This window comes from Pongo pygmaeus, chromosome 11 (genome assembly GCF_028885625.2).
Source record: "Pongo pygmaeus isolate AG05252 chromosome 11, NHGRI_mPonPyg2-v2.0_pri, whole genome shotgun sequence".
NCBI classification, from domain to species: domain Eukaryota; kingdom Metazoa; phylum Chordata; class Mammalia; order Primates; family Hominidae; genus Pongo; species Pongo pygmaeus.
The window spans coordinates 107,081,370-107,225,548 of record NC_072384.2 but is presented as its reverse complement, the minus strand read 5'-3'; the positions used below and the strand labels follow the sequence as shown (position 1 = coordinate 107,225,548).

The following is a 144,179-nucleotide window of genomic DNA, read 5'->3' as shown; positions in this document are numbered from 1 at the left end:
AGCTATACTGAGCACAGGGCTGAAGACTCACAAGCTTTGGAAAGGTACAATAAAATTTTTAAGATCTGATCTTAAAAAATTTATTAAGTCCAAAAAAAAATTAAACTCTAAAATGGACATTGATAATAATATCAAGAATATATAAGAATATTAAAAGCAAAGTTATAAAGATGTTTTCACATTTTTACACCAAAATACTGTATTGTATTTGATGTGACAAATGTGATATTAGCCCTCTAAAATCAAGATGCCCAGGTAGTAAAATAGCCTTGCCAGAGTGTGGAAAAGCATCCTTTTGAGACAGCATGCACATTCTTCTGCTATACATTCCTTTTATAGCTCAAATTTCCCCAAGTCCCTCAGCCTCTTGGGGCCACTCTTTCCTTTACTATTCAAATAAAATAATTGAGTCCCCAATTCATGAACTGGGAGGTGTAGAGCATTCGCCTAATGATTCTGCGGTATTCCCTGGAGGTCTATTGATGTTCTAATATCCTCTTGCCAAGACTTTCTGCTTCTTCTGAAGTTTTGATCCTTGCTTACTTTCCCACCTCCTGTAGTTGCTCTCTCTCTCCTCTCCCTGCTGTGTCCAGCCACCCTTCTCCTCCATGCTTCCATAATTCACCACCAATTAAAAGCCATTGTGTATGATGGGCTTTATTTGAATGTTTGGGATTAATGAAGAGGGACTAGCACTGCATGATATAATAAACAACTGAAAAGTGCACACAAGAGAATACTATACTCACAGTTCCTCCACCACCACCACCGCCTGCCCCCCGTTCCCCTCAACCAGGGGAAACTGCTTACTAGAACTTTCTGGTCTTGGCCTCTGGCCTGCCACCATGTTGCTGTGGCACACTGTACCTATCCAGATTCCCATTTGCCAATTCTCCTTTTCTCCCAGCTCCAAGAGCCCCCTGCCTACTAGAAAATAAGTGAGCTTTTCTGTTACAGACTACCTAACTCATCACACTTGGTGCTTTCTTTTGCATTCTGAATTATGCCCATTATTGGACTCTTCTAGCAAGGACATATTTGCCCTTAATTAAATTTTGCCACATCTTTAAAAATGTGGAAGCTGCTACATAATTTTCCTTTTTGTTTCTGAATAGCAATCTTTCCCTTCCTATAACACTTCCTCATGTGGGTCAAAATGACAAATGGCATATGCTTCAAAATGACTTATTTTCCTTGAATAATTTTTTTTTTTTTTTTTTTTTGCTAAGGCTTTGGAAAAAAGAGTCCTTGGAGATGCAAATCCTTCACTACCTGATCAAAGAGACAGAGCACTAAAGACCATAGGACCCAGCTTTTGCTTCCGTAGATGAACATAGTTCAACTCAAAATCTTGATTGAGTCCAGAGTAGGGAATTCAGGAGTGGATTATGCAGTGGAGAGGATCATGCAGTGGAGAGGAACATCAGAAGAAGAATTAAATAGAGACAAACATGGGACTGAGAAGCCAACGATGGCCCCCCCAGGGAAAAGGAAATATGTGAGTTGAGCTTTGAGAGAGAAGGAGATCATTTCCCAGGAATGCTAAGGAACCATTTTCTTCCATTTCATTTTACTCTGGACATCTTGACTGAAAATGTAGCCAAAAAAGTCCATTTTGTCTCAATGATGTAGTTTAAAGGACAAAACTGCACTGTTGATTTACTCCACTATTAATGAAGAAAATGCTCAGTTACTTTCACCAAATTTGCTAAACTATCAGTGGGCTCGAGGTAATTTTTTATTCTGACATGAGCTCAGTGCATGATTTTTCCCCATTTAGCAAACAATGGTCATTTATAACCTATGATTTTTAGTCCATTTTCTGTTGCTTCCTTAGAACTAGGTAGTTTATTTTTAAATATAATTTATTTCTTCTAGTTACGGAAGCTGAGAAGTCCAAGGCTGAGGGAGTTGTATCTGGTGAGGGCCTTCTTGCTGGTGGGGACACTCTGTAGAGTCCTGAGGTAGAAAAGGGCATCACATGTTAAGGAGGCTGAGTGTGCTAGTTCAGGTTTCTCTTCATCTGCTTATAAAGCCACTGGTTCCAAATGTAAATTAGTTCAACCATTGTGGACTGATAGTGTGGTGATTCCTCAAGGATCTAGAACCAGAAATACCATTTGTGTCAGGCCTCTGAGCCCAAGCCAAGCCATTGCATCCCCTGTGACTTGCACTTATATGCCCAGATGGCCTGAAGTAACTGAAGAATCACAAAAGAAGTGAATATGCCCTGCCCCGCCTTAACTGATGACATTCCACCACAAAAGAAGTGTAAATGGCCGGTCCTTGCCTTAACTGATGACATTACCTTGTGAAAGTCCTTTTCCTGGCTCATCCTGGCTCAAAAATCTCCCGCACTGAGCACCTTTCGACCCCCACTCCTGCCCGCCAGAGAACAAAGCCCCTTTGACTGTAATTTTCCTTTACCTGCCCAAATCCTATAAAACAGCCCCACCCTTATCTCCCTTTGCTGACTCTCTTTTCGGACTCAGCCCGCCTGCACCCAGGTGAAATAAACAGCCCTGTTGCTCACACAAAGCCTGTTTGGTGGTCTCTTCACACAGATGCGCATGAAATTTGGTGCCGTGACTCAGATCGGGGGACCTCCCTTGGAAGATCAATCCCCTGTCCTCCTGCTCTTTGCTCCATGAAAAAGATCCACCTACGACCTCAGGTCCTCAGACCCACCAGCCCAAGGAACATCTCACCAATTTCAAATCCGGTAAGCGGCCTCTTCTTTCTCTCTTCTCCAACCTCTCTCACTGTCCCTCAACCACTTTCTCCTTTCCACTCTTCAATCTCTCCCTTCTCTTAATTTCAATTCCTTTCATTTTCTGGGAGAGACAAAGAAGACACATTTTATCCGTGGACCCAAAACTCCGGCGCTGGTCACGGATTGGGAAGGCAGCCTTCCCTTGGTGTTTAATCACGGCAGGGACGCCTCTCTGATTATTCACTCACGTTTCAAAGGTGTCAGACTAAGCACGGACACCTGCCTTGGTCCTTCACCCTTAGCGGCAAGTCCTGCTTTTCTGGGGAAGGGGCAAGTACCCCAACCCCTTCTCTCCTTGTCTCTACCCCTTCTCTGCTTTTCTGGGGGAGGGGCAAGTACCCCTCAACCCCTTCTCCTTCACCCTTAGCAGCAAGTCCCGCTTTTCTGGGGGAGGGGCAAGTACCCCTCAACCCCTTCTCCTTCACCCTTAGCAGCAAGTCCCGCTTTTCTAGAGGAGGGGCAAGTACCCCAACCTCATATCTCTGTGCCCCAATCTCTTATTTCTGCACCCCAACCTCGTATCTCTGTGCCCCAATCCCTTATTTCTGCACCCCAACCTCTTATATCTCTGCACCCCAATCCCTTATTTCTGTGCCCCAACCTCTTATCTCTGTGCCCCAATCCCTTATTTCCATGCCCCGACCCCTTATTTCTGTGCCACATCCCTTATTTCCATTCCCCTACCTCTTATCTCTGTGCCCCAACCCCTTTTCCCACTTTTCTGGAAGGTAAGAACCCCCAAACTCCTTCCCTCCGTGTCTCTACTCTCTCTTTTCTCTAGGCTTGCTTCCTTCACTATGGGCAACCTTCCACCCTCCATTCCTCCTTCTACTCCCTTAGCCTGTGTTCTCAAAAACTTAAAACCTCTTCAACTCACACCTGACCTCAAACCTAAATGCCTTATTTTCTTCTGCGATGCCGCTTGACCCCAACACAAACTCGACAGTAGTTCCAAATATCCAGAAAATGGCACTTTCAATTTTTCCATCCTGCAAGATCTAAATAATTCTTGTCGTAAAATAGGCAAACGGTCTGAGGTGCCTGACGTCCAGGCATTCTTTTACACATCCGTCCCTTCCTAGTCTCTGTGCTCAGTGCAACTCGTCCCAAATCTTCCTCCTTTCCCTCCCGCCTGTCCCCTCAGTCCCAACCCCAAGCGTCGCTGAGTCTTTCTAATCTTCCTTTTCTACAGACCCATCTGACCTCTCCCTTCCTCCCAGGCTGCTCCTCGCCAGGCTGAGCTAGGTCCCAATTCTTCCTCAGCCTCTGCTCCTCCACCCTATAATCTTTTTATCACATCCCCTCCTCACACCTGGTCCGGCTTACAGTTTCGTTCCGTGACTAGCCCTCCCCCTCCTGCCCAGCAATTTACTCTTAAAAAGGTGGCTGGAGCTAAAGGCATAGTCAAGGTTAATGCTCCTTTTTCTTTATCCCAAATCAGATAGCGTTTAGGCTCTTTTTCATCAAATATAAAAATCCAGCCCAGTTCATGACTTGTTTGGCAGCAACCCTGAGACACTTTACAGCCCTAGACCCTAAAAGGTCAAAAGGCCATCTTATTCTCAAAATACATTTTATTACCCAATCTGCTCCCGAAATTAAATAAAACTCCAAAAATTAAATTCCAGCCCTCAAACCCCACAACAGGATTTAATTAACCTCGCCTTCAAGGTGTACAATAATAGAAAAAAGTTGCAATTCCTTGCCTTCACTGTGAGACAAACCCCAGCCACATCTCCAGCACACAAGAACTTCCAAACACCTGAACCGCAGCAGCCAGGCGTTCCTCCAGAACCTCGTCCCACAGGAGCTTGCTATGTGTGCCGGAAATCTGGCCACTGGGCCAAGGAATGCCCGCAGCCCAGGATTTCTCCTAAGCCGCGTCCCATCTGTGTGAGACCCCACTGAAAATCGGACTGTTCAACTCACCTGGCAGCCACTCCCAGAGCCCCTGGGACTCTGGCCCAAGGCTCTCTGACTGACTCCTTCCCAGATCTTCTCGGCTTAGCGGCTGAAGACTGACACTGCCTGATCACCTCGGAAGCCCCCAGACCATCACGGACGCTGAGCTTCGGGTAACTCTCACAGTGGAAGGTAAGCCCGTCCCCTTCTTAATCAATACGGAGGTTACCCACTCCACATTACCTTCTTTTCAAGGGCCTGTTTCCCTTGCCTCTATAACTGTTGTGGGTATTGACAGCCAGGCTTCTAAACCTCTTAAGACTCCCCAACTCTGGTGCCAACTTAGACAATACTCTTTTAAGCACTCCTTTTTAGTTATCTCCACCTGCCCAGTTCCCTTATTAGGCTGAGACACTTTAACTAAATTATCTGCTTCCCTGACTATTCCTGGACTACAGCTATATCTCATTGCCGCCCTTCTTCCCAATCCAAAGCCTCCTTTGCGTCCTCCTCTTGTATTCCCCCACCTTAACCCACAAGTATAAGATACCTCTACTCCCTCCTTGGCGACTGATCATGCACCCCTTACCATCTCATTAAAACCTAATCACCCTTACCCCACTCAACGCCAATATCCCATCCCGCAGCACGCTTTAAAAAGATTAAAGCCTGTTATCACTCGCCTGCTACAGCATGGCCTTTTAAAGCCTATAAATTCTCCTTACAATTCCCCCATTTTACCTGTCCTAAAACCAGACAAGCTTTACAAGTTAGTTCAGGATCTGCGCCTCATTAACCAAATTGTTTTGCCTATCCACCCCGTGGTGCCAAACCCATGTACTCTCCTATCCTCAACACCTCCCTCAACAACCCATTATTCTCTTCTAGATCTCAAACATGCTTTCTTTACTATTCCTTTGCACCCTTCATCCCAGCCTCTCTTTACTTTCAGTTGGACTGACCCTGACACCCATCAAGCTCAGCAAATTACCTAGACTGTACTGCCGCAAAGCTTCACAGACAGCCCCCATTACTTCAATCAATCCCAAATTTCTTCCTCATCTGTTACCTATCTCAGCATAATTCTCATAAAAACACACGTGCTCTCCCTGCCAATCGTGTCTGACTGATCTCTCAAACCCCAGCACCTAGTACAAAACAACAACTCCTTTCCTTCCTAGTCATGGTTAGCTTGGTCAGAATTCTTACACAAGAGCCAGGACCACACCCTGTAGCCTTACTGTCCAAACAACTTGACCTTACTGTTTTAGCCTAGCCCTCATGTCTGCGTGCAGCGGCTGCCGCTGCTTTAATACTTTTAGAGGCCCTCAAAATCACAAACTATGCTCAACTCACTCTCTATAGTTCTCATAACTTCCAAAATCTATTTTCTTCCTCATACCTGACGCATATACTTTCTGCTTCCTGGCTCCTTCAGCTATACTCACTCTTTGTTGAGTCTCCCACAGTTACCATTGTTCCTGGCCCAGACTTCAATCCGGCCTCCCACATTATTCCTGATACCACACCTGACCCCCATGACTGTATCTCTCTGATCCACCTGACATTCACCCCATTTCCCCAGATTTCCTTCTTTCCTGTTCCTCACCCTGATCACACTTGATTTATTGATGGCAGCTCCACCAGGCCTAATTGCCACACACCAGCAAAGGCAGGTTATGCTATAGTACAAGCCACTAGCCCGCCTCTTAGAACCTCTCATTACCTTTCCATCGTGGAAATCTATCCTCAAGGAAATAACTTCTCAGTGTTCCATCTGCTATTCTACTATTCCTCAGGGATAATTCAGGCCCCCTCCCTTCCCTACACATCAAGCTCGAGGATTTGACCCACCCAGGACTGGCAAATTAGCTTTACTCAACATGCCCTGAGTCAGATAACTAAAATACCTCTTAGTCTAGGTAGATACTTTCACTGGATAGGTAGAGGCCTTTCCTACATGGTTTGAGAAGGCCACCGCAGTCATTTCTTCCCTTCTGTCAGACATAATTCCTCAGTTTAGCCTTCCCACCTCAATACAGTCTGATAACAGTCCAGCCTTTATTAGTCAAATCAGCCAAGCAGTTTTTCAGGCTCTTAGTATTCAATGAAACCTTTATATCCCTTACGGTCCTCCATCTTCAAGAATGGACTAAAGGTCTTTTAAAAACACACCTCACCAAGCTCAGCCACCAACTTAAAAAGGACTGGACAATACTTTTACCACTTTCCCTTCTAAGAATTCAGGCCTGTCCTCGGAATGCTACAGGGTACAGCCCATTTAAGCTCCTGTATAGACGCTCCTTTTTATTAGGCCCCAGTCTCATTCCAGACACCAGACCAACTTAGACTGTGCCCCCAAAAAAACTTGTCATCCCTACTATCTTCTGTCTAGTCATACCCCTATTCACTATTCTCAACTACTCATACATGCCCTGCTGTTGTTTACACTGCCGGTTTACACTGTTTCTCCAAGCCATCACAGCTGATATCTCCTGGTGCTATCCCCAAACTGCCACTCTTAACTCTTGAAGTAAATAAATAATCTTTGCTGGCAGGACTATGCTAAATCTCCTTAGGCACTCTCTAATCAGATATCCTGAGTCGTCCCAATTCTTAGACCTTTTATACTTGTTTTTCTCCTTCTGTTATTCCATTTAGTTTCTCAATTCATCCAAAACCGTATCCAGGCCATCACCAATCATTCTATATGACAAATGTTTCTTCTAACATCCCCACAATATCATGCCTTACCACAAGACCTCCCTTCAGCTTAATCTCTCCCACTCTAGGTTCCCACACCACCCCTAATCCCACTTGAAGCAGCCCTGAGAAACATTGCCTATTCTCTCTCCATACCACCCCCCAAAAATTTTCACCGCACCAACACTTCAACACTATTTTGTTTTATTTTTCTTATTAATATAAGAAGGCAGGAATGTCAGGCCTCTGAGCCCAAGCCAAGCCATCGCATCCCCTGTGACCTGCATGTATATGCCCAGATGGCCTGAAGTAACTGAAGAATCACAAAAGAAGTGAATATGCCCTGCCCCGCCTTAACTGATGACATTCCACCACAAAAGAAGTGTAAATGGCCAGTCCTTGCCTTAACTGATGACATTACCTTGTGAAAGTCCTTTTCCTGGCTCATCCTGGCTCAAAAATCTCCCCCACTGAGCACCTTGTGACCCCCACTCCTGCCCGCCAGAGAACAAACCCCCTTTGACTGTAATTTTCCTTTACCTACCCAAATCCTATAAAATGGCCTCACCCTTATCTCCCTTCACTGACTCTCTTTTCGGACTCAGCCCGCCTGCACCCAGGTGAAATAAACAGCCCTGTTGCTCACACAAAGCCTGTTTGGTGGTCTCTTCACACGGACGCGCATGAAAATTTGACCCAGCAATCCCATTACTGGGTATATACCCAAAGAAATATAAATCATTCTATGATAAAGATACATGCACGTGTATGTTTATTGCAGCACTATTCACAATAGCAAAGACATGGAATCAACCCGAATGCCCATCTATGATAGAGGGGATAAAGAAAATGTGGTACCTATACACCGTGGAATACTATGCAGCCATAAAAAGGAATGAGATCATGTTCTTTGCAGGGACATGGATGAAGCTGAAAGTCATTATCCTGAGCAAACTAACAAAGGAACAGAAAACCAAATACTGCATGCTCTCACCCATAAGTGGCAGCTGAACAGTGAGAACACATGGACACAGAGAGGGGAACAACATACACCAAGGCTTATTGGGGGGGTGGGGGGAGGGAGGACGTCAGGATAAATAGCTAATGCATGCAGGGCTTAATCCCTGGGTGATGGGTTGATAGGTGAAGCAAACCACCATGGCACACATTTACCTATGTAACAAACCTGCACATTCTGCACATGTATCCCAGAACTTAAAATAAGCAACCGGTCCCTCTCTTGTGATAACCCATTAATCCATCAACCCATTAATTCATTAGTCCATGAATGGATTAATCAATTTATAAGCCAAAGCCCTCAGGACCCAATCACCTCTTAAAGGCCCCACCTCTCAATACTACCACATTGGGGCTTAAATTTCAACATGAGTTTTGGAGGGGACAAATATTCAACCCATAGCACACAGTAAGACACTGCATCTTTGGCTGAGTGAGGGATGACACTGATGCAGAAGAAGACCTGCAAAGCAATCTAGTAAATGGCATAATGTGGGTGGACAGAGAAAGCCATGGACACAGAGGGTGAACAGCTCTCACGGGGGTGTTATAGATGGCTCTAAGAGAAAGTGACTTCTGAGCTCCTTCTCAAAGGCTGAGTGGGAAATCAGCAGGTAAGAGGAGAAGAAGAGCAATGAAGTGAAAGGAGGGAGAACATGCAAGGGCAGAAGGAACAATAAGAGGCCTGGAGTTCTAGCCCCATGGGCAGTGCTGAAGAAGAGAATGGAGAAGCGGGCCATGGGCTTGAGGATGCTCACGTTCAAAACAGGTTCTATCAGATCCTGTGGTTGCCACTGACAGGACGGGGACTGGTCAAGGTCAAGGGGGCAAAAGATGTGAGACAGGCTGAGAGGGCAGGACTCTGCCTGCACCCAACCCGACTTTCACAGAGCAGGGCTGCTTGAGAATGTCTTACCTATTGAGATTCCATATTACATTTTACTTTTGGGATAGAAAAGAAACTGAAGATTTTTTTAAAGCAGATGACAATGAAAAGCAGGAAATGACAATTGCAGACTTGTGGTTTAGAAAAACAACTCCAGCATCAGTTAGAAAGTGGATTGGAAGTCATGAAAACCAATAAGGTGCTTACTGCAAGAGAAGATAAAGCATGACATAGGTTAGAAACAAAATGTAGCCATCACAAGATGTTCAAATATACTTTAGGGCATTTTGTAAGGTAGACAAGTTCAGTGATCTCAGATTTTGTTGGGTGAAAGGGGAGAAATGAATAGTACATAAAGCTACTGATTTCACTTAGACCCTGCACCCCTTACCATAGCAGGAGGGGTGATACAGTTAGTAACAAAAGTGGCTGTCAGCTGGTTAAGCAGATCCATTTAGGACTGTCATCATGTCCCTGTCTTCTTTATTGGTGGAATTCAGCTGACAGTTGGTAATGGTGGGGGTCAGCAATGGGAGGACTTGGGTGGAAACAACAAAAAGGTGTCAAACAAAGATTTGGAATTACAAAAGCGTTTTGTCAGTTCTCTGCCTCAGATGCAAGCAAGGGTCTCCATGCATAACCAGAAGATCGCCTGCTCTGGGGTGTGGCCCCCCCGGTCTATTTGAGGCCTCCTGGAGTTCACCCAAGTAGGGGCTAGAGGCTTCCTCCTCCCTGCTCTGTTTGCACGAAGTGGCTCCCCACAGCCTCTCCCACAGTTGCGCTTCTTCTCCCACAGTCCTTTGGCCCTGCTAAGGCGGCTTCCTTCCCCTCCCTTCCCTAAGTTCCACCCCCAACCCCAGACAATGTGATCCATCCTCTCTCCACACAGTCTGTTAAAGACTCTGAGCCCAAGGTGTATTAGTCTGTTTTCACACTGCTGATAAAGACATACTCGAAACTGAGTAATTTATAGAGAAAAATAATTTTAATGGGCTCACAGTTCCATGTGGCTAGGGAGGTCCCACAATCATGGCAGAAGGCAAAAGGCACGTCTTACATGGCAGCAGGCCAGAGAGAATGAGAGCCAAGCAAAAAGAGAAACCCCACAATATCACAAAAGAGATATTGTGAGACTTATTCACTACCATAAGAACAGTATGAGGGGAACTGCTCCCCATGATTCAATTATTTCTCACTGGGTCCCTCCCACAACACATGGAAATTATGGGAGTAATTTGAGATGAGATTTGGGTGGGGACACAGCCACAGCATATTACAAGGGTTAACATGGAAAAGGAAGGAGAGACCCTTATTGTGGCCAATGCTAAGGTTAGAAAATGTAAAATATAATCTGCAAATCTTTGAGAACTACAAAGACTGAATTTGTGCTAGCCAGTCTCCTGTAGCTTCTAATGCCAAGAGTGTTGCTTCCCCAACTTCTGTTGTGTTCCCAGATGGAGATGGAAAAATAATGCATACATATATACACACAGTTTCCCTATTTCCTTAACTTTGAGAGGATCCTAGTTCTCTCAAAGAGAGAAGAGCTGGTACACCCTTTCTACCACATTTACAAACATTGTTTCTAACTTAAATAAATGAGTTACATAATTAAGTGCAAAATATTAGATTTTTTAAATTCACATGCACATTAGCAAGTAAAACCTAAAATAAAACAAAAGAAACCATGACCCAGAGCACCACTGCAGGAGATTTAGGGAAGGGCAGGAAGCATTTTTGCCCATCCCCAGGGATGAGCATTTTAGCTGCTGTGTCTTCTTCATTGGAAAAAAAGGAAACCTAGAGGTAGTCGTTGGGCAAAGGAAGTAGGGAGAGGCACTTTGTTAACTCTAGATTTTTCTACATTGAAGCCTAGAGTCACCATTTCTTTTTCAATAAATTCTACTCCATACTTCAAACTCTCTCACATTCTCTGTAAATCTTCCCCCTTTTTACATTAATCCATAATGATTTACTGCTCTCTGAACAACCATTACTGTGAAGTGGTTAAGATCAGAGGGCCTTGGGATCAGTCAGGTTTGAGTGTGAATTCTCGTTCTGATATAAATTTATTGAGTGAACACTGGCAAGTTATTTAACTTCTCTGAGCCTCAGGGTCATAAAATTTAATATTTATAGGTCATTGACTCTATGTCAGGCACTGTTTTAAGCACTATACTTACATTATCTCATTTAATATAAACTCTATAAGGTAAGTTCCACAGTGATTATCCTTATTTTATAGACAAGGAAATGGAAACAGAGAGAGGGGCATCTGCGCTCAAAGGGTCACCTGGCTGGTAGCAGACGCTGGCACAATGACTCAATGTCTAGGAAGGAATATTCTCTCTCTGCAGTAGGGAATGCCAACAGACACCAGGGACCAGGACCTTGCAGTCTGATTCCATAGCCTGGCACCAACCACTGCACTTCACTGCCTCCCCACACCTGTGTACTGAGGCTGTGGGTTATGGTTGGAATTCAAAAGAGCTAAGGATATAAAGTTCTTAGCATGGTATCTAGAATTTAGCAAGCACTGCATAAATGGAAATGATTTTTATTAAGAGTGACTATTTAGATTTTATTAGTACCCACTTATCACTTAGATGCTAACTTGTATTATTAACTCTATCTCTGTCCTATCTTCTTAGCATACAGTAGTATCCCTGAGAGAAGGAGCCAGGTCTCTTCTCTAAATCCCCATAACACAATACTGGAAACCATGTGCTGATGTATATGGATTACAGATAATTCTAGACTGAGGCAGTGTCTGTTGCTGTTTTTTCCCCCAGTTTAATCCAAAGAAATCAGCATTATGGCAGAGTATGTGTTTATACACATTCTTGTCTTGTGTCTTCATAATATGCACTGGCTTGAAAACACATATGAGTCATGGGCCCTGCCATAAACCAGAGATATCCAGAGAGGGAAAGAAATAAAATAAGAAGGAAGGAGGGAGAGAGGGAGGGAAGAAGTGAAGGAGAAAAAAAGAAAGGAAAAGAAATTCTGTCTCCTTTTCAAGAATTTTGAAGCATCCTTAAGACAAGTAGTGACATTCCTCTGTTTGATGACATTCCTCTATTTGTCCCAAACCCTAACTTCCAAGGGTGATTGCAAGTTGCGTCAACCACCATGCGGGGAAAACTTTTATCCCTTGTAAAAATCAGGCAAAATCAAATATGTGACAGGTCATGAAATTCCCATCCTGCTCCAACAGAGTCAGTGTTGCTACCTTAGGAATCAGGAATGTAAGTCCTTTGCAAAGTTGTCAAGGAGGTTTCTATTTTTGGCCCTCAGTCTGTTGCAGCAGCAATGAGAAAAAGCAGGCCAGAAGAACACAAAAAATAGTTGAGGGCATCTGTAATATCTGTGAAAGGGACACGGGAGGCACTTGCATATGTCAGATGGAGAGGAAAATTGGAAACAAAAGGAAAATCTGGAGGCAGATGATTTAACATTCATTTATGCATTCATTCAACAAATATTTGCTGAGTGCCTACTTGATGCAAACTCTAGCACAGGGTGAGCTTATGGAGGGTATAAATATTAAAGAGGCCCAGCTCCTGCCCTTACCTTACAGTCAAGTGGGGTAGGTAGAGCATACACATATTTTTTATTTAGTGGTGTCATGTAAACATTTGAGGTGGGACTCTGTGAGCTAACAGGCTGTACTAGCCATGCTCTTGAGAGTGAAGACACAAACCAACCTGGCCTGCAGCATCATCTGCCAGCACGAGGCACCACATTCCTGCTTTACCGTAAACCAACAGCACCAGGTCCTGTGCCGCGGGCCCAGACTCAGGCAGCGCAGTTATGGGAGCCTCTCACCTTCAGGGGTAGCAATGGCTCCATGATTTACACTGAAAAACCTGCATTCAGTGGCAGAGGCTTCCATACTCCAAGATAGGTGGCTTCAGAATTTCGGGGAAGTGGTGTTCTGTGGTGGTCAACACAAAGGCTTTGGAAGCACAGTCATGGGTTTGCTTCTCAACCTTGCCTTTCGGTTCCTTGAAAAATGAACCTCTGTTTCCTCCTCTGTAAAATGTCAGTTGAGATTCTCTGAAATAATATTGCAAAGTGCCCATTACAAAGTGCCCAAAAGACAGACATTAAAGTTGTCACAGTCATCTTGTGGTCAAAGAGCCCAGCACTACTATCCCAGGTCCTAGTCCTGCAGCTGACTCCAATCTTCTTTCTGTCTTGTGTGATGCTAGGTTAACTATTTCATTGTTCTATTATTCTCCTTTTTTAAATTGTTGTGGTAAAATAGACATAACATAAATTTTACCATTTTACCATTTTTAAGTTCATTAAGTACATTTACATTGCTGTACAACCATCACTACCATCCCTCTTCAGAACTTTTACATTTTCCCAAACTGAAACTGTGCCCATTCATCAATTCCCCATTTTTCCCTCTCTCAGCCTGCAGCAACCACCATTCTACTTTCTGTCTCTAAGAATCTGACTTCTCTGGGTTCTCATTGAAGTGGATTCATGCAATATTTGTCTCTTTGTACCGGTCTTATTTCACTTGGATAATGTCTCCAAGGTTCATCTATGTTGTAACACGTATCGTAATTCCATTACTTTTTAAAGCTAAATAATATTTCATTATACGTATATATCATATTTTGTTTACCCATTCACCTGATGGGCATTTGGGTTATTTCCACCTTTTGGCTATTGTGAATAATGCTGTCGGAACATGGGTGTAGAAATATCTGTTCAGCTCTTTCTCACTTAAAAAAAAAAGTCTTAAAAATATTAATACTGTAACTTCTTATCCGTCTGTGTGACAATATAAGAATTGATAAAGTAATTCTTTAAAGTATCTGTAGTCATGGTAGGGAAGCTAATTAATTTTGGTCCTATAGTTTTTCCACAAATCTTTGTTACCAAAAAGTAAGCACCCTTACAACCGACATGTCTTATCCATACGGGTTGGCTATGTTTAAAACTAAATTATTAAATGTACAAACATTAGAAAATATACTATTGTTGAACTTTTAAAAACCATTCTATGTTTCCTATAAGGAAATAGGGCATATATAGAAACCTTATACTTTGATGTAACCATAGAGAACAGGGATTGGCTAATAATAGCCCATAGGCCAAAATCCAGCCCACCACTGGTATTTACAACCTGCAAACTAAGAAGGTATTTTACACATTTTGAATGGTTGAAAAAAATAATGAGAACAATACTTCACGATACATGAAAATTGTACTAAATTCAAATTTCAGCACGTGTAAATAAAGCTTTTTTGGAACCCAGCCATGCCAATTCATTTTTATATTGTCTATGGCTGCTTTCAAGCTACAATGGCAGAGCTGAGTAGTTGTTACAGAGACCATATGGCCCACAAACCCTATGTATTTATGATCTGGCTCTTTATAAGAAAAAAATGTGCAACTGCTGATATAAATCATTGATCTAATCTCACTTCATAATTTGCGGTGGAGAAAACTAGGGCCCAGTTTTCTGAAGTGTCACGTCACACCAGAGATTATGAATCTAAGAGTGGCCAAAAGCAATTCAGCTGTCCTGAGTCCCCACCTTGCGTCCCTAGACCAGGTTCCAGTGTATTCCTGGGATACAGCAAAGCAGCTTATCTTACAGCTATAGATCACAGACCGAAGTCACCATTTGTTCATGTTAATAATGAAGAAAGTCTGGTGCTGTTAATTTCCTCTGCTGGAAATAAAGAGATATATGTTTACTTTGGGAGGGCCTCTGGCAGGGTTGTATTGGTTCATATCTCTATGTGCTGACCTTTGCCTATAATTTCTTAAGAATGGTGTCATATGATGAAACACTCCTCTGTTGCTTTCAGGATAGAGTCTAAAACAGCCGTCCCCAACCTTTTGGCACCAGGGACTAGTTTCGTGGAAGATCATTTTTCCATGGACTGGGGTAAGGAGTGATTTTGGGATGATTCAAGTGCATTACATTTATTGTGCACTTTATTCCTATTATCATTACATTGTAATATGTAATGAAATAATTACACAACTCACCATAATGTAGACTTGGTGGGAACCCTGAGCTTGTTTTCCTACAACTAGGCAGTCCCATCTGGGGGTGATGGGAGACAGTGACAGATTATCAGGCATTAGATTCTCACAAGGAGCACACAACCTTAGATCCCTCGCATGCGCAGCTCACAGTAGGATTTTTGTTCCTGTGAGAATCTAATGATGCCACTGATCTAACAGGAGGCAGAGCTTAGGCAGTAATGCAAGTGATGGGGAGTGGCTGTAAATACAGATGAAGCTTCACTCACTCGCCCCCTGCTCCCCACTCACCTCCTGCTGTGCTGCCCAGTTCCTAACAAGCCACTGACGGGTACCAGGGAGCACCCCTGATCTAAATGACTTAATATGTCATAAGGCTTTTCTTGACATGGCCCCAACTCACCTCCTCAGTTTTCTCTCCCCATCCTTCCCTTCCTCCCTTCTCTCTTTGTCCTCCACACTCACAGGAATGTCACAGACTCTCAGGACCCCTTGCAGACACATCTCACCTCTCAGTCTTTGTTCATGTTGTGCCTCCACTAGGAAAACATTTCATCTTCTCATCTATCTAACAAAGTCCCTTTCATCCTCCTAAATGCCTTTTGCTTTGTGTGGCCTCACCAATTCTACCACAGGCAGAAGTAATAACTCCCTACTCTGCACACTTTGGACAGACTGTCAACCATCTCAGTTATGAATCTGTATTAGTGTTTTCTGTTTACATTTCTATCTTGCCGCTAGATGTTGGACAGAAGGAAGCCTGGAAGGAAAGAAAGAAATTCAACTGAATAATAGATCTTTAGCCACCACTAGCCTTGTTATATATCATGATGTATAACTTCTGCACAAGTTTCACTGAACTGTAACACGGAGGTCAAAGAGAACAGAAGACAAATGTAAAATTGTAGACAGAGTGAGAGAAATTTCATTCCTTTTTTTTCTTTCTCTCAATTAAAGACTCAAGAAACATTTACTGAACATCTACCATGGCATCAGAAACAAAGAATAATAAAACCACTTTCTTGACCTCCAAGAGCTAAGGGTCTCAAAAAGGCAAATTTGGGCCTAAACTGAAAAAAAGGGATCATCCACTAAAACAGTGTTTTTAAAACTCAGGGTCACAATTCATTAACGAGTGTGAAATTCATTTAGTGGGTAATAGCTACCATTATTTACAAATATCATAGAATACAAGAGAAGCTACGGAATGCAAGATACACAGTGTAAGTATTGTTTCATAAAGCATTTTTAATGTTATGTATGTGTAGTTTGTGTGTGTGTGTCCTGGATTGTAATGAAAAATGTATTTATCACTGTGGATTATAGTCAAATCATTTGAAAAACATTGTATTACAACATTTGAATTTAATATAAGAATAGAGAAGTTACTGTTTATAAATTTTAGATCAAAAGGGATGGTCCATAGATATATCCACAGCTCTTAATTCAGAGAAACATGACTCAATGCTACTTGTATGGTTTTGAAAACATGTCCAAAAATGTTTTGACATTGTTTCCACTGAGAATTAGGATCTATGTTCCTTTTCCTTAAATCTGGGTGGGTTCTGTGACTGCTTTCACCTATGGCGTACCATGGAGATGACACAGTGGGACTTTCAAGGCTAGGTCATAAAAGGTGATAGAGCTTCCACCTTGTTTGGTGGATTCTTGGGCCATCATGTAATTCAACTACTTAGAGTTCTCTAAGCCAGAATGGGCACAGGCAGGCCCTTCTATTGGCAGTCCCACTTGAGCCAAGTTCTCTAGCCATCTCCAACAACATATGAGTGAAGCCATCTGGGGCCCTTCAAACCAGTCATTCTTCAGCCACATGCTGCCAAGTGAACCCATTAATGCCATATGGAACATAAGAATCACCCAGCCAAACACTGCCCAAATTCCTGACCAATAAAATGTTGAAATGTAATAAAAACTGTTTTTGTTTTAAGCCACAAAGTAGCAGTCGTTTGTTGCAAAGCAATATATGCCCAGAACACCCTATAAGAGAGTTTTTAAGCTTATGGGCACAATCTGTGAATGGGACATGAAGTCAGCTTACTAGATAATGACCAGAATTTGTTTTAACTAATGAAATAGGAAAGAATAAAATAAAAAATACCAGAATACATGGTACACAGCAAAGGTATTGTTGTAAGACACATTTCCAGTTATATATACATATGTATGTGTGCCTTGGGTTCCAATGTAGTTTTCACTGTGAATTGTAATCAAAATCATTTAAGAAACATTGTATTAAAACATGTAAATTTATCATGAGAATATACAGGAAATTGTTTATAAAGATTAGCAGACAATATATCAAAGGGGAAGGTCTATAGACATTTCCCAAGCTTTTAATTCACAGAGACATGAATCAATGCCATTTGCTCATCATAATTCGTAGAAGCTTGTACTATCTCCATGTGTTCTTATAGCAATTTTTGCCATAATGTTTAGATATGGTAACTAGAATATCTGAGTCATAGTGCTTTACATTAATATGTATAAAACATTATGTTTTGAAAATAAAATATTTTCTAGTGTTTATTCTGACAGGGCATTCTAAAAACTAGAATAATGAACTCAGAGCCTCATATTTATTGGTTCCTTCCCAATAACAAATTCTTGACCGGATTGAATTTCACATTTGAATTCTCTTCACTCTTGTTGGACTGATAAGACTTCAATGTCGATGCTTATCAACTCAACTAATAAAAAGCTTCCTAAAGATGTGATGGCACACATATGAGACTACAGAGAGTTTATTTTTTGGTGTGAATTAAAGATTTGTGTCTTATTGTTTTATAATAAGTTACTATAACAACTTTAAGGGAAAGCCAAGCAGCATGTTCAATAGGCTGGATCATTTCTGCCACCATTTCATTATCATCCTGTTGATTTTCTTTCTCTTCCCTAGCATGCACTGGGCAGAGGGACAATAGAATTTCCACCAGGTGACCTTTGGAATAGCATTGCATAGTTTAGCATTCCTGAAATTTTCTCTAAAGATAATTGTAGAAGTCAAAAAACTGGCTTTCTATCAGAAAATCTGGGTCCAAGTCTTTATTTCTCTCATTGACTGTGATTTTCATCAAGTCAATCTCTCTTTGGGCTATTACCTTACTGGTAAAACAGTAATAGCAATTCACACCTTTCAGGGTTTTTTTTTTTTTTTGAGAGAGAAATTATGTGATATTTTTCAAAGTTGGGCATGCCATTTAGTAGTATGACACTTGGAGGGTATTTCAACCCAAACATAACCCAGCAGATGCTCATCAGGTACCTTTGAAGCCACACTGTGTTGCGCAGCAATGAATAGAACAGGCACCGTCCCCACCCTTGCAGAGCTCATATCCAACTCTGAGAGAGAGGGTAAAGAAATAAATATATCAGTAAAATTGTACTGAGTGCTACAAAGCAGGGGTCCCCAACCCCCAGGCTGTGGACTGGTACCAGTCTGTGGCCTGTTTGAAACTGGGCCACACAGCAGGAGGTGAGCAGCAGGGGCAAGCATTACCACCTGAGCTCCACCTCCTGCCAGGTCAGCAGCAGCATTAGATTCTCATAGGAGCACAAACCCTACTGTGAACTGCATATGTGAGGGAGCTAGGCTGCACGCTCCACACGAGAATCTAATGCTTGATGATCTAGGGTGGAACAATTTCATCCCCAAACCAACCCCCCCCACTCCCTCATCCATGGAAAAATTGTCTTCCATGAAACTGGTCCCTGGTGTCAAAAAGGTTGGGGACCGCTGCTATAAAGGAATTAACAAGTTGTCCAGAGAGAGAAAACGCCTCTGAGGAGGTAGCATGTAAGCTTTAGTTCCCACAGACTGAAGCCAATGATTAAAAAGTAATCAAAGCCAGACTCCAAAGAGACCCAGAAACATTCTACTCCTGGGACAGGTGAGGTGTTTGATATCCTCATCTAGGCCACATACAGAGGAAGGGTGTGTACAACACACTTGACCTTTCTAGTGGGACCTGGGGGAAGGGAGATGTATTTAAAACCCTGAAACTTCATGCAGCATGCCACCCATGCATGACATTATTTAGGAATCATGTGTGAAGAAGGATTGTATACATATTCTGTAATAAAGATATTGAGAGTACTGCATCTGGTTTCCTGGGGCAACCCCAAGCCATACCTCTGAGACCATGGCACAAGACTTTGCAGCTTCATTCCTTCATTCCATAAACCTTTATTTTGGGCCACACACTATACATGCCCTGGCACAGAGCTAGTCCCTGGAGACAGATAAAGGCACAGTCCCTGTCTTCTGGAGGCTGAGATCCTAGCCCTGAATGCACAAGTAAACAGAAACACCCTGTGGAACACATCACAATGTAATGGAAGAAGTCAGTTCCAAGTGTGATCAAGGAGGGGAGTCACTCAAGCTAGTGGGGACTGAAGTTGGAGAGAGGCTTCCAGACCAGACACACTATAACAGTACAAGGCATGAGACAGCACACCTGGTCAGTACATTACAGGTGGTTCCATACAGATGAAGCAGGACCTCTGCATTTTGGAAAACAAAGCAGAAAAATGGGCTGGTGGAGGAGGCTGAAGAGATGGGCCTCCAATTTCCTTCTAAGGATCTGAGATTATTCCCTAAAGGTTATGAATTACTAATAAATGAGTTTTAAAATTTTTTTTTGTAGAGATAGGGTCTCGCTTTGTTGCTCAGGCTGGTCTCAAACTTGTAGTTTCATATGATCCTCCCGCCTTGGTCTCCTAAAGTGTTGGGATTACGGGCATGAGCCACTGTACCCAGCCTAATAAGTGGTTTTAAACAGGTAAGTGATGCATCTCTTTTGCACCTCTGAGAAAATGTTACCACATTTTATATTTAATTTTTAGAATTTTACATACCCAAAAATGTATAAATCATAAGCTCAATGAATTAAAAATTATATTTTAGGGGAGATTTTGCTATTCTATAGTAATTTACAGTCAGATGGCTGCTTTCTCATATTTTGGTACAACAGGTGTTCATTTCTTTCCCTGAAGGCAAATTTATACTAAAGTTTCAACTAAAAATGAAGACATTATTCTGGCCTAAACAATGACAGAACAGTGTTAAATTATAACAAGTTGTACATCCGAGGGCTGTAAAAGCATTCCAGTAAGCAAGGAGGAATTTCCATTCCTAGGTGGGGTGTGGGTGTGGGTTCACTTTGGCAAGGGGCTCGGGGCACTCTGTGTAATGAGTGTGGGTAGGAAGGTATTTCAGGACATGTATAGAAGGGAGGTCATCAAGGCAGAGAAGCCCAGAAGAGGCAGGCTTGAAACGGATTACCTTGAGGACTCGGCACCTCTCTGGAAACCCAGCCCTCTTTGCTTCCATTCATTCTACTTCCCAGCAGCAGAAGTTAATGGACTCGACCAGGTTGGGGACCCCGTGTTGCTTTGCCTTGGCCTCTGCCTCTTCCGCCATCACCAAGCAACCCATTTTGCTCTGGGTATTTTTCCACTGCCTTTTAGGTTTGCCAATAAGTTCTGCTCACTTCTGACTCTAATTCATAACCTCGCTGTCATGGCTCCTGCAGCCTCATGATGTTTCTCTGCACATAAGCCTCGAGTCCTGTTACCATCTGCTACTGCCGCTGCTGCAAAAGACAGCGTCTGATGGGAGTGGTTTGTTCACTATCATTAACCTTGCTAGGCAGAGCCCTGTGCCGGGCCACCTAGCTAACTGCAGGCCGGCCTGCATTCTGGCCACCCTGGTGTCTCTCCTGGCCCAACAGCTGGGCCAGAGCAACAGGATAGGTGAGGCAGAATACAGAGTTCCCCTACACGGAAAAAGACATGGGCTGCTCCCTAGACAGAGACCGTGAGCTTGAAGCTTTTCCTCCAAGTTGGGAATTGAGGCAGACACTATATTCATTTGTTTGCTACAATGGCAACCACCTACTTTAAAGGAGTTCTATAGCAGCTCTAGAGCCCAAAAAACACAGTGGGCTCTGTGGGAAGTCAGTGTAGACCAGAGGACTGCTTCAAAGGAAGGAGTAGAATCAATCTCATTACTGAACTTTAGCCCCTTTACAAGGCTTTGTCCACACAGCATCCCGAGTGATCCTTTTAAACAATGTGAATTGGATCATGTTTCTCCCCTGTGCAAAGCTCTCTCACGGTACTCTGAACACAAACTACCCTCCCCCACAGGGCCAATAGGTACTGCCTGATCAGACCCCTGCCTCCTGTTCAAGGTCAGCCTGGAGTTCTTTCCCACTCTCCCTCCAAGCTTTAGCCATACTCACCTTCCTTCTGTTACTCAAACACTATAGCTCTTTCCTCAGCTCAGCTTATTGGCACTTGCTGTTCCTACCGCCTAGAACTCTCATCCTCCAGCTCCCATGCGATTGGACTTCTTCTTATCCTTTAAGCCTCATCCTTGAATGTCATTTTCCCAAAGAGATCTGCCCTGGCCTACCAAATCAGAAACTCTGGAGATAGGCCCAGCACACACTGAAATTGGAGAACCACCAGCCAAGAGAGCATATGGAAAGAATGACAGTATCAGCCAAGGAGATTCTGAGTTCTAAGGGACTTATGCATCACTGCAGATTTATTCAGATAAATAACCTGTGTGTATATTTATGCATTGTTTAAGGGATAAGAGCTATAAAGAAAATAGAATAAAGCAAGGACTAGTGATGATAGTGTGCCATGAACCTGAAGGTTCACAAAATTTCATTCATCTATTCATTCAACGGGGCAGTGGCAACAGCCAGGTGTAACTGGGATTGGGTACTCGGGGAAGGCAGCCTTCATTCCTGAATCTGCCTTGAGTTGGCATGTGAATCAGAGGTACCAGAGGATCTGGGGGAAGGGGGTTCAGGCAATGTCCTTGAAGCAGAAAAGAGTTTGGTGTGTTTGAAAAACAAAAAGGAGAGCAGCGTGCTTAGAGCACAGGAGCCAGGCACGGGTGAGGAGAGAAAGATGAGTGCACAGAGCTAGGCACAGTCTAGAGAACAGGCCTGGCCATGGTGAACGGTTTGGATTTCGATCCTTTGCCACGGGCAGTCCCCAGAGTATTTTAAGCAGCCAGGTGACATGAAGGAATTCTCAGTTTTGCAAATTCACTTTGAGTGCTGCGTGGAAAACGGATCATGAGGGAAGGAGTGTAACTGAGAATCATGTAATATACTTTGGAGACTTGCAGCATGCCCAGCACTGCATCAAACCCTTTACAAGCATTAACTCACCGGATTCTATAACACCCCATGATGTAGATACTACTACTCACCCTGCTTTATGAGTGAGACAACTGAGGCACAGAAAGGTCAGTAACATTTCTTAGGTCACACAGTTGATAAGTAGGAGCCAGGATTTAAATCCAGGCAGCATGAATTCAGAGGCTGAGTTCATAACCACCATGCTAAAATAGGCATACTCTTCCTGCCTCCCCATGACAAAGGACAGCTTTGAGCTTAAAATAGTGTGCTCTAGTAAAGTGCTTTGAATATTAAGCAGGGTACTGTGTGAATTTAACAATGCCATTATATAGTATAAATATAACTCATTAAATAACGTATCATGAATTGGCTCCTAATCTTCCGTATATTGTGGTTAAAAGCAACTAACATTTGCAGCAAGGAAAACAATTAGCACATTCATTAAGTAGAGTCCTGCTTACACTTCACGCATTAACTTTAATCATCTATGAAATGTGTGAACTAAGCTAACCTGTCACCACCGGAGTCATTAGTGCCTGTCAGTAAATGATAATGTTTTAATTTTTTTTTTTTTTTTTTTTTTCTGAGATGTAGTCTCACCCTAGCACCCAGGCTGGAGTGCAGTGCTGCGATCTCGGCTCACTGCAACCTCTGTCTCCCAGGTTCAAGCGATTCTCCTGCCTCAGCCTCCCGAGTAGCTGGGATTACAGGCATGCACCACCATGCCCAGCTAATTTTTGTATTTTTAGTAGAGACGGGGTTTCACCATATTGGCCAGGCTGGTCTCAAACTCCTGACCTCATGATCCACCTGCCTCGGCGTCCCGAAGTGCTGGGATTACAGGCGTGAGCCACTGTACCCAGCCAATGCTTTAATTTTTAGGGTATGTTTTAATTTTATAGACTAACAACAACTTAGTCACTTTTTCCCCTAATGGTACATATGATCAAGATATTGAATATTATTTAAGCTAAAGACGTATTATTCTTCACAACAGCATCATAAACTAGACCCTAATTAATAGTTGCATTTATTTTCCTTCACTTTCCCAAATTTTATAACTCCCATTTGGCTTTTAATCAGCAATACACATTCTGAAATGGAACATATGGCTATTTCTCATTTGGTATTGTTCCTCTGTATGTCAACACAGAGAACTCCATGTTTCACACTGGATAACAAGGAACATTTAGAAGAGTGGTTCTTAATCTTTTGGGGTATCACAGACAACTTTGAGAACCCGAGCATAGTATGGCTCTTCTCCCCTGCCCCCCAAAAAATGTATGTATGTCTACACAATTTAAAGACGGTCAGAAAACTCCGATGTGCGTCCTGTGGTCACTACAAATCCCAGGTTAAGAAATTGCATTTTAATTTAATTTGGCTATTTAGAAGCAACTATTGTTTACTTTTCTAGTTAGTGATAAAACCTCTGCTTTAAAGAGGAATGCTGGCTAATACAGAAGGAAGAGTAGAAGTAGAAAACTCACCAATGGGAAAAGTTTAATATGGACTTGATATTGGATGGTTTTTGGAATATCATTAATACTTTCTTAGGTATATAATAGCATTGTGTTTACATAGAAAAATGTCATTTTTAGGAGATGCATGTTAAAGTATTTAAGGATGAAGGGTCATAACAATGCAACTTATGTTGAAAAGGTTCAACAAAATAGATGATTGATAAATACTAGAATAGGAGAGAGATGAAGTACATAGGGGAAAATACTAATACCTTAAATGGTTTCTTAGGTAGTGGGTATATGGTTTCTATTTTACTGTTCTTGCAAATTGTCTTACTGTTTGAAAATTGCTATAATAAGTATTTGGAGGGGAAATATCCTTGTTTTTGATCATTTGAGGTATTGGGCAAGAAAGCATTAATGTAATTTTGAGGTCTAGTGGGGAAAAGTAGGGTTCACATGGATATTCTAAAATAGAAGATGATGTTAGAAGATTTTAATGGAAAAGAAGCTTCAGTGTTGTTCTAGAAATAAGATTAGGGAAGAAGTCAATAAAAAGGGAATACTTCAAGTGAGAATCATGAATTATCCCAACCCACATTAATTCAAGTAAACTGAAAATTCTTTACAGATTTAGTTGATTTAATCTTTTCTATGTGTAGCTATAGCTATTAACCATTATCACTAGATTATATATTTCTTGAAGAATCTTGTTAAAAATATAGATCTGGTTAATAGTATTTGAGGATATACCAGTCAAGGCAGATGGATTGATGTAGAATGAGGCCCACTCACTGCAAACACAGAATTACTGCATGAAAATAATTTTAATGCATTGCCAGCATATATAAGAAAAATTGAATAAGTTTAAATATATAAGAAAAATTGAATAAGTTTTGGTGGGGTGGGGTTACTAAATATTGTAAAGATATCAATTCTCTCCAAATCTATAGATTCGATGTAATTCCAGTTAAAATCTTAACCAGATTTTTTATAAATCTTGATAAGCTAATTCTAAAATTTGTACTGAAGACCAAGACTGCCAAAAATAGAAACAAAAACTTCTACATAATGAGGAGAAAAAAATTGGGTGACTCATCCTAGCAGATACTAAGCCCCATTTACAAAAATAGCATAATAGCATGATATTGGTGTGGGGTAAATAAATAAACCAATAAAACAAAATGGAGTCCAGAAACTGGCCCACACACATATATGTAAAATTAACATGCGACAGAAGGGATTTTGCATATTACTAAGAGAAAAATGGACTTTTGAAGAAATAGTGCTTGGACAATTGGCTAGGTATATTGAAAATATAGAACTAGATCCCTTAAGATATAACCAAAAATATATTTCCATTCAGGTTAAAGTTTCAGATAGAACTTTTCTTTATAGTCTTAGGTTAGAAAATAATTTTCTTCAATACGACTTTTAAAGAACCAAAAAAAGAAAATACTGACATTATGTAACAGGTGAAAACAATCCACCAATTGGTAGATGATATTTGCAATTCAAATAATAAACAGAGGATTAGTATGCAGAATATTTAGAAGCTCCTAAAAGAAAACAAGACCAATAACTTCATGGGCAAAAGACATAAATACAGCTATGCAGGAGGCTGAGGTGGGAGAATTACCTGAGTCCAGGAGTTCAAGACCAGCCTGAACAACATAGCAAGATCCTATTTCTAAAATAAAAAAGTTTAAAAATTATTTGGAGGTGGTGGCATGGGCCTGTAATCCTAGCTACTCAGGAGTCTGAGGGAGGAGAATTGCTTGAGGCGAGGAGTTAGAGGCTGCAGTGAGCTATGATCACACCACTGCACTCCAGCCTGTGTGACAGAGGGAAACCCCATCTCTAAAAAAATTAAAATAATAAATAAATAAGGCATAAGCAAGCATTTCACTGAAAAATAAACACAAATAGCTGATAAAAATATAAAATGTTGCCCCCTTACTATAAATTTAGAAAATGCACGTAAAAATCACAAAAAGATACCATTTAGACTCACCAGATCGACAGAAATTATAAAGACACAGAGTCCCATGGATGTGGAACATCAGGAACAGTTACGCACAGCTGACAAAAATGTATATTAGCTCATCTGCATTTTCTAATAAAGTAGAAAATGCATATACTCTGTAGCCCAGCAGTTTAATTCCAAGCACATACCATGAGGAAAAGCTTTTCCATGTGCACCAAAAGGTGCATGCAACAATGTACATAATAACGCCGTTCATAATAGAAAACTGGAAACAACCTAAATAATCAACATGACACTAAATAAAGTATGTTAAATTCACCCAATGGAATGCTATACAACTGTGAAAAATGAATGAATCAATCGAACTACAGCTTCACACTTCAACATACATGGATCCTGTAAACATGGTATGCAGTAGGATGCCATTTTATAAAGTATACAGACATGCAAAACTCAACCATATATTTTTTAGGGATGCATGCATATGGAGACAAATTATAAAGAAATGCAAAGGAATGATAAACTCAAAAATCAGTATAGTGGCAACTTCTATGGTTAAATGAATTTTCAATTTAATTTTTTAAGCCAGATTGTGAGATATGGTATTTATTTTATTGTTATTCGAAATCACTTCATATCAGGGTTCTCAAACTCAAATAAATATTTGCTGTGGGTGGCAACTGAGGCCAGGAGCCTGAGGCTGCAGTGAGCTTAGCTCACACCACTGCACTCCAGCCTGTACAACAGAAGGAGACCCCATCTCTAAAAAATAATTAAAATAAAAAATAAATAAGTAAGACATAAGCAAGCAATTGTGCAATTGTGGGATGGTCAGCAGTACCCTGGCCTCTACCAACTGAATGACAGTAGCACCATCCTCCCAGTTGTGACATCCAAAACTGGCCACAGGCATTGCCAAATGTACCCCAGGAGACAAAAATCACCCCCAATTAAGAACCACTGCCCTACACACATATCTTTCATATATATTCTTTTGCTATGTATGAAATTACATTTTTAATCATTTAAAAAAATTTAAAGCTTTCATGATCTAACTCATACAACTAGCTTATTGACTAAATCAGACTTGATAGGACAGGCAGAAATATTCTATTCTTTCTCCATTGTTTCTTCAACTCACTATGTGAACTTGATCATCTTTTCCTGTCTCTAAATGATACCTCAGACAGGTCCTATGGCTTTTTCAATGTACAAAAAATGGTACTTTAATATGGTTAAACCTAATAAATGGAGGAGATATATCATGCTTTTGGATAGAAGACTCAGAATGATGAAGATGTCATTTTTTCTCAACTTAAAGCACTGATTTAATAAAATTCTAATCATAGTCTCAGCAGCAATTTTGTTAACCTTGATAATTATTCAAAAATCCATTTGGAAAGATAGAAAGACAAAAAAAGACAAGAAAGAGAAGGAGGATAGAGACTTGCCCTATTAGAAAGCAAGACTTTATACAAAGCCAAAATAATTAAGATAATGCAGTAATGGTATTTGGATAGACAAATGAACCAGTGGAAGAAAATAGACAGCCCACAGTCAGAACCGTAGAGTATTCATCAAGGTAAGCCACAGTAACACATTAGTCCTGACATCTCAGAGGTTTAGCACTTCGGAGTTAACTTCTTACTCACACAGGACCTGCTGTTAGTACAGATGACCATAAGGTGATGTGACAATCCAAGTAGCTCTATCTTGTGTGGGCTCCCTCATCCCAACATACACTCTTCATGCTTTCCAACACAGGAGAAGAGGAAAACTGAAAGATAGAACAAGGATGTTTCACAGTCTTGTCCCAGAATCACACACATCATTTCTGCTCACAAGTCATTGGCCATTTCTAGGTACATGGTCCTGGTGAAGAGCTGAGAAGTCTTTGGGATATCCAGGAAGACAGAATAGCCAGATATTGGTGAGCACTAGTAATGTCCTCCTTATATGAGAGCTTGATATATGAAAGAGATGACATTACAGATCATTAAGAAAAGACTGGGTATTCAAAAACTGGTAATGGTTCATTATTTTTCATATAGAAAAAAGCATTAAATTAAATTCTTAACTCCCAGTATGGTCAAACATTCCAAACGGATTAAGTATTTAAATAAGAAATACAAAATTTTAATATTTTTAGTAGAAATTAGAGGTTACAATCTCCGCTAAATCTTAGAAGAAAAGATTTCTTTAACAAGACAAAAACACCAATTACAAAGGAAAGGTTTGATTAATTTGACTACAAACAAAAGAGAGCTTAATGTTTAAAAATAAAACATACACTTGAAGAAGATGTTGGCATTATATAACAACAACAGCAGATTGTATTTGAAAACTTAAATAGCTCCCTCAAATGAATAACAAAAAGAGAATTTAAAAATACAAAAAAATGGACATATGAATAGGTAATTTCACTTCCAGTTACAAAGATGTTTATTGAAACTTTGTTAGTAGTAGAGAAAAATTAGAAACAATTAAAATGCTTGAGAATAGAGAAATGGATAGACGGATATATTGTGGTATGTCTCAAACAATGGAATTACAAACCAGAGTTAAACAAGACTTATTTAACCAGGCAAAAAGCACATGATCAAGATGCACTTGTATTGATGTGGATAGAAATTAGAAAACATAACGTTTAATAAAAAAGCAGGTTGCAGAATATGTATAGGAATGATGCTATTTATGTATATTTTTATTCCATATGCTGTTTATGCATACACATGCTTGAAGTCAAATATAAAATCATGGAAAGGAAGGATATACATCAACTTTGGGATAAGAGTTGCTCTTGAGGAGAGAGAAAAATGAGCTTAGGAAAGTCCTTCCTGGATTCCCTATTCAATAAATTGTGCTGGGATAACTGGCTAGCTATATGCAGAAGATTGAAACTGGACCCCTTCTTCACACCATATACAAAAACTAACTCAAGATGGATTAAGACTTAAATGTAAAATGCAAAACTATGAAAACCCCGGAAGACAACCTAGGTAATACCATTCAGGACACAGGCATGGGCAAAGATTTCATGATGAAAATGTCAAAAGCAATCACAACAAAAGCAAAAAATGACAAATGGGATCTTAAACTTAAGAGCTTCTGCGCAGCAAAAGAAACTATCAATGGAGTAAACAGACAACCTACAAAATGGGAGAAAATATTCGCAAATTATGCATCAGACAACAGTCTAATATCCGGCATCTATAAGGAACTTAAACAAAATCTACAAGAAAAAAATAAACAGCCCTATTAAAAAGTGGGCAAAGACACGAACAGACATTTTTCAAAAGACATACATGCAGACGACAAGCATACGAAGAAAAGGCTCAACATCATTGACCATTAGAGAAATGCAAATCAAAACCAAGATGAGATACCATCTCATACCATAAAGAATGGCTATTATTACAAAGTCAAAAAATAACAGAATAAGAGATGCTGGCAAGGTTGCAGAGAAAAGGGAATGTTTATGACTGTTGGTGGGAGGGTAAATCACTTTCCACAGCCATTGTGGAAAGCAGTGTGGTAATTTCTCAAAGAGCTAAAAACAGAACTACCATTATATACCCAAAGGAACAGAAATCATTCTACTGTAGATACATGCACGCATATGTTCATTGCAGCACTACTCACAATAGCAAACACATGGAATCAACCTAAACACCCACCAATAGTAGGCTGGATAAACAAAATATGGTACATATACACCATGGAATACTATGCAGCCCTAAAAAAGAATGAGATCATGTCCTTTGCAGGAACATGGATGGAACAGGAGGCCATCATCCTAAGCGAAGTAGCACAGAAATAGAAAACCAAATACCACATGTTCTCACTTATAAGTGGGAGTTAAATGATGAGAACACATGGACACAAAGAAGGGAACAACAGACACTGAAGATTACTTGAGGGTGGAGGGTAGATGGAGGGAGAGAATCACAAAAAATAACTCTTGGGTACTAGGCTTAGTACCTGAGTAATGAAATAATCTGCACAACAAACCCCCATGACACGTGTTTACCTAAATAACACACCTGCATATGTACCCCTGAACCTAAAATAAAAATTCAAAAAAAAAAAAAGAAAAGAAAAGTCCAGCTTAACTTTACCTAGAGTGTTTTGTTCTTCCCACTGTCCCCAGTCCCCACCCCAAGATCTGAAGCAAATGTGGCAAAATATTAGCAATTATTAAATCTTAGTGGTTAGTAACTATGTTTATTTTATATCGTTCTTTATACTTTTCTAATGTGAAATAAAAGGAAGCAGAAAGTACTAGAAGATCTGATTTATTAAAATCTATAAGCTTCTGTCTGATCAAATCAGAGATCCTAAATTAAGACTAATGTGCAGCCACTATATTTATCAGTAACATAATCTATGGGAGATAGATCTCCCAAACCAAATTGGGAGTTAAGAAGCTGACTTTACTCCTCTTAGAGCAGGTCTTAGTTTTCTCATTGGCTTCCTTTTATGGATACAGCAAACATTGCATTGTTTGTAAGAACAGATTCTGCCTGGGCACTAGAAACCTTCAGAGGTGCATTTATGTTTGCAGGTCACTGGAATACAATTCCATCCAGAGGAGCAATAATTTAAATAAAGTACCCTGATGACCTATGCAGAGTAAGCAATCTCACAAATAGCCCTATTTTATGGTTACTAATATGCGCGGGTCATCTTACTGGTAATATGGTGTTTTAAATTCTGAGAGAAAAAATAATGATAAAATACTATTTGACATACTTTTTTTTTTATTTTTGGAGATCAATGGCATTTTAATAGCTGCCATCATTCTGGCCACACTATAAAGTCATCCATATATCATTTCTGTTTATGAGGCTCTCCGGACATCTGTTTCTTGCATTAGGTAATTAGTTTAGACCAAGTTATGGTGAATGACATATACTCAGTTGACCATCTGCCTCCATAATACAGCTCACTTTCAAGAGCCATGCTCTTGTTCTGTCATGCCATCAGTATTCACTGCATAGATATATGGCCCAAAGTTCCACTTCCACTCACTGATCATTTGTATCTTAACTCTTTCCAATAAGATTTACAGGGCAGACCCACAACTAACACAAGAGAGATTTCGTTTTAGAGAGATTTAGTAGATGTGATCAAATCCCTTTAAAGACAGACTAGCCAAATGGTTGCAAATGGATGTTTTTATACGTAATGTGGTTTTCCTAAATCAACAAATCTTATTTTCCATTATACATCACCATAACTATGACATCTAACAGCGCCGCTCTAAAACAATTCTGAAGTGTCATGGCCAATATTTGGCATTTCTTCTTGGGAAAAACAATTGTTTTCAGGATAATGCAGTGACACCAGCTTTGAAATCATCTTGAATGTCTTGTTATTCTCAAAACTGCCTCACAAGTCCTAGTATAGCACATGGCTCCTTGTTCTATAAACCTTGTAAAAGTGGATTTCATATTATTCACAAGGGGTTATTTTGTTGAGAAAGATCAAAAAGGAGGGGAGGAAGGAAGGAATGAGGGGGCAAGGCAGTCTTATTACTGTTTTCTAGAAGATTTGAGCTATAGAATGAAGTGTGTGTGTGTATCATAACATTCAAAAGTCACTTCATGGTGGCATTGTTCCAATTTTCAATTGCCAAATTGCTGTTCCTACCTTACTGAGAAGTATACATGAATAATTCATCTGAATCTTCATTTGTCTATATTTTCTAAATTTCTTACAATGAGCTTGTATTAATTCTATAAGCAGAAGAAAGAAGCATTTTAAATGAAAAAAATGCTTTAAGGTTTGCCATAATATTGTGATTTCATCATTTAATGTTATTTCCTCCTTATCTAGTTCTACTACTCACAAATATGAAATGTGGTGGTAACTGGGAATTACTTTATCTCTAACACTTTACTGTGAATTTGAGCTAAGTATGTAATACTGGCTACAAAATTATTATTTTGTCCCTGTTGTTACTAGGAGACTACAACACTCAACTGGCAAATGTTAACAAGTAGCAAAGCAAATGTAAACACCATTTGCTTTACTGATATTTTAATAGGTTTCCCTTGCTGTAAGGTCTCTTGATACCATAACATGATATATATGCAAATATCGTTTAAATTGTTGAATAAAAATACAATGTAAGTGGATCAATAATTACATCCCTACAAATTTAATACACTAGGAGACTCAGCTAAAACAAAGAATGCAACAGAAAAATGTGATTTTATCTGCCAGATTAGACCAGCCTAAATAGATATACAAAGATGTTTCAAAGGTCAGCAACCACAGAATTACACACATATGTAAGTGTGTCATATTTTTTTTCTTCAAGGCCCTATTCAAATTGTACCTCTCCCCTGAGGTTTTTCCTGCTTTTTCTGGAATGGTCTCTCCATGGTTTTTTCCATATTTTCTCCATTTTTATCATAACATTTACTCCTATCTCATACTGTATTGTTCCATTCCTGAGGCACATAATTACACACATTTTAACATTTCTGAAATTGAGATGCATCCTATAATTTATAAGTATATTTAATGTGGTATTGTTCTCCTTCCTTCTTTCCCTTCTGCACCCTAAATCAGTGGCCGGATTAACAATTGATCAAGCTGTGAATAGCCTTGCAATCCGCCTACCTGGAAGACAGGTAACACACCTGCTGATGTTTGTATTCTCTAAGAAGATGGACCAGAGTGCTTTCAGAATAGAGACCTGGGGGAACTGCAATTAATGACCACAGGCTCTCTTAGACTGAGAAAAGAGAATACTTTTAAAGAAATGATCACCATCAGGAGACATTTTTGGATTTGTATAACCAAAATGTCATCTAATGATTTCTCCTTCATCTTTCCACATTTATATTAGCATTCTAAGTCTTAATCTCAGACAGCTCTATGATATTTGTCCTTATAGCAACAAACAGATCAGACTTTGTATGTTTTCTGTAAGTGACTCAAAGTTCAAAGCCCTAACTTGCTTTTCTTTCTGTAATGGACATTGTGTTGGGCCATCCAAATATCTCCTCCCTTTCAGGACTAAGACGCTCATTTTCCCAGCTCCTGGGAGTATTGGTAGCTGACAGCTCATAATTGAGTCCTGCTGCACAGATTGTTCTCTGCTAAACCTAAGCTCATCACCTACCTGGGAGCAGCCCCCAGTGAATGACTGGTCAGGTATATAAAGGCTGGGCCCCTTGCCCCAATTGGGGATGATGATACAGAGTGGCCACAGCTGCAGAGCAAACAATGGAATGGGCTGAGGTCTCGGTTGTGAATGCCTCACAGACCAGTTTCTTCCTCTATCCACTTTTGCTTTCTTCTCTTTCCCACAAAGGTTGATTCAAAGATTACCACCTCCCAGGGAACTTGATCTGCAGCAGGTAGGGTGTTAGGAGTGCTCAAAACAATGGCTCACAAATAAAATGTTGGAGCTGGATCACCCATGAGCCAGACAGCAATAATGATGGCTGTCACCAATGGCAGTTAGATGCCAGCGTGAGGGAAGACTTTCACTGATGGTGAGCCAGCACCATATACTAGTGAAATGAAATGTTTAGCAGGTCCAATGTATGAGGCATTTGAGAAACATGGAGGAAATAGGCATCATATGGGTAATTCATCAATAATTTAGATTGAGTGCAAAAGCCAAAGGCGGCTTTGCAGCGTCATCAAGTGACTCTCATTTCCTGCCACTGCAAGCAGACAAAATTGATGATCAAGCCCAAGATTTATAAGAATAAGAGTTGCATCACTCCCAATACCTCAAGATTCCTGGCAGGTCTATATACCCAGGTCAAGACCCTGATTAGGAAGGAACGGAACCTTGAGATATGAAATGGAAATTCTCGCGTTGATGCATTTAATCTGAGTCCCCAGATTTTTCTGAATCTTCTGCAGAAGTGGCCTCCTCTTTCTTTTCAATGTCCCGCTTGATGGACTACAAGGCAGAAGGACTTTTCTCTTGCTAGACAAGACAGATTCCACTCAGGATCTGCCCTGATCACCCACCTTCTGACCACTAAAACAGTAATTAGGTTTAACTTACATAACAAAATTTGGCCTAAGAAGTGCTGGATATGCTAAGCAAGGAAGGACTGGCAGGTCACAGGAGCTATAGAACCCATACAACATGGATCAACAGAGGCAAGGAGAACATGTATGGGGCTGAATTCTAAGGATTGAGGGAGTGGGTGGAACATAAAAGTGGATAAGGAGAATTTATAGATATGAGAGTAGAGTAGGACTCAATTAACCCTTGGCAAGAACCCAGTTAGATGGTGATAATATGCTACCAGGAGCATCCTTAATAGCTTACAGAAAGCAATGGCCCACACTAAGTAGTATAGAAATACTGTGGCACAGGTGACAGGAAAGATTTAAAGCATCAGAAGAGTGGCAATCATGGGTGTAGCCGATAAAGCTGAAAAAGCCACCAGATGACTTTGATCCACAAGAGGGCCCAGAAAGCGTTCTATTAACAAACCCATAAGGAATGGCCCAGTGCAAGGGGCAGCAGCATCACTGGGAAGCTCAGTGTTGAGCAACTTCTGTAGTTCATGGTTGACAATAGGAGATGCTATTATAGAATTGAGCTCCCTGGCAGCAACGTAGATCACTGGATCCCAACATAATACAGATGTGGGAGGGGAGAATTTGGACATCAGGGACAAGGTAGATGCAATTATTGACCAATGAACAGCAAGGGCAGTGTGGTTGCTAAGAAGGACAAACCCTTAGAAAGACATGGAGATGCTTAAAAGAATAAGGCATCCCTATGGATGACAGAGAGTCATAGGGGTTATAGCTCATCCCACTAAACTTCTAAGTTCATCCCAGGAAAAGAGGGCCACCAGAATCTCAAATGGGCTGCTCCCCAAACATATATGAAGCAAGTCAATCTGAATGGGTCAAGGGGTGGACTGTAGTGTATGCTGCCTTGTGCCATCCAGACTCTACTTTCCAGCACTGAAGGTCTCATTTCCCCAGCTGCTAAGAGTATCAGCAACAGACAGCTCATGATGAGTCCCTCTTTAGAGATTCCCTCCATTGAAGAAGGCCACGCCCTCCAAGATTGTGTTCCCCTCCAGTGACTGGTCAAGGAGGAAATACAAAGTCCCGTCTCCCTTACCCTAATTCAGACAAATATGCAGAGCTATTCCAAAGTTCTTCTTGGAATTGACCAAAGTCCTTTTCAATGATTGCTTCACAGCCTGACCTTTTCCTCTGCCATATTTTTTTTCCTTCACTCCTTACAGGTGTTGATCGCAAGAGTGCCCCCAATCAACTTTCTGTGAGCAAATCTCTGTTTCATGGAGAACCTGGCCTGCAACATGACACCTCTTACCACATTTTACATCAGCAGTTTCTAAATGTGTGCTGTGGACTTGCTGTAGCAGATATGTTTGGAGAAAAAAATTCATATTTCTCATGTTCACCCCATACCTACAAAACCATAATCTCCATGAATGGGTCCCAAGGATGTGTATTTTTTCAAAGCTCTTCCTCCACTGCTGAATCTAGTGTATAGCTTGATGTAGAAACCACTTCTATACCAAAGGCTCAGCCTCAAATCAGCCTACAGCTTCTATCTTGCTCCATCTTCATTCCAGCCACCAATAGAGTGGAGAAGCAATAAAAATGTCAAAAGTAGGTAAATAAAATGTGAACCAGTATATAAAAGTTCTTCTGAGCAACTGGTATGTTTTTGGCTATTGGCAACTAATCCCACTTCCTCTTTTATCCAAGAAGCTCAAAACAAACTTTGTGGCCAACCTCTGGCTTTCAAATAGAACTTCGTCATTTCTTCTGCCAAACGTTAACCTCACCCCTGGCTGCCTCTCATTTTTGCAATCCAATTTTCCTTTCACCCGAATTTCTTCATCTATTTCTTGTTTTTTTTTATATTTCTCATATTTCTGTAGGCAGCCTCAAACCCATGTTTTGTTACTGTGGGGAACAAGTGGGGAATCAATTAAATGAAGGAGAAAGAGGAAGGAAAAATAAAGGGAAAGAGGAAAAAATGATCCTGTCAGTCCTAGGAGAAATGGAAGCAGGAGTGTGGATGTACAGGATTCAAATTATTCCAGAATACAGATTATCATGAGTTGCTTGTATAACACCATTATTTTAAAATGAGAACTCACCACTGAGCATTTTTAAAAATATCAGATAGTTAAATTTGTAAGATCCATACTAAGGTGAAAGGGAGAGAAGGAGTAGGAGGATGAATTTGGCCATGGTTCGTTTGTGCCCTGTTGCCCTAAGTGAAGTTTCTGGTTTCAGTGTTTGTCCTCAGGCATTGCAGTTTTTGTCCTCCTGCCTGGCATTGGTCCTTTAGACCCAGAGTACTCACAACAACTGTACACAAGGCAGTCAATGGGGAACGGAAGGTGTCGGGGGCAGGGATAGAGGATATGTTTAGAAATCATTCTCACCTTGTCTATAGAGTGATCTTTATTATAATTTCAGATCTTTAAATTCCCTTCTGATTCTGTCCTTTCTCTACCCAGTAGCCCCTGTGTGTTTTATATTAAAAATCTGTGTCATGGGAGGGAAAGTGAAAAGCTTTCTCTGGAACCAATCTGGAATGGAAACCTAATAATGTTTTTTTCAGGCTGGATAAATGTCTTAAACGAAAGTGCCAAAAAGGCTGACATTGCATCCCTGATTACAAGCTTTTTCTCTCCTTCTGTAGTTGGTAATTATTAGGAAGAATGAAGCTATGGTTTCCAAATATATCTGAAATTTAGAAATACAGCTTGCACATATTGGACTTCATTTTTTCCTTTCTGGAAGGTAAATGATAATGATTAATAGCAATTCCACCTGTGGGACTCCTGGGCCACTTGGCCCCCTAATGAAAAATGAGAAAATAAAATCAAGCTAAAATGCATTTGTCTTCATTTCAAGAGTATGTGTTATTCACCTCTATTTATTTAATGGTGTGTTCTGCCTATCAGTCTTTCCAACATTCTTATGCCTCCCAGAGGACATGCAAAGGCCCTGCTACATTCCAGGGCTTGCCCCTGGACTAAGCTTGCCATACAGCCTAGCTTCCCACCGTCAGGTGCCTTTTGGTACTTTAGGAACATCTGCTTTACAGGGAGCAGCAGGTTTGAGCCAGTTGGCCCATACCAGAATATGGGGAGAATCTCAAGGGTTCTTGCTTAAGCCCACAAAGGCCCTTGACTATATATAAGGGCTACCCTAGTCTGGGGCTAGAGGTCCATATGTGCTTATAAGAGCTGAGAAATCTAAAGCCAGAGGGCTCTTAAAACAGGGGATAAGCTCCTCTCTTGAGTGCAAATGACTTTTGAGAAAATTGCCCAGTATTTGCCTGTCTTATCTGGAGCACAGAGATGGCCTCACATGTGTACGGCACGTTATTATTTATCATGAACTTTACAATATTATTCATGCCATCTAATGATAGACCCATAAAGGTGGCAGAACTGGTGTTATCATTTTCTTTACACAACCACCTCCCTTGCCTCAGCCCCAGATATTTATGTCTCTTGGTCTATGGCATTTATGAATTTAAGTTTAGAATATACAAAAGAATTCATTTCATTCATCAGAAAGAATTCATTCCATTAGTAGAGCTGCTAAAATGTCATCGTCACATCCCTTTGCACAGGATGATCATTTCTAGGCCTCAGCCTCCTTAGCCTTAAAAATAAGGGATTAGTTGTTTCCAATTATTGGCTATTGTGAATAATGCTGTAATAAACACAGTAGGGCAGATATCTGTTGAAGATGCTGATGTGGTGAGGTAATAGATATGTTAGCTTGATTGTGGTCATTATTTCACAATGTATATGTACATCAAAACATCAAGTTGTATACCTTAAATACATACAATTTTAATGTGTCAATTACACCACAATAAAGCTAGAGGGGAAAGTAAGGGGTTGGAATTGTAGGATTGCTTAGCATCCACCTAGCCCTAATACTCTATTTGCTTAGAAAAAGGCCTAACCATAGTGCAGATCTTGGGCCATTGACAGCAGAAAGCACATGACCATAACAGGAATTAGGTGGGGGAAATTCCCCCATAAACACAGAAAAGCAGGATTAACTGGACAGGTGATAACCTGTACAGGAAAATAAGCACCACAGAGAAGAGGGACAGCATGTGGTCAGACTGTTAATGATGCCACACATACCTTCTGGGTTGGGTGATACATCCATGAAACTTGGAACAGTGATGGATTCAATCAGAGACATTCGAATACATAGGGAGGGCAACAGTGAATCCAACTTCAAGACAACTAAAGCAGATTATCCATTTCAAGATTGAACAGGCATCCACACAGGAGAAGATCTGTTACTGATAATAAGATCTGGCTTCTTCTCCTTCCTCTTCTCCTTTTCCTTCTCTTTCTCCTCCCCCTCTCCCTCTCCCCCCTCCTCCTTCTTCTTCTCCCCCTCCTCCTCCTTCTCTTTTTCTTCTTCTTCCTCTTCTTCTTTTAAGAGAGAGCATCTCACTCTGTCATCTAGACTGGAGGGCAGTAGTGTAATCATGGCTCACTGCCACCTCAAACTCCTGGGCTCCAGTCATCCTCCCACCTCAGCTTCCCAAATAGCAGGGATTACAGGCATGTGCCATGATGCCCAGCTAATTTTTAAAAAAATTTTTTTGTAGAGAAGGGGTCTCACTTTGTTGCCCAGGCTGACAATCTGGCTTCTTTGACAATGGTGGGAAATTCCATTTTTTTTTCATTTACTTTGCTGGCCTCCCTTCTCAGCCTCTTTGCAGACTCCTCCTCCTCTATTATAATCTCTAAGTATAGCTGTATCCCAGGGCTCAGTCCCAGGGCTTTGTCTCTTCTCTACCTTCCATCTATCCATATGTCATATCATCTAGGCTCATGACTTTAGCATCTCTATGCTGAAGATTCCTGTATTTACATCTTTAGACCTCACTGCTGCACTGAGCTTCAGATTCATATCCAATGGCTGATTGCGCATCTCAAACATACTACGATTAAAATAGACTCATGCTCTCCTGTCTTTCCCCCAACCCCACTAACATAAATCTCCCTCCTTACACATTCTTAAAATCTCAGTAAATGGCTCCACCTTCCACCATTTATTTGAGCCCCAAATCTAGGCATCATTCATAATTCTCTTTCCTTTTTCCTTCCATCTTCACCATCACTTTATTCTATAAATCCTGATGGCTTCTGCCCATTAACATATTCATCCACTTTTCTCTGTCTCCACTGCAACTATAATCCAAATTACCATCATCTCCTATCTAGACCACTGTAATGGTAGTTACAGTAGCTCTAGTTTCCAGACCCATTATCCAACCTGTAGGTGTAGATATTTGAACCTACTTAAGTCAACCTGATTCTCTCTCCCAGGAGTCTGAAATTTTTTGTGTAGATAAGAACACTTTAAAGATCCACCCTTGGCCGGGCGCAGTGGCTCACACCTGTAATCCCAGAACTTTGGGAGGCCGAGGCAGGCGGATCATGAGGTCAGGAGATCGAGACCATCCTGGCTAACACAGTGAAACCCCATCTCTACTAAAAATACAAAAAATTAGCCAGGTATGGTGGTGGGCACCTGTAGTCCCAGCTACTTGGGAGGCTGAGGCAGAAGAACGGTGTGAACCCGGGAGGCGGAGCTTGCAGTGAGCCGAGATCATGCCACTGCACTCCAGCCTCGGTGACAGAGCGAGATTCCATCTCAAAGAAAAAAAAAAAAAAAAAGATCCACCCTCTTAATTACTTTTTAAGTATGTAATACAGCATTATTAGCTATAGGCACTACACTGTACCGTGGACCTCTAGAATTTAATCATCTTGCATAACTGAAACTTTGTACCCTTAAAGAAATCTGAATGTTAATCAAGGAAACACATAGAAATTCCCCTCCAGCATATCTTAATTTTAGGAAGCTAGCAGGAACTGAGCCATTTCAAGGTTAGCACCAGGTGGAGTCAATCCAAGGTTTCCTGACCTTAAGATCCTAGAGCTTTCTTGGGTATTGTTTCTCCAAGATTTTGTCATTCAGCTCTCCCTTTAAATTGGCGAGCTACCCAGTATCTCCCCCTAGGGAAGGGTATAGTGAAAAGTTTCCCTTGGGGACCTCTGAAGAATCCACAAAATGAGCCCTAGTTGGATGTTTGCCATGACAGATGACACAAAAGCCTGACTGGTACATCCACAGTCCTGATATTGGTAGACAGTGACTTTTCTATTTTATTCACTATTATCTCCTTAGTGCTTAGGATAATACCTCCCTAATACTACAATACATTAACAACAACAAAAAAAGATTGTTAAATGAATTAATGAATGTTAGCCAGGCAAAGAAGGAGGGAAGAGAAAGATTTCCAGACAGAAGTGTCATGTTGAGATGAGAGAGAATGGTATGTTCAAGAAACTGAAAGGAGATCAATTTGGGTGTGGCCTAGATTGCTGGGGTGGTGGTGGGGAAAGGGGTTAAAGATAAGGCAGGAGAGATAATCAATGGTCAGATTATGAACAACTCTATGCCAGGTAAAAGTTTAAACTTCCTGGAGAAGGAAAAGGGGACATCTTTTTAAAAATTTAAGCAGGAAAGAAAATGATAAAATTTGCATTTAGAAAGGTCATTCTGGCTGCAATGCAGAGATCTGGGCTGGGAGAGAAGATGAACTGAAAATAGGGAAACCAGTCAGAATCTGTTGAAGTAATGTAGACAATAGACTTTGGTGGCTAGCCTAGGGCAGCATTAATGTGCTGCAGTGTTTTGAGAAGAAATTTTAAAAGGGAAAATCATGGTGATGGGAAACTTGCAGGTAGGGATGATGTCCTCATTTCTGGCTTGTCTGCCAGACGCCATTCACTAAACTAAGGAATGTGGGGGAATAAGCAGGTGTCAAATGAATGGTGATGAGTTGAGTTCTGGACAGGAAGAGTTTAGGACATGCAGGTGTGGAGGTCCAGGAAGCATCTGGAAATATCATTCTGGAGCTAAGGAGAGATAAATGAGCTAGAGATGTGGATTCTATAGTCATCAGTATAACAATATAACTGAAAACATGGAAGAAAGAGGGCCCAGGACAAAACCTTGGGGGACACCAGCACTTAAGATCAGGTGGAAGATAAGAGATAAGAGACACAGGAATAATTTGGAAGCAAAGAAAATAGAATATTTCACGAATGAAAGAGCAGTCAAAAGCTGCTCTGAAATCAAGTGAGTAAAGGACCTCAAGTTTGCATTGGGTTTAGCAAGAGGGATAAATCGTGAGGACTTGTTGAAAATAATTTCAATGAAGGGAATAGAAGGCGGTCAATGGGTGAGGTCCAAAGGGACAGGAAAAAGTCAAGAAGCGAGGACATCAACTCTTCTTAGGAGTTTGTCTTTATAGGGGCGAGGGAGAAGTCAATTTCTGGAGAGGAATTTGGTCTTGAGGAAGATTTTTGTACATTTAATCTGCAAGCATGTTAGCATCTTTAAACAGAGAAAGGAAGAAACCAAAAGGGAAAAGAGGGTAATAAATAGAAGATGGGACAGAAAGTGAAAACGATTCTAAGTATTGCAAGCCAACTCCTTATATTTCCCCATCAACTGTCTCTCCTATTTCCCACAGTAACTATTTTGAAGTTTTCTGCTCCCCAAAAGTATTGGACTCCCCACCCCCTCTCACTACCCACTGAAGATAGCTCCTCCTCCCTCTCAGAGTATGCAGAAGCCATCAGTCAGGGGCGTCCTGGACTTTGTATATCCATGCCCATCTTTTCCTCCTTTTGTTCTCATACACTGAAGGAAGTTTCTCAACTCCTATTTAGAGATACTGTCCCACTTCTCTTTTCCATCCATTCCCATACAGCTCACACAGCCTCTTCTTTGTGCCAGTGTGTCATAGGCCCTGGAAACACAAAGGGGAAAAGACAGAGTTCTTCGCCTCAAGGAGTTCAAGGTTTATTGGAGAGAAAAATAGGTAACCATACTACAAAAAAAAAAAATAGGCAACCATACTACAAGATGGATAAGTGAAATAAAATATTGTTAGTGCTGTCAGGTGTGGTGTCTTGTGCCTATAATCCCAGCACTTTTGGAGGCCGAGGCTGGAGGATCACTTGAGCCCAGGAGTTGGAGACGAGCCTGAGCAACATAGTGAGACCTGGTCTCTACAAAACAAAACAAACAACAACAAAAAACAATTAGCTGGGTATGATGATGCATGCCTGTAATCCCAGATACTCAGGAGGCTGAGGTGGGAGGATCGCTTGAGCCCAGAAGGTCAAGGCTGCAGTGAGCCATGATCCAGCCAGCCACTGCACTCCAGCCTGGGCGACAGGGCAAGACCCTGTCTCCAAAATATCTTTATATTTATTCTATTTATATTTATGTTGTTACTGCTGTGCTCAAAGTGTGAAGAGTCCTGAATGACCCCACATGTCTCCTTTGGGCTCTCAAATAGTAAATCCTAGGTGTATCCTAAACATCCAAAGACTAGGCCCTTTCAATTCACCAGCCCCAACCCATCCAAAAGCACCATGGTAGTCCTAGGAAAGATAATTTTAATATTGCAGAAGAAAACAAAACTCAGAATCTTCTGAGATGCATTGGACCTCACAGAAACAAAACTTTCTATAATATTTTGAAATACAAATGTACTCAATATATTTTCCTTCAGTGTTAAACATACAAAGCCTCCCATTTCATTTCAAGTGTCGTCATTATTTATTTCTTGGTAGCAAATCTCAATTGCCAGGTTCCAAGGACAGAGCTGTGGAACAACACAAGAAAATCCCCAGCATACAAGCTGGAGCCGATCCGACTTGATAATTGATTGGCTTAGTGGTGAGGAAGATGCCCAGATTCTTGGCTTAGGCCAGAAGACAGGAGAAGGAGTGGCATTAATACTTGAATATGCAAGTAGGAAGGTAAGTATGATAGACAAAGTAATTACCACCATGTTGAGTCTGCTACATTAAGAGTGAAGTGTATTCATGTATGAATAACTTAAATGTATGAAATATTCAAACTATGTCAGTTTAAACATGACATTTGAAATATATAGCTTCCAATGGTTTCTTCCTTAGTAATAAATAGTCACCATCTGGGCATCATCAATAAGATATAGGGACACCTTCCCAAACACCCAAGAAATGAAATTTGAGAAAGAGAGCAGTCACTAAAGCAAACTAAAAGGACCGTGCGGCAGAGACTGCTATATGCCTCTCAATATCATTTTCTTTAACTTCCTTTTAGTACTAGAAAACTTTGAGTTTTAGCTGGAGACACAGCCATCTAGCTAGAGACTTTATTGTCCAGGATCCCTTGCAGGTAGGCCAATGGGACGAGCAGCTTCTGGGTTATATCATTAAAAGAAAGCTGGTTGCCCTTAATTTTCTCTTTTCCTCTTCCCTTGGGTTGGAAAGAGGATGTGATGCTTATGACTTGACTTTGACCCTGCAGCTGAGGACAATAGTCTGGGAAGGGAAAGCAACAAGTTCAGAGAAACTCAAGATGGCCAGTGGAGCAGAATCCTCTTCCCACCCTGGACCTCTGCTCATCCCCACCTCTGAACTGTTATGTGAAAGAAAAGTAAATTTCTAGCTTACGTGTGCCATGGTATGTTTGGGTCTCTTTGTTAAAGCAGCCTAGTCTGATCTTGACTAATAGAAACTGGTTCTAGATAACTGTCTCCAAAAGAGGAAGCCCTGCTGGTTTCTACCACAACCAGCTGAAGATAACCACATATCCTAGTGGAACCCAGTGATCTTCATAACCTAGAGAAAATCACCAGCCCTCTGGAAATGGTCACATCTTCCTTGCTTTCCTATTTACCCTCCCTACCCAACAAGAGTCTATGGAAAGCAACTGCGACAAGGACAGCAGTAGCATGACATACACAGAGCACAATGGATTTGTGTGTTTCTAATTACATCCAATGTCATTGAAGCAGTTCAGTATTTTTCATCAAGGTATTTAAGGGAGAAAAAGAAGCAGGAATTGAAGGTAAAGGTACACTTCACCTCTCGCAGCTACATTCCATCAGTCCCTCAATACAGACAACAATCTAGCAGTGAGGGATTTTATAGGCAAAGCTTATACAGAACAATGACTTTTAAAAGCCCACCCCTTGTGTACACTAACTTGACAGCAATATGCCACTATTTGTTCTAAGAACTATTAGCACTGTGCTCCCACACATGGAAATTGTTCGCTATTTTTCCTAGTGACGTCTTCCACATTTTTTCTATTATCCACTGAATGTTATACTAAATTCATATTAGAATATAGTTTTTTTTTCTGAAAAAGAAGCTCCTATATTGCTAAACTGGTACACCAAAACATTTTCATTTTTTATAAGAGTTAGGATTTGTTGTTGATTGTAAACCCAATAAACAAGCATCCCTTTATTACCTCATTGACAGTTGCACAATATCTCTACCCTTGTACCAGTTGAGTTTTATGGAAACTATTTCAACAGAGTAGACATTTATCATCACAGGAGAAACTCCCATTTAGACATTAACTACCTTAGCTGTACTAAAAACTCATTTTCCACAGATGTCCAGCTATGATTTACTTGTTTTTAATCAGGAAATAAATAAGATCTGGTAATAGCTTCCTGTGGCAAGGGGTACCCTTTACTATACCGCAGGAAATAGATACCAACCAGTCAGAGAACAGCCACAGGGCTTGCCCTTCTTACCAATAAAATTGGATTTTCACTGAGCCAACTGCTATCAAGCTAATTTTTAAACAGGACACAGACATTTAGGATACTTATAAGAAACACCAAATATACAATCTATGAGATTTTCAAATGTGCATTGATACATATTCAAGTATTAGTGCCACTCCTTCTCCTGTCTTCTGGCCTAAGCCAAGAATCTGGGCATCTTCCTCACCACTAAGCCAATCAATTATCAAGTCGTTTTGGTTCCAACTTGCATTATCTTCTGAATTTGTCTACCTTTTATATTTCCAATATTGCATGCTACAGTAGTCACCATTATCTTGTACCTGGTTCACTGAAACAACAAACTCCCATCCACCCCGTTTTTTCTCTGCATTGCCATCCCAGTGATCTTTTGAAAATGGACACAGGAAGGGGAACATCACACACCGGGGCCTGCTGTGGGGTGGGGGGAGGGGGGAGGGATAGCATTAGGAGATATATCTAATGTAAATGACGAGTTAATGGGTGCAGCACACCAACATGGCACATGTATACATATGTAACAAACCTGCACGTTGTGCACATGTACCCTAGAACTTAAAGTATCATAAAATATATATATATATATATATATATGTAAAAGAAAACGGAAGCTCATTCCTTTTGGGAAAGACTGGAATGTGTAAGTGTGGTTTTAAAAGTCTGCATGATCTGCTCCCCTGCCTAGTTTTTTGGCCTGAAGTAGTACTTCCATCTACTCCCTATCCTGACCTCTGACAGGATGTTCTGTTTATTTATAAAGCACTTACAGTTCCCTCAAATAGAACAAGTTCACTTTGCCTCTGCCTTCGCAATCACTGTTTCTTTTGCCCATAACACCCTTCCCCCACCCTCTCCACTCCCTTCCACCTTTCCTTTAGCTGCTTTGCTTCGGTTTTCAGCATTCACATCACCTTCCTAATGAAGACATCTGTGGTTTTTTCAAGACTAGACTAGGTCCCCTTCCTGTATTGTTCCCAGGCATCTAAGTGAATGCTCAATAAACTTTATCGATAACAGCATTCCTAATATTATCTAGTTAATCTTATGGGATCTTGTTCAAAAGATTCCCGGGGGGTTGTGCTCAGGCATGGTTATTACTCTGATTTTCAGTTCTGATACACACAATGCCAGCCCATTGAACTTGATGATCTCACTAATATTGCCAGGGGCATCAGTTAGAAACTGCAATAAGCTGCTAGTATCAGAGAACAGAACTAATAGAGGCTTAGACAAAAGAGAAGCTTATTGCTCTCTCACAGAAAGGAAAGTCCAAAGATGGGCAGTTCAGGGCTGGTGCTGCAGCACACAAAGTCATCGGGGGCTGCAGCTCCAACATCTTTAGCGTGTGACTTCCATTCTCAAAGCTGCAAATTTCTCACCTTCATTCTAGATGAGAAAAAGGGATAGAGTAAGGGGATTCGTCTTGATGCCTTGCTTACTGCCTTGAGTTTACATCACATTGGCCACCCATACATGCAAGAAATATTGTGGAATGTAGTCTTTTAGTTGAGCACTCTGGCACCCCAAATAACATCTTTCTAAGAAAGAAGGGGAAAGTGAATACTCCATAGAAAACTACCAGTTTATTCCATGGTCAGTCTAGTTTCATAATTCATTCTTTAAGAAAATAATTACCCTGTTTTATAAATTCAAACTTTATGTAATCTAATAAACAATAAATTGTTAAGAAAGAAGAGTCACAGCAAAGACTTTTAAAACAACACATTTCGGATATGAAAGAGGTATTAGACAATTCAAATCACCTGTGATCTTTCAGGAACACATCTCTTGTGTATAGAGAGGGACATCCTCATACAAATACCTCGCTTATTCACTCATGTGTTATCCACAGTGAACTATTATTAATGGGTAACGTTGCAGGTCCCACCTTATTTGCTCCTCATCTTGTACAGCAGGATTATCATCCCCACTTTGTAGATGAGAACACTGAGCAAGAAGAGGTTAAGTAACTTAGGTCGAAGAACATTGCTGGTGACAGCATCAGCATGAAAGCCAGGTCTGTGTGACATTCTCTTTACTCTGTCATAGAACCTCCCTACATAGCCCACTCTCCCGACTCCTAACAAGAACTAATGATTCTGTCACTCCAAGAATAGCATTTCCAGAGTGACACCCATGAACTGAGCCCATGCTGGCCTGTCCTTAGTGGAAATTATTGGCCACTTTATTGTGCTTAAGCATATGATGGGCAACCGAATTAGGTGACTCAGGGTATTAAAGCTGGAAGGGTCTGTATAGGTCATTCAGCATCACTCTACTCATTTTTGAGGTGAGAACATTAAAACTGGCCAGAGTCACACCAGTGAGTTGCACTGCTAAGGACTGAACATGGGGCTCAGGGCTCTCATTATTTCTAGGTGCTCTTCCTCTGCAGCACCTCTCAGTTTTCTCTTTCCAAATCTTTTCAAAATCCAGCTTAAATTCCATTGTGTTCTTACAGCATTCCATGATTTTCCAAATGAGAATTAGTCATTCTTTGCTCTCCGCTTACATTATACTTTAAACCTCTGTTTTAGCACTTCATTCCTTCTGCTTTATATTAATTTTGTATGTTGGTCACCCTTTCTAGACTATAAACCTGTTAAGAACTTATTTTTGTATAACCTTCAAGTATCTAGTTCATTGTTTTGTCCATACTAGGTATTCAACATGTACTTATTGAATGAATAATGATTTAACAATATTTTAGCATTTCTTTAATTCAAATGTTTCCATCAAAAGTTATCTCTCTCTAGGCTGGAAAATAAGCAAAACTGTGACTGTGCTGATTTCTCTGTATTTGTTCTTTTCATATTGTGCTATTTTGGTTTGTTTCCCTATTTGAAGCATCCTCCAGTAGAATGCAAGATCTGCATAAACAAACTTATTTACGTTTGCCCCTGCCATCCCTAAGGCTCAGCATTGTTTCTGATACAGAGCCAGTACCCAAACACCCAATAAATGATAAACAAGTGAATGAATCGTCTCTTCCATTTCACAGACACTCAAGGTTTTTGTAGTTTCGATCCAAGTCTTTCAGAAACATGAACTCGCCAGAGATAAATACCTCAAAACAGCCATTGCATTCTTCCAAAGAAATCATTGTGGGATGTGTGAGAGCATCAAGTTGGCAGATACACAACATGTCTTAGGAAAAATGGGAGTGTGACTGTCAAGGAGAAAAGATGAGAACAAGAGTCTGAAGCTGTATCATTAACTGTTCCCACAATAATGCTGACTATCAACCAACCACAACACTTCAAAGGCATACAATGATAAGCAGTCCTTACTCATGCCTCTGGGATGGTTGATTAGGCAGCTCTGCTGATCTTGGCTGGGTTGAATGGATGGATCTTCTGGCCTCGGTTGGACAATATCACATGTTTAGGAAGATGTATTGATGTATAGAGGTCAGCTGATTATTAGCCAATATAGGATACTCTTGGCTGGAATGACTGTGCTAATTCATCTCTTTTCCAAGTGTCTCTAATCACCCAACAGACTAGCACAGATAGTCTTATGTTGATGAAGAAGGTAAGAGTGATAACAAGCCCGATTTTGCAAATACTTTAAAGCCTTTGCTTGACCAATGACTTGCTTTTCGACATGTCATTGGCCAAAGCAAGTCTTACAGTTGAGACCAGAGTCAGAAATGGAAGAGCACTATAAAGTTATGAAGCAAAGATGGAGAGGCAAATAATTGGAGACATTTTTGCAAATCTATCACAAGGGCAAAGATTGAAATTACTTGCTTAAAATCTTTTGCTCCTAGTTCATACTAGTAGGCTTAATAAATATTTGTTGAACAGATACACAGATTAATGGATGTATAGATGTCTGGATGAATTAATGAAGCTAGTTTACAGAGCTCTTCACAGAGACAGGTCATCAATAACTCAACTAGTATCTTGATGATGCTGGCAGGAAAACGTTTGTCCATAGATATCCATAAGATCTTACAAAAACAGAAACAAGAATGGAATTACGGGGCCCATCAAGCAGCTCTGGGGATGGGTTTTCAAGAATCCTTCTAAGAGGAATATGAGGTTTTTCCAAGGTGTCCACCTTCTTTACCTATCACAAACCTTCCTGCACAATTAAGCTGAGTTTTTCATCACAGTGGTATTAAGGACATTCTAATATCTCCAATCCTTGTTTTCTTTACCAAACAAAAACAGGGCATCAGAGAAGTATTTTTGTTCTCAAAGTCAAGCTCTTATTGCAAGAGCAGCAACACTAACAGCCTCCAGAATCATAGGTAGCCTCTGAAAAGGCCACGCAACATTTTCTGAAGCTTTCAGGCAGATATCTGCACAGGAACTAAAACTGGAGAAGAAAATTCTCTATTGGTGATTAGACTGCAATAGAAAATTATAAACTTAAATTCAGAACTGTGATAGCCTCCTCTATACTCCCTTTCTCTAAACCCAAGGGCAGTAATTAGCATTCTGGTATAATAGATTTAATAAAAAATTAGTTTATTCAGGTGGAAGGGCTGGGATGGCAAGATTTGACTATTGTACTTAAAGGAAACAGGGAAAAATGACACACATGTTTCAAGAAATAAAACCAAGAGCTTTGTGAGTCATATATGATAAGCAAATGGTAGCTATCAATTATCAATACTATTTCATGTTTTAGATTGCTCTGAAGGACATGAAAAGTCAGATATGTATTCGCAATAATAACTAACATTTATTGACTTAGTATATGCCAGGTTGTATACTAAGGACTATTTATTATCTCATTTAACCCACAAACCACCGTATAAGATGGTATTTTTCAAATGTTTACATTTTTTCCTACACATTTTACAGAGGAAAGAGCTTATTCTACTAAGAGTTGGGTGACCATGCATTCTGGTTTGGCCAAGAGAGTCCTGATTTATACATGTTATCCTGGCATAATTATTAATGACACCACTATTCACTCTCAAAAGTATCCTAGTTTGGGTGATTATTATGCTTACCTTGGTTAAGAGGTTTGTCCACATAGCTTGTAAATGGCAGAGCCAGGGAGAGCTGGGTCAGTCTAACACCAGAGCTAGCAACTTCACCTCACTGAAACCCTCACTGTCTTAGCAGTTCAGCCATAATGATGACTGACTCAAGTCTATTCCTCTGGTATCTGCCAGCTTATGTCTGGAAACTGACTTAAGATTTGGAGATGCTCAAGTGTATTAAGACTAGGAAATAAAACTTCAGTAAATTCAGGTTGTATTTCAAAAACGCTGGAAAAAAAACCTGAATTGCGCAAAAACCTGGAAAAAAAAAGGAGAGAGAGATGCTATTCAAAGCAAAGTCTCTGAAATTATTGGACAGAATTTAAAACAATCATTTTACATACTTAAATATCAACTTATTTATTTAACTGCTACTGCATTTATTGAATTTACACACTCAAGAGTCCACGATTCCATCCCTGTTCTCAAATAAAAGGAACAACTTCACAGTTGATATATCCTTGCTCTTTTCCATTTATTTTACTAACAGTAAATAGCAACATTTATCTCCTTTTATGCAACAGAAAGGATAGCTTATATTTCCAAAGAGGGTCAATTTGGGTAAAAGGGAAGTCAACAAAAACATAAATTCCTTCTTTCACATTCCTCCCTTCTCCCAGCAGTAGGAAATATATACATCAGCAGCATAGAAATGAAAAGGACCTAAGGATGAAAACTGTAGGGATAATGCAAATAGGATTTCTTATATTTACTAATTCTGAGTAGATTTCTTGAGAAAAGAGACAATCATCTGGGTTCTTTAGCTTGTATTAGCTGTTCTTTCCTATTGCTTAAGACTAGGAATTCAAGCACATTCTCCTTAAGCAAATCAAATCGCAAAAAAAAAAAAAAAATGAACTTAGAGAGGTGGTTGTTTGCTCTTATAAAAGAATCACCATTAAATTATTTTGATAAAATATATTGACTAAATCAAAGGAGGGAGAAATAACTAGCCAAGAAAAATGATAATAATTGAAGGCATAGCAAATTATAAGAACAGAGATTTTAAAAGATTCATGGGGGAAAAAGCAATTTGAATAAACACATAGATGAGAAAGAAGAGGACAAGTAGAAATAAAGCCTTCTTATGGACTAATTAGAGAGTGTGGTGGTGACATTAAGACACTGTTCCCCCAAACTAGAATATACTGAGTGAAGTCAGAGAACCTGTAACTCATAGGGGATAAATCCATTTTAGACAGTGAAAAACAGATGTTTTCAGTTGCTCGATTGCCCTGGAGAGAACTATGGAAGCAATAATGTACACCCCACCTAGGAGACAGTTCTACTGAGTCCAAGGAGAATTTAAAGATAGAGATAGGAAATTCACTGACTCATAAGGGAAGGAAGGAATTGGGTGGCCCTCAGCCATCTGCCTAACATTACCCAGAACCACACCTAAACCATCCCAAGCAGATGAGACCTCCAGAGATGTAGCTCCATGATCTCCTCTGGTCACCGTGTTCCGAGGTGGAACATTGGCCAGAATGTTTTCCTTCTTACTACCCGACAGTCATGTGCGGATTATTCTCTCTCATTCTGTTTGCTGTGGAAAGAACAGCAGGCATGTCTCTGGTCGTCTTACTTTCTTATGGGGTCTGACAGGCACTGGCATTACTCTCCAGTGTCAAGATACCATTCCTGGATGCACATTATCAGGAGCTCCCGTTGCCATCTCTAGGTTTATTCATCTGAGTCCTTTAAGGCTTTCCTCCTGAAGGGGAATTCCTGGGCTTTAGGAATTAGTGCATTTTGAGAAAATATATATATATATTTTTTTTTGGAGTGCAGTGGCACCATCTCAGCTCACTACAAGCTCCGCCTCCTGGGTTCATACCATTCTCCTGCCTCAGCCTCCCGAGTAGCTGGGACTACAGGCGCCCACCACCACGTCCGGCTATTTTTGTTTTTGTATTTTTAGTAGAGATGGGGTTTCACCATGTTAGCCAGGATGGTCTCGATCTCCTGACCTCGTGATCTGCCCGCCTCGGCCTCCCAAAGTGCTGGGATTACAGGCGTCAGCCACCGTGCCTGGCCGAGAAAATAATTTTTAAAAGTTAACACGAATGAAATAAAGCCTCTCATAATTAAAAACACATTAAGACAAGACACTTGAAATGAAAGTTCATCCCAGTGGTGGCTCTCCAGGTATGGGGTCCAACTAGGGAGCCACCCAAATCTGTTAGAGTTCGATTGTCAGACAACAGAGACGCAGCAAAGAACTCCAGGCAGGCCAACATTTGATTAAGGTGGCTGTGGATTTTGAGAGCTTTTTCTGTTGTCTCAAATCCTGTTTTGAGCACCCTTTTTGGTAGAGTAACGACTAGTTTTACTAATCCTATACATAATACTAGTAATGATAATGATAGAAAATTCCATAGTTACCATTTATTTGTGCTTACTGTGTATGGTTGGCAGAATAATGACATCCTCCTTCACCCTAAAGATATCCTAATTCTCAGGAACTATAAATATGTTACATTACATGGCAAGAGGAACTGAGGTTGCAGATGGAATTTGGTGGCTAATCAACTGGAAGCTTTCCTGCTAAGATAAGGAACAAGGCAAAGATGTGCCCTCTCACCACTGCTTTTCAACTTTGTACATTTGTCCTACATAACGCACTAAGACAAGAAAAGGAAATATGCCGATTGGGAAGGAAGAAATAAAACCATTTTCATTGGCAGATGACATGACTGTCTATGTAGAAAATCTGCAAGAATCAACATAAAAAATCCTGGTACTAATAAACTATTATAGCAAGGTTGCAGGACACAAGGTTAATAAAAGCCAATCACTCTTTTATATACCAGCAATGAATAATGGAATTTGACATTAAAAACATTGTATCATTTACATTAGAACCCCCAAAATCAAATACTTAGGCATAAATCCAAAAAAATGTGTATAAGATCTATAAGAGGAAAACTTTGATAAAGATATCAAAGAAGAACTAAATAAATGGACAGATATTCTGTATTCATGGATAGGAAGACTCAATATTAACAAGATGTCAATCCTTTCCAAACTGATCTATAGATTCAGCATAATCCCAATAAAAATCCCATCAAGTTATTTTGTAGCTAGTAACAAACTAAATTTTAAAGTTTATATGGAGAGGCAAAAGACCCATAAGATTACAGGTGGAATTAAGGCTGCTAAACTGACTTTAAAATAGGGAGATTATCTTCTATTATCAGAATGGGCACAATGTAACCCACAAGGATCCTTAAAAGTGGAAGAGGGAGGCAGAAAGTCAGTAGCAGAGTGAAGGGATATGAAAGACACTCACTCCACTGGCCGCTGCCAGCCTTGAAGACAGTGGAAGGGGCCATAAGCCGAGGAATGCAGGCAGCCTCTAGCAGCTAAAAAAGGCAAAAAACCTGATTATCTTAGAGATACCAGAAACGAAGACAGCCCTGCCCACACCTTAATTTTAGCCCAGTTAGACCCATTTTTGACTTCTGACCTCCAGCACTATGAGACAATTACGATGTGTTGTTGTGAGCCACTAAATTTGTTACAACAACAATAGGAAACTAATACACTGTGCCAAATTTTGAGCTACACGGTTCATGTCCCATTAGTTCTAATTCTTACAAACACTGCAAGAAAGGTATAAGCATCCGGTTTATACAAATGGAGACACTGAGGCCTCAGATGGTAAATGACTTGCCCAAGACCTTAGTTAGTAAAATGCAAAGCTAGAGTGTAAGTCCAGGCTTGTTGGACTCCAAAGCCCATTTCTCTTCTTCTGCATTCAAAACTAACCCATGAGGTGTCAAACCCTGAACAACTTTTGCTCCATGTCCAGATATGTACTGCTCCACCTCAGCCGTTAGACTCACTCCCTAGAAGCTGAAGGAAAAAAAGAAAAATCCAATTACCATTTAAAAATAGCTCCCTATCTAAATGGCCAAATGAAAGTTTTATTTTAGACTAATTGGTCCAACTGGCTCTGTTTGATACTTCACTTATTCAATATATAGGATTCTTCTGGGGAAAAACATAGAGGGGCCAAGGGGTGACTTGTGAATGCAAGCTAAAAGCTTGGCTGAAAGCACTTTGAATCAATAAGCAAGCCAATGCTTTGGTCTGGGAAATTTACTAGAGTCGGGTTTGAAATGCATTTTTGTTTTTGCTTTTATAATTAATTACTGTTGCTAATGCTTTTTGTTATTATTTTTAAAATTAATTGCCAAGCACCGATAGTAGCCAGCAACTTTTCACACATTGCCTAAACATACTGAGGTAAAAAATCAGAATCATAACTAGAGTGCATGTTTATGGATTACTAAAATGCTCACATAAGAATTACACACTAATTCAACTACAATAAAAAAAATTACACTTGAAGAGCTTATTATATACTATTCCTTCCCCTTCTGAGAAACATTTGAGCAGAAGCCTAGCATGGTTACCATAGCAACTATAATGCAAAATTGGCAGTAACTTTATGAATTGCAAATTCCTCTAAGGGTGTTGGGGATTTTTTTTCTACTTCCATTTTTAACCATCTCATATGCATTATTCCAGCAATATGTTAAACAAGGTTTTTGGGAACTCATGCATCACTTCAAAACAAGCTATGTTTTAAACCTTCAAATTTCATTATTCTCACAACAGCAGACTTACCAGGAAACACCCAATTTACTGTCTTTTAAATTGTCCATTGCTTTTATTAATAACTGAGTTCTTAACACGCTGGATCACTTTTTCTGAAGAGAATCCAGGTAGTCAAATAAATGAAATCACTATATTCTTTACCATCATCTGCCCTAGAATCTCTCTGAGAATGGAGAAAGGGGATAGTCCTAGTTAAAAAACAAAACAAACAAAAAACAAAAAACAAAAAACACACACACACACAAAACAAAAAACAAAACCACCCTTGTAATTTCACAATCTGTTTCTCCTAAGTAATATCAGTTGGCATTTTGCATCAAAACTTTAATCAAACAAATGGTCAATCTTCATTGTTTTCCTTTCTCAGTCCCATTTTCTCTTCTACATGCTCATGAGCATGAAAATGACCCAAAGAAACAACTTGAGTAACTAGGGAGTTAGTCCCAGGATGAATTGTTTGCTTGGGTAGTTCAGAGACCGGCAAAGGTAGCCAAAACTATTGTGCTATACCACATATGCACGTCTAAATGCGTGTAATTGAGAGATGAGGTTACTCATATAATCATAAATGGTTCATGTCTTATCATTGCCAATTTCCTGGCTCTCTGACTTTGAGCAAGTCATTTGTGAGCTTTAGCTTCCTCATCTATAAAACAAGAACTTAAATTTTTGCCCAGTTCATTTCATAAGCCTGTTATAAGAATCACATGAGATGGTATGTTTGAATATTACCATGTCCTTTTAAAATACTGCTATCAATGCTTCTCAATTTTTATTTTAGATATTCAATACTAAGAATCTCCAAAATACGAAGATTCTTTATTTTCAGAATCCAGGATCAAGAAGAAAGGTGCTAATTCACGGATTGGGTATCTCAGGGCTAGAAATAAAGGTAAGTACAAAAATGTCAAAATTAAATTTTGTTATATAAAGATCTAAATTATTGCCTCTGGTCAGTTTCCCATTTGGCAGACCTATTTGTTTGCAAAACATTAACACAGAAAATGACTGCAAACCAAGCACATCTCTCAGACAAGTGTCCATCCAGATTCTTAACGAGTTCAGGGAGCATTTTGTGGAGACAAACAAGTCTATTGGCTTGTTTCTTTTTTTTATTTTTAACTTTCATTTTTGGTTAGGGGGTACATTTTCTGTCCTGTTTCACAGCAACTTCCTGAGGTCAAAGGAACATTAGTTGTTTTCCTGCCCTTGAACAATAGCCTTCAAAAAGGATGTAAGTATGGCCTAAACCTTTGATGGACATAAATTATGATATGCAACATAATCAGAGAAATATGGTGAAGAAGGATTAAAAGATGAGAACTCTGCTTGGCTTCTGAGGACTTTGTTTATTCATACACTCCATCATTTGTTCACTCAGCATTTACTGACAGCCAACTATACGCTGCTTCAGTAAAGAAAGCGAAGAATCAGACACATATTTACTCCTGAAGAGTTCCCCAGTTTACTGGGGGAAGATACAGCCCTTCTTCCTATCCCTCACTGCATCTAAGGGTCACAGGAACACAGAAATGGCAAAGACTAACCACAAATGGGGCAGGAACAGGTGAGGAGAGAGAACTCAGGAAAGTGTTGTTCAATCTACACTCATACAGGAGAATCTTTCCAGGTGAAGAGGTGGCAGGGATTTCTCAGAGTACAAAGCATGTGAAAAGGCTCTGAAAGATGAAATCTGAATGCTGGGGAAGACCTCTGAGTAGCTGGAGCACAGAATGCCAAAGATGGAGAATAATGACCAAGGAATTTAAAAAGTGGGTCAGGCCCAACTGGACAGTATGTGCATAAAAAATGAGGAGTCTCATGCCTGTAATCCCAGCACTTTGGGAGGCCGAGGTGGGTGGATCACCTGAGGTCAGGAGTTCGAGACCAGCCTGACCAACATGGAGAAACCCCGTCTCTACTAAAAATACAAAATTAGTCGGGCATGGTAGTGCATGACTGTAATCCCAGCTACTCGGGAGGCTGAGGCAGGAGAATCTCTTGAACCCAGGAGGCAGAGGTTGCAGTGAGCCGAGATCACACCATTGCACTCCAGCCTGGACAACAAGAGCAAAAGAAACTCTGTCTAAAAAAAAAAAAAAAAAAAAGGAGTCCTGAATTGTTTAAATAAGGGAGAAGAATAACATTGATAACATTGTCAGATCTGGGCTTTTGGCAGAACCTTTTTATGGGTAGCAGAGACGACCAAAACAAGTACAAGTAGTCAATCAAAAGTCACCGATATGTCCAACAAGAGAGCCTGCTCTCCCCAGGACAGAGCTAAAGCCCAGTGGCCTCACAGGCACGAGTGTCTGGGAGCACTGCAGGAAGGAAGTCAGAATCCACTGGACTCCACAACTTCCTGATGAGTGAGACAAATTTTGGAAAACTGTCAGCATTCTCTCAGAAGGTGAGCACACAGATTGCAGAGTATTTCTACCTTTCCAAGCTTGGCAATAATACAAAAATGTGGTCGATTCTCTTCACTCCGAGTAACTCACACCAGATGTTGATGCCCTTAGACTCTTTAACAGCTACAGTTCCCCAAATCATTTCTATCCAGAGGTCAGGCATACGGAGCTCATTAAATTCCATACAGCAACATCGTAACCGTGTGAAACTTTTTGTTTGCAGTGCAATTTAATGTTGAATTTGATTTATAAGGCACTGCACATTCTTAGTCCTAGGATGACAGCATACCCTTCTACAAGCTTAAGTCATGGTTCGGGGCAAGGGGGAAGGCCTTTGACCAGATGTTGGAATTGGAAATCTGGGCTTATGCTAAGCATTTGCGAAGAAGGGAGAGCAGCACATCTTAGAGAAGGTCTATCCCAACTTGACTGTTACATCACTGAGGAAACCAAGACCTAGAGAATTTCTTTTCCTTTTTCTTTTTTTTTTTGAGACAGGGTCTCCCTCTCTTGCCCAGGCTGGAGTGCAGTGGTGCGATCATGGCTCGCTACAGCTTCAACTTCTCAGGCTTGAGCAATCCTCCTACCTCAGCCACCTGAGTAGCTGGGATTACAGATGTATGCCACCATGTCCACCTAATTTTTGTACTTTTTTTGTAGAGACAGGGTTTCACGATGTTGTCCAGGCTGGTCTCGAACTCTTGGGCTCAAGCAATCTGCCCACCTCTCAAAGTGCTGGAATAACAGGCATCCTAGAGAATTTAAATGACAGAGGCAGTGGCTGGAACCCAGGTCTGATTCTCAGCGCAATGGCCCTCCTTCTCTCTCCCTTGCCTCTCTACTATTCAAAATACAAAAATGAAGAGAAAATGGGCCTTTCTTATTCATGTGGAAATTCATTCCAACTTGATAGAAAGGTACCCATGTAAAATGTATTGTTACCTTCATATCCTACCATATAAATAAGAGAAAATCAATAAAGCATTTGTTTGAAAATGACTTGCTTTCTGTTTGGTTGGTACAAAGTTATGTCATATATGATATATGGCTCTGGAATCAAATCTAAAAATTTAAATTACTTGCTCAAAGCCACGTGGCTGGTAAGTCTAAGTCTGAATTTTTTTCATCTATAAAGTGGGCATTAATAATACTTACCCCAAAGTTGAAGTGTTTCATTTAATCAACCTTTGAGGAAAATACTTAAAAGATAGTGGCTATTGTTTTATTTTATGTGGTATCTGTCAGTTTGGGCTTCAAATACTCTTCCTGGGAGACGTGCCGTACACTTATTCCCATGATGCTGTCATTGTTCAAAATATTTGGATGCACTTTTCTTCTGGAACTGCCTTCTGAGTTAGTTCTTATCTGAAGAGAAAAACTAACTCTTCATGCCTATATTTAATCAAAAAGAATGTAACTTAGTTTTATCAACTTCATTCACCAAAGCTAGCTGGGAGGTACTTTTAACCATTTGTTTAAACCAAAGCCAGATACAAAAGATGAAGATTTGCCATGATTGAGAATTTGCCCACAAAATTTTGCTTCCTTAAGTGAAGGGGATACATATTTTACTTGCTGGACCGAGCTCAGAAACCTTGGGAAAGTCATAAGCCACAGAACCAAACCCTGTTCCAGAGCTGAGAAGGTGGAAAACGGGTGTGTGGATGACTCAAGGTCAGCCCTTGGGAAGCTGGAATTCTCTGGAACTTCTGAGAAAGAAAGACAGCCTCTCAGAAACAATTACATGGGAATTTTCACAAGCTGGGAAGATCCCTGTAGCTCTAACCAGTATTTGTTCTCATTCTGTGGGAGGAATGGACGGAAAAATAAGTCTTTGAGAGCCCTAAGCTCCTGAACTTGAATGCAAAGCAGGCTTTGGAAGTCAGAAGAGCACTGGGCCACTCCTATCTCGTCCTTGTTCAGGATAAATGTATCGCCTATACCATGCCTTTCCCCCAACACACACCACACACTCACACACACACACACATACCCCACTAAAGAATAGACTTCCTGCCTCTGTGCTCTACCAGAAACTTTCAGCATCTAGGGTTAGCATCTTGCCTTCCATTTGCACCTCAAACATTTCATTCTTCATGTTGTTATCATTACCACCCTATCATTACACTGCTGGTTAATCATGATTAAAACAATAAACAAAGAAATAATTTTTCCCTGGTGAGCATAAATAATTGCAGATGAATACATCTTGTTCGGGCCCATGTAACATTATATGCTATTACAGACAGTATGAGAGGATGTTTTATTGTAAGAGATAATTTTTTCTAATTGTAATGTTTACTCCCTTCAGATTCTAACCTCCTTCTGAAGGCCCAACAAAGTCACCTAGAGGGAGTTTGCAGCTCTTGCCTGCAGTTTAGGGAAAAGTGGCTTTTCTACTTGGTAATAACTCTAAAGTGAAAATGTGAAACCAAGTGGAAGAGGCCAGGGGGTGCTTTTTCTACCAGATGTTAAAAGAAAAAGAACGCACAGGATCTAAACTCTAGAGTGAGCCTCACTGCTGGGGGTGACAGAGCAAGAAGAAATCCAGGGGTTCATTTAACTTGGAAGGCTCTTACTAGGGGACACTAGTTTATTGAACGGGCTGGGTCAGTAGCTCCAGCAGGCTGGAAACAGCTCCATCTTCTTCCCTCCCTTGCCCATTACACTGGCTCTGCCAGCTCTCCCTTCCCACCTCAGAGAGGCCATCTCCAGCATATGCCAGAGTATTTGTGGTTACACCTGGCTATTAGAAGAGCCTCATTTTAAGGTATTAAAAAGCTCATCACCTGATCTATTCTCAAAATATTCAACTCTCACCCAATCTAAGATTCCTTCCTTTCTTCCAGCTCAGTAATGAGCAGCAGGGGGAGGAGACTGTGGAATCTTCTTTTGCTGTTTTCCCCCCTTGTTCTGTTTTCTGCAACTCCTGCCCCGCTCACTGTGCTGCCTCTGGCATTTCCAGGGCCAGGTGGGGAGGAGGGACTAGAGGTAAATGGGTCTATTCACTGGTGACCTTGCAGTCTGTGAGGATGCCCTTTGTGTGCTCGATGCCCAAGTGCTGGCTCCTTCTCACATGAGTGACTTTTGTGGGTTAAGAGACACCCCTACTCCCACCTCTCTTTCCACGGCGTGTCTTTCTTACACCACAGCGTTCCCTGACCTGACCCCCACAAGGCACTCTCAGACTGACTGTGAAGACCCCATACAGCCTCTTTCTGCTGAGATTTCTGAGCTTTGGCAGGACGTCCTCTAGGACAGGTGCCTTTCAGGATGACTCAAGCCTGCTAGTTTCTTCAGCATTCGTTTAATCCACAGGAAATATTATGCATCCATGCCATCCCTTCTCCCCTGCAAAACTTGGAAGCCAAAAGCCCTCTTACAGCCACCTGTTTTTGCTCTGCCATCAGAAGCAGCTCCAGGCAGCCTTCTGCCTTTGGGCTTTTCCAGGCTAGAGTCAGGCGTCTATCTCCAGTCACCTTCCCACACCTCCTACTCTCACCTCGCACTCCTACCCCCGACCAATGTTTGAAGGGTCTACATCAAGCTCTCAAAGGAACTTGGAGTCCAGGCTTCTGGGTGTCACTTCATGAGTTGTGCCTCTACCCCACTGAGTGAACAAATCTAAGCCACCAAACATACCCTGTGGGATTGGGGTTATGCCCCCACCCTTCCTCTCCATACACTGGGCCCCATGCATAGCAGGTGGCTCTGTTAAAGATTACTGACCATTTTTCTCTTGAGACTATTGTAGCTTTTACAGCGCTAAAAATTTTAAGCATAACACCCTTCTCTACCATCATCTTAGGCAATTTACAGAGATAAATTTATGATTTTGCATCTATAGCACATGAAGTATGGATTTTTAAAGATTCATTAGAATATATAATTCTCACATAAAAACATTTATACTCATAAACAGTATTTCCATAAAGATGATCCCATTAGATATAAAGTTTATCTCTGATGAATTAAAGTTAATCCTGAAAATCTTGTCAACCACACATAATATATGGTACCTAATGTATCTGATACATTCTGAAATAGATAAGTGGATGAAATATTTTTAAAGCACCACATCTAGTAAGGCAGCAGAGAATTAGAAATGGATTTTATTTCTTATTCTTCAATATAGTAATTGGTGACCTTGAGAAATGCCATTTAACCTTTTCATGTCTCAATTTTCTCATCTATAAATAGACACAATCATCACAAAGACCTGCTGTGAGCAATAGATGAGATAATCTTGAGAGCTCTAAAGCTCTACATATAACAGAAAGGCATTATTGGGATAAGGGCAGAGGACCTGCAGCTCTGCTGTTGCCTTGAGCAATTTCCATGATTCTGTGACTCACTTTTACTACCTGCAAAATAGACACTGGAAGGCGTCTCTCCAGTTTTCCTTAGAAGGCAGAGTCTGTATAAGAGAAAAAAGCTGATTTCAGGGTCCAGCAGATTTAATTAGCTGTACAACCATGGGCCAACTCTCCAGTGTTAAAGAGGATAATGATGACTACCTCACAGGGTTGTTGTGAGAATCAAATGTCTTAAAGGAGAACAGTGCTTAGTAAATAGCTAACAGTGCTCAGCCTGTACAATTGTTAGAATCAATATTGGGTTTCCACTGAAAATTACCATGGGGTTACCTTGCCGTTTACTGCCTAGGTCCAGTCATTTCTGAATAAGATTAGTTGCTATGGTTACCTTCCCAAAACACCACAGTTGAAAACGTGTTGGGAGATGGGAATTGATGGTAGGAGGCTTTAGTGGAGGACACAAAGCAACTTCAGCCACTGAGACATTTTAATACATGCAAACTCCTTCCCTTGGAAACCTAAGTCACATTTTGCCAAATGGAAATGAACTCAGGAAGTGGAGTTTCAGAAGTTCTGCATTTGGCCAGGCTCCTTCCCCCATCACCAGGCCCTCAAGGACAGGTGCATTATGGCCCTGAACCAGCTCCAGAGCATCTCAGTTTCTTCCCCCAGGATCTGGCAGTTGGAAAGATGTTGGTTGCCAGGCAGAATTCATCAGATTCACTTCCCAGATGCTATCGCTTCTGATGCCGAAAGAAAAATAGGTTGCCCAGCAATTGAGGCTGGAAAGGACAGGTGTAGCTGAGAAATGCACAGTGTTGCACAGAAAACAATAATGGGTTATTTTTGTTAAAATTCATTAGCATGCATATTTGTATATTCCAGGGGTCCTCACATCCTGCAAACATACTTAGTCTCTGGAGGGACTAGCACTAACATCCCCGGTTAAAGTGTCCCCCACAGGAGTGTTATAAATGGTATTTGATCTGTCAGAATCAGTCACAGCTCCAACAGCTCTCAGCAAATGAATACAAGTTGGCCTGACCCTGCTTCCTGTTTCCAACTAAAGCAAACCAAAGACCTGAAGGGGCCTCACAGGCAAGAGTATTGTGCACCCGCTCCTAGTGAAAAGACTCTTTTCTGCCTGGTCTTTTCCCAGACATCCCAGGGAGCTGTCCTGCTCTTATTTGAAATTCAAACCAGAGGGAAGTCACCTCCGCAAATACCAAGTGTCCGGTCTGCACTTCCATGATGATTCAGCACCACCTAGGGGCCATTGTCATTCATTTCTTGCCATATTCATTTATTGCCACAATAGAACTCCTTTTTAAGTATTGCAGCCGCACCCGCCACCGCCGCCTCGCCACCGCCATCCACATAAGAAAAGTACAGAAGCTTCTCTACATACATTTTTCAAGACTCGGTTCCAGATCTACTTTAGCTGGAAACTCTGGTCCACTAGCTTAGCACACAAGGATCACTGCTGAGGAGTGTGGTTCACATTTACAATACACCACGGGGACTTTGCTTTATTATTATAAGAACTACTATAAGCATCTACTACATGACAAGGCATATATAGTTATTTCTAATGTATACAAAAGTCCTTCAAATTGGGTATTAATCCATTCTACAGATGAAGAAACTAAGGCTCTGAGAAGTTAAGTGATTTATCCAGATCCCAAACTAGGGTTGACTTACTCTTTTCACTGTAAAATGCTGTCTCTCTAATCTTACTGTGCATAGAGCCAACATGACAGTGAGGCTGCTCATTTTAATGATTCTAAAGCAGAACATTCAAATAAATCTTGTCCTTCAAAGAAGTCACTTTGGAGCCTATTCTGTCATGCCAATAGCTAATGCTCATAACAATTGAGTCTCTGCTATAGGAACTGCCTTCAGCGCTATTTGTGAGCTGCACAACCTAATCTCATTACCTTAGAAGCATGTTATATGTTTGAAAAAAGTATGGTAGATACCATTGGAGGAGTGAAGGATGTGCCATCCCAAAATTTGTATGTTGATTATTTCTAATGGAAAACAATGGAGAAATTCTAGTTTCAGAAAGGAAGAGCTGATCTATCTCTTCCTGTATGGAGCAAGGGATAAAGAATCCTCCGGGATGGATATTCTTCTAAGGCCCCGAGATTTATCCATACCAGGATGAGAAAATAGCCCTTATCACCAGAGACTTGGAGGCTGCAATGAACCCGAATAAACAAACTTACAAACAAAATAACCTTTATCTTCCACTTGCTTTACAACCCCTCATATATCTCCTGTGACTCCCCTAGAAAATTTTACTGTCCTAGCCACATTGTCTTTCTCCTGCTGTTTCTTCTTAAATTTATCATTCTTTGTCTAAAAAGTATAAGAATATCTTACTTTGGCCACTTCTTCAGACTTCACTATCTTGTGAAGATCCCCATGTAAAACTAGTAAAATTTATACATTTTTCTCTTGTTAATCTGCCTGCTGTCAATTTAGCTTCTACATCCAGCTGACCAGCCCACTAAGAGCTAACAGAAGGGTTGGAGCTGATCTCTGGTTCCCTGGTACCATGCTGTTCAAGCAGTGTAATCTCCCAGGTCCCTCCTCAGTAAATTTTGATTCAGTATCACTGGGACAGGCCCAGCAGTTTGCGGTTTTGTCAAGTACATGTGACTGTAATCACCAGGAAAGCTTGAGTAACACGGGTGTGATGATACAAGCATGAGCTCTGGGGTCAGAAGTGTCAGGCCTCTGAGCCCAAGCCAAGCCATCGCATCCCCTGTGACTTGCACGTATATGCCCAGATGGCCTGAAGTAACTAAAGAATCACAAAAGAAGTGAATATGCCCTGCCCCACCTTAACTGATGACATTCCACCACAAAAGAAGTGTAAATGGCTGGTCCTTGCCTTAACTGATGACATTACCTTGTGAAAGTCCTTTTCCTGGCTCGTCCTGGCTCAAAAAGCTCCCCCACTGAGCACCTTGTGACCCCCACTCCTGCCCGCCAGAGAACAAACCCCCTTTGACTGTAATTTTCCTTTACCTACCCAAATCTTATAAAACGGCCCCACCCTTATCTCCCTTTGCTGACTCTCTGTTCGGACTCAGCCCGCCTGCACCCAGGTGAAATAAACAGCCATGTTGCTCAGACAAAGCCTGTTTGGTGGTCTCTTCACACGGACGCGCATGAAATATGGTGCCGTGACTCGGATCGGGGGACCTCCCTTGGGAGATCAATCCCCCGTCCTCCTTCTCTTTGCTCCATGAGAAAGATCCACCTACGACCTCAGGTCCTCAGATCTACCAGCCCAAGAAACATCTCACCAATTTCAAATCTGGTAAGTGGCCTCTTCTTACTCTCTTCTCCAACCTCCCTCACTATCCCTCAACCTCTTTCTCCTTTCAATCTTGGTGCTACACTTCAATCTCTCCCTTCTCTTAATTTCAATTCCTTTCATTTTCTGGTAGAGACAAAGGAGACACGTTTTATCTGTGGACCCAAAACTCCGGCACCAGTCACGGACTGTGAAGCCAGCCTTCCCTTGGTGTTTAACCATTGCAGGGACGCCTCTCCGCTTATTCACCCACATTTCAAGGGTGTCACACCACGCAGGGACGCCTGCCTTGGTCCCTCACCCTTAGCGGCAAGTACTGCTTTTCTGGGGAAGGGGCAAGTACCCCAACCCCTTCTCTCCTTGTCTCTACCCCTTCTCTGCTTTTCTGGGAGAGGGGCAAGTACCCCTCAACCCCTCCTCCTTCACCCTTAGCAGCAAGTCCCGCTTTTCTAGGGGGCAAGAACCCACAATCCCTTATTTCTGTGCCCCGACCTCTTATCTCTGTGCCCAATCCCTTATTTCCACGCCCCAACCTCTTATATCTCTGTGCCCCAATCCCTTATTTCTGCACCCCAACCTCTTATCTCTGTGCCCCAATCCCTTATTTCCATGCCCCAACCCTTTCTCTGCTTTTCTGGAGGGCAAGAAACCCCCATCCCTTCTCCGTGTCTCTACTCTTTTCTCTAGGCTTGCCTCCTTCACTATGGGCAAGCTTCCACCTTCCATTCCTCCTTCTTCTCCCTTAGCCTGTATTCTTAAGAACTTAAAACCTCTTCAACTCTCACCTGACCTAAAATCTAAGTGTCTTATTTTCTTCTGCAATGCCGCTTGACCCCAATACAAACTCGACAGTAGTTCCAAATAGCCAGAACACGGCACTTTCAATTTTTCCATCCTACAAGATCTAAATAATTCTTGTCGTAAAATAGGCAAACGGTCTGAGGTGCCTGACGTCCAGGCATTCTTTTACACATCAGTCCCTTCCTAGTCTCTGTGCCCAGTGCAACTCGTCCCAAATCTTCCTTCTTTCCCTCCCGCCTGTCCTCTCAGTCCCAACCCCAAGTGTTGCTGAGTCTTTCTAATCTTCCTTTTCTACAGACCCATCTGACCTCTCCCCTCCTCGCCAGGCTGAGCTAGGTCCCAATTCTTCCTCAGCCTCCACTCCTCCACCCTATAATCTTTTTATCGCCTCCCCTCCTCACACCTGGTCTGGCTTACAGCTTCGTTCCGTGACTAGCCCTCCCCCACCTGCCCAGTAATTTACTCTTAAAAAGGTGGCTGGAGCCAAAGGCATAGTCAAGGTTAATGCTCCTTTTTCTTTATCCCAAATCAGAAACGTTTAGGCTCTTTTTCATCAAATATAAAAACCCAGCCCAGTTCATGGCTCATTTGGCAGCAACCCTGAGACACTTTTACAGCCCTAGACCCTAAAAGGTTAAAAGGCCATCTTATTCTCAATATACATTTTATTACCCAATCTGCTCCCGACATTAAATAAAACTCCAAAAATTGGAATCTGGCCCTCAAACCCCACAACAGGACTTAATTAACCTCACCTTCAAGGTGTACAGTAATAAAAAAAAAGTTGCAATTCCTTGCCTCCACTGTGAGACAAACCCCAACCATATCTCCAGCACACAAGAACTTCCAAACACCTGAACCGCAGCGGACAGGCGTTCCTCCAGAGCCACCTCCCCCAGGAGCTTGCTACAAGTGCCAGAAACCTGACCACCAGGCCAAGGAATGCCTGCAGCCCAGGATTCCTCCTAAGCCGTGTCCCATCTGTGCGGGACCCCACTGGAAATTCGACTGTTCAACTGACCTGGCAGCCACTCCCAGAGCCCCTGGAACTCTGGCCCAAGGCTCTCTGACTGACTCCTTCTTGGCTTAGCAGCTAAAGACTGACGCTGCCCGATCGCCTCAGAAGCCCCTAAACCATCACGGACGCCGAGCTTCGGCTAACTCTCACAGTGGAGGGTAAGTCAGTCCCCCTCTTAATCAATATGGAGGCTACCCACTCCACATTACCTTCTTTTCAAGGGCCTGTTTCCCTTGCCTCCATAACTGTTGTGGGTATTGACAGCCAGGCTTCTAAACCTCTTAAAACTCCCCAACTCTGGTGCCAACTTGGACAGCACTCTTTTATGCACTCTTTTTTAGTTATCCCCACCTGCCCAGTTCCCTTATTAGGCCGAGATATTTTAACCAAATTATCTGCTTCCCTGACTATTCCTGGACTACAGCCACATCTCATTGCCACCCTTCTTCCCAACCCAAAGCCTCCTTCACGTCTTCCTCTCATATCCCCCCACCTTAACCCACAAGTATGGGACATCTCTACTCCTTCCCTGGCAACCGATCACATGCCCATTACCATCCCATTAAAACCTAATCACCCTCACCCCGCTCAACGCCAATATCCCATCCCACAGCACGCTTTAAAAGGATTAAAGCCTGTTATCGCTCGCCTGCTACAGCATGGGCTTCTAAAGCCTATAAACTCTCCTTACCATTCCCCGTTTTACCTGTCCTAAAACCAGACAAGCCTTACAAGTTAGTTCAGAATCTGCACCTTATCAACCAAATTGTTTTGCCTATCCACCCTGTGGTGCCAAACCCATATACTCTCCTGTCATCAATACCTCCCTCTACAACCCATTATTCTGTTCTGGATCTCAAACGTGCTTTCTTTACTATTCCTTTGCACCCTTCATCCCAGCCTCTTTGCTTTCACTTAGACTGACCCTGACACCCATCAGGCTCAGCAAATTACCTGGGCTGTACTGCCGCAAAGCTTCACAGACAGACCCCATTACTTCAGTCAAGCCCAAATTTCATCCTCATCTGTTACCTATCTCGGCATAATTCTCACAAAAACACACGTGCTCTCCCTGCTGATCATGTCCGATTAAGCTTCCAAACCTCAATCCCTTACAAAACAACTCCTTTCCTTCCTAGGCATGGTTAGTGCGGTCAGAATTCTTACACGAGCCAGGACCACACCGTGTAGCCTTTCTGTCCAAACAACTTGACCTTACTGTTTTAGCCTAGCCCTCATGTCTGCATGCAGCAGCTGCCGCTGCTTTAATACTGTTAGAGGCCCTAAAAATCACAAACTATGCTCAACTCACTCTCTACATTTCTCATAACTTCCAAAATCTATTTTCTTCCTCATACCTAACGCATATACTTTCTGCTTCCCGGCTCCTTCAGCTATACTCACTCTTTGTTGAGTCTCCCACAATTACCATTGTTCCTGGCCCAGACTTCAATCCGGCCTCCCACATTATTCCTGATACCACACCTGACCCCCATGACTGTATCTTTCTGATCCACCTGACATTCACCCCATTTCCCTACATTTCCTTCTTCCCTGTTTCTCACCCTGATCACGCTTGATTTATTGATGGCAGCTCCACCAGGCCTAATCGCCACACACCAGCAAAGGCAGGCTATGCTATAGCACAAGCCACTAGCCCGCCTCCTAGAACCTCTCATTTCCTTTCCATCGTGGAAATCTATCCTCAAGGAAATAACTTCTCAGTGTTCCATCTGCTATTCTACCACTCCTCAGAGATTATTCAGGCCCCCTCCCTTCCCTATACATCAAGCTCGAGGATTTGCCCCCACCCAGGACTGGCAAATTAGCTTTACTCAACATGCCCCAAGTCAGATAACTAAAATACCTCTTAGTCTAAGTAGACACTTTCACTAGATAAGTAGAGGCCTTTCCTACAGGGTCTGAGAAGGCCACCGCAGTCATTTCTTCCCTTCTGTCAGACATAATTCCTCAGTTTAGCCTTCCCACCTCTATACAGTCTGATGACAGACGAGCCTTTATTAGTCAAATCAGCCAAGCAGTTTTTCAGGCTCTTAGTATTCAGTGACAGACTAATGGTCTATTAAAAACACACCTCACCCAGCTCAGCCACCAACTTAAAAAGGACTGGACAATACTTTTACCACTTTCGCTTCTCAGAATTCAGGCCTGTCCTCGGAATGCTACAAGGTACAGCCCATTTAAGCTCCTGTATAGACGCTCCTTTTTATTAGGCCCCACTCTCATTCCAGACACCAGACCAACTTAGACTGTGCCCCCAAAAAAACTTGTCATCCCTACTATTTTCTGTCTAGTCATACTCCTATTCTCCGTTCTCAACTACTCATACATACCCTGCTCTTGTTTACACTGACAGTTTACACTGTTTCTCCAAGCCATCACAGCTGGTATCTCCTCGTGCTATCCCCAAACCGCCACTCTTAACTCTTGAAGTAAATAAATAATCTTTGCTGGCAGGACTATGCTGAATCTCCTTAGGCACTCTCTAATCAGATGTCCTAGGTCCTCCCAATTCTTAGACCTTTTATACCTATTTTTCTCCTTCTCTTATTCCATTTAGTTTTTCAATTAATACAAAACCGTATCCAGGCCATCACCAATAATTCTAAATGACAAATGTTTCTTCTACCAACCCCACAATATCACCCCTTTCCACAAAATCTTCCTTCAGCTTAATCTCTTCCACTCTAGGTTCCCACGCTGCCCCTAATCCCACTTGAAGCAGCCCTGAGAAACATCGTCCATTCTCTCTCCATACCACCCTCCAAAAATTTTCGCCGCCCCAACACTTCAACATTATTTTGTTTTATTTTTCTCATTAATATAAGAAGGCAGGAATGTCAGGCCTCTGAGCCCAAGCCAAGCCATCATATCCCCTGTGACTTGCACGTATATGCCCAGATGGCCTGAAGTAACTGAAGTATCACAAAAGAAGTGAAAATGCCCTGCCCCGCCTTAACTGATGACATTCCACCATAAAAGAAGTGTAAATGGCCGGTCCTTGCCTTAAGTGATGATATTACCTTATGAAAGTCCTTTTCTTGGCTCATCCTGGCTCAAAAAGCTCCCCAACTGAGCATCTTGCGACCCCCCACTCCTGCCCACCAGAGAACAAACCCCCTTTGACTGTAATTTTCCTTTACCTACCCAAATCCTATAAAACGGCCTCACCCTTATCTCCCTTCACTGACTCTCATTTTGGACTCAGCCCACCTGCACACAGGTGAAATAAACAGCCATGTTGCTCACACAAAGCCTGTTTGGTGGTCTCTTCACACGAACGCACATGAAAAGAAGGACTTGGGTGCAGATCTGGCTCTGCCTTTTTTCTAGTTGTGCACCCCTAGGAAAGGCAGTTAAGGCCCTGAGTATCAGTTTATTCATCTATAAAATGAATATTAGTAATCATTAATAACCACCAAACAGAGGTGTGAAGACTGAGTGATATAATGGGTGTGAAATGCTAGCACAGTGCCTGGCACATAGTAGGCACTTAATACATGGTCATTACTATTGTTAACTTAATCACCCACTCAGCTTAATGAATTTGCCCTATGTGACTTTTTGTTATTTCTAAAAATTAAATCCACAGTGAAAGGATATGAGGATACATAAAATATACTATTATAACATATATTATACTTCATTAAAAAGTAAACAAAGATCCTTAGGAAAAATGATAGATGATAGATAGCTAGATAGGTAAACTTTAGGATAGGAAAATGTTCTAGAAATGAAAAACCAAACACTTAAAACAGTTTAACACTCAGGAGAATAACAAGTTTCTAGAAATACACACACACACACACACACACACACACACACAGATACAAAAGGTAGAAACAATCCAAAGGCCCATCTGCAGATAAACAAAATGTGGTATATACATACAATAGAATATAATTCCATCTTTAAAAGGAAGGAAATTCTTTTTTTTTTCTTTGAGACAGGGTATCACTCTTTCCCCAGGCTGGAGCACAGTGGCATGATCATGGCTCACTGCAGACTCAATCTCCTGGGCTCAAGCCTTTTTAATTTTCTTGCAGAGTTGGGGGTCTTGCAATGTTACCCAGGCTGGTCTTCAACTCTCGGCCTCAAGTGATCTTTCCATCTTGGCCTCCCGAAGTGCCCAGGCGAAGGAAATACTGCCAGATGCCATGACACAGATGAGCCAGAAAACACTATGCTAAGTGAAAGAAGCCAGTCAGTAAAGGATAATACTGAGCAATTCCACTCTATAAGGTGTCTAGAGTAGTAAAATTCATAGAGACAGAAAGTAAATGGTGGTTGCCAGGCACTGGGGGAAAGGGGAAATGGGAGTTACTGTTGTGTCAGTATTTCCGTTTTGCAAGTTGAAAAGATTCTGGAGCTGGAGGGTAGTGACTGTTACATAACAATGTGAATGTACTCACTGCCACTGAACTGTACATTTAAAAACGGTTAAGATGGTAAATATTATGTTGTGTATTTTATCACAATTTTAAAAAAATTTAAGAAAATCAAGATGATATCAAATCACAGTTAAATATGAGTTTCAGAAATAGCTTGTTCGGTTTGTGTTGCTACAAAGAGCCCCACGTGAGTGAAATACATCTAAGTGTACAGAGTACCTCCTTTGGAAAAATGAGCAAGTAAATTCACATGTAATTTTGCATCTGTATTTTCAAACAATGTGACCGCACTGCCTTAGTTGCCTGTTTGTCTTTCAAGCTATTCATTTACAAGATCACTCAAGAAATGTTACTCAGCTAAATGGGAGGCTATGACTGGAAAACCTGTTCTGCCTTAACCCCGGCCTGGGGGATGCTTTGATAAATGGCTGTGGTGCATGGAACACTCTAAGGAAAACACTGAGGAGTGTTATCATCCTCTCTTAAGGCACTGTGGTCTGTGCAGAGCTCTGCCCTGGGGCAGCTGGGCAAAGAGCAGGTGCATCCAAGGCTTGGCCTGTGGCCTGGATGATGTGGAACCCCCGTTACAATAGCCTGCAACAGCACAGGAGCAGTGGCTGTGGGGGGAACTTCATCTGAACCCAAGCTGGTGAACGGGGCTTTGCCCCTCTGTTTTATTTATCTTTAATTGATTTTCTTTAACACTAGGTTTTCTTCAGGCCTCATATTTAATAAGATGGAGTATTTTTCTGATGAGTATAAGCAACATCTGAGCACTTCAAAGGTTCTCGAATAGAATAGCATTGGCTCTTTGTCTAATTTGATTTAAAAGTTATGACAAGGTGAAAGCTCTATTTATGTATTTAATACATTTCATGTCTTTATTTATTTATTTATTTATTTTTTGAGACGGAGTCTTGCTCACCCAGGCTGGAGTGCAGTGGTGTGATCTCGGCTCACTGCAAGCTCCACCTCCCAGGTTCACACCATTCTCCTGCCTTAGCCTCCCAAGTAGCTGGGACTACAGGCACCCGCCACCACGCCCGGCTAATTTTTTGTATTTTTAGTAGAGACGGGGTTTCACCATGTTAGCCAGGATGGTCTCAATCTCCTGACCTCGTGATCCACCCGCCTCGGCCTCCCAAAGTGCTGGGATTACAGGTGTGAGCCACCATGCCCGGCCTATTCTGCATTTTTTAAGCAAGCAAGCAAGCAAGGAGGGAGGGAGGGAGTTGGATTGCCTGAAATAATTGGGTGAAAGTTTGATGCTATCTTCCCTTCCCTCTTCAGGATTATATGGCACCTGGTGTAAAGAGATTGCCTGAGAGGAGCCTGGCTGAGCTGTAGTGAAAGCATGGGGAAGTGTGGTGAAAACTGGGTGCAAGGAGAACAAGTGGAAAATAAAGGCAGGTGTGTTGGTTTCTCCCTTCCTCTGCCTCGGAAGCTTTACTGCTGCCTAGAGAAAACTGCTCAGGGTGGGGTGACATGTAAAACCAGCCAGCAGTATACACAGGTGTTCCTAGTGGGTCTTAACAACATTAAGTGTCTGTAACCCTGAGTGACATTCTTTTTAAATATTTTTTTTCTTTTTTGAGACATGGTCTCACTCTGTTGTCCAGGTTGGAGTGCGGTGGCACGATCTTGGCCCACTGCAGCTTCCACCTCCTAGGCTCAGGCGATCCTCCCACCCCAGCTTTCTGAGTAGTTGGGACCACAGGTGCATGCCACCACACCCAGTTAATTTTTGTATTTTTTGTACAGGTGGGGTTTTGCCATGTTGCCAGGCTGGTCTCAAACTCCTGGGCTCAAACGATCCTCTTGCCTTGGCTTCCCAAAGTGCTGGGATTACAGGTGTGAGCCACTGTGCCTGGCCCTGAGGGAAATTCTTTAAAAGCAAAATTCACAAACTTTTAAAGCAAAGTATCCAATTTTTATTGATTCTATAACATATATATGTGCATATATTGTAGTATCTTTATCAATCAGGATTTACTTGCTCATAACAGAAACCACTGTAACCTAGTTTAGACACAATGTGCTTTTGTTAGTTTCTGGCCATGCACAGAAGCCTCCTGCTTACAAGATGAATGGAAGGGCTGAAGGAGCAGCCTTTAGTCTGACTTCCAGGAATGACTCTCAGAACACCATCACAGAACTGGCTGTCCAGAAGAGATGCTATCTCTGCTTATAGCCTGGAAGCTGGAAAGTCATGAAGATGCTGCCCACTGCTGGCTCCAGAGCCACATTATTTTAGCCACAATCCCCACCAGCAAAATGGATGCTCTTTGTCCTGCCACACCACACCCTGGGGTCTCTGTTATTGCTCTCCTAGAAAAATAAAATGCTCTGTGGCTGTTTGTTGGCAGAAACATTATCTCCATCTCATTTGGCCTTCCCAGTTTCAAGTAGGTACATCCGCATGGAGGAAGCTAAGTCACATATGGAATTCAAGCTGAAAGGGACTCTGGGAAATGTAGTCTTCAGCTTTTTTTGGATCCACCAGTGAGTCACGGCACACCTGTGTGCACAAATGGGTTACAGGTGTGTTAAGAGATAGCCGTCTTGGACCGGGCGTGGTGGCTCACACCTATAATCCCAGCACTTTGGAAGGCCAAAGGCAGGCGGATCACAAGGTCAGGAGATCGAGACCATCCTGGCTAACATGGTGAAACCCCGTTTCTGCTAAAAATACAAAAATTAGCCGGGCATGGAGGTGGGCACCTGTAGTCCCAGCTACTCGGGAGGCTGAGGCAGGAGAATGGCTTGAACCCGGGAGGCGGAGCTTGCAGTGAGCTGAGATCATGCCACTGCACTCCAGCCTGGGCGACAGAGCATGACTCCATCTCAAAAAAAAAAAAAAAAAAGAGAGAGAGATAGCCATCTCCTGCCTTCTGGGCAGCCACTGCCCTCCTGGCCAGCAAGCTCCACACCTAGGTCTCCCTAGAAGTCAGCCCAAAACAGGGTGGAGTCCGATGGTCCACCTCTCAGGCCCTGTGAATAAAGAGTATGAGAGAGATCTGTCCTTTGCTGCCCGGCTGTGATGTGCTGTGTGAAGACAAGGCTGTGTCACGTCACCTCACCAGCTACCTAAGTGGCTTGCTGCTGAGTGAGCCACTGACCATCATAACTGCTGGGTAATTTCATGGAAAAGTGCAGTCAGTTGGGATTTGAGGAATGCCAGCTCCTCGTAGGTAGTTCCAAGTAGATGCCCCAAATCTCTATCTTACAAAAACTTCTATTTGCTTAGAGATGTCCAAGCCAGTTGCAGGGTGACTACCCTCACAACACATGACATTCTATAAATTGGAATGTCACTGTTATTTGGAAATACTTGATATGAATAGTTCAAGTGCATTTGAGGTCCATGTGTATTATTACAAAAAAAATACCATCACATTTTGTCAATGACAAGAGTTGTTAGGCTATTCAGAAATTTTCAATTTCTGAATGTTTTTTAAAAGTTCTAAACTGTTTAATCAGCTTTGTGTAAAGAAAGTTTCTATTCAGTGGTAACTACTGAGAATTTGGAGAGCTGAATAAAATGTCTCAATCAAGAATTGAGCTGGGCACAGTAGCCTGTACCTATAATCAGTCCTATCTACTTGAGAAGCTGAGGCAGGAGGATCCCTTGAGCCCAGGAGTTTGAAGCTAGCCTGGGTAACACAGCAGGGCCCCATCTTTAAAAAACTAAAAATTAAAATTAAAAAATAATAAAAAAGAATTGCATGTAGCCATTTCAAGAATACAATTTTATATCTTATAGTTATATCTAGAGCAAGATCAACCTTTTTATTAGGGAGTCTGAAAAAAAATATTTGGATATCTCACACAAAATGAGCATTTAGTATCTTTCCTAATATTTTTTCTATGTGTGCCATAGATCAGTGGTTTTTTAGGGGACAGAGAAAAAAGCAAAGACAGGAACCTTTTAGAGGTGATAGATATATTCATTATCTTGATTGTGGTTTCACAGATGTGTGTGTGTGTCTATGTGCATCAAAACTGACCTAATTGTACACTTTAAATATATGCAGTTTACTGTATGTCAATTATACTATAATAAAGCTATTTTTTAAATTATGGGAGAAGAAAACCCCACAAAGTACATTCCAGAAAGGTATTAATTTACAGTCTACCAACAGCTTATGCAAGTGCTTGCCTCATTATACCTTCGTCAGCACTGTAATTCTTAAAAGAAAAAAAAAAATGCTAATTTGAAAGGCAAAACCATCTCTTCTGTTTGAATGTGCATGTCTTTACAAGCAGACTGAACTTTTTTCATGTTCATCAGCTCTTTGCCCGTTTTTCTTTCATTGACACAAAGCAATGAAGAATGCTAACACTAGAATGCTAGTAAAAGAGGGATGCCTTTTTATCTGCCAGGTTAACTAGTACAAACTGAAAATTACTACCCTAAAAGGTGGTCATAAATATTCACACATTTGCCAAATCCTTTGAAGAGGAGTCATAATTAGACACGCAAAACTGATGCACACTCAACATTTAAAGACAAAACCTTAGTTTCTTTAATAACAGAATATTTGCATCTTGTTCTGAAGCTTATAAGGTTAAATCACTTGGCCAAGTATACAAAACTAGAGGTTGTTCAATCTGGAACCAGAAGCCTGATCTCCTGGGACACAAGCTGAAGAGCAGGTGAGGATGAAATGATGTGGAACCAATGGCATAGCTGAGACTTCAGGAAAGGAAATTCTTTGAGCCTTATCTTCCTTGTCCATAAAATGAGGGAAGTAACAATTAAATAATCACTAAATTTCCTTTCAGCTCTAACCTTTTCTAAATGCAAGCTGGATAAATTGATACAACCTGGCAGCTGTTGTCATATTGCTATGGTTTTTGTATTTTTTTTTTTTTTTTTTTTTTTTTTGAGACAGTCTCGCTCTGTCGTCAGGCTGGAGTGCAGCAGGACCATCTTGGCTCACTGCAATTTTCACCTCCCGGGTTCAAGCGATTCCCCTGCCTCAGCCTCCCCAGTAGCTGGGATTATAGGCACGCACCACCATGCCCGGCTAATTTTTTGTATTTTAATAGAGACAGGGTTTCACCATGTTGGCCAGGATTGTCTTGATCTCCTGACCTCGTGATCAGCCCACCTCGGCCTCCCAAAGTGCTGGGGTGACAGGCATGAGCCACCATGCCCAGCCCAGTTTTTGTATTTTCTTATAAGCCCATGTCAGCTCACATTCAAACTCTAGCCCTCCCCTACTCTGTGTAGCCTTGGGCAAATACCTATCCTGATTTTAGAGATGAGGAAATGAAGACACAGAAAGAATCATAATAGCAGCTACACCTCAAAGGGTTCAGATCATGAAAAGGCAGCACAGAAATGAATACTTAGCAGTGCCCGGCACATACTAAGATGTCTAGTAATTGCATGTCTATGTGCTTGGGGGTAGAATAACACCAACTTGCATGGAACCCACACTGTAAGTTCCACAAGAGACCATGCCTATTCATCACTACATCCCCAGCGAGCCAAATACCAGGTAGACAGGCATATTGAACAAAATAGTTGAATTTGGACAAATATTTGAACAAAGAATGAACACACATAATCGAAAAAATAGCCCTCAGGTCTGACTCACAACACAATTCAGCTATATATTTAATTTAAAAGACTTCATGAAATTGTGGGTGGGGTAAGGGGGAAAAAAGAAAGAGAAAGGAAGGACCCCAACAACAGCAAGACTCCTTACCATCTACATATTATCTCATCTGTGTTTCTCTTATTATAACCCATGAAATATCTCTCCCTGCAGTGCTTATTACAAATACAAATACCATCCTCACTCATTTTCAACAGCTACCTCACTAATTCTTACACACTTGACAACTTTAGAACCTTGTCCAATTATTATTTGGCCAATGCTTGAAAATGATTTAAAGGCATAACCCCAAGTCTTAGAACAGCTTAGAGCAGGAGTATAAATATTCAGATTCCAAACACAAGGACTACTACCCACATCAACCTGCCTGTGACCCCTCACAACTAAGAAACCAGTTTTTAATAGATCAAAGATGAAAAGGTGAAACGTACAGCTCACAAATCAAACATCTGGACACTAGAGGGAATAGGTGTGGTTGGAAAAATAACCCTTCTGGAATTTTCTCAGCATATTTTAAAATGGCAGTAACAACATTTCTTCCATTCCTAAAATTAATCTTAATAGTGAACTGAGGTAACATTTTTTGTCTTAGCAGATAGCTTAATTCCATTGACAACTGAATTGTCATCTTTATTAGAGTTATTTTTACAAATGCATGTCTCCTAATATGAAATGGTTGATTTTCACTTTATTATGTGCTTTGCACATTTACAGCAGCAACAGGAAGAGCTTCTACTGAATAGATTTTAGTCTTCAAAAATGTGACTGCATCTTCCATCTCTAGTTTGTCCATCTCCCAGTTATTGACCTTACCAAAGAAAGAGGAAAATAATCAGTTTGTGAGACGATACTAACATAAGAGCTAGTTTAGAGATCCAAACATAGTAAAGTAACATGAGGACAATAGCTTTTTGAAAGCAAATGTGACCTTATAACTACTCATATTTTAAAGGCATGATAAGACTACATGCTAAGGTTTAAGAAAGCTTTAACTGTGAAAATTATACAAATTTTAAAGGTCCTTTAAATGGTGCAAAAATTGCTTTCTTGAGAAAATCTTCCTTAGAATATATATAATCAGCAATATAAAATACAAAGTCTTAAATAGTAGCCCACTAAGAGAAAGGAGTCATCTTAATCTCAATAGTCCACACGTAATCCATTTCCAATACTAAAGTATAATCATAGAAGACGTGGAATGTTTACATCTTACATTATGCGCAGGACCAAATGAGTGGCATTTAGATAGATTCCAACAGCAACATATATATAAATGTATTTGTAAGGTTCCTACTACCTAGAAACATCAGAAGAGGCTGTTCAAAAGAAGCTGTGGGGTACAAAATAAAATTGAAGCGTAAGAGGGAAGAGAAAGACCTATCCTCTTAAAACCATCCAGCCTTTTCTGGCAACAGACATCCTGTAACAGCTTCACACAGGCCATGAAAACAAAGCTTTAACATCTTTCCTTCCCTTGTTCAAGATAACCTGGAAATTAAATATGGTTTTGTGTATCTTAAATATGAAAATATATTATTTGCATTCTTCTTCTTAGCAAAAAAGGATTAAAGCTGACCAGAACAACATCTGTAAAAGCTCTAGTAATGACAGTAATCAGCTGAGCAGAGAACCCAAATTGTGTACTAGCAATGTTCTTTTTCAAAGAAAACAGTAACTGAAGCACTCATTCCAATCATGCTGACAATTCCTCTAGTCCTAGTAACCAGTCTCAACCACAAGATTCCTGGCAGCCGTTAGAATGTACATCAGTAATTAAAGAATATTTCATTTGCATTTTTTTCTTACCAAGATCACACGAAAACCCATTGCATTCAAATGCCGCATTTTCATAGCAAGGAATCCTCTGGGGTGGCTTGAACCCAAACAATAAGCAGATCTAGAAACACATAGCACAGCTACTCTGAAAACAAAAATAAACAAAACAAGAACAGTTATTGATATTACCATTTAGTCTTGCTGCATTCCTGTTCTCTGGAGATTTCCAAGTTGAGCTCTCCACTGACCACAATCCTTGATATTTCTGTCTTAGTCCTTCACTTCTTCTACTTGGCCTCGGCAGATATTCCACTATACAAGGCTACTTTATAAATCAAAAATATACAACACTATATACAGTTACCTCTCAGTTCCCTTTAAGGATGGCTACATTTTTGAAGAGGAAAATTTTCAGATATGAAAGCACCAATTTTAAGGGTTTTCTGTGTAGTGCTGATTTCTGATCTGAGTATAATTATTTATTCTACCAGTAGTAGTAACGGTGTAAATAATACCAAATAGTAAATGCTCTTCTTGCACATATTATCTCCCAGAGAAAGCAGCATTTAAAAAACAGAAATAGGAGTTTAAATACAAGAAAGAAAACACCAAGAGAAAGGCAAGACTGTTAAAATCTGTAAATATAACAAAAACGTGGAAGGTGTAATTTGTTTTTTCATTGTTCCTGGCACTTTGGAAATACTAAGTTTACTGGGAGAAAAAAAGAAAAAAAAAGACATTTATATCCTTACTGCCTTCACCTATACTCTGGCTGTTATAAGACAAATTTTATGTTTTTAAAGGAATGCTCACATTCTTTACTTCTCATGACTTTATGCTGAGAACAACTGTTATTTTATTATGCTAGAATAGCGGAGTACCTGAAAAAGAAAATTGATCTTGGAATGAGGTCAGAGAGAAAGCCTCTTCTGAGGGGAGATGGGTAGCACTGATAGGAAAGACAGCGGTTGAAAAGATGGCCAAGAAATAAGCTAGATGCATTCAGAAAGAGGTGAAAGTCACAGAACTGTGTGTGAATGAAGAGGGATGGGCAGATAAGAGTTTGGATCCCTACAGATTTTTTTGTATGTTTGTATCATATATATGTGTGTGTGTGTGTGTCCAGTGGAGTTAACAGGAGATACAAGTTCCTTGGCAGCAGGATCCATGTAGCAGAGCCTTTACATAAAGGATAACTGACCCACGGGTGTGTGCAATGATGGCATGATCTTATGCATCTACTGAAGAGGCAGGATGTTCTCTCATGGTATAGCATCATATTTCTCCCCAGAGACACTCTATTTGTAATGTGTGAGCCAAGGAAACAACTTAGGATTAGCTTCAATGTGCTCTAACCCATACAAATACAGTTTAATTAAAAAACTACGGTTTCTCTACCTCTGGAAAAGTCTTGGTGGTAGAGCAAAATATTTATTGGGTATTTGATTTTTGTAGAAGCCTCAAGTCTTTATTCTTTATGATCACTATTATATTATCTCATCCAAAGTTTACACTGCATTGATAGTTTCAATTATATTATATTGTTTTATTGAACTATAGCTTCAAAACCTAATTTTAAAAAAATGTCTGTCTCATTAAATGACCCAACTGTAGTCCATTGTATTCAACCATAATGTCCACATTTACACTTTCTAAGGAGTACATTGATGGATGACAAGTCTCTTGGTGTGATGCAGGCTCCATACAAACATCAAGTCTTAGATTTACTACTGCTATTTAATATCAAGTCTTTTAGAATTAGGATTTTAATTCAGAAAGCCCAGCAAATGAAATATATGTAAGCAACCTTTGAATATCTGTAGCAGAAGTTGTATCCACATCAGAAAGTGGTAGCACTTGATTCCTGTTAGTGTCCATTCTGATTTCAAAATCTGAAAGGAAAGAATTGATATTAATTTTCCAACATTGCTCCAAGTGACTTTCTTTTTCTTTTCTTTTCCTTTTTTTTTGAGATGTGGTCTCGCTCTGTCATCCAGGGTGGAGTGCCGTAGTGTGATCTCAGCTCCCTGCAGCAACTTCCCAGGTTCAAGCAATCCTTCCACCCCTCCTTGAGGAGCTGGGACTATGGGGGCATGCCATCACGCCCATCTAAGTTTCGTATTTTTTTGGTACAGATAGGATTTTACTATGTTGGTCAGGCTGGTCTTGAATTCCTGAGCTCCAGTGATCCGCCTGCTTCGGCCTCTCCACATGCTAGGATTACAGGCATGTGCCACCGTGACCAGCCCCAAGTGATTTTCTGTTTCAAAATGTTTAATAGTACTACCAATAATGATAATAGCAGTAGCTAAAATATATTGAGAGCTAACCATGTGTCAGATACTAGTCTTGGGATTTTAGACACATAAAAATGTGTAGAATTTCATTTATTGGTCACAAGAATTTTATGAGGCAAGAATCAGGCCAGTCCCAGAGGCAATGCTGCACTACACTAAACGGCTGCCGCAAATACCTATTTTTTTGTCAGAAAAAAAGGAAAATAAATACAATAAAATGAAAGGAAATCATATAATGTCCCATACCAATATGATAGTTGTGTGGCAAGTGCACATCCTTTGAGAAGTGTCCTTCACCTCCCAGAAGGCTGCTCAGCACCTCTGCCACCTTTGCGTTTGGATGTGACGGTGGCAGCTCCCGCGGCAGCTGTGGGAGTGACAAGGCTATGTCCTTCAGATAGACAGTATCATCAAGTTTTAGACAAGTATCCAACATATGCAGCTTGTAAACATTCTTCATGTCATCTAAAAGATAAAAAAGAGAGTATATCATTAAGAAGAAATAAATGCAACATCAAAAAACTGTATTAATATATATTTAGTAATAGATATACAATAATAAATATATATACAAATGCACTTGTATTTCTAATTCTCTCTTTCTTATCACAAGGACTCTCTCTGTGTCTCCCTGGTTTCCACAGGGTCTAAATCAAAGCCCTGCACTTGATAATGTTTTAAGGCTTCAAATATCTTTAGAGGTCATTTAGTCTAAACTCCTCAATTTATAGATAAGGAAATGCCCAGGAATGTTAAAAATCCTCGTAATTAAGGCAAAGTTGGAACCAGAATCCAGGTTTTCAAGGTTCAAGGCTGTTTCTCCATTATTACACTGCCTGAAAAATCAGCATGTGGTATTACTGACTGACTCTCTACAACTCAACTTTGGGATTTTATAACATTTATTTATTTATGTTTTAATTCCGAACTACTCTATTCTCAGACACATCCTCAAATTTTGTACATCTACCTGGATATTGCTTTGCCTTATTTAATATTAAAGACTAAAAGTCACAGTTAATTTGGTTCCAAGAGTAAATGAACTAATTAATTTGGTGGCTATTTGGTTTCTTGATCTAACAGGTGTTCCCTCATCACAGGCAAGGAGTGATCAAGTGTTTACAGCTGCAAAAGTTGACTTAGGTTGGCTTCAAATGTGATAAGTAAGGATTAGGAATTAAAACAGCTCTGATCAAAGCATAAAGAACAACCTGAACAGTTAGCCTTTGTATAGAAGGACAGAGTGTAAATAAAAGGAATAATGATGCATTCCTTATTTTTTTCTACCTGTAGGACTTGTCATTAAAGAAGGGTCTGTAGGTTTGCTGCTTTGAAACACTATCCTTTGACTTCACCATTATCAGCCCTTTCCACAGCAACACCTGCTCTGCAAATTTCAACTAACGCTGCTCCAACTAAGACCCCATTCAGAGTCATATGGTAGCTAGTGGTAGTGCAGAATGCAGAATTGTGACCAATTCTGCACTAACATCCTACCTGATGTCAGCAGCTCACTGATGACGTCTTTTTGCAGAAGCTGATTAAAAGGAGCCAGGGGAAAGTAATTCATCAAGCAAAATGAATATACTGCATGCAATAAGTTTTCAGAAGAAATAGTGTGAAGATAACCAGTCAGAGCACTAGCCATAACTTCCAGGAACTGTCTGGGGAACAAAGAAAAGTCAGTTTCCCAACATATACAGAAGGCCAATATCTTTAACGATTCCAAAGAAAAGAGATAAGAAAATCAGGCTTGCAAGTAAGTATCCACACATCGTTCTGGACAGTTGGTTATCTCATAATAAGTGTATACATTCAATAAATGTTGGCTATTGCTGTATGTCTTGCACGAGACAAACATTTTATAGACTTTAACTCATTTAACTCACACTAAAAAACTCTATGGGCATTACTATTATTCTCCTCATTTAAAAAAATGGGTAAACAGGCTTAGAGGTTGAGTAACTTGTCTAAGAACACACAGACAAGGAAGTAGCAAAGGCAGTATTAGAACATAAGGTGTCAGGCTCCAGAACCTTTTCATAATTATGCTAGATTTTCTATAACGCCTGGACCACCACTACAGTTTTATAACCAACTAAAATTATCTAGTTATCAATACTATGGGTTAAAAGAACTGCAAGCCTAATCCTACCACCCAGAGCTAACGTTACACAGTATAACGTGGTTAAGCACAAACGAAGACAGAAAAGATCAAAATCAGGGGCAGTCGCTTGCCCAGAGTGACACCACTAATAAATGGTAGATATCCTTTGAACACACGTCAATCTGACTCTCAGGGCATATGATACATATAGTTATATAAGAAAAGAAATACATGCAAAGTACTGTGATCTCACAGAGGAAAGAAAATAAACAGAAGCTTTTGGGAGGAGAATTTGAGTAAGTGGGAAAGATGGAATAAGGGAAGAAGATTTGAGCAGAGCCCTGAAAGCGCATGCTACTTGCCTGATAGTGAATAACTGGTGAGATGAAGGTACAGAGGAGTATTTCTTAACAGCCAGGGCAAATATGCCTGGACACAAGCCCTTGTTAACAATAAGACTGAAATCAACTGAGAGGTCCATGGGTAGGGGAAGAAGTGTTGGGGAGGATAAAGGGCTGTGATAAGGCCAGGAAAACTACAGGAATTATGATGAAATGGGAGGAATATAACAGATCATACACACAACAGCAAGGCAGCACTTCTGAAATTAGTAACTGATTGCTTTTGGAACATGCAGTGGGATGTGGGGGCAGGGGATGGTGTGGACAAGGAAGCTGGGAGCCTGGGTAATGATCCCCCCTCTGGTCTTCTCTTGAGCCACTCCTCACCCTGTACCTCATGCTTCAGCAGCCCAAACTGCGTGCTGTTCCCTGCACGTGCTCTGCTGTTTCTTTCCTCCAGGTCTTGCATATAGAGGGCCTTTCACTTGGAATGTTCTTTCCTGCTTATCTTTCCATGGTAAACCCCCATCTCTCCAACTTTTAAGATCAGCTCAGATACCAACCCCTCCAGGCAACATTGCCTGATATCCCCTGACCCTCCTCTTCACCAGGCTGGCATCCTGATATATCCCTCCTCTATTTCCAAATATCCTAGATGATATGGTTTGGCTGTGTCCCCACCCAAATCTCATTTTGAATTGTAGCTCCTGTAATTCCCTTGTGTTGTGAGGGACCCAGTGGTAGACAGCTGAATCATGGGGGTGGTTTCCCCCATACTCTTCTTGTGGTAGTCAGTAAGTCTCACGAGATCTGATAGTTTTATAAGGAGAAACCCCTTTTGCTTGGCTCTCTCTCTTGTCTGCTGCCCTGTGAGATGTGCCTTTCATCTTCCGCCATGATTGTGGGCCTCCCCAGCCATGTGGAACTGTGAGTCCATTAAACCTCTTTCTTTTGTAAATTGCCCAGTCTCGGGTATGTCTTTATCAGCTGCACGAAAACAGACTAATACGCTAGATCACTCGAATTTTCATGCTATATTTAACTGCCAATTTACATATCTACCTTACCCATTACACAGAATCCTCTGGCAACAAGGACTGTCTTGTTCATCTTTCTCCTAAGTGTCCAGGTGCTTGGCAAATGCTGACTAAACAAACAAATAAACTTTGATGAGGAAGACAGGAGGAGGAGCTTGTCATTGGAAAAGGATGAGTCAAGAAAAATAGCTGACTTCCAGAATTACTGAACTTGAGACACTTCTGGGATGTGCAGTGACCATATGCAACCCACAGAGACTCAGGTCTGGAGTTAAGGAGCACACTAATGACCACAGATGCAAATGTGGGATTAGCCATAAGGTGGTAAATACAGATCAAGAAGAGAAGAAACCAAAGGACCAAAACAACAGAGCTTAAACGTTACATATTTGTTCCTTGGGTTCAAAGCCCAGCAAGATACTCTGGATTTAACACACCCTCTCCCCCATGGGCCATCATAAATGAAATAATGATTAATGTATAGCATGTGGATATACAATAAGCCAGAATTCCTATCACTCTCCTATCTAACCATCTCTTCTAGTCAACTCTCTTCCCAAATACTTTGAGTTATTCTGCTTCCAAAACCTTTGCTACTCCAGATAAGTTGCCATCTTCCTTTCTCCTTCCTCCATAAAGCACTTACTTGGTGCCTACCATGTACTGCCTTCCTCTGGATATACAAGAGAGTCGTTTTCATAAATGGTCTAGGAAGAACAGGGAATACAAACTTCTTTTTTTATAGCCTTCAAAATACCAAACCCAGGCAACTGTACATTCATGGGCATTCAGGAAATGGTGACTAATTAATCTTGCTATATCTGCCATATTGCCCCTACTTCTCCTTTGGAGAAATGTTGAGGTGTGAGGCTTAGAATTAGGTAAGGGTTTCTCAATCTGAGCACTACTAACATCTGGGGCTGGATAATTCCTTATGGTGAGGGGCTATCTTATGCATAGTAGGATGTTAGCGGCACCCCTGGCCTCTATCCACTAGAGGCCAGTAGTAGCACAGACCTCCCTCCTGTTGTGAAAACTAAAAACCATCTCCATATGTTGCCAAATGTCCCCTGGGAGGCAAAATCATCCCCGTTTGAAAACCACTAGGTTAAATGAAAGCAGAATAGACAGACAAAAAGACAACATTCATGATTCTCCTCCTGTACTAATTCTACTACTGCCATTTTATTAAATGTCCTCCTAGCCTTTGTTACCTTTGTTATCCCCCCTCTATTTCCAACATAACAATTTTGTGGGAACAAGTTATCTCTCAGGTTGCCTAGAGTCACCTGAACAACTCTTACCCACCCAGTACTTACTCTCTTAATCCCTCTGGGGCTGTTTCTGGAGTTTTAATTACCACTTAGCTTGATATTATTTGTCTAGAAAGTACAAGGCATCAATGGGAGCCAGCCTCAGAAGAAAATCAAGCCAGGGGAGTAAAGGAAGATTGAATTTGGGAGATATTTTTCGACCTTTATTAAACGTCTACTCTTTCGCAGGTCCTGTACGAAGTTCAGAAAAACAGGCAGCTGGGTCGGACTCTGGAGAGCTTACCAACTGAGGAGCAGAGACAGACTTACTGACACAACAAATGATGTGACACAACTTGTCATGTCTTACCCAATCTCTGGTGCAGCCTTGTTGTCAAGGCTGCACCAGAGATTGGGTAAGACATGACAAGCACAGGGACCCTGATGGGGACAATTAGGGAAGACACAGGAAATGCAGTATAGCTGAGTCTGTCCATTCAGTGGACAGTACAGTGGGAAGCTGCTTTTTAGTTGGCCTGACACCACTTAATTGATTAACTGCCCTTAAGGGATGGGCATTTGACCCAAACTCAGTCAATCAGATGTTCTCTTTTAGAAACCTAAATCTGGAGGGAAAACTAAAAGGACAGCAAGCAGCTGGAGTCAAGTCATTTGATGGCAAACAGATGGCCTGTGCATCTTGCCACTGAGACCTTCACAACTGCCCTAGTTTGTTCCCCCAAGGCCTCTGTGACCTACACTCTAATTTTTTTCAAATCTAAATATTACTATGTGCTGGGCATTGTTATAAGAACTTGACATAGATTAACTCATTTAATCCTAATAACCCAATGAGATTAGACATAGCTCATCTCCCTTTTAATAAGTGAATAAACTGAGGCACAGATAAGTAATTTGCCAAAAGTAATTTGGCAAATTAAGTGAATAATAAGTGAATAAACTTATTATTAAAATAATAAGTGAATAAGTGAATAATAAGTGAATAAACTGAGGCACAATAAGTAATTTGTTAGCTGCTAACAAATGGCAATGCTGAAACTCAAATCTAAGCAAGCTAGCTCTAGAGTCCATGCTTTTAATCACTGTTTTAACAAATGACATTTTATATGCTTTTCTGATTTTTAATGAACCCTGACTGATCCAAAGAGTAAGAAAAGATGTTCTGGGTAGAAAGCAGAGGTATGAAAGAAGCTGGCACATTTGAGGAATTACTGTATTTAATAGTAGAAATGCATGGCTGTGGTTAAAATGAAAAGAATAGAAAGCAGTAGCTTGAGACCAAATGAATAGTTAAGGTCAAAACTGAACTAGAATAAGAAGGTCCAGTTCTCACAGCTTCTCAGAAACACTGATTTAACAAGGACATATAGACAAAAATACCTTTATGAAAAGTCCAGAAACCAATTAAGATATTGTCGTACTCCAGACAAGAACAAAACCAAGAAGAGTTGCACTGAAACAGGCAAGAAGAACATTTTACCCAGGTCAGCCCCTCCCCAAAGCCGGCACAGCTCAGCACCAAGGAGATCACCTTGGCCTAGGACTTCTCCGTTGGAGGGAGAGAGTAGAGTGTGCATCCAACATCCGGCTTTTCACTGCACTGCCCTAGGGGCTGATTTCTGTCTAAACTCACATGGAATACTAACAAAACCAGCAGGGTTCAGATGCCTGAGAGCAGTTAAGAACAAACAAAAAGGGGTGGACAGCTTCCTGCACTCAGCACAGCTCTGAGAGATTGAGAGAAGGTACACAACCTGAGGACTCAGCCTCAGGAGGAAATGAGAGGAGTGGAGCATGCTTCAACATCCTAGCCTTTTGGTGAGCTGTCTAAGGAGCTGGTTTCTGTCTCACCTCACAAGGAGAGCGGACGAAACCAGCATAGTTTGAATGCCCAGGAGCAGTTAAGAAGGAAAAAAAGGGGTCAGTGGCTTGCAGCACACAGCACAACTCAAGGCTTCTCTACAGTGAAGGAGAGAAAGGAGTGGAGCATTTATGTCCCTGACTGTAGTACAGCAGTCAGACACCAGAGGGAGCAAGATATTCCCTGATACTGAAAAAAAAAAAAAAGAAAGAAATTAAAAAAAAGAAACCAGTAAATCCCTCTACTTAGAACTCCATAAACACATTCAGGCCAGGCATGGTGGCTCATGCCTGTAATCCCAGCACTTTGGGAGGCCGAGGTGGGTGGATCACCTGAGGTCAGGAGTTGGAGACCAGCCTGGCCAAAATGGTGAAACCCCATCTCTACTAAAACTACAAAAATTAGCTGGGCATGGTGGCAGGTACCTGTAATCCCACCTACTTGGGAGGCTGAGACAGGAGAATCGCTTGAACCCAGGAGGCAGAGGTTGCAGTAAGCCAAGATCGCGCCACTGCACTCCAGCCTGGGCAACAAAGATCAAAACTCCGTCTCAAAAAAAAAAAAAATTCATAGAAAAAGCTTAACGGGCACCCAGAATCTCTAGCTAAGCTGATTAATAAGAGTCTTTCCCTGTCAAAGCCAGTCAAAGCCAGTTTGTAAAAACAGGCAGAGGAGACTGTTTCTTTAATTGTGCAGATACCAATGCAAAGCTACAAGGAAGAAAAAGCATCAGGGAAATGTAACACAAAGTACCACAATAAATGTCCAGTAATCAACATTAAACAGATGAAGATCTATGAACTGCCCAACAAAGAACTAAAAATAATTGTCTTATAAGAACACAGAAAAGTAAATGAAATTAGGAAAATGATATATGAGCAAAATAAGTATCAACAAAGAAATGATAAACTATGGAAAGAACTAAACAGCCATTCTGGAGCTAAAGAATATAATAACTGAACTGAAAAATTGACTAGAGGACCATACCAGCATACTTCAGCAAGCAAAAGAGAATCGGAGAACTTGAAGCAGGTCATGTGAAATTACCCAGTCCAAAAAGAAAAAAGAACAAAGAAAGAAGAGTTAAGAAAGCCTAAAACACTTACAGGACACCAACAAGCAAACCAATGTGCACACTATGGGTGTCTCAGGAGAAGAAAAAAAGGAGCTGAAAGCTTATTTAAGGAAATAGTGGCTGAAAACTTCACAAATCTAGAAAGAGTAATGGACATCCAGATTCATAAAGCTCAAAGGACCCCAAATAAGATGAATCCAAAGAAATATACATTACGATACATCATAATCAAACTGTCAAAATTCAAAAACAAAAAGAACTTTAAAAGCAACTCATATCTCCCACAAGGATGAAACGCAACTTTTCATGTACAAGGGAGCCCCCATCAGACTAGCAGTGAACTTCTTAGCAGAAACTTTGCAGGCCAGAGAAGGGACTGGGATAATGTATTCAAAGTGCTGAAAGAAAAATTGCCAACCAATAATCCTATATACTTGGCAAAACCATCCTTCAAAAATGTAGATCAAGACTCCCACACAAATGAAAGCCAAGGAAAATTGTCATTACTAGTCTTTTCTTACACTAAATGCTAAAGACAGGTGAAATGAAAAAACACAAAACATCAATGTGAAAACACAGGAAAGTATAAAACTCACTAGTAAAGGTAAATACATAAACAAATATAGGATATGGTAATACTGTAATAGTGGTGTGCTTTAGTTCTAGTATAAATGTTAAAAAAACTATCAAGAATAACTGTAACTATAAAAATTTGCTAATGGATATACAATATAAAAAGATGTAAACTGTCACATCAATAACAAATTATGGGGAGACAAGTGTACAGCTTTTGTATGCAATGGAAGTTAAGTTGTTTTCAGCTTAAAACAGACTGTTAAAACAATAAGATGTTTTATGTAAGACCCATGGTAACCACAAATGAAACACCTTTAGAGACTACACAAAAAAAAAGAAAGGAATTGAAACATCTCACAAAAGAATCAACAAGTCACAAAGGAAGATAACAAGAAAGGAAAAGATAGAAGAAAAAACTGTAAGACAGAAAACAAAATGGCAATAGTAAGTCCTTCTCTATCAATAATTACTCTAAACATTAAGTGGATTAAACTCCCTGATATGGTTTGGCTCTGTATCCCCACCCAAATCTCATCTCAAATTTTAATCCCCATGTATTGAGGGAGAGACCTGTTGGAAGGTGATTGGATCATGGAGGCAGTTTCCTCCATGCTGTTCTCATAATAGTGAGGGAGTTCTCACAAGAGCTGATGGCTTAAAGTGTAGCACTTCCTCGCCCTTTCTCTTGCTCTCTTCTGTTACCTTGTGAAGGTGACTGCTTCCCCTTTGCCTTCTGCCATAATTGTAAGTCTCCTGAGGCCTCCCCAGTCATGTGGAACTGTTGGTCAATTAAACCTCTTTTCTTTATAAATTACACAGTCTTAGGTGGTATAGCAACGTGAGAATAGACTAATACATTCCCCAGTTAAAAGACACAAAATGGCTGAATGGATTAAAAAAAAAGACCAAACTATAACTTGTCTACAAGATACTCGCTTTAGATTTAAGGACATACACATAGTTTGATAGTGAAGAAACGGATAAAGACATTCCATGCAAATGGTAACCAAGAGAGAGCAGAGGTAGCCATACTTATATCAGACAAAATACACTTTAAGTTAAAAATTGTCACAAGGACAAACAAGGTCATTACATAATGATAAAAGGGCCAATTCATCAGGAAGATGTAACAGATCTGAAGGCAGAAATAGATGATACAATAATAGTAGGAGACTTCAATAACCCCACTTTCAATAATTTATAGAGCATCCAGACCAAAATCAGTAAGAAAACAAAGGACTTGAAGAACACTATAGATCAGTGGTCCCCAACCTTTTTGGCACTGGTTTCATGAAAGACAATTTTTCCAGACTGGGGATGGGGGGGTGTTTCATAAGGCATTAGATTCTCATAAGGAGCACGCAACCTACAGCCTTCACATGCACAGTTCACAATAGGGTTCATGCTCCTATGAGAACCTAATGCCATGGCTGATCTGACAGAGCTCAGGCAATAATGTTCATCTGCCACTCACCTCCTGCTGTGCGGCCCAGTTCCTAACAGGCCACGGACTGGTACCAGTCCATGGCCTGGGGGCTGGGGACCCCTGCTACAGATGAAATGGATATAACAAACACATACAGAACATTCCAGCCAACAGCACCAGAACACATATTTTCCTCAAGTGCACATAGATCATTTGCAAGGACAGACTATATGTTAGGTCACAAAACAAGTCATAACAGATTTAGGAAAACTGAAATCAGACCAAGTATCCTTTCGGATCACAAAGAAATACAATCAGAAATCAACAGAGGGAAAACTAGAAAATTCACAAATATGTGGAAATTAAACAACACACTCTTGAACAACCAATGGGTTAAAGAAGAAATCAAAAGGGAAAGTAGAAAATATTTCAAGACAAATAAAATTGAAACCACAACATACCCAAAATTATGGGATGCAGAAAAAGCAGTACTAACAAGAAAACTTATAGCAATAAACACCTATCTTAAAAAAAAAGAAAGCTATCAAACAAAAAAACTAAATTTACACCTCAAAGAACTGAAATAAGACAAATAAACCAGGCCCAAAGTTAGCAGAAGGAAATAATGAAGATTAGAACAGAAATAAATAAAATAGACAATAAAAAGTAGAAAAAACCAACAAAACGAAGACTTGGTTTTATGAAAACATGAACAAAATTGACAAACCTTTAGACTGACAAAAAAAGAAAGAAGACTCAAATAAATAAGAGACGAATAAGACATTATAACTAGAAATAAAAACCAATGCCACAGAAATAAGAAAGGCTCATAAGAGACTGTCATGAACAACTGTATGCCAACAAATTGGATAATCAAGAAAAAATGAATAAATTCCTAGAAAAATACAACCTACCAAGACTGAATCATAAAGAAATAGAAAATCTAAACAAACCAATAATGAATAAGGAAATTTAATCAGTAATCAAAAACTTCCCAACAATGAAAAAGGCCAGGACTAGATGGCTTCATTGCTGAATTCTACCAAACATTGTGAGAAGAATTAACAATACTTCTAATGTGCTTAAACTTTTCCAAACACCTGAAGACAGAGAACTCATTTTATGAGGCCAGCATTACCCTGATACCAAAGCCAGACACATGCATTATGACACAAGAAAGCTACAGGCCAATATCCCTGATGAACACAGATGTAAAAACTCTCAACAAAATATTAGCATTAGAAGGATCATACACCATGAATAAAACGGGATTTATCCCTGGGATGCAAAGATGGTTCAGTATATGCAAGTCAATTAATGAGATACACCACATTAACAGAATAAAGGAGAAAAATCATATGATCATCTAATTAGATGCAGAAAAACCATCTGATGAAATTCAACCTTTATGATAAGGGCTCTCAATAAATTAGGTATAGAAGAAATGTGCCTCACCATAAGTAAGACCATATATGAAAAACCATAGCTAACATCATATTCGATGATGAAAACCAAATATTTTCTTCTAAGACCAGGAACAAGACAAGGATGCCTACTCTCATCACTTCTATTCAACAAGGTACTGGAAATCTTAGCCAGAGTAATTATGCAAATAAAAGAAAAAGAAAGAAAAACAACCAAATCAGAAAGGAGGCAGTAAAAATATCTGCTGTGTTCCTATACACTTATAACAAACTATCCAAAAAGGAAATTGGGAAAACAATCTTGTTTATAATAGTATCAAAAAGCATAAAATACTTAGGAATAAACTTAATCAAGGAAGTGAAAGACTTGTATATTGAAAACTACAAAAAAATTGAAAGAAATTAAAGACATAAATAAATGGAAGGACAGTCTGCACTCATGGATTGAAAGACTTAATCCTGTTAAAATGTCCATACTAACCCAGGCAGTCTACAGATTCAGTGCAATCGTTATCAAAATCCCAATGGCATTTTTTTACAGAAATAGAAAAAAAAACTTAAAATTCATATAGGACCACAAAGGAATCTGAACCACCAAAGCAATTTTGAAAAAGAACAGAGCTAGAAGTATCACACTTCCTGATTTCAAAATATATTACAAAGCTACAGTAATTAAAACAGTACGGTACTGGCATAAAAAAGACAAAGCTGCCAAGACTACACATAGTAAAAGAATATGCTCTTCAACAAAAGGTGTTGGGAAAACTGGATATCCACATGCAAAAGAATGAAATTGGAACCTTATTTTATAACATACACAAAAATCAACTCAAAATGGATTAAAGATTTAAACATAAGACCTAAAACTATAAAATTCCTAAAAGAAAATGTGTAGGAGAAGCCTCATGGCATTGGCTTAGTTAGGCAATGATTTTTTTTATATGATACCAAAAGTGCAAGCAACAAAAGCAAATACAGACAAGGAGAACTATATCAAACTAAAAAGCTGCACAGCAAAGGAAACAGTCAACAAAGTGAAAAAGCAACCTACAAAATGGGAGAAAATATTTGCAAACCATACATATGATAAGGAGTTATTATCCAAAATATATAAGGAATTCCTGTAACTCATATATTTATGCTTATTGCTATAAGTTTATATAAAACTTAATGCTTTAAGTTTTCTTGTTAGTTATTGCTTTTTCTGCATCCCATAATATATATAATATATATATTTGTAGTATGTTTACATATTATAACACACTGTAACTGAATAGCAAAAATAATAATATGATTTGAAAATAGGCAAAGGACTTAAATATTTCTCCAAAGAAGACATACAAACGGCCAACAGGTATGTGAAAACATGGTCAACATCACTAATCATCAGGGAAATGCAAATCAAAACCACAATGAGATATCACTTTACACCTGTTAGGATGGCCATTATTAAAAAAACAAAACAAAACAAAATCTAACAAGTGTTAGAGAAGATGTGGAGAAATTGGAACCCTTGCACAATGTTGATAGGAATACAGAATGGTGCATGGAAAACAGTATGAAGCTTCCTTGAAAAATGTAAAAGTAGAACTACTACCTAGTAAAGAAAAGCCCGGGACCAAACTGCTTCACTGCTGAATTCTACCAAACATTTAAGGAAGAACTAATACTAATCCTACTCAAACTATTCCAAAAAGCAGAGAAGGAGGGAATACTTCCAAACTCATTCTACAAGTCCAGTATTACCCTGATACCAAAATCAGACAAAGACACATCAAAAAGAAAAAAAAAAAACAAGCAAACAAAAAAACTACAGCACAGTATCTCTGATGAAGACTGATGCAAAAATCCTCAAAAAAAAACATACTAGCAAACCAAATTCAACAATACATTAGAAAGATTATTCATTATGACCAAGTGGGATTTATCCCTGGGATGCCAGGATGGTTCAACATATGCAAATCAATCAATATGATACATCATATCAACAGAATAAAGGATAAAAACCATATGATCATTTCAACTGATGCTAAAAAAAAAAAAAAGGCATTTGGTAAAAGTAGAACCCTTGGTAAAAGCAGAATCCCTGTATGATCCAGGGATCTCACTTGTGGATATATTTCAATTCATAAGAATTGAAATGAGAATCTCAAAGAGACATCTGCACTCCCATGTTAAGTGCAGCATTGTTTGCAATAGCCAAGATAGGGAAACAACCTAAACATCCATCAGCAGATGAATGGATAAAGAAAATGTGATATATACATATAATGGAATATTGTTCAGCCTTAGAAGGAAATCTCACCACATGCTACAACATGGATCAACTTGAAGGGCATTATGCTAACTGAAATAAGCTAGTCACAGAAGGACAAATACCGCATGACTCCACTTATATAAAGTATCTAAAAAGGTCAGTCATAGAAACAGAGACTACAATGTTGGTTGTCAGGGGTGAGGAAAGGGGGAAATAGGGGAGTTGCTATTCAACAGGTATAAAGTTTCAGTTATGCAAGATGATTAAGTTCTAGAGATCCACTGTACAATAGTTAACTATATCGTTAATAATAAAGTCAGCAATATTGTACTGCACACTTTAAAATTTACTAAATGTTCTAACCACAATAAAAAAAGTCAAATTTTTTAAAAGACAGATTTCTCCATTTTTTAATACAGTTAAAATGAACTATGAACTTAGGAGCTGCGAGGATAAGCTGGGAGGGTTTGAAATCAAACTCCTATAATGAATTAACTAATATATTATAAAGAACAAAGAAACAAACAAGACAAAGGGCAGCAAATATAAAATAAAATTTTGTTTAACTTTATAAATGAGTAAGGAACACTATGTTTTATTTATTGGCATGGATGATGACTATGGGTGTGTTCACTTGTAATAATTCATTAAGCTTATGATTTATAACCTTTTTTGTAAGTTATATGGCAATAAAACAGGTAAAAAAAGAAACAAGTACATACTCTTTGTTCTGGCATTTGTAGACATGATTGAGAGAAGAATAAGTATGAAGAGTAGATAGAATGTTTTTCATGTTTAGGGATTCAGGATCCTCTACTATTCTCTTCATAAACAGGTCCATTAAACCAACAGGTCGAAAGCCAAGGTTTTCAAATAAAATGAGGATAAAAAGAACCTTAAAAAGAGAAAATTGAGGGAAAACTCTTTAATAATTACAGTATGCTAATAGTAATTTTTTAGATCTCAAAAAATCTAAGCAGCAATTCAACTGTCCTGATCAACAGAATATACCCTGAAACAGAATATTTCCCTGAAAAGGAACAATTATCTTTCCCTCACAAAATCTGTTCTATTAATTCTTGAATTGGTTATCAATAAGCAATCTTTTTTAAGCTGAGAACCAGGGCATACAATGATTTCTACGTTTCCATCTGATTTAAAAATAAATCTCTTCCTACATGTTTTTCATACAACATATCTGAAAATTACTTTTAAATGTGCCTTTTCTGAAGGTTTTCAAAATGACCAACTCAATCTTGAACTTCTCGCATTCCCAAACTTAAATACTTCCTAGATTCTAACATGTAAGACATAACCCCAAAATTTCCATATTTAATATTAATACCTATAAGTGAAAATGGAACTGAAACATTATGATTAAAATAAACTTTCAAGTTCACCTCCAATTTCCTTCTCAATCTTTCTTACTTAGGATTATTCTCTCTTTCCATAACCAATTTCCACAGTAAACTCAATATTTACCTTACTCTCCAAAATAAACTGAACCTAGAGATCTAACAGTTATCACCTATTTCATTGCAAAAAGAAGTTTTTACCAGGTGCTTCATTAAATGTTTATATTCTTAACACAGCTCCTGATTTTAAAGGCTTTTACTCTGGATAAAACAATGGACGTGACCGTTAAGTAGTGACATTTTATTCTTCAAAAACCACAAGCCTGTCACATCACTCATCTTTATTATTTGAAATCTAACAAGAACAAAGTATAAACACGGAAATCATGCTAAATATCTAACAAAAGTACCATACAACCCTTTTTTTTTTTTTTTTGAGACAGAGTTTTGATCTTTATTGCCCAGGCTGGAGCACAGTGGCACGATCTCAGCTTACTGCAACCTCCACCTCCCAGGTTCAAATGGTCCTCCTGCCTCAGCCCCCCTAGTAGCTGGGATTACAGGGACACGTCACCATGCCCGGCTAATTTTTGTATTTTTAGTAGAGATGGGGTTTCACCATGTTGGCCAGGCTGGTCTCGAACTCCTGACCTCAGGTGATCCACCCACCTTGGCCTCCCAAAGTGCTGGGATTACAGGCATGAGCCACTGCGCCCGGCCCATACAACCCTTTTAAAACCAAACAGAAGAGCAAATTTTTGTTTCAAATAGAAAGATGACCAAAAGATAGAATAGTATACAGATGGTGCTTGACTTATGGTGGGGTATATCCCAACAAACTCACCATAAATTGAAAATATTTTAAGTCAAAATGCATTTAATACATCCAACTTACTGAACGTTATAGCTTAGCCTAGCCTACCTTAAACATGCTTAGAACACTTACATTCACCTATAGTTGGGCAAAATGAGTTAACAAAAAGCCTATATTATAATAAAAGTGTTGAATATCTCAAGTAATTTATTGAATACAATATGCATTGTTTAGCCTCATGACTGCGCAGCTGATTGGGAGCTGCGACTTTCTGCCACTGCCCAGCATGAAAAGAGAGTATCATACAACATATCACTAACCCAGCAAAACACCAAAATTCAAAATTCAAAGTATGGTTTCTACTGAATGCGTATTGCTTTTGCAACATCAAACAGTCAAAAAATATTAAGTCAAGCCATCCTAAGTTGGGGACTATTCATATTAGCAAGTAGCCCCCAGACAGGAATAATAAGGAGCTAATTTTTCAAAAGTCAATTCAGCATTGGAATATTTTGGTATCTTAACTACTATAAAGGTGAGAGAGAAATACTTAAAATGCTAAATGAATTAGTATGTGTTTTAAAAGTTTGTGAGGCTTATTCTAAATTGTTAATGTACTCACTTTTCTGAACTTCCAGATGTCAAAAGTTGCAGCCACATAATCTGCAAGTCCCTTGAAGAGATCCAAATTATGGTATTGGAGGTCTTTGCAGGACTGCAATATGTTGATCATTATTCTTAAAGGACACCCATGGATATTATCTTGAAGAATGAGTTAAATAAACACACAAAAATTACCAGATTGTTTTGAATACAACATGCTTTATTCTTTTTTCATATAAAAGCAAAGTTTTTAAAACAAAACAAAAATAGTCTAAAACAGAAGCTCAGGTATTACAAATGATGAAAGAAAAATTCCTCTTACCTAGGACCACCTTACTGCATTCATCCAGGAGTGTAAGAGATCGGTGATTCATGGCAGCTAGTACCTCAAACATGTGCTGGCTATTCAAAACAGAAAATCTGTCTAATTCCCTCAAGGCTTTCATCTAAAGAAAAACAAACTTTAATTTAATTTACTATCTGTGACGAAATAAATTAAACTTTTATTTTTATTGAGACAGGGTCTTGTGCTGTCACCCAGGTTGGAGCCTCAACCTCCCAGGCTCAAGTGATCCTCCTGCCTCAGCCTCCCATGTAGCTGGGACTACAGGCATGCACCACCTACAGGCATGTACCACCACGCCTGGCTAATTCTTTGATTTTTTTTTTTTTTTTTTTTGCAGACAGGGTCTTGCTCAGTTACCCACGCTGGTCTCAAACTCCTGGGATCAAGAGATCTCCCTGCCCTTGACATCCCAAAGTGCTGGAATTACAGGTGTGAGCCACCATGTCTGGCCTAAACATTTATTTTTAAATAAAAAGGATGAAGTTTGGGTAATATGACCCAGACAAATAGATAAATAAATATACATGTATATATATACAGATAAATAAATATAAGGGTATTTCTATTCATTCACTTTAGCGAAGCTAAATCTAAAAGCCTAGCAATGCCCTCCTAGAAAACTGACTTCAGGCAGTGATAGCAGGTTATAAGAAATAATTTTTTCAAATCTCATCCACTAGAGAAAATTCATGTATTTACCTCCAGTTTCCTCTTAAGAGCAATCGGTGCATCTTTTCCAATACACTTCATCACAACTTGTAATGTGAAGACATCTTCTATTTTCCAAACTTGCTGATCAACTAGTATTCTATTATCAAACACAATAAATATTAAAATCATAGAATCTTCAAAGCGGAAGAAAAATCTTAAAATTCCATTTGGTCCAGCCCCTTCTTACAGGCAAGGATTATGAAGCCCAGAGAAATGATCTACCTGCTCGAGAGAGTTAAAGATCGAGACCCAATCTATTAATAGTGCTATTTTCTCTCACATTATTGTGCTGTCTTTACTAAAGAACAAATTATGTCAGGACATTATAGTAACATATCCTATGCATAGTCAATGTCAAAGGGAGTTAAGTTTTACTCTCACTAATCTATGACATTAGATCATTTATATCAATTTTATAAATTCCTTTTCAAGCTGGGTCAGTGTCAACCCTCACATAGTCTCTGAATAACTATTCTGAATTAAATATACATATCAATTCTTTCCTACCCCACATCAGTACTATTTTTTTTTTTGAGACAGAGTCTTGCTCTGTTGCCCAGGCTGGAGTGCAGTTGCGCAATCTCAGCTCACTGCAAGCTCCGCCTCCCAGGTTCACACCATTCTCCTGCCTCAGCCTCCCAAGTAGCTGGGACTACAGGCACCCGCCACCACACTCAGCTAATTTTTGTATTGTTCGTAGAGACGGGGTTTCACCACGGTCTCAATCTCCTGACCTCGTGATCCACCCGCCTCGGCCTCCCAAAGTGCTGGGATTACAGGCATGAGCCACTGCGCCTGGCCAGTACTATGTTTTAAAATAAATTAATTTAATTTCAATGTTACTCACATCTTTGTTATTATGGACCCTAAGAGAATTATTTCCAGCCTATGTCATTCAGAGTCAGGATTTTAAGCTTAATAAGGCATGAAAGATTGTAACTACCAACAAAGACTCCCCAACTCCTCCTCCCCTCAAGAAAGGAGTTTAGTTTTCATCTCAATTTTTTTATTCCAGCTATATGAGGAACAAAGAAAACCACATGAAGAAAGCATAAGAGAGTTCTCACCTGAATCCCATTTGTAGAACATGAACATTCTTGCATGGCTCCATTGCCTCTAAAACAGTTGACAAAACTGAAAGGCATGTCTCATCACACTCATTGATACGTTCCTATTGAAATACAATTACAAAAACACTACAGGTGATGAGCCCATAGTAAACTATCTTACCCAAGCAAAACCACTTAACTGATGTGCTGAATAAAACGACTGAGTATCAAACCAACAATTCCTACAGTCAGTCCACAATAAACAGCATCTTTGGGAAATAAAAAGTCATACTTACTGAATTTTCCAGCTGACTGATACACATCCTTTTATGCATCAACACTTTTCTACCTTCACTATTATCACTGAAAACACATTTGATATTTATTACATTCCACTGCTTCTGAAATAACTTTTATTAAACATTATTTTTACCTCTTTTTGGAACTCAAGGTCATTACAAAGCCAAAAACAGTTAAAGTGCAGGAATATAAGAACTACTGAAGTACAGGAGGTAACTAGCCCATCTCTAAAGATCCTTACATGGTTGTGCCCTTACAATTTCCCTAGATCCTTTCCTGGGTATCAAGCTGAAACTTTACTTGTGAATCTTCTGATTCACATCTCCTGCCACACTCTACCACTGCTATCTGGGTCTCAAAGGAAGCCTACACCCCACAGATTCTTCTTTCAGGTCCCTTTACTTAGGGTACTAAGTTTGATGCCAGAAACAGTGGGCATAATTTGGAAAGTGAATAGTAACAACACAGCTTAACTAGTAGTACTCTACAGTTTAATCACAACTAGTCTATACACCTCACAAAAACTCACATCTGAGGAAACTTAGCCTGAAGAGAGAGATGCTCTTTTGATAAAATTACATAACCAATGAATCACAAAGCCTTAAGTCAGAACCAGGTAATAATAAGAAATGGTTATGGTTAGAAGAAAAGGTTTCTTTCCTATGAAAGGGTTTCCTTAACAATTTTACAGCATTCCATCAATATCTACTATGAAAGAAAAGACCACTTGTCTATGTGTTTGAAGGGCAAATTCATTGATGGCACACTGTCCTTTCACCTCTAAAATGTCTTTACATTATTCCAACAGGTCAGTGAGACATCATCATCCATACAGATGTTTTGACTACAAAAATCTACTACTCATACCTCACCAACACAGATGTCATCCCGATGCGAATATCTGTCCAAAATCTAGTAAGAGCATCACTGACCAGGTAAGGTGATTTATTAGTCACTTTTAAATAACTACATAGGAACTAATACACAGCCTACAAATAAACAGGGATATTCTGTGGTTTAAACAAATACACACACACACACTACATAAAAATTAGTTATTCCTTAAGGACATATAGAAATCACAGTAATGTAAAAAGTTAAAAACTTTCCCATAGCTATGAACCCAATTATTGAATTCTATAGGAAGACAGGATATATGCCAGATTATCCCCAAGAAATTCCTTTTAAAAAATTATTATTATTATTTTCAGACAAGGTCTGGCTCCGTCACCCAGGCTGGAGTGCAGTGGCACGATCATGGCTCATGGCAGCTTCGACCTCCCAGGCTCAAGTGATATTCCCACCTCAGCCTCCCAAGTAGCTGGGACCACAGGTGAGTACATCACACCCAGCTAATTTTTGTATTTTTTGTAGAGGTGCAGTCTCCCTTTGTTGCCCAGGCTGGTCTCAAACTCCTGGGCTCAAGAGATCCTCCTGCCTTGGCCTCCCAAAACGCTGGGATTACAGGTGTGAGCCACCACACCTGGCTAAAAAATTACTTCATTGAGTTTATACGTCAGAAGTGTACACTCTTAAAACATAAATGATTAACAAGGTAATCCTTCCTTCCTTACATTTGGCACCATTTCAGTGACATTAAACAGGATACTGACATTCTTGCTTTAGACTAAAAATGGCTCCCTCCATCCAATTTTAACCTTCTTCCAATCCATTTTCCACTCATTCAGTGATCTAAAATACAAATTTGAGCACGTCAACCCATTGCTTAAAATTCTTCAACGGATTCCCATTGCCTACAGGATAAATGCATACTCCTTAGCTAGCTGTAAGAGGCTCTTTATGATTTGGTTTCTATTTTTCTAGCCTCTTGTTCTGCCCCTAAGCCTCTTGCCCCTCACTCCTCTCCTTTGATCACCATGTACAAAACTTGTTCCCACCCACTCAAACATACAACTCCATCATTCTGTGTTTCAGCTACACCAAACTACTTTCAGCTCTTCAAATATGCCAAACTTTTCCTCTGGGAACGGTAGGGCATGCAATCCTCTCTACTTGAAACACCATCCCCTTCACTATCATTCTGCTCATCAGTTTAGGCATCATCCACTGGGCCTGAATCCCAATTCTACCATGGACTAAATTCTCTTCCTTCCCCTTCCCTTCTCTCCTTCTTCAACTACCCAGCCTTTCTTTGTATATCTTGCATCTCTCCTCATTTTAGCTTCTTCACCACTACTCAACCCTGGGGATGGTAAATGGGGAAGGCTTTCATAAATTTCCATAGCAAAAGGAAGAAAATAACTAGCTAACTTAAGGCCTCTAAATCACATAATATATATGCAGAAATAAATATAAAGGAAACTACCATTCCATTTGATAGTCTCTTTTAAGGAGGCTACATATCTATATTCCTTCATTGTTTCAAAGTATTCTAAACCAAGTAAGTGCATGTTTAAATCTCCTTTTTATTTTACCTGGGTCACCCTCAGCAAAGTCTGTACCAAAATAGTGTTCTGAGGGATTCCAAGCTTCACCATGGAATAAAGACTGAACAGTAGGTACTTATACTGCATGATCTTGGCTTCTCTCATCATATGTTCACAGAGCTGATTAAATGCAGGGTGGCTAAACATCAGTCGTTTTTCAAAGCGCTTCTGGTCATCAGACAGTCTTTTGGCAATTGTCCACATTGCTGTGAAATAGTTGCTACTAGGAAATGTAGGCGCTTTTGAAAATGCATCTAACACATCACTCAGGGAATTACATTCCTGAGACAGTTTTCTACTGCTGATACGGTTTGGTTTTGTTTCCTTGGTAAGAACATCTTCATTGGAGACTTCATGATTAAGGTTTACTTTCTTCAATCCATCATCAGATTTATCAACAGGGACAAGAGACTGCTTTGAGTCAAAAAACAGTCTTCTAGCATAAAGTAGTCTTTCAATTCTACGGGCTGTTAGAGTGCTTATGCCCTTTGTTTGAAAGCCAACATCTGATTTAAAAATGAATGCATCCTGAAAGAGATATCTAATGATATCAGTTGATCGCATTCTGTTATGAAAGTTATTTAAAATGTTCCAGTTTGAATGAACTATTTTTGGTTTGCAAAGTCCCAAACGATATAGCCTCATAGTTCTGCTTGTTGGAACTAATGTACTGAATTGTCTAAGGTTCCAGAAAAAGGAGCCTGCTTTGTTATTCATTTTGCTCTCCACTGAAACACTTCCAAATGGCTTCAAAGTTGTCAATATGAAACCAACGTCACTTCTACTAGTGAAAAAGAACACGTGCTGTGGTTTTCCTGCAGGGGAAGAAGTAATGAAAAGAATAAAAATTAAAACCAAACTTTTACTTAAAGAAATGAAATGCATTTAACAGAAGAGAAAATGGGGAACCTATGGAGCCATTAAACATTTACATAAAACAGTAAAAGTTTTTTTTACCAATATGGGCTCCCTTCAATCTACCACAATGTGTCTGGTTTCAAAGAAGCCAGGTCACTTTGGAAGCAGTCATCGTATTAATGAGATTTTTCTGGTGCAAAAGCGTTCCATAAAGCTTTCTCTGTAGGAGAGATTTTTGTTGGCATTGTTATGGAAATGTCCTCGGTGAAAATTAGGGGATTAACATTGATAGATCATTTTCTTTTTTCTTCTCTGGTTTTTTTTTTTTTTTTTTTGAGACAAAGCCTTGCTGTGTCGCCCAGGCTGGAGTGCAGTGGCGCGATCTTGGCTCACTGCAACCTCCACCTCCCAGGTTCAAGCAATTCTCCTGTCTCAGCCTCCCAAGTAGCTGGGATTACCGGCGTGTGCCACCACGCCCGGCTAATTTTTGTATTTTTTGTAAAGACGGAGTTTCACCATGTTGGCCAGGCTGGTCCTGAACTCCTGACCTCAGGTAATCCACCCGCCTCGGCCTCCCAAAATGCTGGAATTACAGCCGTGAGTCACCGCGCCCGGCTGATAGATCATTTTCAACATTACGATTTAGCAACGGCCGAACCCAGACCATCAGGAATAGGGACCTGGGCAGGTAGAACGGCTCAGTGGAAGAAGCAGAAAACGAAAGCGATGTCTGCATGTGGCCTGCGTTTAAGAGGAAGATCTTACACAACCAGCCAGCCTCACCAGACCCCAGAACCAACTTCAAGAGCCTGTCCTTCCGCAGCTGGGCCGCCCAGCATTAACCCACCTCCTTTAAACTTAATTCCAGGACAACTCGTGAGACTTTTCTCCTCGAAGTAAAAAGTCTAGGATGTGATACGGGAAGCCGCTAAGCCCAAGCTCGTCCTCCACTCACCTTAGAGCACAAGGCCGTGGCTACGTACAGGAGCGGCCATGACAGCTTTCCCGAGAAGCTGCGCTTCTCACGAGATCTTACGGATTCCCTCAAAGATCAAAAAGCATACGTTCGCGGCTGTAGCTGAAGGACTTACTTGAAGAAAGTTTACCGAGGAGAATGACTCGTTTCCCTGGATACAGGGGTGAGGATCGGGGATACCACAGAGCTTATAAGGGCGATGTTTGATCGTGTATCGCAACGTAACCCATTCAGGTCCTAACTTTAAACACCTAACCTCTGCTGGGCGCCAGACTTTGTAGTGCGCCTGCGCCTTGCCCTTGGCTGCCTGGTTGCCAGGAAACCGCGAAGCCGCGGTCCCTGCCTCCGAGTCTCTCTCGACCATGGCCAAATTCGTCATCGCGGGTGAGTGATCCCCGCGTCCGCCCGCAGATTGCTCAAAACGCCGACAACAGCTCACCTCCCATGGCCGCTTGGCTTGGCAGCCTCTATACGGACCGCTCCATGCTTTGCTATGGATTTATTCAAAGTTATTTACTGGACCGTGACGGTGCGCCAAGCACTGTGGGACATTGGGGATGCAATGGAGGGAAACATATCCCTGCCTTCGAGGAGCTTTCAGTCTCATGGGGCACAGAACATGTAGTTTTGATACGGTGTGATTAACGCAATGAAGGAGACCTGCACAGGCCTCTGGGAGCGTAGACTCCTAATCTGGGTTTGGGGGATGAGGGAGAGGTGGACACAAGGAACTGGCTGGGGAAGGTATTCCAGGAGCTGAGTTGTGAAGATGTGAGCTGAGGAGGCTATTCCAGATAAAAGCAGAGAGGCAGGAAGCTTCCTGGCCTAACAGAAGATCTGGATATGTGGCGCGTGACAGGACCTGGGGCTAGAGCAGGAGCAGGAGCCAGGTCCTTGCATTTCATGTACGTCAAGCAAAGGTGTTTGAACTGTATCCTGAAAGCAATGAGGAATTATAGAAAAGTTTTAAGCAGGAGAACAGTCTTAATGAGTTTGCATTTTAGGAAGCCTGTCTTGGCAGCAACGGAGAGAATGATTGAAAGTGCTGGTTGACAGCAAGGACTCAACTGAGAAGGCTTTTATTACAACAATCCTTGGTACCTACCTCCTCTCCTCATAAAGTTTCTTAAAAGCGTAGACTGCTCTTCCATCTCCAGTTCTGCCTTCCAATCAATCTTGGAAGAAGGCTTCTACTTCTGCTTCCTGACAGAAACTGCTGTCATCAAAGTCACCACTGACTTTTATAGAAGCTGTTTAGTCTTTGACTTATTTGATCTCTTTGATGCATTGAACACAATTGACATCTACCATCCACAGAAGATTTTTTTTTTTTTTTGAGACAGGCTCTCACTTTGTCACCCAGGCTGGATTGCAGTGGTGCAATCATGGCTTACAGCAGCTTTGACCTCCTGGGCTCAAGCGATCCTCCCACCTCAGCCTCCCAAGTAGCTGGGACTACAGGCATGCACCAGCATGCCCAGCTAATTTTTGTATTTTTGTAGAGATGGGGTTTTGTCATGTTGCCCACGCTGGTTGAACTCCTACGCTCAAGCAATTTGCCCACCTTGACCTCCCAAAGTGCCAAGATTACAGGCATGCGCCACCACACCTGTCCCAGAAGAATATTTTTGAACACTGACTAACCGTATGGTGGGAAGTCAGTGGAAAACACACTTACAGAGAATGTTGCATGTATGACATTGACAGGGCAGGGTTCTATAGGAACGATAGCAGGGGACCTTACTTAACCAGGTAAGGACTTCCCAGAGGGAGAGATTTTAAGCAGATACCTGAAAGATAATAATGAGTTACCTAACAGAGAAGAGGTAGAAAGGAGGGGAGCAATTTAGGCATGGGTAACTGGGAGTGGGGTTAGAGCAAGGAGAACTAGTTTGGTGATAATTGAGAATATAAAATAAGCATAAAATTGAAATAAGTTTATTAGGACTGAAGCAAATAGTACAAGGAAGAGAATTTCATAAGGTGAGGCTAGAGTTAAGATAATGTAGATTCTTTTGAGCCACATTCAGTAGTTTAGACTTTATCCAGAGTACATGAAAGGTTTTTGGAAGGGGAGGAGGGCCTAATCAAATTTGAATTTTATCTGAATGTTACGGCTATAGTGTGGGAGAAAAAGACTGGATACCAAGAAACCAGTTAGGAGACTAGTGCTATAGTCCAGGAGGGAGTTGATTGTGACCTGGCCTAGAGTGGCAAACAATGGAGATGGAGAGAAGTGAATGGATTGGAGAGATATTAGGGAGGCAGAATCTATAGAACTGGATGTCTAATTGACTGGAGGAGGGCAGATAAGGGAGAAAAAGGAGTTAAACATTGTTCCCAAGCAGAGGTTTGAATAATTGCAGAGATTAGGAGTCACTGAAAGAAAAAAAAAAAGTGGATGAGTAGGCTTAATACTCTGGATACTCTTACTACTCTTAGATAATTAGGGAGATGGACATAAAAAATATAAGTGACTAAGCACATTTCGTAGAGGAATGGTGACAAAATACATCATAGACCTTCTGAGTGCCTATGAGACATTTTGAAGGAGATGGGAAAATACAGGACGGTGTAGGCATCTAGATAAGTAGATAGATCTGAGCTGGAAATATAGATTGCTACTTGAAGCCAAGGGAATGAAGCAGATTGGCCAAAAAGAATATGTAAGTTATAAAGACAAGATGCTTCTCAGAATGATACCTTTTAATGGGTTGATAAAGGAATGGAAACCTACAAAGGATAGAAAGGAGTGACCATAGAAGTAGGAGAACTGGGAGAATGCCCCCACTATAGCAGTGTTTCAAAAGCTTGGAAGGGGGCAGTAGTGGCAAATGCTGCCAAGGCTCAACAAGAAAAGGATCGGAAAGTATCTGTTGGATTTAGTGGCATGGAAGTCTTCAGTGACCTTCAAGAGAATTGTGGGGTCTGCTACATTGCAGTGGATGAGGAATAAATGGAAGTGAAGAACTGAGGATGGCAAGTATAGGGAACTCTTTCAAGATATTTTGATCAAAAAGGACATATGAAAGGCAATAGCTAGAGAGGGAGATGAGTTTTTTGTCTCTTAGGACAGGAGAAACATAATGTAATGAGTATATTTAAATATGACAGAAAGGGACTATTAGAAACAGACACAAGACTCTAGAAAGAAAGGATAATTAACTAAGCAAGGTTCCTATGAAGGCAGATGAGGATGGGATTCAGAGCATAAGTGGTGGGATTAGATTAGACAGGAGGTAGGACTCCTCTTCCATTGAAATGAAGAAAGGAGGAAAGGATGAGTCCAAATGCAGACAGGCATGTAGATGTGATGGACGAGGTTGGAGATTTTCCAAACTAATGCCATTTTGTTTTGTTTGGATTGGTTTTTGTAAAGTAAAAAGCAAAATTGTCTGTTGTGTTCTGATAATGCAGAGGAATGTTGGGGAGAAGGAAAAGATTTGGAGGAAGAGGAAAAAGTCTGGAATAGTAATTGTGGAGAACAGAAGACAGTGCTGATAAGGGAAACAGAGGGATCTCCATGCAGGGTTGAGGGCCAGTTAAAGCTGGTGACCATGAATTTTAAAGGTGCCCTCCGCTTGGTTCTACAATGTTTCTGTAATGGTGGCTAGCAGGTAGGACCCAGCTACAGAAAAGGCAAGTAATTGAGTTCATCCAGGATAAGGAGCTTTTATCAGGCTCATTTCCCAAAAGGACAGTGGAGAAAGATAATTTAAGACATGGACCAGAAAGTGGTTTGAAGAGATGAACCACAGATTTGAACTAGACAGGGTGGCTGACAGAGAGGGGTAGCTTCAGACAGGTTGGTAACTTAGGAGTTAAGTTATCTTAACTGAGGAAGAATGCTACAGAGAGGGCTCTTCATTTTGCCCCATTCCCCCTTGCTCTATCAGATGCCCAGTTCCATCTGGTGTCGAGGCTTTAACTTCCTGAGTGTTGATGGCTACAAATTGTGTGTCTGAAACCCTTACATGGCACCTGCACCCCATATATATATATATGTATATATGTATGTATACATATATACATATATATTATATTATATATGTATACATATACATATATATTATATTATATATGTATACATATACATATGCATATATATATATATCTCCAGCTACTTGCTGATCATATCCACTTAGACATACTACAAATACCTCCAACTGCACTTGACTAAAGTTAAATTTCTCATTCATGATTTTTCTCTAGTTAAGGTCAGCATCATCTGCCCAAGCCAGAAAATAGAAGTTATCCCAGATTCTTCTTTCCCACCCCCACAACTTCCTGACACACATCAAATCCAAAAGTGATTTTACCACCACTCCTCACTTCAAACTTTAGCTTTTGGTGGCCATTAATGAGTAGTTCATTATCAGTACTAATTCATGCTGAATTAGTAGTAGTTAGCAGCCTCCTAGAGGAAGTGAGGTCTAGCATATTACTAGAAGAGAATAAATATTCAGTAGGGATTTTTTTCTTTCCACATTTTGTTACTTAAGATTCTGACCTCCTATGAAGTTTATTTTATTTGTATTAATCTAATAAACATCAGAAGTTTATGTAATAGAAGTTTATACTGCAACTTTATATTATCAGATTATATCATAACTATGACTAATTCTGTAATTACATAGCAAATACTTAGAACTACATAATAATTTCTGCATGATGAAAGAAAACATTGCTAATTTGAACTCTTTTAGGTAGAGCAGATTGTCCATATTATGCTAAAACGGAACTTGTGGCAGACTATTTACAAAAGAATCTTCCTGATTTTCGGATACATAAAATCACACAACGTCCTGAGGTTTGGGAGGTAAGAAGCCTTTATAGTTTGTTGAACTCACTCATGCACAAAATGTGTTTTAATTTGATTAAATATTAACTGGTGTATTAGATTGGCTTCTAGTAATGACTGTTCATGTGCTAGTGATATTTGAATACTAGTAAAACAAGTCCCTACTTACCAGTCTCAAAATAATATTTATTTTTTTTTTCCTAATACCTAGTAGAACAAATGAGACCCTAATCAATAAGTAGAATAAGTTTGACTGCACCCCCTGAAGCATCCAGGTAGCTTACATTGCACTTGTTAACTTTTCATTCTCCTTGGTATTGATTTCCAATGACTTATTTGGGATACCCTTCTTTAGGACTGTTTCCCCAGAAACAGACTTTGAGATGTAGATTTTGGTGAAGGGGCTTTACTGGGAAGTGGTCTTGGGAACAGCATCCTGAAACGGAATGAGGGCGGCGGGATTGGGTAAAGGGAGAAGTTGAACTTTGACATAGCTGCAACAGAGGGCTCAGCAGATCCCACAGTGAACTCTTGATGGCCTTTCAGAATTATTCCAAACTGAGGCAAGGTAGCTGAGCTTTTATGCTCCCTCCTCAACCAGCCATAGGATATCAGCTGCCCCTGGGAAGGAACTTAACCTTAGGCAAGGCAATTTGCTTTGGCTGAAGTCAATTCCTAGAGAGAGAATGGAGTCAGACTTTAAGTTATCAACCTCTAATACACCAGGTGCCTGGGAGGGTAAGTGCCTCATTTGTGAAGGGGGAACCTGGAGTGTACGTGACAGCACTGGCTACAGTCCACCTGTTGTGCCTTTTGGATCCACATGCTCCCTATAATCAGTTCACACCATCTTGGAACAGCTCCTCCAGGATTCTGGTTGCCATCTTTCCCTGGGTAAACTTGATAAGAGAAAGGATAGTCAAATGAACTATAGTCTCCACCGCTCATAGTTTCAGGGCCAAACTGACACTCATCCCCTCTTTTCTCTCCCTCTCTTCTCTACCACCCATTATAGATTTCCCTCACTCTCTGCTGGTCTGGTCTTCAGCTAAGTTATCTCATCTGCTGGATTGGTAGTGCTTCTGTCACAATAAATGTTCTCTGGTTGGCACTGTCCACTGGCCTCTATTATTTCAGGATTTTATCATCTCAATTGCCAGGGAGTTCAAGTGTGTAGCAGCATGTCCTTTAACAGCCTTGGCTACAATCATATGAAAAAATGCTCAGCGTTACAGGTTATTAGAGAAATGCAAATCAAAACCACAACGAGATTCCATCTCATACCGGTCACAATGACTATTATTTAAAAGTCAAAAAATAACAGATGCTGGCGAGGTTGTGGAGAAAAAGGAACACTTATACGCTATTGGTGGAAGCATAGAAAGATAGAAATAACATTCAACCCAGAAATCCCATTACTGTGTATATATCCCCAAAAATATAAATCATTCTTTTATAAAGACACATGCACACATATGTTCATTGCAACACTAGTCACAATAGCAAAGACATGGAATCAACCTAAATGCCTATCAATGATAGACTGGAGAAAGAAAATGTGGTACATATACATCATGAAATACTACACAGCCATGAAAAGGAATGAGATTATGTCCTTTGCAGGGACATGGATGGAGCTGGAGATCATTATCCTTAGCAAAGTAATACAGGAACAGAAAACCAAATACCACCTATTCTCACTTAGAAGTGGGGGCTAAATGATAAGAACACGTGGACACAGGGAGGGAAACAACACACACTGGGGCCTATTGGAGGGTGGAGGGTGGGAGGAGGGAGAGGATCACGAGAAATAACTAATGGGCACTAGGCTGAATACCTGGGTGATGAAATAATTTGTGAAACAAACCCCCATGACACAAATTTACCTATGTAACAAAACTGCACTTGTACCCCTGAACTTAAAATAGAAGTTTAAAAAAAGAAAAAAAAAAACAGCCAGCCTTGGCCTAGAACAGACAGCCACACTGGGCTCCTCAGTGACACCAGGAACCCTCTCACCAGTGCATTCCTTATCACTTAGGTGCATGTCGTATCCTCCAGTCCCTTCCAGAGAACATGGTTGAATGGTGGGCTTTCTGGCCTTCCATAGTACCACGTTCACTAGTCTTTTTTTTTTTTTTTTTTTTTTTTTTGAGATGGAGTTTCGCCCTTGTCGCCCAGGCTAGAGTGCAATGGTGCAATCTCAGCTCACTGCAACCTCCGCCTCCCAGGTTCAAGCAATTCTCCTGCCTCAGCCTCCTGAGTAGCTGGGATTATAGGCACCCATCACCACGCCCGGCTAAATTTTGTATTTTTAGTAGAGATGGAGTTTCACCATGTTGACCAGGCTTGTCTCGAACTCCTGACCTCAGATGTTCCCCCCGCCTCGGCCTCCCAAAGTGCTGGGATGACAGGCGTGAGCCACCACACCTGGCATCACTAGTCTTTTGATCCATTCTTCTACTGTCTTCCACGAAGTCTGGCATTTCTATTTTATTTAATTACTTTCTCCAAGTTTCTAAGAGCCAGTCTGGCAACATGTTGTCCCTGTCTTCTGAGGTCCTTGCCAGGGTATACACTCTTGAATTGCAGAAAAGTGATTCATACTAATAAATTCTCCCTTGTCTAACTTCATGTTCCACTCTTGATTCAGCACTGTAAGGGTCCAGTCCCGTACGTGCCCTCGCAGCTCCTGCTGGGACATTAACATGCTTTGCAGGGTGCAGAAGGTTTTTTTGGGGTAATGTCTCTTTCCTTCATGGGCCCAGTACTTCACTGGTCTGGCTATGCTGTGGCTAGAGGGACCATGTTGGAATCCTCATAGCAGCACTGTTTGCTTTAAGTGAGATAAAGGCAGGCAGACCTTCAATATCAGCAAGGAAATTAGTTTCCAGGATTTTATTGGTAAGGTGGCCTCATTACCCATGCCTCCAATGACATGGTTTTTAAGACTGCTGCCATGTACTTTGCTGATAAAAATGTTTCTGTTTGACTCTACTCAGATCTTGTCGTTGGAAGGCCTAGCCTATATAAATCAGATAATGATAATTTAAATTTTTTCTGATAAATATTATCGGAAATCTCCAAATAACTTTTAGCTTATTAATTTAGTCTGAACTACATAAACCACACTCACAGATTTTTAAAAAAGTATCAAATTTTATATGCCCCTAAGACTGGAAATATTGCATGTGTAAAAGAATAAGGGCAAAACTAGTTGAATGTTTTAAAAAATCAGTTGAGTTGGAACATGTGACCTCTCTTTAAGCTAAACACTTGGATTCCAGGTCTCCTCAGCAAAAAGAGCAACTTTCAGTACCTTTATTTGGTCAATTAATTTGAAGAATATGCTTTCTTATCTAATTAATCTGTTACTAACATCACTATTTTCTATATATACATTTTACTCCTTAAAGATATCTAAATTATATTATGTGTATGTAGTGACATTAAAAGCAACCTAGTATTTTAAGGTTTGAATTCTAAAGTATTAAATTGAATTCCCAGGCAGATTTAATATATGACTTCGCTTGGAATATCATTCAACAGGATTGGCTAAAAGATGTGTGTGAAAAGAATAAGTGGAGTCACAAGAATTCCCCTATCATCTGGAGAGAGCTGTTGGATCGTGGAGGAAAGGGTTTGCTTTTGGGAGGATATAATGAGTTCCTGGAGCATGCCCAGGTATATAAGTTAAGTTATCTGTTCTAACAGTGATAATTCTCTTACATTATTTTATTTTTCAAATATCTTGCTTTCTGAGACATTCTCTCATGTCTCTTTTTATCGTATTTTGACTTTAAACAAAAACTTTCCATTATAGCCAATTTCAACTAGTTATCTATTCTCTGATATTGACTTTTTCTCTCCTAATATTTAGCTTTACTATGATGTCACCTCTAGCATGACGACTGAGCTGATGATGGTAATTGCTCAAGAGAACCTGGAGGCACATATAGAAGAAGAGCAGGAGGAAGAAGCCCTGAAAACTTGCATCAACCCCTTGCAGGTCTGGATCACCAGGTGGGACAGTCAAATCCCAGGATTCATGAGATTTACTTTTTATATTTAGAAAGGACAATGAGATGGGATTAATTTCATGATGGAAGAATACCTGAATGTCAGGTTTGAAATTTGTGTGTATGTATACTTATACGTATACACATATACATATGCCTGTGTGTGTGTGTGTGTTTGTATCCTCCATATAACTCATAAATGAGTTTTATGTTTTACAGACACAAACACAGACACTTGGTCTAAAAACAACTTCTATAGCATGGCTGCTTTGCAGAAGCTCACCCTCTCTGACTGTTGCTCTCTCCCTCTTTCCCACTTACTAGAGCTTTCTTTGGCTTTTCTCTATGCACCCACTCCCTCTCTGTAACCCCACTCCCCTCGCCTTGCTCCCTTTTGCTTTTCTCCTCCTCATGTGTGCTCCACTTTGCTCCCAGTCTGGGCACACGCAGTCTTTGTTGTCATACTCTCTCTCTTTCTTTCTCTGCACTGTCTCTCTGTCTCTTTTGCTCTCTCTCTCCCTCCCCTTCTCCTTTCCTCACCCCTCAGTTTGTCTTTTGCATTTTCCTGCTTATACGTGCGTGTGTTTCCTAATATATACTCATTTTTAAAATTGTTATTATGAAATATTTTAAATACAGAAAGGAATTGAGAATGATGTAATAAACATCCATGATCCTGTCACCCAGATTTAATAACTATCACATCTTCTTTAGATGTTTCAAAGGATTTAATCAGTACAGATACTGTTGAAACCCCCATTATACACCTCCCCAAACCCACTGTGAATACCAGAAATGCCCGGATGCGTTTCTGAACTTCCCGTGGTGGGCATTACAGTTCACAGCTGATAGTCACAGCTGTAGACAACTGCAGAATTGTGGCTACAGATACACCTTACATAGCCTATGTTGATCCCGCCATCTTTATAAGGGTTTTTCTGTGTAAGAATTTGGAAAAGATAGCCCTTTCCAAAAAAAAAAAAAAAAAGTCATTATTGTGTAGATGAGGTTGTATTTTTTAAAAAAGAGCTATGGCTAACTGAAACTTACATCTTTATCTTTTTAGGAGGAAATATAAATACGTAATTACAGTAATATAATAGTTTTTTTATTTTGATTTCTGCATAGGTGGAATTCTGTTTTCTTTGAAAAACCTAATAAACAGGTATATTTCTTATTTGGGGACTGATTTCAGATGGCCAGAGCAAGGGATTGGTAGTGAGAAGTTTTTGTTCTACATTTGACTTCTAGCCTTAGAATGTCAGTGCAGCTATGTGTGTGCTTATTTAAAAATTAAACCACCCTATTGATGCACATGCAGAAATATCTATTAAGAATAAAGGCTTAAAAGGGACAAAGGATGTAACTATTCACAATGCGGCTTTGCATTTTTATCAGTGCCTCTGCTCCTGCCTGCTACAACCTAATTCCCATATTGACGAGTGGCGAAGTGTTTGGGATGCATACAGAAATTAGCATAACTCTATTTGACAACAAGCAGGCGGAAGAATATCTCAAAAGCCTTGTGGTGGAGACCCAAGACCTGGCGTCTCCCGTCCTGCGTAGTGTCTCCATCTGCACGAAGGTGGAGGAGGCCTTCCGCCAGGCCCACGTCATTGTGGTGCTGGACGACAGCACCGACAAGGAGGTGTTCACTCTGGAGGACTGCCTCCGAAGCAGGGTGCCTCTCTGCAGGCTCTACGGGTACCTGATAGAGAAAAATGCTCACGAGTCCGTCAGAGTCATCGTGGGCGGGAGAACCTTTGTAAACCTGAAGACAGTTTTACTCATGAGATATGCCCCACGCATTGCACACAACATTATTGCTGTGGCGCTGGGGGTGGAAGGTGAAGCGAAAGCCGTACTGGCCAGAAAACTGAAGACAGCTCCTTCATGTGAGTGAATGTCTCTTTATGTTTTTGTTTTTATTTTGAAACAACATGATTTCAAAGCAGCTGGGAAAAACACTGTCCCCTCTAGGAACATTCTGAGTATCTGGAATAGGAAGTATAAAACAGACATAAAGAACTTATTGTGTGATTTGACTACTGTGCAAACATTTTTTTTTTTTTACTGGCTTTTGTGTCTGGCTTTTTCCATCATTATAAAAATCAATAAATATTTAATAAGATACAATTTATATTATTCAGGTAATAATATGACACATCGTATTCCATTTTTCCCATGATAATAGTCAATTAAGGTAACCAGTGTTTTTAAAAAAATCAAAGCTATGTGCAAGTGGCTCTGCCCTACTTCCCACCTGTATGACCTTGAGCCGTCATTTAGTCTTTCGGTGCGTCAGTTTCCTCATCTGTAATATGAGGACGTTAAAAGTGCCTGTCTCCTAGAATTGATGTGGGGATTCAGTGAGATGTATTCCTAAAGTGCTAAGAAGAGTGTATGGCACATAATAAACATTTCCAAGGATGTTAAGCTTATCAATAGGATTATGATATCTGATCAGTTTCTGCTCCTATTAATCTTTGAATGGTAAGTATCAGAATCATATGAAGATGAGAAGATGGGACTAGATCAGAAAATGGATTGTTGTATTTGAAAAGGGAGATAATATTGGACATATTTTAGCTACTTTTGCCCTTAGATGGAGCAGGTGCAACAGTGTCCATTGAGAAGGGAAGGAGATGACAGGCATTCTCTCAAGCAAAATTGGAAAGACAATGAAATGTGAGCCTAGAATGTTCCCAGTCAGGACAATTAGGCGTCAGTGAACCCCTAACATTATAGCCAGAGCTGTATTTTCTTTTTTGTTACAATGACACTGTAAATCATAATTTCCGGTATTCTTGCATACATATCTTTAGTATTTTATCCCCACAGTCACTACAACACTCAACCAAATTGATGCTAAAATTATTCAGAAGGAAATGAAAACTTTTTTCTATTTTATCTCTGTCATCAACCTTATAATTATATGTGTAGACAGTGATTTATCACAGAAAGTCTATGATACACTACTGAAAAGTATCAAGAAGAATCTAAAACAAGGTGTATGTGTGGGTGGGGTGTGGGGTTGAGGGGGATTGGGGGCTTTTAGCCAGAAAGCTGCTGTCTTGTGGGTCTGCTGGTGCCATGTCTCTAAGCTCCACTCTAGTCAAATCCAATAAGCATGTGAGAAGCAGAAAAAAGAAAAATGGAGGAAAGTTGGTAAAAGGAAAAAGGCATTAGAAGGACAGAGTCCAAGTAGAATTGTCAGTGAGGCAGAAAGGAGACAGCCAGCAATGACCAAAGTTGAGCAAAACATCATGAAAGAGAAAAACCACCAAGGAAATGATTCAGGGATTATTCTAGATGCCAAGAGGGTGGCAAACCTTTTCAGAAAAGCAAGATTCATGATAACCCCTAAGTTCAGTTCATAAATCACTATTTATCAGACCATGTGTATTGGCTCGTCAGGACTCCTTCTGTTCCAAAAAAGTCAACTCAAAGTGACTGAAGTCATCTGGTACCATGGCTCACGCCTGTAATTCCAGCTACTTGGGAGGCTGAGGCAGGAGGATCACTTGAGCCCAGGAGTTTGAGGCTGCAAGTGAGCCATGAGGCTGCAGTGAGCCTGGCCAACAGAGCAAAACCTTGACTCAAAAAAATACAAAAAGTGATTGAAGTCAGGTAGAGAACTTTTTTACCCACATAACTGAAAACCACAGGAGGTAGTTCTTATTTCAGACATAGCTGGATGCTGGGGCTCAAACAGTGGTGCCAGGACATACCTGTGCTCTCTCTGATGGCCTATCCCTCTGCTCTGCTCTCTGTTTTGGTCTCCTTCTCAGTTCAGCCTTAAAAGGTGGCAGAATGGTCACTGGCATCCCAGACTCACATGCTTGTAGTTTACGTACCCCAGGAGAATGAGGGCTTTCTTTCCCAATTGTTTGTGCAAAAAAGGAGTACAAACTCATCGTCCAGGCTTGGACCACATGCCCATCTCTAAATCAATCATAATGGCCAGGGGCAGGGGTTGGGTGGGTGGAATCTGCATCTAATGCCTATAGGTGGACCTAAGGCGTGAGGACAGTCCCACCCAACAGATAGGGACTGACACTGGAGAAGGAGTAGTTATTCAAAGAAAAATCAGGATGCTCTTAATGAAAAAAAAAAAAAAAAGAAGAAGAAGGAGGGGGAATTCATGCCAAGAGGGAAGAAAGCAGATGTCCACTATCATTTTCTGTAGCATAATTTAGGATGTTTAGAGCTATCAAGGACCTCAAAGCTGATAAGAAAAATGAAACCCAGCATGATTAAAAGCCTTCTTTAGGATGTAGGAAGGAAGCCTACCATATGCTTACCGGGCCGAAGAATTATTTTCCCCATGTGGGATCCTATGAGCTCCAAACCCTGACTCCCACCCTCCCCTCCCTCCTGCAACGTGCAGCTGAGGGACCCGGGAGCACATCACTAACTCCCCTGAGAATTGGGTGGTGGAGGGGGAACTAGCTATTCCTACTGCATGAATCATACTGATGGGGGCGGGAATCTCACAGGACAAAAGTAGACAGTGACGGTGGGCTACCGAAAATCTGTTTCCCGCTCTCTTCTGCTAGCCTCTCTCTACTATAGAGGCTCAAACAATCATCCCTTTTCTTAGCTTCATTGCAACTAGGAGTGTTTGAGTGATATAGTCTATTTGGGGTCCCCTGGGAAGAATATTTCACTTTTTGAAAAGAGAAAAGGCAAAAGAGGAAGCTTCTACCCCATCCTTTTCCCTATTGCTTGCCCTTGAACACAACTGTGTTAGGGTAATACTTGAACACAACTGTGTGAGAGAGGGTGATAGTTGGAGCTGCTGCAGCCATTTTATGATCATGAGGGGAAGGCCAAGAGAATCACATCTCTGAGCTGCTGAACCAGCACATGTCACTGCCTACCATGAATTACCTGAGAAAAGTAGTCCTTCTAGTTAAGACAAGTCAGTAGGATGTTCTGTTAGTTGAAGACAAAAGCAATCTTATACAGGAGAAGAGGGAAGAAGTTAATCTCCACAGTAAGGAGTGGTGTGGACTTAAAAGTGATTAAGTTTTTAGGCAAATAAATAAGTTAAATAAGTAAATAAAGTTATTTATTTAAAGTTTTCATACAACATTCCTAGACAATTAACAATGATAAAATCATATTGAATGGCAATGCCTATTTCTCTCTAACCACTATGGTCTTATTTTACTTCTTAGTGTGTATCACTTTGTATAATAGTTGTTTTCTCATCCACTTCCCACCACCCCTAGAATGTTGTAAGGATTTAGGCTGATTTGTTTTCTTCTAAACCTAGTACCTAGAGGTGTCTCACACATAGAATAGAATTCATAACTATTTGTTGACTAAGATGTTGCCCAGGGTCCTCTTACAATATCCTGATTTTGCCAGAGATGAAACCCATCAGAAAGTTAAATGATTTGCCCTAATTTCTGTTCTAGTCTAGAACAAGAACTCCTTGTGAAAAACCAAAGCATATTAAAAAGTCCTTTCTCCCTCACCTCTCTTGACCTCTCACTCACTCTCTCTCCACCTCTCTCTCTCTCAATGGCAAGCAAAGTCAGGACAAACACCAGTGAAATAATTTTCAGTAGCAGTTTCTTTCAAGGAACATTTCATTATTTCTTTAATTTAATTATACACCATACCATTCATAGAACATTATTAGGGACTGCCAAACTATGACAGTTAGGGAGGTGATCCACACAATTTGCACAATTTTAGGAATCATAAACTTAGATTCATTTTGTAGCAAAAGGACCAATCCTAAAACAAACATGCATGCAAACAAAAAATAGGCTTCAGGTAATTTTTTATATTAATATACATTATTATTATTTTTCTAAACTTTCTATTCTTCACAGACATTAAAGACGTGATCATTTGGGGTAACATCAGTGGAAATAATTACGTTGATCTGAGAAAAACAAGGGTGTACAGATATGAGAGTGCCATTTGGGGACCTCTTCATTATTCCCGCCCTGTTTTAAACTTGATTTTTGACAGGTACAGTATATTTTTAAGTGAAGCATACTGACAATGTTAAAATAAATGTTTAATGGTTGTGATCTTTTAAATCATCTTATAAATCTTTGTACAAAAATAACTTGCATTATTCACACTCATATTTGTTCATGCTGTCTACTGAAGAAACAGAAAATTCCACAGAATATCAACTAGGTAAGTGATTTGATTTTGAAATTATGAATTTTTATATTTCAGATCCTTCAGTAGCTCATATATTCAAGTAAGGTTATCTCTAAAGCAAGCATGTGTAAGGGAATCTTACTTCGTGTAAAGACAGAGCTATCTATCCAGGTTGAAATTAATTGAAACGTTTTCAAGAAAGGAATTAAGATGATGAGCAGGCACAGGCCAGGCTGGGCATTCTGTGGCAGGAGGCCGCAGCAAGAGGTGGTGAGGAACACAGTCCTAGGACCAAGCCACCCAGGCTGGGATTCTTACTTAGCCACTTAGTAGCTGTGTGACTTTAGAGAAGCTGCTTAGCCTCTCTGTAACTCAGTTTTTCATCTGCAAAGTAGAAATGGTAACATGATAAGGGTCCTCCCTATAGGGTCTTGGGGAAGATGAAATGGATTACTCCCAATAAAGGACTTAGAGCTGTGTCTGTACAATAAGCACTAGCAATTATGATGAGGCAGAGGAGAAGCAGGAAGGAGTACCTCTGAAGCATTTTTTCTAAACTTTGCAGCACTTTCCCAGTTGCAGCATTTTCTTTCCATTGCCCCTTGCTTTCCTTTTCTTCCTCAGACCATAGGAGCTTCACCCCTGCCTAGGGATGATGTGTCCCGAGTTCACTGTTTTGAAGCATGATTCCTCTGCATTTGCTGCGTGGGCAGGACCAGTGTTGCATAGAGCTGTGTCGTGCAGGGTTAGCAGAAGCTAACCAGCTGGACTATTCTCTGAATTTAGACTTCAGATCATAAAAACACAATTATTTTCCTAATTCTCAATGTGAATCCAGCTTGAGCACCCCAATCCAAAAATCAGAAATCTGAAATGCACCAAAAACTGAAACTTTTTGAGCACCAACATGATGCCACAAGTGGAAAATTCTACATTCGGCACCTTTGCTTTCTGATGGTTTAATTTACACAATCTTTGCTTTGTGCACAAAATTATTAAATATGTTGCATAAAATTACCTTCAGGCTATGTGTATAAGGTGTATGTGAAACATAAATGAAATTGTGTTTAGACCTGAGTTCCATCCGCATGATATTTCACTGTGTATATGCAAGTATTCCAAAATCTGAAACACTCTGGTCCTAAGCATTTAGGCTAAGGGATACGCAACCTGTAATTCAGTGTTTTATGAAATTATTTTGTTTAATGTGTAGGATACTACTGGTTCCAAGGTAGTGTCTACACAGGATCAATTCTATGTAATGAAAATAATGGTTCTTGCCATTTTCAGCCACATTTCTGTGTTCCATATTTATAGTATGATATTTTTAGTTTGACATCTTGGGACTCATTTCTACTACATTTCACTATTTTTCAATTGACTTTTTATGGGGATTGAAGACACTTGAGGAAAGACACTAGAAATAAAGTCATATTTCTATTTTGACTGTGGATTAGGTTTCTGATACTTAGTTCCGTGGAGCCAGGGAACATCCTTTTTCTCTTTAATTCCTCTCTCCATTGTAAAATTGTTTCTTTCTTTCCTTACAGTGAGTGGGTAAAAAGAGAATTTGTGGCAATTCTTAAAAACTTGACCACCACAGGAAGACAATTTGGAGGCATTTTGGCTGCACACAGTATAGCCACTACATTGAAATACTGGTACCATGGCTCACCGCCTGGGGAGATTATATCTTTAGGAATATTGAGTGAAGGTAAATCTGGGTTTTTCATGTCTTATAAAATCTTAAAACCTCTATCTATGCCTCGTGCTCCTAATTCTGTGTCCCCACCCATCTAGCTCTTAACATGGTCCATAAGCTGCCTGGACTTTTACAATTTCGTAATCATTCATTCATTCAAAAAGTCAACAATATTTTGTATGGATGCGTTGGAAATACACATAGGAGTTAAGACCTGGCCTCTGCCTTCAGGAAACCTACAGTGGAATAAACAAGAGCCAGATACATAAACAAAATCATGTTGTTAGGTTTTCCTAGCAAGAGATAAAGGGAAAGCAAGGTCAATTCTAGGCAGGAAGCAGGTGGAGCCAGGACAGGCTTTATAAAGAAGGCAACACTGCAGTAAGCCTAAAGTATAAGGAGTGTTGACCTGGAAGACAAGTGTGGAAAGAATGCTGGGCACAGGAAACCATACGAGCACAGACACAAAGGCAGGATAGAGAGAGGCACTTCAGGACCCAGATCTCAGGGTACCAGGCAGTGCTGGGGATGTGGAAAGGTTGCTGTCCATCCACAAATACTGCATATAAACTTTTACAGCCCTAATGTTTTAATCCGCTAAAAATTATGCAGAAGAATTCTACATTTTTGTTTGTTTGCTTGAGATGGAGTCTTGCTGTGACGCTCAGGCTGGGGTGCAATGGCACCATCTCAGCCCACTGCAACCCCTGCCTTCCGGGTTCAAGTGATTCTCCTGCCCCAGCCTCCCGAGCAGCTGGGACCACAGGCGCACGCTGCTATGCCCAGCTAATTTTTGTATTTTTAGTAGAGACGGGGTTTCACCATGTTGGCCAGGATGGTCTCGATCTCCTGACCTTGTGATCTTCCGCCTCGGCCTCCCAAAGTGCTGGGATTACAGGCATGAGCCACTGCACCCGGCTGACTTCTACCATTTTTACAAAACAGGAAAGAGAATAGCTGCTGTTCTGTCATCTGTAAGGTCTATCTGAAGCATCTCTTCCCTTTGGGTTCTACTTTCTCCCTTAGCAAGCTAATTCACTCCCAGAGCTGCAGACCTGGACCTCTCTGCCGAGCTCTAGCTACTGAAACATTGTCACCTGGATGTCATGTCATCACTTCCATCCAACATATACCAGACTGAATGTACTGTCATCCTTCCCAGTCAGTTCCATCTCTTGTATTCTTTATGTTATAAGTAGAACCACCATCTTCCCTATTGTTTCAGTGATGCCAGTGCAGGTTAAGGAAATCTCCCAAATCCCTCATGTCAGAATTCATCTCTGTCTCTCCTCTGTATCCTCACATAGCATTTTGTTCGCCTATCATGGAGAATATTATAGTGTGCCTGTTTTTGATAGTACGATTCGTTGCATTGTCCCCTTCCTTGTGGCACCCTGAGGGCAAAGGCTTTTTCTGGGCCACCTCTTTGCTTCTTCACGGGAGAAGCATTTTATATGGTAGACAATCAATCTTGTTCAATTGAAGTTAAGGTGCATGAACATTGCCGTAGTGTGAATTCAAATCAGCAAATTATCTCCTTAGGGAAACAGGCACTTAAAACCTTACCTTTATTTGTAGAAAGAAAGTTTAATTAATCTCTGTAGGAATTATATTCAAAAATAAACAGTGCAGTACTTGGGGGAGGAGGGTAAATGATCATTGTCTGTCTCTCTGAAACCATACCAAATAGGTAAACCCACAGACCTTATCTGCCCATAAGGCTAGCTCTTCACAGATTAAACAAAATACAGCATTACTTGAGGACCTGGGAAGCCCTCTAAGGAAAAGTCTTTTAGATCTTGGTTTCTTGAATGTCCTCAATGTTTTCTTTGTTGTTGTTGTTGTTGTTTGTTTTTGTTTTTGTTTTTGTTTTCCCTGGTGACATTTTTGTTGTCTAGAATGGCAGAAATAATTTTCTTATGTGATGGAGGCACCAGAAACGGGGACAATTTTGTCTGAATGGTGCTCAGTTAGTAATAAATATGGTCAATCTTTTTATTTAGAGCACATCCAAATATAAGTATTTCTGTATATCTTAAAGAAATTAAATGTGTTATTAAATGAAGGATGGCTTCTGCTTAAGATATAGAAATATGTAAAGGAAATCATCCCACATGAAGCAAACACACACCAAAACACATGGCAAACTGGAGGCTGCAAAGGAATAACCAAATTTCCTGCCTCCCCTCCTTTCCATTCCCAGTTCTTCATACTCTGGCTGTGTGAGTGCCATAGCAGGTGAGAAGAGTGGAAGGCCAGATGGACAAATGACTTAAGCTCATGGGCTGCATAGGGGTCCAGGGAAAAGCCATGCAGACAGACAAAAAGAATACAGACAGGGTTCAAAAGAGAAAGACTACATTAGCCTCTGGATGTCAGATAAATACAGATGGCAGAATTGTTAGAACTTGGATAGTCGCTCAGTCAATCCTTCTAGAGGGACTGTTTCAGTCCTCTTTGGAGAAGGATTCCGAGAAATTTAATTCCATCATTATCATTAAAAATCCTATACTATGTCTGTCCTTTTCTACAGTGCTTAACAGAAAAGGTGCATGTTTCTAAGTTCTGCTGCATTGCTTTGCTTTGTGTTTGCTCACTGCAGGCCAGTTTGGTATTCCTAAAGGGATCGTCTTTTCTATGCCTGTGAAATTTGAGAATGGAACTTGGGTGGTTCTTACAGATCTCAAAGATATTGAAATAAGTGAACAAATAATGACCAGAATGACAAGTGATCTAATTCAGGTAATATCAGAATAGGTGCAAGAGGACTGACCTTGATAATGACCTTAAACTGATTCCCCTAGGCCAAGGCATACATTGGTTTTTCTATGGATTCAATTTTTTTTTAATTCCTAAAAACAATGAGATAATAAAAGTTTGAAAAAAATCAATGAAGGAACACTACTCATTTAGTTACACAATTTCTGGTATGTTAAAAATAGTTGTTTATTATTTAAAAATGAAGAATCAAAGTGTTTTTCTATTAAAGAATAGTTAAGTTGCCAGGTGCAGTGGCTCACGCCTGTAATACTTTGGGAGGTCGAGGTGGGTGGATCACCTAAGGTCGGGAGTTTGAGACCAGCTGACCAACATGGAGAAACCCTGTCTCTATTAAAAACACAAAAGCTAGCTGGGCATGGTGGCACATGCCTGTAATCCCAGCTACTCGGGAGGCTGAGGCAGGAGAATCGCTTGAACCAAGAAGAGAGAGGTTGTGGTGAGCTGAGATTGCACCACTGCACTCCAGCCTGGGCAACAAGAGCGAAACTCCATCTCAAAAAAAAAAAAAAAAAAAAGAATTAAGTTAGGAATTGTGGTAATTTAATTCTGTGATTATAAAATTTCAACAGGAGAAACTTGTTGCACTTGGAGACAAGATACATTTTCAGCCATACCAATCAGGTAAGCTCTTAGATGTGATGTTTTATTGGACTGCTATTAAAAGAGTATTAAAATGTTTGTTATAACTGTATCACTGTTAATATGAATAACTCTCATTTATATTTTATCATTTCTAAGCTAAATTAATGACAAAATAAACTGTTAAGTTCAATGTGTCCTTTGAAATAAAACATCTCATAAGAATGTTAAAGAAAACACAACTTATGAACACTATGATCTTATAAATGTTGTAGGTATCATATTTATTAATTTCCTAGGACTACCATAACAAATTACCACAAATTGGATGGCTTAAAAACAACAGAAATTTACTTGTTCACAGTTCAGGAGACTAGAAGACCTGATGTGAGGTATCAGCAGGGCCACACTCTGAAGGCTTGAGAAAGAATTCCTTCTTGCTTTTTCTAGCTTTGGGTTGCACTGCTTGCATTCCTGGCTTGTTGCTGCATCACTCCAACCCCTGCTTCCCTCTTTACATGTCCATCTTTCCTCTGTGTGTGTCTGTGTTTCCAAATCTCTCTTTCTCTCTCTTTATAAGGATACCAGTCATTGCATTCAGGACCTGCCCTAAACCAGTCTGAACCCATCTTAAATTGATTATATCCACCAAGACTCCATTTCCCATAAGATCACATTCATAGGTACCAGGCGTTAGGACTTCAACATATTTTTTTTGTTGTTTTTTGTTTGTTTGTTTGTTTGTTTTAGACAGAGTCTTGCTCTGTTGCCCAGACTGAAGTGCAGTGGTGCCATCTCAGCTCACCACATCCCCCGCCTCCCAGGTACAAGCAATTCTCCTGTCTCGGCCTTCTGAGTAGCTGGAACTACAGGTGCACACCACCATGCCCGGCTAATTTTCGTATTTTTAGTAGAGACGAGGTTTCACTCTGTTGGCCAGGCTGGTCTCGAACTGCTGACCTCGTGATCCACCCACCTTGGCCTCCCAAAGTGCTGAGATTACAGGCATGAGCCACCACGCCTGGCCAACTTCAACATATCTTTTTGGAAACACAATTCAACCCACAACACCAGATTTATTTTTGGATAACTTTATTAAAAGCCAACAAATTTCAATAAGCATATTTTTCTTATTGGTATTTTCTCCACTCATAAGAAATAGGGGAGGGCTGACATCTTTTCTTTGCCTTAAAGATGATCTCATCTTAGGTATGGATATATACATGTAGAAATAAATCAATTTATTTATGCAAAGTTTATTTATGCAAATTTAGTCAAGTGTCTTTTGGAGCTCAATATTCCTTCCTTCTGCTAATGTGTGTGCAGTACCAACTATAAGCCCATGCTAGGAGCTGGAAATACAGAGGTGAATGAGATAGACCTGATCTTGCCATCTGGGAACCTGCAGTCCATCAAGGGGCTGGCCACACATTATATAGACGACTGCAATTGTGGTGCGTGGGAGGAGTAAATGCTAGCTGCTGTGCTGTCAGAGCTTATGCCTGAGGATAGAAGGGAAGAACCTGAAGCAGGAAAGTACATATCAACTTGTTTGGAAAAACTGTGGAAAAGCTCATGTGGCCAAAGCCAGAAGAGATGGAGCTGAGAGATACAGCCATGAGGAGTAGATGTGAGAGCTACAGAAGATTTCTAGATGGAGAGAACCTGGTCAGGTGTGGGATTAGTTTGGAAAACATCCTGGAATAAGGCAAGGCTGTTTGCAGAAAGACTGGTATTGGGGGGGGGGGGGCGTACAGCCAAGACCAGAGGCAGTAGAAATTTGAGAGATATTTAGGAGGTGGAATTATCAAGACTTGCTGATGAATCTGATTGGCTTTGGTGAATCCCAAAGTTCTTCTGGCTGAGCAACTGGGCAGATTTACTTTTGATAAGGGGAAAATGGTAAAAGAATGAGAGAGAGAGAGAAAATATGAGAATGTGGGAGGGGTGTGTGTGTGTGTGGGTGTGGGTGTGTGTGTGCATGCATGCCTGTGGATGGAAGAGGAAGAAGCATGGTGCCAGAGTAGATAAAGCGTGAGTTTCATTTCTTACATTTTGATTCTGAAATACCTGTGTGATATCTAAAATGGAAATGTCACATGAAGAACTGCATACTTCCTGGAGCTCAGAAAGATCTGGACTACAGTTGCCAAATGGGGAGTTGTTGTCTCATAAACAGAAATGAAGCTATCTGTATAATGGAGATTGTCTAGAGAGAAGGTAAGAGAAGAAAGCCTGGAGGAACTTAGCCTGTCATGGTTAAGTAGAACAGGAGCAACTGACAGAGGACCATGAAAAAGGGGTGGTCAGAGAGTCAGGATAAGTCCCTGAAATCTGATGATGTAAGAGACCTGAAGGCAGAGGATGTTTCAAGAACAAGGACTGGTCTACACTGTCAGATGCTACTGGTGTGTCAGATAAAATGATACCTGAAAAATACCCAATGGATGTATGCAAACGTCATTTGTGACTTTGATGAGACCAATTTTGTGCAATGGAGAGGGCAGAAATGAGACCAGAGTAGAAAGGAAGGACCCTAGCTTTAGGGGCCAGAGTGTCACTCTGGAGCTGGTGTGCTCAGTGCTGTGGGCCAGAGGAATGTGCCATGTACCATGACAGCAGTGGGAAGGGCCCCATCAGGACTCTGGTATGATAGAAGGGCTTTTGGGAGGAGGTGACATCGCAACTGAGTTATGAAAGGAAGAAAGGCCAACAGTCAGGGGCATGGTAGGGGTAAATGGGAGAGTTGTTCAATTCAGAGAAAGCAATGTATTCAAAGATAAAGACGAAAGAAAGAACTTTTGAAGAACTGCCAATTTGCTTTATCTGGAAAATAGAGTTTGAGAAATGTCAGGAGGCCAGAAGGTAAGTAGAGGCCTTATTAAAACCAGTGAAGGATTTTAGGCAGAAGAGGGGTAGGAGCAGCTTCTAATTTAAAATGATCACTGTCTGCAATGGGAAGAATGAATTGGAGGGGGAGAGACAAGAAGCAGGAAGACCAGCTCTGTTGCAGGTAAAGAAATGATGAGGACCTTAAGCAAGCAGTGGCTGTGGGGATATAGGGAAAGAGCTATATTTGCAAGAGATACAATTGGCAGAACTTGACCAATCTGAGATTGAGGATAAGAGAGCGCTCAAGAGAGTCGAGAATGCCCCTGATGTTTTCAACATCTCAACACATGGTGGTGGTGTTATCTGAGGCAGAACTTCCCAAACAGTGGGCCACAAATGAATTGAGTGTGTAGAACTCTTGATCTCCTCAGTCCTGGGGGCAGAATCTGGGGCAGCTGGAGTCCCCAAGCTGGTTGCCTCTCTTGTCCTTGTCACTTATTATGTGTGCTGAGTCATGAAAATGGGAAGATGCAGTTAATGTAATGAATACAGGAACAGACTTTCAAGAGGCATCTAAGTGAAAGTTCTGGTGGGTAACAGACACATATCTCTGGAGCCCAGGAGAGAGCTCTAGGCTGGACATGAGGACACAGAGTTGTCAGCAACTGATAGTAATGAGAAGAAACTGATAACCATAGTGACCTCCTGGAGGAGGACCTGAGTGGTGGGGGAGGGAAGACTTCTGCAGTTCAGGGTCTCTTGTGCGTCTTGAATTTTGTTCCATGTGCATGGTATACATATCCAAAAACACAAAGAGATGGATAGATATCTGGATGGTTGGATGTTAAAGTTTAACTACTATTAGAGAGAAGAGGGTGAAGATAGAGGGGGAGTGAGCAGAAGGTTCTCTGCTCGAGTAGAACTCAAGTGCCAGAGCACAGGGTCAGCTCCAAACTGAAAGTGTCTCTGCTGCTGAGGCTGGAGGGAAGGGGAGAAGGTGATGGATGCAGATGCAAGTCAGTGTGTGGAACGGAGGAATAAGGAACGAAACAGGCAGCGGGACCAGGTCCTGAGGCCCAAAGACTCAGGGAAAGGCTGGGCTTCTAAGGAAGGACATGAAGATTTGAAATACAAGCATGTGCGCATAACGACATTTTGGTCAATGGCAGATGGCATGATACCACAGTGGTCCTGTCGCAAGCCGAAAGAGTGAGGGTCGTGATCAACTCAGCATACCACTGGAGGCTATATGAGTAAACAGCAAACTGTTCTCATAAATGCAGAATGCTGGCAAACTGACAAACTGCATCTGCCGCCCAGAAGGAATGCTGAGGGCAGTCATGCCCCAAGTGCAGTGTTTCTTGTGATTAGGCACACCTGTAGCCTGTTAGCAATAGGAATGTGAACCTGTGATCAGTCAAGCGGCTGACCAACCATTAGCTCCTCCCTCCTCTTTCTACCCAATAAATACAAAGGGCTGTAGAAGCTCAGAGCTGCCTTTGCTCACTGGAAGCAAGGAGCCCCCTTCTTCTTCCCCACCCCCTCTTTTTCTTTAAAACAAGTCCTTTTTTCTTTGTCTTCATTTCTACATTTGTCTTCCTTCGTTCAGTCTGGTAGTAACTGGCAAACTGTGGCATGGTCCCATAACATAATGGAGTTGAGCAATTCCTTTTGCCTAGTGACCTCCTGGTAATCCTGACCCTGTGTAGGCCTAGGCTAATAATGTATGTGTTTGTGTCTTTGTTTTTAACAAAAAAATTTGAAAAGAAAAAAGTAATTTTTAAAAATAGAAAAAAGCTTATAAAAGGACATAAAGGATCTAAAGAAAAAGGATATAAAGAAGAAATATTTTTGTATAGCTGTACGAGGTGTTTGTGTTTTAAGTGAAGTGCTAATACAAAAGAGTTAGTTTTTAAAAACATAAAAGCTTATAAAGTAAAAATATACAGTAAGCTAAGGTTAATTTATTATTGAAGAAAGAAAAAGTTTTTAAAATAAATTCAGTATAGCCTAAGTGCATGGTGTTTATCAGTCTGCAGTAGTCTACAATAATGTCCTAGGCCTTCACATTCACTCGTCACTCACTCACTGACTCACCCAGAGCAACTTCCAGTCCCTCAAGCTTCATTCATGGTAAGTGCCCTATACAGTTGTACCATTTTTTAATCTTTTATGCTGTTTTCTTTTCCTGTACCTTTTCTATATTTAGACATGTTTAAATACACAAATACCATTATGGTTACAATTGCCTACAGTATTCAGTACAGTAACCTGCAGTGCAGGTTTGTAGCCTAGGTGTATAGTAGCCTATACTATCTAGGTTTGTGTAAGTACATTCTCTCATGTTCACGCAATAACAAAATTACCTAGCGATGCATTTCTCAGAATGTCTCTCCCATTATTAAGTGACACATTACTGCAACTGTTAAGGGGAAGGGAGAGACACAACACAGAAAAAAATATAATTTTTTTCAGAGCTAAGGGCTCAGTGGAAGTTAGGGACCATTAATTTGTAGTGCCTGTGATGTACGATTGTGTGATTCCTTGCAAAGGTGCTCAGCTGCCTGGTTGCAGGAGCAGAAACCTAGATGCATGATTGTAGTAAACCCCAAAATATTAGAGTATACTGCCACCCCCTGCTGTTAGAATAAATGCAGTTTAGAGTAAAAATAACACCACAATGTATTCCAACAAAATTTTGAGTTTTTCCATGTTGACTTTATTTGGAGTAGCAAATTATTTCCAAAAAGTTTTTATTTTTCTCACATTTGTACACGTGCTTTACTGGTGCCTTAGATAGGTGCTAAGGCGACTTTGGTTATCCACATTGAACATGATAATGGAAAATGAGTCCAGTTCACTTAGCGTTTGGGAACGAAGAAGGTGAGGCAAAGAAATTGAAGGCCATTGCAAGAAAGCAGATGAAGTGATAGACTATGGGGGTCTAGACTGGATAAGGAAGGAAGTAATAAATAGAAATAAAATAAAAAAGTCCAAACAAAGGGGATATTGAAACTATTTGACAACCAGTATGGGTACAGATCCCAACCAATTAAAATAGTTGCTGCCTTTCAGAATGGACTAACTGATCAAAATAAACTGCAGGGGACAGAGTGGGTGCCATTGGTCCAGACCAGAGAGGGTTGAGTGAGGTGAAAGTACAGGAAGCTGGGGAGGAAGGACAGAGAGAGGGTGGGGTTTGGGAATTCAAAGGCGGTTCTGGCTGATGGCCAAGTCACCAGGAGTGAGCCAAACCAAAGCCCAGAGGAGGCAGGAAGGTGGAGGTGCAGGCACAGAGGGATATGTAGAAGTCCAATCGGCCGTTGATTTTAACTCAGATTCTTTTATTCTCAGAATTTAGAGGCCCTCTGTGTTGCTTCCTGCACTAGGCAGAATAGAGCTTCAAATTCCTTTCACGGGAGTGGGCTACAAAGCAGTCATTCTAAAATTGACTCCATTGACTTGTAGTTAGTCCTAGCTGTCCCATATATACTTGCATTATAGACAGTTTTGTGACAGAAAAAAAAAGACTTGATTTTATGCTGTGTTTTTATTAACAAAGGTCAAGGGGTTTCTGTGTGTGTGTGTGTGTGTGTGTGTGTGTGTGTGTGTGTGTGTGTGTGTTCGGTTGGTCTTAACTCTGTCACCTTTGGCTCTTGTCCCCGCAAAGAAACACTCTTTGAGATATTCCAAAATCAGAGAATCTCACAGTGTGGAGGTCTCTGCTTACTAACATATCAATGAGATTATTCTTGTGTGAGGCTTGTTTAATCTCTTCAATTAATGCAATACTTAATTTCCTGATTTCAGAAACTGAACTACGTAAAAAAGATAAAAGGATCTCCTTACTCATCACAGATGACAGCCAGGAAGAACAGGTCTCAGATGGTAGGTACACTTACACTCAATTTTTTAAACTGCCCTTTTTATTCAAGAGTTAACACTACATTGCAAAGAAAGAAGTTTGATCACCCACCAACCATAAAGTGGGAGTTAAGTCATCCTATATTCAAAAAATAAGATTATATTTAAAATCTGTTTAAGTCTTCGGAGAAAATTACCAGATAGTCACTGTGCACCTTCTATCTGCTGGTCACTGTGAGAGACACTGGGGGCACAATAAGGAAGTGATGGCCCCACTCACTGGGGAAAGGAGCCATGAGAATATGAAAAGGTAAATGCCAAGACACACAGTGAATTAAATGGCTTAAAAAAACAAGGCAAGACAGGTCAAAAGGAAGAAAAGTACTTAATAAGTAGTCTAAAAACTCACATGAAAAGGAGAAAGCCTTGTATAAAGGAGAAAATTTAATTACATCTTGAAATCTAGTTGGGACATAAGATGGCTAAAGAAAAATGGGCATTTCTTCAGAAACTGAGCTAGTTCAGTCATAGAATATGAAAAATGTCTGGAGATCTTCTGTACAACAATGTACATGTCTTCCGAATACAATGTCTTCTGGATGCGTATAGGATAGATGAGGCTGGAAAGGTAGGTAGGGGCCACCTGTTGTCTAGCTGAGTGGTTAGTTAGCAGTATGACTAGTGGATGGTGGATGATGGGACTGTTGATGAAAAGAGTCAAACTCTGTGGGATATTTTGAGAGATTTATTCCAAGCCAAATATGAGTGACCATGGCCCATGGTACAGCCCTCAGGAGGTCCTGAGAACATATGTCCAAGATAGTCGGGGTACAGCTTGGTTTTATATATTTTAGGAAGGCATGAGACATCAATCAAATACGTTTAAGAAATACACTGGTTTCGTTCAGAAAGGCGGGACAAGTCAAAGGGTGTGGTGGGGGCCTCCAGGCTATAGACAAATTTAAACATTTTCTGGCAGACAATTGGTGAAGTTTGTCTAAAGACCTGGGATTGGTAGAAAGGAATGTTTAGGTTAAAATAAAGGATTGTGGAGATGAAGTTTTATTGTGCAGAGGAAGCTGTCAGATAGCCAACTTCAGAGAGAGCAGGTTATAATTTGTTTCTTATCAAGGGTGCCTGGCTCTTCATTGATTATCTCCTGGTTCTGGGGGGGAAGGAAGGAAAACAAAAGGGAGAGGAGATTCTCTATAGAATGTGGATTTTTCCCGCAAGACATTTTGCAGGGCAATTTCAAGGCATGGCAAGGAAATATATTTTGGGGTAAAACATTTTGATTTTCTTCCTTGTTATGGCAGAGTCAGATTGGAAAGTAAGTCACGATATACAGGGTTAAATAAAACACATCTGGTGAGAATTTATGGTTTATAGGGCATGACTCTCCAGACCCCTTAGAAAGGAATTTGGGTGGCTGAGCACGGTGGCTTACGCCTGTAATCCCAGCACTTTGGGAGGCGAAGGCAGGCAGGTCACCTGAGGTCGGGAGTTTTAGACCAGCCTGATCAACATGGAGAAACCCCGTCATACAAAAAAATTAGCTGGGTGTGGTGGCACATGCCTGTAATCCCAGCTACTCAGGAGGCTGAGGCAGGAGAATCACTTGAACCTGGGAAGCGGAGGTTGTGGTGAGCCAAGATCACACCATTGCACTCCAGCCTGTGCAACAAGAGCAAAACTCTGTCTCAAAAAAAAAAAAAAAAAAAGAAAAGAAAAGAAAGGAATTAGGGCAAAATAAAAAAATCAGAGCTTAGTTCTCAGGACAAAGCACAAAATAGATGGAGTCAGGCTTAGAGAATTAATCCAGCTGTAACATGAGCCCTATAGAGGATTATCAACAGCCCAAATCACTGTTCTGACAAGCATGGTGAACTCAGTCCCACCTAGACAGTGTCTCTCTAGATATCTGAGTGGCAGCACTATTATTGCATTGGCCCAACTGGTGTTAAGCAACACTTAAGATCTGAGGGCACCAAGCCCCTTGTGAGAACTGAGGGAAACTGTAAGATCTGTCATGAAGGAGATGGCAGCTTTCCACGGTGGAGGAAGAGAAGCCAAATTGTAGAGTGTGTATTCCTGAGACTACTCACATCAGAACAGTTTAAGTTGCTAATTACAGTTTCAGGTTCTTAGACCTCTACCTGAATAAATCATAAGCTTATGCAGATTAAAGTACTTTAGTTGTGATAAAAGAGAGAAAATGAGGTTGATTTAAGGTTGTTTTGCAGACCATTTGTTGAATAAGCATAGAATCAAATATAACCAATTACAGTGTTTTCCATATTTTGAGAAACATTTCCATAAGCTTAGGTGGATTGTAAAAAACATATAGTGATTAATAAAATCAATTTAATCACTAGCATTTTTTTCACTGAAATAGAATGAAATTGATAAGAAAACAGTAAGGAGACCAGATTTTTTTCCCCAATGAACTAGAATAGAATAGAAAGAAAAAGGCAAGTAGGAAAAACAAGAAAAGGGTAAGTAGGACTAGATTAGTTTATTAGTCAGGGTTCCCTAGAGGGATAGAACTAATAGTATATATATATATATATATATATATATATATATAAAATATTCATATTAACTATAATTATATATTAAATATATAATATTTATTATACATTATATATTTATAATATATATTATATAAATATTATATATAATATGTATTTATATATTAAAATATATATTTTTATAATTATATATAAATTATTGTAATTATATATAATTATATATAAATTATTGTAATTATATATAATTATATATTAATATATTTATATATAAATATATTTATATTATATATAATATATTTATATATAATATATTATATTTATATAAATATATTTATATATAAATAGATATATTTATATTTATATATAGATATATTGATATTTATATATAGATATATTGATATTTATATATAGATATATTGATATTTATATATAGATATATTGATATTTATATATAGATATATTGATAATTATATATTTTATATACATATATGTTTATATATTATATATTTATATATTATATATTTATATATTTTATATTTATTATTAAATATAAATATATAATATTTATATGTATATGTTATATATAATATATTTATAATATATATAATATATAATATATGATATATAATATTATATTATACATAATATATATTATATATAATATATTATATATAATATAATATTATATATTTATATTATATGTATAATATATAATATATTATGTATTTTTATATATTTTTATATAATATATAATAATATATAAAATTATATATTATATATAATATATATTTATAAATATATATTATATATTATATATGATGTATTATATAACCAATAATATATTTTATATATTATATATGATGTATTATATAAACAATAATATATTTTATATATTTTATAAAATATTTATATATTATATAATATATAAAAATACATCATATATAAATATATATTTTATGTATATATATATAAAGGGGAGTTTATTAAGTAATAACTTACATGATCAAAAGTTCCCACAGTAGGCTGTCTGCAAGCTTGTGGAGCAAGGAGAGCCAGACCAAGTCTCAAAATTGAAGAATTTGGAGTCCAGTGTTTGAGGGCAGGAAGCATCCAGCATGGAAGAGAGATGTAGGCTGGGAGGCTAGGCAATTCTCACCTTTTCACATTTTTCTTCCTGCTTTATATTTGCTGGCAGCTGGTTAGATTGTGCCCACCAGATTAAGGGTGTGTCTGCCTTCCCCAGCCTACTGACTCAAAGGTTAATCTCCTTTGGCAACACCCTCACAGACACCCAGGATCAATACTTTGCATCCTTCAATCCCATCAAGTTGACACTCAGTATTAATCATCACAAATTCAGCCCTTGTCAACTTGAACCCATGCACATCTCCTGAGATCATACATAATCTTCAAATAAAGACAATAATAAGATCGTAATTATGCCTAACATAATACAACTATCCTTCATACAACCGGAAACGCACTAATTTCCAACCCAAATACTACTACAGAAAGTTAACAATACTTAAATGCTAATGTGAAGTCAATAAATCTTATTTCACATGATAAAGGAAAAGGAAATAAAATGAAGATATTTTCTTAGTACAAGTGTATACATGCACAAACATGTTTTTAACAAAAGAAGAAGGAAACACTCATGACAGTTACAGTCCTCATTTCTGCAGCTGGTCATGTGGTTGCAGCTGGTATTCATGACTATCTTCTACTATCCATTCTGTATTCTCTTTGCCTTCAGCAAGCACCTCAGCAGGTCATGGTTTTTTCCATGGTGGAGTGACCCAAGCCTTCATTCCTGAGGGGTCTGGACCATTTGTAGTCCTGCCTGAATTGGGCTATTATAGTTTCCCACTGACCTTTATCACAGGGCATAGTAATACTAAGATAGGCCCTAATGAATTATACTCTTCCTCACCTCCATTATGGAATAGTAAACTGATTTCATCTTGATAGTCTGGGTCAGTCACCCCAGCCAGCACTGTAACTCCCTTCTTAGCCTGTTGACTGAAAGGTAGGAGGAGCCCAAAGTGTCCAGGTGGCAATCTTAATTTCCAGTTTAATGGGATTTTTGTGTCTCCTGGTGGCAGCGTTCTTCCCTCTGGAACTAAGACCTCTAGGCCAGCAAAACATAATGTCACAGGAACAGGAAGCAAAAATGTTGCTAGTGGATCACTAGAGGTGATGGTGAGTGGTGCCACTTCCACTTCCACCCCTTGATTCCTAGACCTGTGATTCCTGGCTATGGGTGAAACAGTATCATATATTGGACACTGATTGAGAGCATACATGGCCTTCTGGAGAACTTTGCCCCAGCCCTGCAAAGTATTGTCACCTAGTTGGCATTGTAACTGTGACTTCAAAAGGCCATTCCACCATTCTATCAATCCAGCTGCTTCAGGATGATGGGGAACATGGTAAGACCTGTGAATTCCATGGGCCTAAGCCCACTGCCCCACTTCTTTAGCTGTAAAGTGAGTGCCTTGGTCAGAGGCAATGCTGTGTGGAATACCATGCCAGTGGATAAGGCATTCCATGAGTCCATGGATGGTAGTCATGGCAGAAGCATTGTGTGCAGGATAGGCAAACCTATATCTGGTGTAAGTGTCTGTTCCAGTGAAGACAAACCTCTGCCCTTTCCATGATGGAAGAGGTCCAGTATAATCAACCTGCCACCAGGTAACCGACTGATCACCCCGAGGAATGGTGCCATATCGAGGACTCAGTGTTGGTCTCTGCTGCTGGCAAATGGGGCATTCAGCAGTGGCTGTAGCCACATCAGCCTTGGTGAGTGGAAGTCCTTGTTGCTGAGCGCATGTGTAACCTCCATCCCTGCCACCATGGCCACTTTGTTCATGGGCCTATTGGGCAATGACAGGAGTGGCTGGGGAATAAGGCTGAGTGGTGTCCACAGAACAGGTCATCCTATCCACCTGATTATTAAAATCCTTCTCTGCTAAGGTCACCCGTTGGTGAGCACTCACATGGGATGCAAATATCTTCAGTTTTTCACCACTCAAAGAGGTCCATCCACATACCTCTTCCCCAAATTTCTTTGTCACCAATTTTCCAATCATGCTTCTTCCAAGTCCTTGACCATCCAGCCAAACCATTGGCTACAGCCCATGAATCAGTATATAATTGCACATCTGGCCATTTCTCCTTCCATACAAAGTGCACAATCAGGTACACTGCTCGAAGTTCTGCCCGCTGGGAAGATTTCTCTTCACTGCTGTCCTTCAGGGATTTCCTAGAAAGGGGCTGTAGTGCTGCAGCTGTCCACTTTCGGGTGGTGCCTGCATATCATGCAGAGCCATCTGTGAACCAGGCCCTAGCCTTTTCTTCCTCTGTCACCTGATCATAGGGAACTCCCATGAGGCCATCTATACAGGCTGGGGAAGAGAAGGCAGGGTGGCAGCAGTGGAGACCACGGGCATTTGAGCCACTTCCTCATGTAACTTACTTGTGCTTCCAGGACGTGCTTGAGCCCAATCACATATACACCACTTCCATTTGATGATGGAATGCTGCTGCGCATGGCCCATTTTATGGCTAGATGGGTCAGAAAGCACTCAGTTCATGACAGGCAATTCAGGTCACATGATGACTTGATAAGCCATAGTCAAACGTTCAGTTTCCACCAAAGCCCAGTAACAGGCCAAGAGCTGTCTCTCAAAAGGGCAGTAGTTATCTACAGAAGATGGCAGGGCCTTGCTCCAAAATCCTAGAGGCCTCTGCTGTGATTCACCTATGGGGGCCTGCCAAAGGCTCCAAACAGCATTCCTATCTATCACTGACACCTCAAGCACCATTGCATCTGCTGGGTCATACGGCCCAAGTGGGAGAGCAGCTTGTACAGCAGCCTGGACCTGTTGCAGAGCCTTCTCCTGTTCTGGACTCCACTCAAAACTGGCAGCCAGCCTTTCAGGTCACTCAATAAATGGGTGGAAGTAACACACCCAAATGAGGAATGTGTTGCCTCCAAAATCCAAATAGGCCCACTAGGCATTATGCTTCTTTCTTGGTTGTAGGAGGGGCCAAATGCAGCAACTTATCCTTCACCTTAGAAGGAATATCTCCACAGGCCCCACACCACTGGACCCCTAGAAATTTTACTGAAGTAGAAAGTCCCTGAATTTTAGTCAAATTTATTTCCTATCTTCTGGCATGTAAATGTCTCACCAATAAGTCCAGTGTTTGCTACTTCTTGCTCAGTGGATCCAGTCAGCATAATGTCATCAGTGTAATGAACCAGTGCAATATCTTGTGGAAGTGAAAAGCAATCAAGGTCGCTCCAAATGAGATTATGACACAAAGCCTGAGAGGTGATATACCTCTGAGGTAGGACAATAAATGTACATTGCTGGACTTGCCAACTGAAGGCAAATTCCTTCAGGTGGGCCTTATGGACAGGAATGGAGAAAAAGGCATTTGCCGAATCAATGGCTGCATACCAGGTACCAGGAGATGTGTTAATTTGCTCAAGCAATGAGCATCTGGTACATCTGGTACAGCAGCTGCAACTGGAGTCACCACTTAGTTAAGCTTACGATAATCTACAGTCATTCTCCAAGATCCATCTGTCTTCTGCACAGACCAAATTGGAGAGTTGAACGGGGATGTGGTGGGAATCACCACCCCTGCGTCTTTCAGGTCCTTGATAGTGGTACTAATTTCTGCGAAACCTCCAGGGATACGAAATTGTTTTTGATTTACTATTTTTCTAGGTAGAGGAAGCCCTGATGGCTTCCATTTGGCCTTTTCCATCATAATAGCCCTCACCCTACCAGTCAGGGAGCCAATGTGGGGGTTCTGCCAGCTGCTAAGTTTGTCTATGCCAATTATGCATTCTGGCACTGGGGAAATGACCACAGGATGAGTCCAGAGACCCACTGGACCCTCTGTAAGTCAGACCTGAGCTAAAATTCCGTTAATTACCTGACCTCCATAAGCCCCTACTTTAACTGGAAGACCACAATTATGTTTTGGGTGCCCTGGAATCAATGTCAGCTCAGAGCCAGTGTCCAGAAGTCCTTGAAATGTCTGATTATATCCCTTTCCCCATTGCACAGTTACTCTGGTAAATGGCCAGAGGTCCCCTTGGGGAAAGTTGGGAGAAAGATTCACTGCATAAATTGTCAGTAATGTAGTAGGGTCCTTCCTCAAGGGGGCTTGGTCTCCCCTTCATTCAAGGGATTCAGGGTCTGTAAACTGGCTCAAATCTGGAAATTGATTGAAGGGCCACAATTCTCTGTTTTATAATTCAAATGCGTCTTTTATCCATTCAACCTAGAAGTTTTTTCCTTATATATATTAAGTAGGAATGCAGTAGGCTTCCTGTCAATTTCACTTCTAGGAACACCATGATTAATTAGCCAATGCCAGAGCTCTACACAAGTCAGACTATTCTGTTTGCTGCTTTGTCTCTGCTGTCCATTATGGCAGTTATGCCCACCTTGCCTTTTTTTTTTTTTTTTTTTTTTTTTTTTGAGACAGAGTCTCGCTCTGTCGCCCAGGCTGGAGTGCAGTGGTGTGATCTCGGCTCACTGCAAGCTCCACCTCCTGGGTTCACTCCATTCTCCTGCCTCAGCCTCCCGAGTAGCTGAGACCACAGGTGCCTGCCACCATGCCCAGCTAATTTTTTGTATTTTTAGTACAGATGGGGTTTCACCGCGTTAGCCAGGATGGTCACAATCTCCTGACCTCGTGATCCGCCCACCTCGGGCTCCCAAAGTGCTGGAATTACAGGCGTGAGCCACTGCACCTGGCCCCACCTTGCCTTTGATGGTTGGTTAAGTGCCACCACTTGGCCCCTGCCACCTTGGGATCCAGTTATTCCCAGTGTATTTAAGTTTTGTAGTTGAGTGACTGTGGTTCCCACTGTTAGATCTGACACACAGAGAAGAGCAATTACAGGGCTCTTCAAAGATGCAGGTGCTACCCTCACAAATCTGTTTCACAAGGCATTGGTCAAGGGTATATCTTCTGGACCCTCCCAGCTGGGATGAGTAGGTCTAAAGTGACTAATCCACTCCACCATCCCAATCTCCCTAAGCCTTTGGATCCCTTCCATTAAACCAAGGGAGATCAGGCATTTCCAGCTCACTCACAGTGGGCCATCTTTTAATCCATATTTCAGCTAACCAAGCAAATAAACTATTAGAACCTTTTTTAACTTCCCGAGCTGTAACATTAAATGCAGAGTCCCTACTTAGTAGGCCCAAGTCAATAAATTCAGCCTGATCCAACTCTATGTTCCTTCAACTATTTATCCCATACCCTTAATATCCATTCCCATACCTGTTCTCCAGATTTCTGTTTATATAAATTAGAGACATCGGCTGGGCGTGGTGGCTCACGCCTATAATCCCAGCACTTTGGGAGGCCGAGGTGGGCAGATCACAAAGTCAGGAGATTGAGACCATCCTGGCTAACATGGTGAAACCCCATCTCTACTAAAAATATAAAAACAAAATTAGCCAGGCATGGTGGCAGGCGCCTGTAGTCCCAGCTACTTGGGAGGCTGAGGCAGGAGAATGGCGTGAACCCAGGAGGCGGAGCTTGAGCCAAGATCACACCACTGCACTCCAGCCTGGGTGACAGAATGAGACTCTGTCTCAAAAAAAAAAAAAAAAAGAAAGAAAGAAAAAGAGACATCAAGCAGCTCTTTTTGAGTGTAGCACACTTCTTCATGGGTCATACTCTCAACCTCACCTCTAGAGGCCCACCGAGACTTTAGTCTAGTTATAGGTCTAGAAGCAAACAAGGGTGTTAGGGGTGGCTACTAAGGAGAATCAACATTATTTTTCCTGGCAACTGACTCAGGGGAGGCCATCACTCTTGCCTCAGGCAGCACAGGGTTTATCCCCTCAGACAAAGGTGGAAAGGCTGATGACAGCATGGGTCAGGGAGGGGATGTTGCCACTACTGGGTATGGGGAAGCTGTTCCTTCCGGCAAAAAAGGTTCATCAGAGTTTACAAACTCAGTGTCCCCAGCTTCATCAGGGTTCTCCCACACGTCTCCATTCCAAGTTGCAGCATCCCATTCTCTTCCAATTAATGCCCTCACTTTAACAGGAGACACCTGGCAATGCTGCACATACACTTTTCGTTGCAGTTCAGCCACTCACATAATAAGAGCTTGTGTCTGTTTTTCCATAATTTCAGCTCTTTCTCTACAGGAGATAAGACTCACTCAGGGCAATCTTTGCAGATTTGAGGCTCAGTATCTGCTTCTGAAGCCAGGAGACAGAATCTCTGAGTTCATCATTTTCTTTCATCACTTTGTCCACTGAACTTAGGAGCAGCTAACCAGCTTCATTATGTTCCTTTGTTCACCACATATGGTCAAAGGTATTATGTATAGAGTCACTAAACTCCCTGCCTCTCCTGGGCAGTGAATCAGGAGTGTCAAATGCATTTATTTTGCATAACTCATTAAACAGTTCATGCCAAGGACTATCAGTGTTCTCCGTACTATTAAAAGTAGAGTCCTTAGGTCCTTAGCATTTGGAGGTCGAATCATACTAAGCAGCCAACTCCAGAAACCCGAAAACCAACAAAATAACTCCATCCTTAATATTTCGTTTCTCCAGAACCACTCCTGGTACCAAAATCTGTATAGTCAAGGTTCCGTAGAGGGACAGAACTAATAGGATACTTATGAATAAATAAAGGGGAATTTATTAAGTATTAAGTTACATGATCACAAGTTCCCACAATGGGCTGTCTGCAAGCTTGAGGAGCAAGGAGAGCCAGTCCGAGTCTCAAAATTGAAAAACTTGGAGTCCAGTGTTTGAGGGCAGGAAGCATCCAGCATGGGAGAAAAATGTAGGCTGGGAGGCTAGGCAGTTCTCACCTTTTCACATTTTTCTTCCTCCTTTATATTTGCTGGCAGCTGATTAGATTGTGCCCACCAGATTAAGGGTGGGTCTGTCTTCCCCAGCCCACTGACTCAAATGTTAATCTCCTTTGGCAACACCCTCACAGACACACCCAGGATCAATACTTTGCATCCTTCAATCCAATCAAATTGGCACTTGGTATTAACCATCACAATTAGAAAAAGATAGGTATTATTTCATGTAATTTTTTGTTTCATTAATATGTACACAAATGTGCACATTGGACTATAATGTAAAATGTGCCTTTTATTGTGGGTCATAGGCACTGAAGTTTGAAAAACATTGACTTAGAACATCTCATGACCTAGTTAGGTTGTTGGTTATATTCTAAATCCAGCATGTTTTATTTAATTTTGATTTCAGGACATAAAGATCTGGTCCCTGATGAAGAAAAAAATCTAGTTATGTCAGATGGTAAGTCAGTGGGGTTATAAACAATGTCTATATTGCTAATAGTCATGACTCATATTGTCCAGTTGTTAGAGAATAATGTTATGGTCTAGCGACCAAAGCAAGTTTTAAATAACTGCTTCTTTTCATATGCTTCACAAACACTTTGAAATGGGCATAAAAATGTCAACTTTTTTTAAAAAAGCACTAAAACTGCTTCCTTGTCATATTCACCTCAAACTCTCCCAAAATACTCTAACTTCAACTCCAGTCCCTTGTATCTCTTGCTTCTCGCCTTTCCCTTTTCTTCTCAATTCTTTATTATGAAGCCCAAAATAACCAATAGGGCAAGACAGCATCTTCCTCAGAACACAGGTCAGAGGAAGAGACTGAGAGAGCCAAGTTAGAATTCTCCTTAACAGGGAAAATCTGGGAATTTTTGTCTCATTATGTGTATATATATCTCATCATATATATGATTTATAATGTATTACATAAATACACATACATATATATGCTGTTGACCTTGAACAGCATGGGTTTGAACTGTGCAGGTCCACTTATGCAGATTTTCTTCCACCTCTGCCATCCCTAAGACAGCAAGACCAACGCCTCCTCTTCCTCCTGCTCCTTCCCAGCCTAGTCAACATAAAGAAAATGAGGATTAAATGGATTTAAGTGGAAATGATCCATTTCCACTTAATGGATAGTAAATATATTTTATCTTCCTTATGATTTTCTTAATAACATTTTCTTTTCTCTAGCTTACTTTATAGTTAGAATGCAGTATGTGATACATATAACATACAAAATATATGTTAATCAACTGTTATCAGCAAGACTTCTGGTCAACAGTGGGCTATTAGTTAAGTTTTGGGGGAGTCGAAAGTTACGTGTAGATTACTGATCACACAGAGGAATGGTGTCCCTAACCTCCACATTGTTCACGGGTCAACTGTATACATATAATGTGAGTGCTTGCAAATATTTATGTAGAGAATTGTATTTTTTCTAAAGCTGCCTATACAAACCGTATATCAAAAAAATAATAATGTAGTCTGTTTCCATTTTTACGGCTTCATATGAAACTATCTATTTAGAAGGAAGCTAGCAATCATTGAGAAGTTGGCCCAGTGGTTTATGGGGGCCAGAGAAGGAGGCTTCATAGGGATGTTGGTAGAAAGATGCTATACTGAGCAGTTGACTGAACATCTGCTTGTTCATATTGTCCACTCAGGACATGGATAAGTCATCATCAATGGTTGAGACTTTATATAACAGTGGTCTAGCATCTTGTAACTCCTAGGAGAGCAATGCATTCAGAGAAACCTCAGAGTGGAAGGAACAAGATAGAAGAAAATGGAAATAACTGCAAAAATTATTGCGCTTTACATACTAAAAACTATTCTTTTAACTCTATTTGCAGCAGCAGATTTTCCAAATCAAATTCCTCAAACCACCTTTGAAAAGCCACAGTCTTGAGTTCCTAAATGGTAGGTGGTAGACAAAACATTAACTAGTATTTTCTTATTCTACAAGTGGAACTGGGTAATAGAGGATCAAGTTTCCTTGCAATACTATTCTTGTCAAACCCTCCCCACTTCCCACCTTCCCCAGGGACCCAGCCTTGGTTGCTTACTCTCCTGGATCCCAGCTTCCCACTTTTTTTTTTTAAGACGGGGTCTGCTCTGTTGCCCAGGCTGAAGTGCAGTGGTGCGGTTACAGCTCACTGCAACCTCAGCCTCCTAGATTTGTGATCCTCTGAACTCAGCCCCTCAAGTAGCTGGGACCACAGGCATGCATCACCACACCCAACTAATTTTTAATTTTTTTTGTAGATCTAGGGTCTCACAATGTTGCCCAGGCTGGTCTCAAACTCCTGGGCCCAAGTAACCATCCACTTTGGCCTTCCAAAGTGCTAGAATTACAGGCGTGAGCCACTGTGCCTGGCCTGCTTCCCACTTTTGCAACCGAATCCTTAAATCCTTCATTAAATCCTTCCCTCAAGATGAATAAGTAAGGAAATTGACACAAGTAATCTGCATGTCCAGATTTCCCAAGTATATAACTGAGTTGAAAACAAAGCTGATGTAGATTTCTTTGTGGTTGACCAATCAGGATATTCACCCAAGCCCCCACCCTTTTATTTAAATGTCCAATAAAATGAACAAAATTTCATGCACCTTTCATTCTGAAATGTATGGTATGATGGACTTAGGAATGGGGCTAATCAGGGGGAATTAGAATTGGTGCGTAGAGGAGCAGCAAAGCCAAGAGCAGAAATGGAGCTGACCACATAGCTGCATACATGATTTGGAATGAAAAGCAAGGTGCCAGGAGAGAGCACATAAAAATAGCTTGCGGCCAGGGAAGAGGCCACAATCAGTTTTGCTATATGAAAATACGTAACTATGATCTCATGGCTTTATTTCCCGATAGAATCGCTCTCACACATGCACTTTCTCAGCTATTGAATCGTGAATACAGGAATCCAGCAAACAAAAAAGCTAATAATAACATATGCTACTAACATATTTTGGAAATAGTTATGTCTTTTCATTCTTTTCGTTTTACAGACTTTGAAGGCAAAACCGTGGAATCCTAACAGATCAAATTGGATGAAATATATAATTTCTTGGTAGCATAATAAACATAGAATTTATATGAATGTCTATATTTAAGGAAGAATAATTTGAAAGATTTATGTCAGTCTTAGATAATACTATGCAAGGCAATTAAATCACTGTGACAGCACAGAGGTCAGAGTTCAGTCATTTTGCATTACTTGTATCCACTCATGTTTGTTTCATAATAATTGCATTTTCTTAGAACTATTTTGGTGTCAAATGCTATTTTTTATACTACATTAAAATAGAGTTGTCAGTCATTGCACCTGCCCATACATCTTCTGAGAGAACCTGCTTCCTTCCACCAGCCATACCTAAGACCTGCACCTAAGTGGCCATGTTTGCTCAAATGTCCTCATAACCTTGGCCTCAACTAATTAGGCCAAACAGATGTACTTCACTCAAGGAGAACCAATCATATTTTCTCTCTCTCTCTCTCTCTCTCAAAAAATAATTGAACTGAGACCAGTGAGTAAGTTGGTGTCTGGGTCAGGTTAATGGTGGTGAACTATGTGCCTGTGAGCTCTTCAGAGCTGGTTGGGTTCACCACCATCATAAGACCTGCCTCTGTACCATTTTTCCTCGGGTGTGCTTTGTATAAAGGTCTGTACAATAAATCACACTTTTTTAAAGCTTAGATTGAATAGGTTTCTGCTCCTTGACAACAGATATGGCCTGAATAAAATGAATTTTGAAAGAAAAGCATAATATTTTTACTATATAATTGCGTGGTTTAAGTAAAAATTACAGTCTTTTATTAAAGCGGTAATAGCCAAACCAGTATGCTCAGATATTTTCCGGCTAATAAGGCCCTTTACCAATGCCAATTAGGAACTTTTGAAAGCCCAGGAGTCATGTGAAAAACTGCTGATATCTGTGCTTTCTCTGTATGTTTAATAGCTCTTAAGATACAAATTACTTTCTGAAAATTCAGGGAAATTGTAGGTGCAT

At 40.4% G+C, this 144,179-nt stretch overlaps 2 protein-coding genes across 7 annotated transcripts; one reads left to right on the top strand and one right to left on the bottom strand.

Annotated features, from left to right (window-relative positions):
- Positions 1–76,750: 76,750 nt before the first annotated feature.
- FASTKD2 (FAST kinase domains 2) lies at positions 76,751–103,330 on the bottom strand. Of its 2 annotated transcripts, none has more exons than XM_054478871.1 (12): positions 103,031–103,330; positions 101,206–102,032; positions 98,489–98,592; positions 97,410–97,518; positions 96,687–96,810; positions 96,384–96,523; positions 94,315–94,487; positions 81,712–81,878; positions 80,461–80,679; positions 79,725–79,809; positions 77,948–78,062; positions 76,751–76,949 (listed from the first exon to the last, which is right to left on the bottom strand). In XM_054478871.1, the coding sequence occupies exons 2-12, from the start codon at positions 101,932–101,934 to the stop codon at positions 76,833–76,835; spliced, it is 2,082 nt and encodes a 693-aa protein (XP_054334846.1). In that variant the 5' UTR covers positions 101,935–102,032; positions 103,031–103,330; the 3' UTR covers positions 76,751–76,832. The 2 variants fall into 2 exon arrangements, with proteins under 2 accessions (XP_054334846.1, XP_054334845.1); XM_054478870.2 differs by having other exon boundaries at positions 102,923–103,087.
- On the top strand, positions 103,102–143,922 carry MDH1B (malate dehydrogenase 1B). 5 transcript variants are annotated; one of them, XM_054478874.2, is made up of 14 exons: positions 103,271–103,435; positions 107,758–107,870; positions 111,402–111,536; positions 111,733–111,875; positions 113,270–113,766; positions 117,721–117,862; positions 119,554–119,717; positions 122,308–122,447; positions 123,056–123,107; positions 129,708–129,785; positions 134,987–135,094; positions 140,575–140,625; positions 142,028–142,094; positions 143,178–143,916. In XM_054478874.2, exons 1-13 carry the CDS (start codon positions 103,414–103,416, stop codon positions 142,081–142,083), a joined length of 1,701 nt encoding a protein of 566 aa, XP_054334849.1. In that variant the 5' UTR covers positions 103,271–103,413; the 3' UTR covers positions 142,084–142,094; positions 143,178–143,916. The 5 variants fall into 5 exon arrangements, with proteins under 5 accessions (XP_054334851.1, XP_054334849.1, XP_054334847.1 ...); XM_054478872.1 differs by having other exon boundaries at positions 103,371–103,435; positions 111,360–111,536; XM_054478876.2 differs by lacking the exon at positions 134,987–135,094 and having other exon boundaries at positions 103,102–103,435; positions 143,178–143,922.
- Positions 143,923–144,179: the final 257 nt, after the last annotated feature.

What these genes read in the sequence shown, in the direction of transcription:
- FASTKD2 (XM_054478871.1), bottom strand. Translation starts at nt 101,934, where the DNA reads ATGAATAACAAAGCAGGCTCCTTTTTCTGGAACCTTAGACAATTCAGT. An exon ending in ACATCTGGAAGTTCAGAAAA is followed by an intron (nt 94,488 to 96,383) that starts GTGAGTACATTA and finishes TCTCTTTTTAAG; the next exon opens with GTTCTTTTTATCCTCATTTT. An exon ending in CAGTGAGCTGCTGACATCAG is followed by an intron (nt 80,680 to 81,711) that starts GTAGGATGTTAG and finishes TTTATCTTTTAG; the next exon opens with ATGACATGAAGAATGTTTAC.
- MDH1B (XM_054478872.1), top strand. Translation starts at nt 103,414, where the DNA reads ATGGCCAAATTCGTCATCGCGG. An exon ending in AGTTCCTGGAGCATGCCCAG is followed by an intron (nt 111,537 to 111,732) that starts GTATATAAGTTA and finishes CCTAATATTTAG; the next exon opens with CTTTACTATGATGTCACCTC. An exon ending in TTTAGGAATATTGAGTGAAG is followed by an intron (nt 119,718 to 122,307) that starts GTAAATCTGGGT and finishes TGCTCACTGCAG; the next exon opens with GCCAGTTTGGTATTCCTAAA.